General features: G+C 40.9%; 1 protein-coding gene across 10 annotated transcripts; it reads left to right on the forward strand.

Annotated features, from left to right (window-relative positions):
- Window positions 1-36617: 36617 nt before the first annotated feature.
- Window positions 36618-104959, forward strand: GK (glycerol kinase). 10 transcript variants are annotated; one of them, XM_080651870.1, is made up of 22 exons: window positions 36686-36873; window positions 48007-48080; window positions 50670-50776; window positions 56545-56622; window positions 63974-64057; window positions 67887-67960; window positions 70733-70870; window positions 74171-74280; window positions 74778-74844; window positions 76163-76180; window positions 78448-78483; window positions 78861-78928; window positions 87557-87599; window positions 88062-88142; window positions 96066-96144; window positions 97160-97256; window positions 98090-98174; window positions 98666-98786; window positions 98899-99042; window positions 101452-101532; window positions 102084-102144; window positions 104775-104959. In XM_080651870.1, the coding sequence occupies exons 1-21, from the start codon at window positions 36796-36798 to the stop codon at window positions 102113-102115; spliced, it is 1695 nt and encodes a 564-aa protein (XP_080507996.1). In that variant the 5' UTR covers window positions 36686-36795; the 3' UTR covers window positions 102116-102144; window positions 104775-104959. The 10 variants fall into 10 exon arrangements, with proteins under 10 accessions (XP_080507999.1, XP_080507993.1, XP_080508000.1 ...); XM_080651868.1 differs by lacking the exon at window positions 102084-102144 and adding an exon at window positions 103100-103186; XM_080651872.1 differs by lacking the exon at window positions 102084-102144.
- Window positions 104960-144179: the final 39220 nt, after the last annotated feature.

Genomic DNA, 144179 nt, shown 5'->3' on the forward strand with positions numbered 1-144179 from the left:
CTGGAGGTCAATTCTTCCCAGTGATACCAACAACAATCAAGACTTAATTACAACAAGGCTGTACACACAGTCCACAAAGGGGTGCACCAAGAGTGTCCACCTCAGGTTAACTGGGGAGGCAGACCCACTGGGCCATATTGGAAACCTAGCACAAATATCTACCTTACCAACTCAGGGAATCAGTGAAAATGCGGGGTCAAAGAATCAGATTACAAACGAAAGAAATGGAGGAAAACAAACAACTGGATATAGAATTCAAAACCACGGTGATAAGACTTTTTAAGAATATCCTAGAATCTGAGAAACCAAGATGGCGGCATAGGTAAACACCTAAACTGCTGCCTCGCACAACGATTTCAAAACTACAACTAAAAGACAGAACGGACACCATCCAGAACCGCAGGAAAGCTGACTGAGTGAAAATTCTACAACTAGAAGGAAGGAGAAAAGCTCACAGAGAATTGGAGGTACGGCAAAGGGTCTTTGTGCGCGCAGAGAGGAAGGGCGGCGGAGTGCCTGGCTGGCTTTCTCTGGCGGAAGGGGGAAGGGAGCCCCCGACCGCATTGAACCCCAGTTCTGACTGCACTGAACACCTATTCCGGGCGAGCCCCTGGGGACCCACGCTCTTGTGGGGGGAGTCTGGACTCTCGGGCGGAGACTCGGGAGCCGGGGAAGGCGGAAGACTGAAAGTCCGCTCGCGCCAGTGCGCACAAAGGCTGCGGGAGGCTGCCACAGGCTTTCCCTAGCGGAAGGGAGTGAGAGGCTCCTGACGGCACAAAACCCCAGTTCTGACTGAAGTGAGCCCCAGTTCTGACTGCAGTGAACCCCAGTTCCAGGCGAGCCCCCGGGGACCCACGCTCTTGTGGGGGGAGTCTGGACTCTCGGGCGGAGACTCGGGAGCCGGGGAAGGCGGAAGACTGAAAGTCCGCTCGCGCCAGTGTGCACAAAGGCTGCGGAGGCTGCCACAGGCTTTCCCTAGCAGAAGGGAGTCAGAGGCTCCTGACGGCACTGAACACCAGTTCTGACTGAAGTGAGCCCCAGTTCTGACTGCAGTGAACCCCAGTTCCAGGCGAGCCCCCGGAGACCCACGCTCTTGTGGGGGGAGTCTGGACTCTCGGGCGGAGAATCGGAAGCCGGGAAGGCAGAGGACTGAAGGCACACACGTGCTAGCAAGGGCAAGGCTGACGGGAAGCCAAGACTGAGACTCCACCCCATCCAAGCTGAGCACAGAGGCTATTGCAATTTGGCAAGTCTAATCCTATAAGGCTGTCTCCAGCACCGGACTTCTCCCAGCATAGACATAGCTGATCCTTACAGCCAACTGGCCTGGAGGTCAATTCTTCCCAGTGATACCAACAACAATAAAGACTTAATTACAACAAGGCTGTACACACAGTCCACAAAGGGGTGCACCAAGAGTGTCCACCTCAGGTTAACTGGGGAGGCAGACCCACTGGGCCAAATTGGAAACCTAGCACACAAATCTACCAACTCAGGGAAGCAGTGAAAATGCGGCGTCTAAGAATCAGATCACAAACGAAAGAAATGGAGGAAAACAAACGACTGGATATAGAATTCAAAACCACGGTTATAAGGCTTTTTAAGAATATCCTAGAAAAGGCCGATAAATATAACGAGACCCTCGAAGAGATGAAAAAGGACCAACTAGAAATTAAACATACACTGACTGAAATAAAAAATATTATACAGAGACCCAAAAACAGACAAGAGGAACACAAAAATCAAGTCAAAGAATTGAAATACAAAGAAGCAAAAAACACTCAACCGAAAAAGCAAAAAGCAAAAAAAAAAATCCAAAAAGTTGAAGATAATGTAAGAAGACTCTGGGACAACTTCAAGCGTACCAACATCAGAATTATGGGGGTGCCAGAAGAAGAGAGAGAGCAAGATACTGAAAACCTATTTGAAGAAATAATGACCGAAAACTTCCCCCACCTGGCAAAAGAAATAGACTTACAAGTCCAGGAAGCCCACAGAACCCCAAACAAAAGGAATCCAAAGAGGACCACACCAAGACACATCATAATTAAAATGCCAAGAGCAAAAGACAAAGAGAGAATATTAAAAGCAGCAAGAGAAAAACAGTTAATTACCTACAAGGGAGCACCCATACGACTGTCAGCTGACTTCTCAACAGAAACTATGCAGGCCAGACGGGAGTGGCAAGAAATTTTCAATGTGATGAATAGCAAGAACCTACAACCAAGATTACTCTACCCAGCAAAGCTATCATTCAGAATTGAAGGGCAGATAAAGAGCTTCACAGATAAGAAAAAGCTGAAGGAGTTCATCACCACCAAACCAGTATTATATGAAATGCTGAAAGGTATTCTTAAAGAAGAGGAAGAAGAAAAAAGTAAAGAGAAAAATTATGAACAACAAATACATATCTATCAACAAGCGAACCTAAAAATCAAGTGAATTAAAAACCTGAGGAACAGAATAATCTGGTGAATATAATAGAATCAGGGGCATAGAAAGGGAGTGGACTGATAATTCTCAGGGGGAAAGGGGTATAGGGGGTTCATGAAGAGAATGGACAAAAATCATACACCTATGGATGAGGACAGTGGGGGGGAGGTAAGGGCAGAAGGTGGGGTGGGAAATGGGTGGAGGGGAGCTATGGGGTGAAAAAGGAGAAATAATTGTAATAATCTGAATAAAGATTTATTTTAAAAAAATAAATAAATAAATAAAATAAAATAAAAGATGAGCTATTTTTGCTTTCCTTATAAAATATGTTTAGTTTGTTATTCAAATAAAAGTTAGCAACACTATCTTGTTGAGCAGTCACAGTTGTGACGTGCGTACTGAATGACAGAGAAGTCATTGTGGTTTCATGCCAACAGAGCTAGCTGGAAACCCACTCTAACTTGCTGAGAAAAAAGTCAGTCCTCTCAAATTCCCAAGGAGCTGTTCACAGAGAGGTGCCTCATGAGAGGTACTCTGCTATAAAACAACTCAAGGTGGGCCCTACAGGGTTTGGCTCAATGGATAGAACATTGGCCTATGGACTGAAGGGTCCTGGGTTCGATTCCAGTCAAGGGCACATGCCCAGGTTGCAGGCTCAATCCCCAGTAGGGGGCATGCAGGAGGCAGCCAATCAATGGTTCCCTCTCATCATTAATGTTTTTAGCTCTCTCTCCCTCTCCCTTCCTCTCTGAAATCATATATATATGGTGTGTGTGTATACACACACACACACACACACACACACACACACACACATATATATATATCCCCTTTTAATGTGCACGAAATTCATGCACATTAAAAGGGGATTAATTAGAGGAAATAATTTAATATTGCTATTTGCCCTTTCTCTATAATAGAAGTGTCAGAGATGAAAGAAAATTAGTAAAATGTATATGAAAACCTTCCTCCTGTCAGAGTCTGGGGTGTACCACACTACCCAGAGTCAAGTCCCCGCCCACCCACATGTGCCTTAAAATTGTGTGAGACCCAGACCCGGCCGCCCCCTACCCCCACATTAGGCTAGATCCAGACCAGGCCAGTCCCACCCTTGTCAAGCCCCGCTGGGCAGGGGGCATAGCCTCAGGTCCCCTGGCCCGGTACCAGGATGGGGGGCGTGGTCTGAGGTCCCCCGTCAAGCCCCGCCAGGTGGGGGAGCGCAGCCTAAGGTCCCCCATCAAGCCCCACCGGTAGGGGGGCACAGCCTCAGGTCCCCCATCAAGCCCTGGGTGGGGGGGCACAGCCTGAGTTCCCCCGACCCAGCACTGGGGGTGCACCTTGAGGTCCCCTGTCAAGCCCCACTGGGTGGGGGCATGGCCTGAGGTCCCCTGTCAAGCCCAGCCAGGCAGGGGGGCACAGCCTCAGGTTCCCTGGCCCGGTGCTGGGGCTGGGGGGCGTGGCCTGAGGTCCCCCATCAAGCCCCGCCAGGCAGGGGGTGTGGTCTGAGGTCCCGCAGCCTGGTGCCAGGGTGGGGGACGTGGCCTGAAGTCCCCTGTCAAGCCCCACCTGGTGGGAGTGTGGCCTGACGTCCCCTGGCCTGGCACTGGGGCAGGGGGAGCAGCCTGAGGTCCCCTAGCCCAGCACCAGGATGGGAAGCACACCTTGAGGTCCCCCATCAAGCCCCGCCAGGCAGGGGGCATGGCCTCAGGTCCCCTGGCCTGGTGCTGGGGCGGGGGCACAGCCTGAGGTCCCCCAGCCTGACACCAGGGCAGGGGGCACAGCCTGAGGTCCCCTGTCAAGCCCTGCTGGGTGGGGGCGTGGCCTGATGTTCCCTGTCAAGCCCTGCCGGGTGGGGGACACAGCCTGAGGTCCCCTGTCAAGCCCCACAGGGGTGGGGGAGGGCATAGCCTCAGGTCCCTGCTGATTTCTTGTTAAGGCTCCTTATGGGAACTTGGCCTCAGCTGTGGGTGCAGCCATCTTTGTGACGGAGTGATGGTCAATTAGCATATCCCCTCTTTATTAGATAGGATATATATATATATATATATATGTATGTATATATATGTGTGTGTATATATATATATTTTTTTTTTTTAAATAACTACCTTACAAGTGCTGGCAAGGATGCAGAGAAAAGGGAACCCTCGTGCCCTGCTGGTGGGAATGCAGAGTGGTGCTGGTGCAGCCACTGTGGAGAACATATGGAGTTTCATCAAAAAACGAAAAATGGAACTCCCATTTGACCCTGTGATCCCACTTCTAGGAATATATCCCAAGAAGCTAGAAACACCAATCAGAAAGGATATATGCACCCCTATGTTCATAGCAGCACAATTTCCAATAGCTAAGATCTGGAAACAGCCTAAGTGCCCATCAGCAGAAGAGTGGATTAAAAAACTGTGGTACATCTACACAATGGAATACTATGCTGCTGTAAAAAGGAAGGAACTCCTACCATTTGCAACTGCATGGATGGAGCTGGAAAGCATTATGCTAAGCGAAATGAGTCAGTCAGAGAAAGATAAATATCACATGATCTCACTCATTTGTGGAATATAATGAACAACATAAACTGATGGACAAAAACAGATCCAGAGACAGAGAAGCATCGATCAGATGCTCAAACCTCAGAGGGAAGATAGGGGAGGGTGAGGGTAAGGGGGAGAGATCAACCAAAGGACTTGTATGCATGCATATAAGCCTAATCAATGGACACAGACAACAGGGGGGTAAGGGCATGAGTGGGAGGGTGGGGGGGCAATGGGGGGATAAGGACACATATGTAATACCTTAATTAAAAAAATAAAATCCTGCCTTAGCCGGTTTGGCTCAGTGGATAGAGCGTCAGCCTGTGAACTGAAGGGTCTCAGGTTTGATTCCAGCCAAGGGCACAGGAGGCGTGCAGAAGGCAGCCCATCAATGATTCTCTTTCATCATTGATGTTTCCATCTCTCTCTCCCTGTCCCTTCCTCTCTAAAATCAATAAAAATATATTTTAAAAATAATAAAAATTTTTTTAAAATCCTGTTGTAATAAAAAATAATAATAATAATAATAATAACTACTAAAGGTGGGTGCCAAGGGAAGCTTCTGGACAATAGATGCTGTTGGCATCTATGCACTGGGTTAAGAAAGGCTTTTCAATGAGTGAACTTGGTTAGGCTAAGGTAGGGATCGTGATATTTAGGATTGGTAATGAACACAGCAAGGGGAGGACTTTTAAGACATAGAATTCAAAGAGTCTTGGAGGGTAATGTCTTTCAGGAAGTTCCCAGAATGAACAATAAAGTTACTTGCAACTGTTATCTTCTTCGGCAAGCATCTGCTGAGATGGTAAGTTACAGTGATGAAGACAGTGGAATATGGAGTAATGAAGGAACATTAATGATTGTAGACAGCAAGCTCTGTGGGTATAGATGGTCTTGGTTATCATCCATAACGGTTTTTTTTTTTCTTTGTGATTGAATTCCAGCATGATATGTGGCAAATCATCAATGGATTGATCATTAACCAGTTTCAATATCGAGACCATTCTTAACATAATAACTAACTCTTACATAGTATGTGTTCTTCACAGACTAGCTCATTTAATCATCATAACTATGAGGTAGGGGCTATTTTCATCCATATTTTATAGATGGTGAAGTGATGTACAGAGAGGGTAAGTAACCTACTCCAAGTCACAATGCAATAGGCAACTAAGCTGGAATTTTAACCTAGGTAGTCTAACTCCAGAGTCCTTTCACAAGACCTAGCCTGGCCAGTGTGGCTCAGTGGTTGAGCATCAACCTATGAACCAGGAGCTCACTGTTCTATTCCCAGTCAGGGCACATGCCCAGGTTGTGGGCTCAGTCTTCAATGTGGAGTGTGCAGGAGGCAGCCAATCAATGATCCTCTCTGAAATCAATAAAATATACACTGAGTGGCCAGATTATTATGATCTCTGAATGCATAATAATCTGGCTACTCAGTATATATATTAGAGGCCTGGTGCATGAATTCATGCATGGGTGGGGTCCGGCCAGCCTGGCCGGGGGAGGGGACATGGGCGGTTGGCCGGCCTGCCTGCTGGTTGAACTCCTGGTCGAGGGGACAATTTGCATATTAGCCTTTTATTATATAGGATATACACTGAGTGGCCAGATTATTATGCGTTCAGAGATCATAATAATCTGGCCATTCAGTGTATATTTTTAAAGACCTAATTAATATACTAATTATTCCATGTTAGGGTTTTACAGCTACTATTCCCTCAATTCATGTGCAACTCATATGAGTCAGATCAGAGAGGTGTTGCAGATCAATCTGTGTCCCAAGGTCACTCAGTTAATAAGTTATGGCCTTAAACCTAAGTTTTTGGGCTTTCTTACCTGAGTAATTGTTTTCCTTATCCCTCACTTATTCTTCTGTAACAACCTATTAATTTCCAAAGGACAATTAACAAATTCATTAAATATTATCCAACAAAGAAAAAACACAACCAAAAATCTAGTTCTTTTCTTTATATTTTTTTATTGATTTCAGAGAGGAAGGAGAGGGAGAGAGATAGAAACATCAATGATGAGGGAAAATCATCGATTGGCTGCCTCCTGTACGCCGCCCCCCCCATTGGGGATTGGGCCCACAACACGGGCATGTGCCCTTGACTGAAATCGTACCTAGGACCCTTCAGTCCAAAGGCTGATGCTCTCTCCACCGAGCCAAACCAGCTAGGGCAGTGATCGGCAAACTCATTAGTCAACAGAGCTAAATATCAACAGTACAACGATTGAAATTTCTTTTGAGAGCCAAATTTTTTAAACTTAAACTTCTTCCAATGCCACTTCTTCAAAATAGACTCGCCCAGGCCGTGGTATTTTGTGGAAGAGCCACACTCAAGGGGCCAAAGAGCCGCATGTGGCTCACAAGCCGCGGTTTGCGGACCACTGAGCTAGGGCAAAAATCTAGTTCTTTATTCAGTAGGGGTCACTGCAAGTTAGAGCATTGACTGAGCTTTGATTCCTGCTATAAAATAGAATAAGAAAGCAACACAGAATTTTAATGTTCTGAAAGCTCTGAAGTGGCTTCGCTTAATGCCTTTCATTAAAAGAGGTAACTAAACGTAATACTCTTTTACTTAAAACATTTAACTCTTACAGTAGAATTGTAAACAGAGTAATGACCTGTGATTTCTCAATGTTCTTCCTTGCTGAAGGACATTTAACTACTTTTGATCTATAGTGAGGATAAATATAGTGAAAGCCTTACATTTCCAACAATGACACACGGACAGGAAAGATAAGCCATGACACAAACTGTATTTGGAAGAGAAAAAAATAAAGCATGGAGCCATGAAATGTCTAATGCTAATGATTTTTTCCATTAACTCAGAAATAGAGCTTTATTAAAAATATATCTTTGTTGACTTCAGAGAGGAAGGGAGAGGGAGAGAGAGCTAGAAGCATCAATGATAAGAGAGAATCATTGATTGGCTGCCTCCTGCACGCCCCACACTAGGGATGGAGCCCTGACCCCAGAATCTGGGAATCGAACCATGACCTCCTGGTTCATAGGTCGATGTTCAACCACTGAGTCATGCTGGCCGGGCAGAAAATAGAGCTTTATAAAAGTCACTAGGGTTGACCTTTTTTGGATTTCAACAGAATAAAAACTCTTCTGTCTTTCAGTTGATGTGGCCTTTTTTTTTCTGGATTCCGAAGTTAATGGGCAAGTTGATATACGCTGTGAGTGAAGGGGAAAAGGGTAGGTGTGCAACTTACAATTGCCAATGATGATATTACCTTTCTTTGCTGTGCATTTCACAAGCAGATTACATACCTGTTCGGGATATAGCAGCAGCAGCAGCAACATATTTGAATAACATGTGCTAATTACACAGAGGTACTTGGCCTTTTAGTAAATGTAGTTTCGAGTGAGCTTTGGTGTTCCTGTCTTTTTTCTTGGTGAGTAGAGTAGGTGATGGGAGAGAAAGCAGGGCTAACAGGAATGCTCTGTAGGCTTGCTTAGAGAAGGGCACACAAGTACGTGTTCCCTATTGAGGCCCCCCAACCCAGCACATACGCCCACATTACATGCAGATGAATGAGGCTCTTTATAATGCCTTGAAAATGACTCAGCAACTGTGTATCTCTCAGCCTCCCTCCCCTGTATTTACATGCCCAAAGTCATGCATAATTTCCACTTCTTATCCCACCCAAACGCCTCCTCATCCCACACATTCCTGACATTTCCTTGTGAACCAACCATTGTGGAGGCTGTTGGCTGGTTTCTAATATTTTGTACCTTTCAGGCAGGTTAAAAAGAATATTTCACTACAGAATAGACCATGTCAAGCAGCAAGTGAACACTTGCTGAGAGCCTGCAGTGGGCCCACACCTTTACCCAATACCAGGTAGAGCAAATACAGAAAGTGCCCTCCCAAACAGGAGAGTCTAACGCTGTCCCGTGCCAACAATGACGGATCCTCCTATTTAGACAGTCACTTCAGCCTTGAAGTTTTGCCCATCCCTCTGAAATGCAACAAATCAGCATTTTGTCTCCACTTTAAAGAGTAAAACTTGCCCTATCTGGTTTGGCTCAGTGAATAGAGCGTTGACCCGCGTACTGAAGGGTCCTGGGGCTCAATTCCAGTTAAGGGCACATACCTTGGTTGCAGGTGTGCGGGGGGCAACCAATCAGTGCGTCTCTCTTACATCGACATTTCTGTGTGTCTCCCCCTCTACCTTCCACGTTCTCTAAAAAACAAAATCAAGGGGAAAATATCCTCTGGTGAGGATTAACAACAACAACAAAAGAGTAAAACTTCTAGAACTGAAAGTTGGAAGACCTGCACTTAAGTTCTGGCTTAGTTCCCTCATAACCCTCATAACCCATACCGCCTCTCTAGGTAGATCACTCTTGTTCATCATTAATCACTCTCATTTTGATTCATTTTGGCTGCATTTCAGATCCTGATTTTTTTTCTGACTGGGTTTTCAAATTTTGAGTTCTTCAAGCTGGGCTAATAATGAAATTAACCGAGACAGATTAACAGGAGAAAATGGGGGCAGGTAAAGGCATGTACTGGGGGGTAGGGGAGGCCAGGGTCGGTCAATGGGGAAAAAAAAGATACATATGTACTACTATTTGTAATACTTCAAACAATAAAAAAAAAAACAGGAGAAAATGTCCAAGTTTATTATACAAATGCACATTCAAGGATGCCATAAAATATGACCCCAAAAGGCATTGGGCAATTGAGGTTTATGCCATTATGGACAAAGGAGGAAGGGGGGAAGGCACCTGGGATTTTGAAATAGGGGGAAGCAAAGGTTCTTTCTTAGTCTTTTGTTTCTTAATAACCAGCTTAAAATCAATACCACAAAAGGCACAGTTTTGGGATGACAAAACTTTGGTCCCCTTCACCATGACACCTGAAGGGAAGATTAACCTTCAGAGTGAAATTACATAATTGTTCACGAAAAGGTACACTTGAGACCTTAGAAAAGAAGTGGTAGCCCGGCCGGCATGGCTCAGTGGTTGAGTGTCGACCTATGAACCAGGAGGTCATGGTCCAATTCCCGGTCAGGGTACATGCCTGGGTTGCAGGCTCGGTCCCCAGTGTGGGTGTGCAGGAGGCAGCCGATCAGTGATTCTCTCTCATCACTGATATTTCTATCTCTCTCTCCCTCTCCCTTCCTCTCTGAAATCAATGAAAAATATTTTTTTAAAAAAATAAAAGAAGTGGTATTCCTATACAGTATGATTTTTGTTATAGAAGCAATTTTTCTTATTATCCCAAAATTAACTTTTACTCCTGAATTTTGTATGGGATTTCTACTTCCCAATCAAATTGTAGTTTCCTTTTCTTTTCCTACCTAAAGTTGTAGAGTAAATTTTGTGTATGTGTGTCACACACATCCAACTCAAATCAGTGCTGCTAATTCATACCTTTTGTCTAGGAAGAGTGGTGATGATAAGTGTATTTCAGCAGGGGCACTGGAATGATAAAAGTTTCTCAGGAGTGTTAAGAGCAGAATACTGTGGCAGCAGTTTCACATCGAGGATGTGACTATTTTAAAATATCACCAGTAGCCTTAGCCGGCTTGGCTCAGTGGATAGAGCATCGGCCTGCGGACTGAAGGGTCCCAGGTTCGATTCTGGCCAAGGGCACATGCCTGGGTTGCAGGCTGGATCCCCAGTAGGGGGCATGCAGGAGGCAACTAATCAATGATTCTCTCTCATCATTGATGTTTCTATCTCTCTCTCCTTCTCCCTTCCTCTCTGAAATCAATAAAGAAATATATTTAGAAATAAAATAAAATAAAATAAAATATCACCAGTAGATGTACTAGTAAATAGGTAGAAAATAGATATTGTAGAGATTGGCACAAGATATTAAGTGACAGCCATCCACTTTCCTTTCCATCCTATCACTATCTCCAAAGAACTACTTTTCAAAGTTTTTTTTTTTGTTTTCCTCTAGAATTTATTATACGTGTGTGTGTGTGTGAGTGATACACACCAGGGACTATTCATGACTGGATAACTTGCTCTTATTCTCTTAATAATTTATTTTACAGAACTTTGTTGATTTGACATACACAATCTCATTTTTACTGGTTGTATAGTATTCCATCTTCCATCTGATGGATATTCCCAATTTATTTAACCAGTTTCCAATTAATCAATGCCTTTGTGATTTCTTTTTCTCTATACAATAATGTTGTAATAAACATCCTTTTGAACAGACTTTGAAAAACTTTTGCAAGTATATCTCTATTCCTAGCAGTGTAATTTCTGGATGAAAAGTTGATTTTTTTTAAATGTGTTTATTTTAGAGAGAGAGGAAGGAAGAGAGATAGAAACATCGATGAGAGTGCCCTAGCCAGTTTGGCTCAGTGGATAGAGTGTCAGCCTGCAAACTGAAGGGTCCCAGGTTTGATTCCAGTCAAGGACATATGCCTGGATAGCAGGCTTGAGCCCCAGTGGAGAGCGTGCAGGAGGCAGCCAATCAATGATTCTCTCTCATCATTGATGTTTCTATCTCTCTCTCTCCCTTTCTCTCTGAATCAATAAAAATATACTTAAAAGGAAAGGAAGAAACATTGATGAAAGAGAAACATCTATCAGCTTTCTCCTGCAAGCCTCCTGCAAGCCCCCTACTGGGGATCAAGCCCACAATCCCAGCATGTGCCCTGACCTGGAATCAAACTTATGACCTCTTGGTTCATAGGCCAATGCTCACTACTGAGCCACACAAGCTGGACAAAAAGTGCATTTAAATGATGGGTAGCTATTGTCAAATTGCCCTCCCAAAATCACTTTGTTAATTGACACTCCCTCCAACACAATATGGCAATGCCTATTTCCCCAAACTCTCACCATCACTAGATATCATTATATATATATATATATATATATATATATATATATATATATATATATATATATACCATCACTAGATATCATTTATATATCTTATTACTAATCTTGTAAATGATACATAGCACTTTATTATTTTGATTTTCATTTCTTTAATTATGATCAAGGTTGAGGTAATAATACTTTTAACATTGAGTTACTCTGATGGATCATATGCTCATTTGGAGATACGGAAAATCTGTTTATAAGAAAATAAGTCATACCTCTATATAATCTAAAAATTAATTTGCAACTGAGAAGTTCTGTGACTTTGAGTAATCCTTTATCTCTCTGGGCCTCAATTACCAGAATGAAAAGGTTGGGCAAGATAATCTCTAAGAATACATGTAGTTCCAAGTCTACAAGTTGAGTTAATTTTTTTTAAGTATCAAAAGAATCAAAAGGTCCCAGCTGGTGTGTCTCAGTGATTGAGCATTGACCTATGAACCAGTAGGTCATGGTTTGATTCCTAGTCAGAGCACATGCCCAGGTTGCTGGCTGGTCCCCAGTGGGCGGCAGGAGGGGGGGGGGAGGCAGCCAATCAATGATTCTCTCTTATTATTGATGTTTCTATCTCTCCCTCTCCCTTCTTCTCTGAAATCAATAAAAATATTTTTTAAAGTATCAAAAGGTATATATATATATGTGTGTGTGTGTGTGTGTGTGTGTGTGTGTATACCAAACTACCAGAATGACCGGTCATTATGACATGCACTGCAGCGGCCAACCGGCCAACCAGCCTGATCAGGGCCCTGATTGGCCCCCCAACCTCCTGTGGCCCCTCCCCCCAGCCAGCCCTACCCCTGATTGCCCCACCACCCCCATCGGGGGCAGGGCCAGCCAGCCAAACTCCCTTATCCCCTCCTCCCTGCCAATTGGCCCCCGTCGGGGCAGGCCAGCCAGACCCCACCTATACACAAATTCGTGCACCAGGCCTCTAGTCACATATAAATAGTGAATGTTTTAGTCCAGCAGGCTGCTATAACAAAATCCCATAGACAACAAACATTTATTTCTCACCATTCTGGAGGCTGGGAAGACAAAGGCACCAGCAGATTTGGTGTCTGGTGACAGCCCACTTCCTGGTTCATATAGCTGTCTTCTCACTATAACTGTATGTGGAAGAAGGGACAGTGGGCTCTCTGGGGACTTTTATAAGGTAACTGATCCCATTCATGAGCACTCTCCCCTTACAACCTAATCAGCTACCAAATGCCCCATTTCTAAACTCCATCACATTGGGGATTAGGTGTCAGCACACGAACTTTGGGGTACATATTCAGTCTCTAGCAGTAAATAAATCACAATGTACAGATGTGGGGGAAAATTAAAGATAATAATGCACAGCCCCAGGCAGAATTGTATTTATCTCTTACTTGGTTATGTACTTTCATATTTTTATGTTTTAACTTTTTAGTTACACAGTATAAAATAAAGTCAAACCAAAATCTTTAAATGAGGGGGGAAATCTTTGTTTAAAAATTATTTACTAGCCGAAACCGGTTTGGCTCAGTGGATAGAGCGTCGGCTTGCGGACTGAAGGGTCCCGGGTTCGATTCCGGTCAAGGGCATGTGCCTTGGTTGCGGGCACATCCCCAGTGGGAGGTGTGCAGGAGGCAGCTGATCGATGTTTCTCTCTCATCAATGTTTCTAGCTCTGTCCCTCTCCCTTCCTCTCTGTAAAATATCAATAAAATATATTTTAAAAAAATTATTTACTATTTAGCAATAAGATCCCTTCTAACCCTACTGCCTACACTATAAATTTTATAAGGCTGTTATCAATGTATGTACATTGTTTATTTATTTTACTTAACATTATTTTATATATTTATTTCCACATCTTTATATGGTCCTAACATTTGTCATTTATTTATTTATTTTTATTGATTTCAGAGAGGGAGAGGGAGAGAGAGATAGAAACATCAATGATGAGAGAGAATCATTGATTGGTTGCCTCCTGCATGCCCCCTACTGGGGATCGAGCCCGCTACCCAGGCATGTGCCCTTGACTGGAATCGAGCCTGGGACCCTTCAGTCCGCAGGCCGATGCTCTATCCATTGAGCCAAACCAGCCAGGGCAACATTTGTCATTTATAATGGGACTATTAATCCATTGCCCAAACACACAACAAGTTGCCTAGCAATTTCTTCACAGAGGTATTTCAGATACTTTCCAGTTTGTTCTGGAATATGATACACAACTGTAAGTGTCTTTGTAGAAGTGGTTCTTTCCCTTTCTTTTGAAGTATTTCCTTAGTAATGATTGCTCTCATTCTATCAGCAATATATAAGAATATCTTTTTTACCCACAACTCTGTCAACAATGACCTACTCAAACTTATTTATTTTGACTAATTAAATATAGTTAAGATGAAACCTTATAGTTGATCTAATTCACAAAATTTTTAATTCTAGAAGCTAAACTTTTTAATAACATTTGATTACTCCATATACACTGAGTGGCCAGATTATTATGATCTCTGAACGCATAATAATCTGGCCACTCAATGTATATCCTATATAATAAAAGGCTAATATATAATTGTCCCCTTGACCAGGAGTTCGACCAGCAGGCAGCCTGGCCAACCGCCCATGTCCCCACCCATGCATGAATTCATGCACCGGGCATTTAATATATATATATATATATATATATATACACACACACACACACACACACACACACACACACACACTGAGTGGCCAGATTATTATGCATTCAGAGATCATAATAATCTGGCCACTCAGTGTATTTCTTCCTACATAAGTGTACATTTATATTCTTTGACAATGCTTCTATTAGAAAGTAGTTACTGCCTTTCTAAACTCACTAGAGGCCCAGTGCATGAATTCGTGCATGAGTGGGGTCCCTCAGGCTGGCCGGCGATTGGGGCCTATCAGGGGGGCCAGCTGGCAGGGGATAGGGACCGCAGGAGGTTGGCCAGCCAGGGGGAGGGGCCGCGGGAGGTTGGCCAGCTGGCCAGGAAGGAGGGGCCGCGGGAGGTTGGCTATGAGAGCACACTGACCACCAGGGGGCAGCCCCTGCATTGAGAATCTGCCCCCTGGTGGTCAGTGCACATCATAGCGACTGGTCAACCAGTCATTCCTGTTGTTCGGTTGTAACAGTCGCTTAGGCTTTTATATATATACACTAGAGGCCCAGTGCACGAATTTGTGCACAGGTGGGGTCCGGCCAACCCAGCCCCAATCAGGGCAGATCAGGGCTGGGCCTGCCAGAGGGAGAGGCCGCAGGAGGTTGGCCAGCCAGCCCTGCCCCCTATTGGGTTGGGGGTGCGATGGGGGGTGGGCCACGGGGTGGGGCCCAGGGAGGTTGGCTGGCTGCCCCACCCTCAATCATTGTAGGGGAGACCAATTGGGGGCAAGGCCAGCTGTGGGGAGGGGCCAAGGGAGGCCCCTGATTGGGGTGGGGGCCCGGCAGGGATGGGGGCAGGGCCGTCTAAAGAGTGGGGCCACGGGAGGTTGGCCGGCAGGCCCTGCCCCTGATCAGGCCGGTTGACAGGCTGCAGTGGGCATCATAGCAACTGGTCGTTCTGTTGTTCCGGTTGTTACCGCGTTCTGGATGCTGGCTTTTTAGATAGATAGGTAGGTAGGTAAGTAGATAGATAGATAGATAGATAGATAGATAGATAGATGATAGATATCTCTCTTCTTACATATTTTAGGGTTAAAATTTCTGTCCTAGATGAATTACCTTTCACACTCATTTTTTTTTTCATTTTATTATTCATTGTTGTGAGAAAACATTGCATTTCTTATTATATACATTTGACCACAAATATTTTTATTACTTTAATTATCAAGAAATTATCTCCCTCAACCGAAGGACTTATATGCATGCATATAAGAGTAACCAACGGATGCAAAACATTGGGGGGTGAGGGCATGTATGGGAGTGGGGTGGGGTGGGGGGCAATGGTAAGATATGTACACATATAATACCTTAATAAAAATATATATAAAAGAAAAAAAAAGAAATTATCTCCCTTACATAACCTATTTAAGATTGATGATTCCACTTTCTTCTAGATTTGTTCGTAGATGGCTTTTAAATTTAACTCTAAAACTAATTTCAATTATATTTAGGATGTGATACAAGATATTGCTGTAAATTTCTTTTTCTCCATATTCATATCTGTTTTCTTTAACACATTTGTAAGTGATTCATTTTTATTACTTTATGTCATTTGATTTATAATATATTATCTTAAAATGTTATTAGACATTTTTATATCTATTCTACTTCATCATTGTATATTCTCTACTTAAGATAGTACCAGAAAATTGCAACAATCATTTCAAAGTTTGGCAGAGTTAATCCTATGCTGTTACCGTATTTTCTAAAAAATATTGCTTGGTTGCATGTTTTTCCATAAAATGTTCACAGATAGTTAGGTTCTGTTAAGTACTCTGTTGGGATTGTTGGGATTTTAATTGGTAATGTATTGAATCTGTAAATTAGCTTGTGAAATACTTTCCTTCTTATATTGTCTTCCTAAACAAAAACCCAATATTTCTTGTGTCTAGGAATATCGTTTCTGCTGTTAAAGTTGTCGAATCCTCCTTTATAAATTGCAGATGCCTAGACACTGTTTTTATTATCTCCTATATTTCTAAAGCTTGGATGGTCCAGAATTTGTTTTCACCACATAATCACTTAACATTTTGTTGTTTACACAGTCCTTTCCCAACCATTATCTCATTTGAGCCTCACACCAACTTTATGAGACAGGTCAAGTTTCAGGCTTATGACTTCAGAGATGAGCACATGTAAGAAGTTAGCCCAAGGTCACTCAGCCAGTAACTGCTGGAAATAAGTCTCAAGCTCCGATCTAAAAGACTTTCCACCTTGTTATTGGATTACATAAGAAAACAGTGAAATGCCAAGTGTTGTTTATTTTTTTATTATTGTTCCTTACTATCATTTTCTTCAGAATAAAAATTCATGAAGGGTCACATGGTACAGGAAAACAGAAAAATCCTGGCATGGTCAATTATTACCCTTATGCTAATTACCAAGGCTTAAACTCTTTGAGCTTTGTTTTCTTTTTTTTAATATATTTTATTGATTTTTTACAGAGAGGAAGGGAGAGGGATAGAGAGTTAGAAACATCAATAAGAGAGAAACATCGATCAGCTGCCTCCTGCACACCCCCTACTGGGGATGTGCCCGCACCCAAGGTACATACATCCCTTTGACCGGAATCGAACCTGGGACCCTTCAGTCATCAGGCTGATGCTCCATCCACTGAGCCAAACCAGTCAGGGCTAAGCTTTGATTTCTTATCTGTAAAATTGGAATACCAGATCAGAGAAACCAAGATGGCAGCATAGGTAAACACCTAAACTGCTGCCTCACACAACAATTTCAAAACTACAACTAAAAGACAAAACGGACATCATCCAAAACCACAGGAAGGCTGGCTGAGTGGAAATTCTACAACTAGAAGGAAAGAGAAAAGCACACTGAGACTCACAGGAGCTGTGGAAGGCAGAGGTACAGAGGCGCACATGCGGAGAGGGCTGGCAACTGAGTACGCAGCTGGCTTTCTCAATCGGGAGGGAGACACAAGCTCCCGACTGCTCTGAACTCCAGTTCCGGGCGAGACTCTGGGGACCCAGACTCATACAGGGAGAAACTGGACTGTCTGGCAGCAGGTGAAACTTTCGGGCGGCTTTCTCTCAAAGATGCTTGCAGTGATTACCGAGGGACACTGAGACCCAGGGGCCTCTTAGGGCAGGGCTGATAGGAAAACATTGCTGTTTGCTCCACCCTGAGATCCCTTCCCGAGACTCTGCCCCATCCAAGCTGAGCACAGAGGCTTTTGCATATGAATGGCCTGGTCCTTTGAATTCTAAACTTACCTAATAAACTGCAGCTGAGTCAGTGAGACCCAGAATATCCAAAAGAAGGCCCAAAGCCCCACAGCAGCTTGCATTGCTTCACAGCTGGACCTCATCTGGGCACCTCCAAAACCTAAACAAAGAAGAGGAATCTGCAGATCTCTCCATAGCTCCTGCTGGGTGGCCTAAGGCAAAGGCTAAATTAGCACCTCCTTGAAGATCCAAGAGCGAGTGTACCCAGGGGTCAGAGTGGGACCATCCAGATTACAACTCCTCAGATCCATAATGGACACACTCAAGGGGCAGACTCAGTGAGCACCAAAGCCCCACTGAAGCAAGTCTTGTCTCATAAGCGTATATCCAGCACAGAAGTTCTCCGATCGTAGTAGACACAGCTGATCTTCACAGCCAATTGGCCTGGAGCTCAATTCCTCCCACTGATACCAACAACAGTCAATGCTGTTGCACACAGCCCACAAAGGGGTGCACCAAGAGTGTCCACCTCAGGTAACTGGGGAGGCTGAGCCACTGGGCCCTATAGGACACCTAGCACACAAAGCCACTCTATCAACTCAGGGAAGCAGCCAAAATGCGAAGACAAAAAAAACAGGTCACAAATGAAAGAAATGGAGGAAAGCAAACGACTGGATATAGAGTTCAAAACCACGGTTATAAGGTTTTTCAAGAATTTTCTAGAACAGGCCGATAAATTTAGTGAGACCCTCGAGGATATGAAAAAGGACCAACTAGAAATTAAGCATACACTGACTGAAATAAAGAATAACATACAGAGATCCAACAGCAGACTAGAGGATCCGAAGAATCAAATCAAAGATTTAAAATACAAAGAAGCAAAAAACACCCAACCGGAAAAGCAAAAAGAAAAAAGAATCCAAAAATATGAAGATAGTGTAAGGAGCCTCTGGGACAACTTCAAGCACACCAACATCAGAATTATGGGGGTGCCAGAAGAAGAGAGAGAGCAAGATATTGAAAACCTATTTGAAGAAATAATGACAGAAAACTTCCCCCACCTGGTGAAAGAAATAGACTTACAAGTCTAGGAAGAGCAGAGAACCCCAAACAAAAGGAATCCAAAGAGGACCACACCAAGACACATCATAATTAAAATGCCAAGAGCAAAAGACAAAGAGAGAATATTAAAAGCAGCAAGAGAAAAACAGTTACCTACAAGGGATCACCCATAGGACTGTCAGCTGATTTCTCAACAGAAACTATGCAGGCCAGAAGGGAGTGGCAAGAAATATTCAAAGTGATAAATAGCAAGAACCTACAGCCAAGATTACTCTACCCAGCAAAGCTATCATTCAGAATTGAAGGGCAGATAAAGAGCTTCACAGATAAGAAAAAGCTCAAGGAGTTCATCACCACCAAACCAGTATTATATGAAATGCTGAAAGGTATTCTTTAAGAAGAGGAAGAAGAAGAAAAAGGTAAAGATAAAAATTATGAACAACAAATACATATCTATCAACAAGTGCATCTAAAAATCATGTGAATAAAAAATCTGATGAACAGAATAAACTGGTGAATACAATAGAATCAGGGGCATAGAAAGGGAGTGGACTGACAATTCTCGGGGGGAAAAGGGTGTGGAGGGCGCAGGAAGAGACTGGACAAAAATCGTACACCTATGGATGAGGACAGTGGGCGGGGGGTAAGGGCAGAGGGTGGGGTGGGAACCAGGTGGAGGGGAGCTATGGGGGGGGGGAAAGAGGAACAATTGTAATAATCTGAACAATAAAGATTTATTTTAAAAAATTGGAATACCACCTGTCATGTCTACTTCAAAAGATTTCAAAGGTAAAATGTCAACATGTTTATGAAAATCCCAAAGAAATGTTACCTAGCAAAGTCACCAAATTTCTCTTAATTTAATATATTTTTTAAATACATTTTATTGATTTTTTTACAGAGAGGAAGGGAGAGAGATAGAGAGTTAGAAACATCAACGAGAGAGAAACATCGATCAGCTGCCTCCTGCACACTCCCCACTGGGGATGTGCCCACAACCAAGGTACATGCCCTTGACCGAAATCAAACCTGGGACCCTTGAGTCCGCAGGCCGACGCTCTAGCCACTGAGCCAAACCAGTTAGGGCTTAATTTAATATTTAATGTAGAAAATGAGGAGTGATCTCCAAGGGTTCTTCCAACATAAATATTCCATCATTCAAGGCTGCTAACTTAGGGGAGCAATTTACATTTAAGGATCTGAGTCCTACTTGATCATGCAATTTCCACCTTTTACTGAAGGTGGCAGTGCTGGTCTCTGCAGAGACCAGAATTTTTAGATTTCCAGCAAGCTTAGATTTTACAAAATTCTTCTTACCTCTCCTAAATGTCATATATAGCACATGTATATGTTTGAAGTAGAAATGAAATGAAACTTTGTTTTAAATTAAAATACGGTGCTGTTCTTTTTTTAAAAAAAAAAAATGGTGCACCATTGGGATGCCACTGGTACTGAAGTTAGAATTTCACTCTGGTGATTTGTGCAACTTCAAGCCAATCCTTTACACTTGAATGTTATGAAATTCTTGTGGGCTACCATCACTGTATCCACATCAGTTCTTTAAGTGGGGTAGAGGTCATCTTGCACCTCCGTCTTTTTATTACCTATGGGAATGGCAATGTCAACCATTGAAAGTAGAGGAGAGTCCATGGGAAGGAATTAAGGCACTCTGATCTACCTGCTAGACATTGGATTTTGTATACTTTACTAAGCAGAATTAGTCTCGGGCAAAAACTGTGAGGGTTATGTCATTTATCCTCCAGCTCCTAACTTTTCTTTTATAACCTCTCCTTGACCTTTTGCCCAGTTCTCTCCTACCAGGAGCCAGATCTGAGAAGCAGAATGTAGAGGAAAGAGCATGGCTTTGGCATCAAAAAACAGATGTTGTCACCCTTACTCTTCTACTTTGAATTTTATTGACTCCAGATTAATCATTAAACCCTGAGCCTGGTTTCCTCATTTATAAATTGGGATTAATGATAGCTTATTGAAGGTTGTCAGAATATTTAACAAATAGGAAAGTATTCATGTAATATATACATTTAGGTTATTAGTTTACCAAGATCTAAATATAAACATTTAATGTGTTGCTCCTTACAGCAATTTGTGAATAATCCCAGGGTCTTAGCTTATGCTACTGACTCTGCTAGAATGACTTCTTCCCATTACCCTCAGGATCCTGACTCTAAAAGGCTGGTTAAGATACCCCTTCTTGGCCCTGGCCAGGTAGCTCAGTTGGTTACTGTGCTGACCTAACATGCCAAGGTTGTAGGTTTGATCCCTGATCAGGGCACACACAAGAATGAACCAATGAACACATAAATAAGTGGAACAACATTTCAATGCTTCTCTCTCTCTCTCTCTTAAAATTTTTTAAAGATTTCCATTCTTAGAGGCTCCAACAGCACTTATGCTTACTTCTGTTTCATCTTTACCACATGCTACAATCTCCATCTCCCTTTAGACTAACTAGAGAGGTGGTCGGCAAACTGCAGCTCGCGAGCCACATGCGGCTCTTTGGCCCCTTGAGTGTGGCTCTTCCACAAAACATCACGGCCTGGGTGAGTCTATTTTGAAGAAGTGGCATTAGAAGAAGTTTAAGTTTAAAAAATTAGGCTCTCAAAAGAAATTTCAATCGTTGTACTGTTGATATTTGGCTCTGTTGACTAATGAGTTTGCCAACCACTGAACTAGAGTCTTTTGAGAGAAGAGACTTTGAGGACATACATTTTTATAGGCCTAGATAAAACGTAGGATGTCCAATAGATAACTAACACAGAGGGAAGAGGAAGGAAAGGATGGATAAAACAAATACAGGTAAAATTATAATACAAAGCACACTATGACATGGCCTATGGGAGTTAAAGAAGGAACAAGTCATATTTGCTTAAGTAATCCACTTAATGGAAAACGTGGAATTGGTGATCGGGTTGAAGGATAAGACTAATTTGATACGCAAAAATTGAAAAGACAGCATCTTAGGTGGTGGGATCAGCACAGTCAAAGATACAGAATAGGGAAAGAATAGGATGACTTTGGGGAATGGAAAGTACACTCATTGGCAATGGGTAGAGTACAGATGGGGAAGTTGTGGGGAATGAGGCTGGAAAGGTAAACAGGAGCTTACTCTGAATTCAGAGATGAGGAAGTTTAAAGAGTTCCCACTGCTGCTTGGCCTGTGTCCATTTCTTCCTCTAAGTGCTTGGAGCAAGCTCCTCCCCCACTTTTCCTAACACTTACAGTCAGGCCACAACCTCCTTTCCTACCATTAGCAGCTAGCTTGCATTAGGTGCCTCTTCTAGGGCTCTCAGAGTAAGCCCCTGCTAATGATTCACTTCTATTGCCTCTCCCTCCTACCATCAGTTTACATTTACTGGGTCTTCTGACCTTGTTACCCTGATTTCTACTCCTTAAACCAGGGGTCCTCAAACTTTTTAAACAGGGGGCCGGCCAGTTCACTGTCCCTCAGACCGTTGGAGGGCCGGACTATAGTTTAAAAAAAAAACAAACCTATGAACAAATTCCTATGCACACTGCGGGCCCGGGACGAGTCGGCTGCTAAGCAGGACAGGCAGCGGCACCCGGCGGGCCTGATAAATGTCCTCGGCGGGCCGCATGTGGCCCGCGGGCCGTAGTTTGAGGACGCCTACCTTAAACAATCAGAATCAACTATATGGACATGGGCCTCTCTGAATTTTGTTTTTAAAAATAGTTTTATGATTACCCAGCTTGTGTGGCTCAGTGGTTGAGTGTCGACCTATAGACTAGGAGGTCACGGTTTGATTCCCAGTCAGGGCACATGCCCGGGTTCTGGGCTCGATCCCCTGTGTGGGGCATGCAGGAGGCAGCCAATCAATGATTCTCTCTCATCACTGATGTTTCTATTTCCCTCTCCCTCTCCCTTCTTCTCTGAAATTAATAAAAATATATTTTAAAAAATAGTTATATGATTTTTCACATGATTCACACATGACAAATTAAGGAAACAGATAAAGTGAAATATGATGAATTGCCAAGTGAGTCATTTAGACAGGTGGTATGGTGGGTTAGAGGTGGGAGGCAATGGGTTTACAAGACAGAAAAGGCGCTGTGAGCTAGCAGAATCAGTTCATGGTTGTTTTTTCTTGCCAGGCCCTGAGTACCTTCAATAAGCTTTCATCTCTGGCCCTAGCCAAGCCTGACCAAAGCAGAACTTCTGGGGTTTAAAGTAGTCTTGTCTATTAGTCTTGGGCCAGTGCTTGCCGTCATGCTAACACCTTGCCTCTGACCTCTTCTGTTGACCACTTATATGACTGTATATCTGTGTGGCTTTCCTGATGTGCACAGCAACTTTCTCATTCCAGGGAATATAGCTCTGCCCTGAACAACCTGGCTGACTCTCTCCACTATTGGGCCATTTTATGGCCTAGAGATTGCAGCTATAGTACCATATTGGACCTCATGGAATAATAGCATTGATCCAGAGCAAGTACATATCCATCATGTCCCTTTAAACTCTATCATTTTGACAGCCTTAGAAGCCATTCCTATAGACAAGTTAGTTCCTGTAAGCCTGGACCCAACTCTTTAACATTAGTCAACAACACTACCATCTCTGCTCATCCAAAAATGACCATATCAAAGACATGAAAAGAGGAAAGTGTACTAGGTTGCATTACTGGCCCCAATTCTTCAGCCTACCCACAGATAGACACTTGTCATGGTCTCATCATGGGTCTCTGCTCATGTCATAGTTACTATTGCTCCCTTAGGCAAAACAAGTCACCTGGTCAAGTTTAGACCCAGGGTGATGGAGACTAAGCAAGGGCTGGATACAAGGAGGTGTGAACACGTTGGAAGCCATTATTGCAACAATATACCACAAACTACAACGGACAGGGTAGGAGAAAGGAGTACTGGTAAAGAAGAACCTGTGAGCAAAGGCCAAAGGTCAGGGCAGTGGTATTTTTAAGGGAGTGAGTCTAACAAAACCTTTAGTTTGCTATAACTTGACCTACATACCTTTGGAAGACTACAGACTTTAATTATTCAGAGACTTGTGATTCTAAAGCCATAGAAATACTGGTCTAAATAGTTATGAAACATAGAGTAAGTATCTGTAGTATTTTTCACTCTCGTTGGAACATGTAATCTGCCTTTCCTCTTTTCGAAAAAAAGAATTTCAGTAGAATTAGCAGGGGGGAAAGTAACACAAGAATGAAAATAAAGTCTTTCCTGAATGCATTCCTCAAAACAAGCTCTCGTATACGTGGTAGCAGAAAAGGTTCCCAAATAATAAACATAATTATAGGAGAAAAAACTATTCTGCTGCAAAACATTTCACTGGGGGTACCACAGAAGGCACCAATACCTTACTTGAAATGCAGCGTGTTCCTTTAAGCTTCATAACCACAGAGCTGTGAATCATAAGTTAAAAGTGATCACTCTGTTCCCTTTTCCTGAACACATATGCCAGTCTGGGTGTCCATATATGGGAGATTGGCAGACTAGAGATCTCCAAAGATCAAAGCAATATGGACTTTATCAGACCTGTGGGATATGCAGGCATCCCAAAAAGTCTAGACATAGGCACTACATCAAAGCCAATTCTCTTTAACAGGCAGAGAGATCATATCACCCCATCCAGAAGAAGATGGAGCCATGAGAGGAGAGTCAGACAAACTTATGGTTTCTTCATTGTACAAACACTAATTTACCAATAGAAGTTATTTCCCCTTTAACAAGGTTCCTCTTGCTATGTTGCCTAACTGCCAACCAACGATTATGACACCACCTTCATTTCCAGGCAGCAGACAGACACAAACTACAAAGAAAAAATTTCCATTTGTGGACTGTAGTGTCATTAACCAGCAATTAGGGAAAAGGGCATGAAGGGGAGTAGAGAATTAAGGTATATTTGAAAATGTTAGTACAAAGTGTACTTGAGATCTTCCTGAAGAGCAGGAATTTGGGGCCAACTGTTTTAAAAAGGAGAAAAAACCTCTGATCTCCATAAGTTAGTGCTTTCATGCTGTGCCAATATTTGACAAAATATTTTCGATAGACTTAACTTTAAAAAATTGTTAAATTCATAAGCTTATTTAAATACAATTAAAAATAATCCTAATAAAATAACTTGATCATAATGCAAGGAAATATAACAATAAAAGCAATGTGGTCAAAAGTAAAGGAAGTGGAGGCCAGAGAATTGAAATGGCAATGGGAGGGAAAGAGTGGTGGTATCTCAATCAAGGTAATGAAGGCCCAGGAATGTACAATGAGCTGAGGAGAATAAGTAGGGGACAGACCCAGCCAAATCTATCAAAACTATCTCTACAGTTTTTAAAAATAGATTTTATTTTTTTATAGCCATTTTAGGTTCACGGCAACGTTGAATGGAAAGGTCAGAGAAGTCCCATATGACCCCTATCCCCATATCTACAGCCTCCTCCACTATCAACATCCCCCACGAACCTACACTTTGACACATCATTATCACCCAGAGTCCACAGTTAACATTAGGGTTCATTCTTAGTGTTTGCATTCTATGCGCAAATATATAATGACATATGCTGGAAGCAAATTCCAGTAGTTAGCATAACAAATGCGAGAAGTTCATCAGAAGGCTGATGGACGGCTTCAGCAGGGCTGAAAATCTGCATGTATTATTGCCTGCTGCTGGAACAGTTCTCCCAATCTGATAATCTTTTTATTGTTTATCAAATCTTACCTTTGATATGTATATATGCTTTGCTTGAGGGCAAAATATGTGGATAAAAAGCCCTGGGTGTGGAGATTGAACTTAGTCACTAGAACTAAGCTTCCTCTGGCTCCCCCATGTATTCCAAATTTATATTTCATGTCTAGTCTCTTTTTAAAAAATATATTTTATTGATTTTTTACAGAGAGGAAGGGAGAGGGATAGAGAATTAGAAACATCAATGAGAGAGAAACATCGATCAGCTGCCTCCTGAACACCCCCTACTGGGGATGTGCCCACAACCAAAGTACATGCCCTTGACCAGAATCAAACCTGAGACCCTTCAGTCCGCAGGCCAACGCTCTATCTACTGAGCCAAACTGGTCAGAGCATCATGTTTAGTCTCTTCATTCATTTATGCACAGCCCTTTTTCCAGATTCCTGAACCCTTCTAGATTCGGATAAAACCCCTGCAGACATATATCCACCTTGGTAGTATCAATACATAGTAGTTTCACTGTCCTAAAAATCCCCCATGCTCCACCTATTCATCCCCACCCCAAAGCAACCCCTGGCAAGCACTGATGTTTTTACTATCTCCATAGTTTGGTCTTTTTCAGAATGTCATATGGTTGAAATCATACTCTATATAGCCTTTTCAGATTGCCTTCTTTCGCTTTGTAATATACATTTAAGATTCCCCCATATCTATTCAAGGCTTGATAGCTCATTTCTTTTTAGCACTGGATATTTCATTGTCTGGATGTACCACAGTTAGTTTATCCATTTACCTACTGAAAGATATCTTGGTTGCTTCTAACTTTGGCGAATATGAAAAAAGGTGCTATAAACATCTGGTGCAAGTTTTTGTGTGGACATAAGTTTTCAACTCCTTTGGGTACATACCAAGTAGTGCTATTGCTGGATTGTATGATAAGAATATGTTTAGCTTTGTAAGAAACTGACAAAGTGTCTTCCAAAGTGGCTGCACCATTTTGCATTCCCAACAGCACTGACTTGAGTGTTCCTATTGCTCAACATCCTCACTAGCATTTGATGTTTCAGTGATAGCTTATTTATACATATAATGTTTATATGTTTACAGTATCTTTGCTAAAAGAGTATTTTTTAAAAAATATTTTTATTGATTTCAGAGAGGAAGGAAGAGGGAGAGAAGATAGAAACATCAAGGATGAGAGAGAATCATTGATCGGCTGCCTTCTGCAAGCCCCCTCCACTGGGGATCGAGCCCACAACCCGGGCAGTGCCCTTGAACGGAATTGAACCTGGGGCCTTTCAGTTCGCAGGCCGACACTCTATCCACTGAGCCAAACTGGCTAGGGCTAAAAGAGTATTATTGATTCATTGTAGGTTGTGTTTTATTCTGAGTTGGTTGTTTTTTTTCATAAATACTGACAAATTCAGAAAACACACATTTACATCTCACCACTCATGAGCAATTTCATACATTTGAGTGACCATGGAAAAGTTACCCATTCTGGCCTTTATTTTCTTCAGCTCTTATAAGTGCCATTGAGCTAGAACATCTGTGCTCTTTCTAAAGCTTTAATTAAAAAAAAATGTACATGATCCTTCACAAATAAGAAGTGCCTCCAAAGATACATGTTATTTCAGTACAATGTTTCAAAAATGAGTAGAGTTTCCCAATAAGAAGACAATGAAGCCTAGCCAGTGTGGCTCAGTGGTTGAGTGGCGACCCATGAACCAGGAGGTCACAGTTTGAATCCTGGTCGAGGCACATGCTTGCATTTTGGGCATGATCCCCAGTAAGGGACATGCAGGAAGTAGCTGATCAATGATTCTCTCTCATCGTTGATGTTTCTATCTCTCTCTCCATCTCCCTTCCTCTCTCTGAAATCACTTAAAAAATAATAATAATCCTATCTAATAAAAGAGTAATATGCAAATTAACCATCACTCTGTCACGCCCACCAGCCACGCCCACCAGCCAATCAGGAGGGAATATGCAAATAAACCCAACCAAGATGGCTATAGCCACAGAGAGCAGGAGGGAGGCTTGGGTTTCCCCGGCAATGGAGGAAGCCAAGCTTTCCTCCTGCCCTTGCCGGCCGAGGCCTCCACTCAAGGCTACAAAGTTTCAATGATAGAAGATACATAAATCCAAACAGAAATGGTGGCAGCCACAGAGCTGGAAAGAGCAGGAGGCTAGGGTTGCCCCCGGCGATGGAGGAAGCCAAGGTTTCCGCACACCCTGGCCGGCCACCGCTTAAGGCTACAAAGTTTCAATTATAGAAGATACATAAACCCCAACAGAAATGGCTGCCACCAAGGAGCAAGCAGAAGGCCTGGCTCTGCTCCAGGCTACAAAGTTTCAATTGTAGAAGATAAATAAATCCCAGATACCAGGGCCTCTGCTTGGGTTGCCAGGGGGCGTGGCCAGCCTGCAAACCACCACAGGCCCCTCGCCCAGGCTGCCCCACGCCCCAAGGGAACCCCCACCCTGATCCGGGACACCCTTCAGGGCAAACCAGCTGGCCCCCACCCGTGCACCAGGCCTCTATCCTATCTAATAAAAGAGTAATATGCAGATTGACCATCACTCCAACACACAAGATGGCTGCTCCCATGTGGTCAAAGATCCTGCCCCCATGTGGACACAAGATGGCCACCACAAGATGGCCAGCAGGGGAGGTCAGTTGGGAGGGGCCAGGTCTCCAAGGGAGGGCAGTTAGGGGTGACCAAGCCGGCAGAGGAGGGAAGTTGGGGCGACCAGGCCTGCAGGGAAGGGCAGTTAGGGTTGACCCAGGTGGCAGAGGAGGGAAGTTGGGGGTGACCAGGCCTGCAGGTAAAGGCAGTTGGGAGGGACCCAGGCCTGCAGGGGAGAGCAGTTGGGGGGGACCAGGGCTGCAGGGGAGGGCAGTTAGGGGTGACCAGGGCTGCAGGGGAGGGCAGTTAGGGGTGACCAGGCCTGCAGGGGAGGGCAGTTAGGGGAAAACAGGCTGGCAGGGGAGCAGTTAGGCATCAATCAGGCTGGCAGGGGAGTGGTTAGGGGGTGATCAGGCTGGCAGGCAGAAGCAGTTAGGGGCAATCAGGAAGGCAGGCAGGCGAGCAGTTGGGAGCCAGCAGTCCTGGATTGTGAGAGGGATGTCCGACTGTGCAGTCGGACATCCCTCGAGGGGTCCCAGATTGGAGACGGTGCAGGCTGGGCTGAGGGATACCCCCCCCGCCGTGCACGAATTTCGTGCACCGGGCCTCTAGTAGTAAATAGTCATTTTTTTAAAAAATAAGACAATGAATATACTTGAATTAAGATCATTGTTCCTCTCTCTTTATAGGCCATTACTGAATGATAAATGATAGATTGTCTTTCATTTTTTTCTAATCAAGTTTAAGTATGGGGCCTAAACAAATAAACTGTAAAGTTACCTTTTCTTTTCAAGAGCACACGTTTTTTTAAAGAATCAGCCAATGAATGATTGTAATCTCATTGAGATTAGTGAATTCCCTTCATCCATGCAACATATATTTTGTGCTTACTTTGTGACTTGTCAGAGAAGGCACTGAATAACTTTTTGTATGATATAATGTGTGAATTGAGCAATTGAAACATCAGTGCCCCAGGATTATAAATGTAATACAGAATTGGAATCACAAACATAATTGAACATAATTGTGATTACTTTGGCTAAGTGGGGGGTAGGGAGGAGGGAGGGATGGAGGAGAAAGAGAGAAACATGGCTATGAGAGTGACGAATCAACTGGCCACCTCCTGCATGTGCCCTGGTCTGGGGGATCAAACCTGCAACTGAGATACGTGCCCTTGACTGGGAGTCAAAAGCACGACCCTTTCATTCATGGGCTGGTGCTCTGACCACTGAGAAAACCGGCCAGGGTTATTTTGGCTTCATTTTTGTTAGTATCCATATTTTTCAATATATTTTTATTGATTTCAGAGAGGAAGGGAGAGGAAGAGAGAGGAACATCAAAGATGAGAGAGAATCATTGATCGGCTGCCTCCTGCATGCCCCCTATTGGGGATCGAGCCCACAACCCGGGCATGTGCCCTTGACCGGAATAGAACCTGGGACCCTTCAGTCCACAAGCCGATGCTCTATCCACTGAACCAAACTGGCTAGGGCAAGTATCCATATTTTTTTTTTAATATATTTTATTGATTTTTTACAGAGAGGAAGAGGGAGGGATAGAGAGAAACATTGATGAGAGGGAATCATCGATCAGCTGCCTCCTGCACACCTCCTACTGGGAATGTGCCCACAACCAAGGTACATGCCCTTGACCGGAATCGAACTTGGGACCTTTCAGTCCGCAGGCCGACGCTCTATCCACTGAGCCAAACCGGTTAGGGCAAGTATCCATATTTTTTATACACTGAGTAGCCAGATTATTATGATCTCTGAATGCATAATAATCTGGCCACTCAGTGTATATCCTATATAATAAAAGGCTAATATGCAAATTGTCCCCTCGACCAGGAGTTTGACCAGAAGGCAGGCCGGCCAACCGCCCATGTCCCCTCCCCCTGGCCAGGCTGGCCGGACCCCACCCATGTACGAATTCATGCACCGGGCCTCATACACACACACACACACACACACACACACACACACACACAAACACACACACTGAGTGGCCAGATTATTATGCGTTCAGAGATCATAATAATCTGGCCACTCAGTGTATATCTATATACAGTGGCAAAATGCAGAAAATAAAAAGAAACATACATCATTGTGTCTCTGCTATTAGCCACTAGAGGCTTAGAGGTGGACGTATAAGAAAAGAAAGACAAAACAAGCACACAAAACAGAAAACCTGAGGAAAATAAGAGGAAATGTGAGACTAGAAAGCCAAGGGGATGCTGAGGGAAGGAAATAAAAACAGCCATAGACAATGGTCCCGCCTTAAGCACCACTTTGCCCTTAACAATATCTCAAGGGCATTTCAGGTATCATCTGGGCCCCAGAACCTAAAAAAAAAACCTCTCGATTTGCATCAGTTGCAAGTTTCCAAACATGTTTGCAAAGTGAAAAAACCTCTGGATGCTCATACTTTGAATTTTTCCAAAAGAACCAATGCCCTGGTTGTAACCAAACATGACCAAGAATTAAACTCTGTGAAGAATAGAGATCACACCAAAATGTACACATCATGTCATTTATCTGTTGTTGCATAACAAACCACTATGAAACCAAGTGGCCAGAAACAAAAAATTTCTTATTTCTCATGACTCTGTAGACAAGCTGGGCTCAGCTGAGTGGTTTTCATGCACGGTAGGTGATACTGGCTTAGGTCACTCATTCAACTAGGTTACTGGTTTAGCAGCTACAATCAGCTGCTGTTGGTCAGCTAGGTTTCCTTAAGCCAGCGGTTGCCAACCTTTCGGACCTCACGGACCACCAGTGGCCAACTGGTGGTCCGCGACCACTGGGCTAGAGTGCTATTGTTCTCCTCCACATAGCTTCTCATTTGCTAGTAGATTAAATTGGCTTTCTTACAGCAGGGAAGCTGGCAGCTAGGTTCCAAGAGGGAGAGACCCACTTTGTACATGCAGGTATCCATTTTCTGCTTCCATCATGTTTGCTAACATCCTGTTTGCCATGCAGGTCAAAAGCCCAGTCTTCTCTGCGCCTGTGAAGGGACAGAAAGGAGTTGTGACAAATAAGGGTGGTTGAGACTAGATCAGGTAGAGCAGTTACAAGGAGATGGGAATATGTGCAAGGTAATGAATGGGTTTTGTCTGCTTATCAAGGGAAATGTTACTGTTTTGTACTAAAGTATTCATATGGGCAGCCTTTGACACAATGTATTTCAAAAATCAAGTTTATATTTTGAAATGGTTTTTACAGCTTAGACTTTGTAGGTACTGCCCTACTTGTTGACAGTTTTATGCCTTTATTTTGTATCCAGCAGCAAAGCGTACAAAACTTGAAAACAATAAAACATGTGTGTGGGTACAATACAAGGCCATTATTACCAGAAGGCATAATTCATCAGGAGCCACCTATGTAACAGTCTATCACATTCATTCATTCATTCATTCATTCAAGATTACTTATAGAACACCCAGACCCTAGGGATATAATTATGATCAGGACAAAATCTTTGTCATCAAGGAATCTAGCTCTTTCATTTGAGGGGGTGGGGTAGGGAGAAGGTAGCAGGGATCTGTATCCTTAACAAGTACCCTAGGCGATTCTGATATAGACTAATGTTTGAGAGCCTCTGCCTTAAGCCTTTCTCTATCGATATTCTAAGTGGATTACTTGATTGTTAGCAGAGAATTAAGTTTTGTGAGAAAAGAGTACTAACACAAATCATAACACAGATTTCTCTTACCACACAGTTTTGTCAACTCCTAAAAAATAGAGCCCTAGCTGGTTTGGCTAGTGGATAGAGCAGGGGTCCTCAAACTTTTTAAACAGGGGGCCAGTTCACTGTCCCTCAGACCATTGGAGGGCCAGACTATAGTTTTTAAAAAAACAACTATGAACAAATTCCTATGTGCACTGCGGGCCCGGGACGAGTCGGCCGCTAAGCAGGACAGGCAGCGGCACCCGGTGGGCCGGATAAATGTCCTCAGCAGGCCGCATGTGGCCCGCGGGCCATAGTTTGAGGACGCCTGGGATAGAGCATCAGCCTGCGGACTAAAGGGTCCCGGGTTGGATTCTAGCCAAGGGCACATGCCAGGGTTACAGGCTCAGTCCTCAGTAGGGGGCATGCAGGATGCAGCCAATCAATGATTCTCATCATTGATGTTTCTATCTCTCTCTCCCTCTCCCTTCCTCACTGAAATCAATAAAACAAATATTTAAGAGTAGCACCCTTGAAGCTTACACTGTTTGTTTTTAAATAGAGATTCCAGCAAACCCATAGCTCAATGGTTCTTAAAGTGCCGTCCCTGTACCAGCAGTATCAGCATCACTTGGGAACTTGTTAGAAATGAAAATTCTCAGATCTTAACTACTAACCCAAAAGTTCTGGTGTTGGGGTCCAGCAACCTGGGTTTTAACATGTCCTCTAGGTGGTTCTAATGTAGGTAAAGTTTGGGAATCATTGCTGTATTCTAACTCCATCACAAGTGCAACATTACATAAAGTGACACATAATTTTAGGTCGTTACACTGAGATTTTGAACATACATGTGAGTAGATTCTCCAGTTTGCATTCGGGGAGGGGAAAGCTCCCTATTTGGCTATTTTTATCAAGTATATTTAAATTCTTTAATCTTTCTTTAGCCCCCTCTGCTAACTTGGGCAAATCCCTTATATCTGCCTAAATCATCCCAGTCCCATAAAATAAAGGAGTGCCTGTGCTATTTATTGCAATCCTTTCCAGCACTAACTTTTTGTTTCGCTTTTCACATCCATATCAATCCATAGCTAAGTTGTCATTAGAATAGCAAGGAGAGATTAAGGAAAGGCTAACTTTCCAAATAGACTAGACTAGAAAGAATAAGTTAGGCATATATAAGACCAAGAAGCTTTAGTGGACAAAAAAAAAATTCTCTCAAGATTCTCTAGGGAGCCGAAACCGGTTTGGCTCAGTGGATAGGGCGTCGGCCTGCGGACTGAAGGGTCCCGGGTTCGATTCCAGTCAAGGGCATGTACCTTGGTTGCGGGCACATCCCCAGTGGGAGGTGTGCAGGAGGCAGCTGATCGATGTTTCTCTCTCTCATCCATGTTTCTAGCTCTCTATCCCTCTCCCTTCCTCTCTGTAAAAATATCAATAAAATATATTAAAAAAAAAGATTCTCTAGGGAAATGTAGTCTTCTTGCTTATATAAATTCTGTGTACTAGTAAATTAACAAAGAACAGGAAAAGCCAGAGGATAAATAAATGAAGATTAACATTGAATTCTTGAGCTTCAGATATGACTCAAACTACTTAAATCATTTGCATGTAAGACCTCGGGTCTTCACCACTGGGTTTCTTTGGTGAAAACAAACTTGCCAGTGAAACTGCATCTTGCCTTTCATGATTAACCATGCTGTCTGTAGAGTGCTTTCACAGGCTTTACCTCACTTGCCTCACATTAACCCATCCACATCAGTGACATTTTCCCTATTTTACAAATGAGCAAAAGGAAGCCATGGGAGGAAATTAGTTACTTAAGGTCAGGAAGACCAAGTGTTGAATGACAGGGCCAAGATCAGATCAATGTCCTTAGCTTTCCAACTCAGTGCTTCTTCCACTGCTTTGCCTTCAGATCTTAGGTGGGTGGCGGGGGAGATGAAGATGGACCAGCACCCTACTTTCTTCCTTTTTATTAATTTTCCTTCCTAATTCTCCTCAGCTTCCTTCCATTCCCTCAAGCTGCTGTAAAAGGGTGCTAGGCTTGATGTCAGGAGATTGAAATTCTAATCCCAGTTCTGCCACAGAAGGAAGGAATGAGAAAGAGCAGACAAATGAGAATAGTTCCAAAAGGAAAAGAGAAAAGAGGTCTATGAGAGTCAGAGTAAATATTTAGGGTGTGACATTGAAATAGGCTGAGTTATACTCTTTTATTTAAGACTCTTCCCTTTGACCTTCCCTGAACTCTAAAAGAAAGCTGAGGTGTGTGTGATTCCCGAAAGCTCAATATTTTGGCCTTTCAATTTTGTTTTTGTGAAAGAATTGAAGATGTGGAATACAGACTGTTGTGGGACCGTAGGATCAATCTATTTGAGCATCTCTCATGTACATCTAGCCCTACTTACTCTGAAATGTCTGAATTCTGATTCCACTCTACTGCCAAACAAATAATTTACTCTCTTGTTAGAATCTGAGAGTCAAAAGTGTGTGAAAGTTCAAACATGGTCAGGAATTTTTTTTAATGAACCAATGTGGTAAAATTGGTGGCTTTCTTTTCACTGCCTGCTAAAGTCTCAGAAATCCTTATCTATCTATAGCATTCAATTAATGCCTTTCACAGTGTTTAGAGGAATGCTAGCCTAGTTCCTTTATATTTGCCTTATATATGCCTGTCTGTGTCTTTTCCTCTTCCAGGAAATTCAGAAAAAAATGATTCATCTGCATTCCTGTCCTAACACAAGCCAGCTTATCCATAGTTATCAACTTCAGCATTGATTTCTAAACAGATTATAGGAAAAGTTATTTGCAGAGCAAATGTGGTAAAACTATAAACACAGAAATGGCCAAATGAGGTAGTGTAGAGTAAAGCTAGAAGGGAAAAAGACAGAACTGATATTTCAGAACACTGAAAGATTAAGGAAGGGGATAAGAAAAAGTGAGAGAGTAGTAGACTGCTTTCGAAAAGTGAGGGAATAGTAGACTGCTTTCGAAATTCATAGAGAGCATGGTGATTTACAAAATCAGTTCAGTGGTTTTCTACCAGCATTTAAAAAAATGCTATGCAATAAAAAGGGGGGAAATAATTTAAAAAACAAAGATGCTATGTGATAGAATAAAACAATGTGGAATGCATAGCATGGAAGGATAAATATTGTTTTGGAAACATTTTTCAATATATATAAATGAAGGGGTTGAGAACAGTCTTCCTCAAGTTATGCCATGTTGGCATGTACATGATTTTTAATTTTAATTTTATTTAAGCATAGTTGGTATACAATATTATATTAGTTTCAGGTGTAGAAAATAGTGATTGAAGAATATGATCACCACACCAAGTCTAGTAATCATCTATCACTGTGCAAATTTATCCCAATATTATTGACTACATTTCTCTTCACCCTTTTCACCCATCCCTCCACACCACCATCACCCTCCCCTCTGGCAACCATCAACATGATCTCCATTTCTATGAATCTGTTTTTGGTTTGTTTATTCATTTGTGTTTTTTTTGTGTGTTTTGTTTTTAGGTTCCACATATATAAGTGAAACCATATGGCATTTGTCTTTTTGTGACATGTGAATTATTTTTGGCTGAAGGCAATAGAGACCCTGCCAGTTCAGGAGAAACTTTTACCTCTCCCTTGAAGAATTCAAATTGGGGGTTTTGCCCATTATGAGTTATCAGAAATATAACCTATGATCTATCTATAGGGCAGGGCAAACTTTGCCCTCCTTCTGAAGCCTCAAGCACCTCATCCTTTGCTCCAAATGCCATATATACCTCATTTTTCCTTTGTGTCTCTGAACCTCTCATGTATGTAGGTCTCTGACTCGCTCATGTGGGGTTCCTATTAATACGTATGTAATTAAATGTGGTTATTTTCTCTTGTTAATCTGTCTCATGTGGGTTTATTAGACTAGCTTAAAAAACCTAGAAGGGTAGATAAGTTTCTTTCTTGTCCACATAAAAATATATATAATGTATTTTTATACATGTAACTGTAATACACTTTATCAACAAATGAATGTGGACACACATGCCTGGGTCTGTTTTTGTAAACCATTTCCTGCAGTGGGTCTTGGTCCAAAGTTTGAAAGCCCCGTGAAACACAGGACCGTAAAGGATCCTGGCAAGGTAAATTCAAGGTCGAAGGAGAAAGCCCCTTTACTCTCCATTGGCCGCCCAGAGAAGTAAAGGGAGGAAGAGGAAATGGTGTGTGAGGGAGGGGGCACCTGAATGAGGTCAAGCGACAAGGAAGGGCGCATCAGGACAGGGAGGTGCTGTCTGCCTGGATAGTCAATTGAGGGAGGGTAATTTTGAGCGCTTCCTTTAAATGCTAAATCGAAAGGACTTCCGCGTTCCTTGACCCTGAAAAGCCTACAAGGTGAGGGATTCTCCTAGCTTCTGGAGGTGACACTGCTTGAGGGTCATTCCTGTAGATTATTATTATTTTCCAGGACGAGCAGCGGAGAGGGTGGGCGGGGCATGGGGAGCGCGGGAAGGCCGGGTCGGTCCAAAGAGCGATTTACCTCGTACTCTGCACGGCCCTTCGGAGGAACAAGCAGTTCTGCACTTTGGGACCCATCCGCAGGCAGTAAACCCAGGGCACCCAGGGCGCGGGTGGGGTTGTGCCCTTGCCTCGGGCCAGTGGCCCTCCCTACCAATGGGCGGCACCGGCCTCCACCCCCAGCCTTGCTGCAGGTTGGCTCCGGCGCCGGGGCGCCGGGCCCCACGTGACCTACCGCGCGGGCCACCGCCCCCGCCGTTCCCAGGCCCCGCCCCCATGACGTCACAGAACCCTCTGTCCGGACGTTCCGCGTCTTCTGCGTTCGCCGATTGGCTGGCCCGGCAGACAGCGCCCCTCCCGCCACGCCCCCGGAGTCCTGGGGAACGCTGTTGGGGCGGGCGCGGGCCGGAGGGGCGGGGTGAGCAGCCTCCACGCGCGTAAAGGGGCTGCCTGGTGCCGGGTCTGATCGATTTGCGGTCACACGCCGCCTCGCCCTCCGGACTGGATTCTGCGCCTCCTCCGCTGGCCGCCGTCACCCGGGAAACCGGTCGCGATCTCCTGCCGACCCGAAGCTGGTTTCATGGCAGCCGCGAAGAAAGCAGTTTTGGGGCCGTTGGTTGGGGCAGTGGACCAGGGCACCAGCTCGACGCGCTTTTTGGTGAGCCCGGGGTGACATTTAAGGAGCTAAGCCGGCGCGGGAGCCCTGGGATGCCGGCATTGGTTGTAGTGTGCCCATCCCGCGTCTCCCCCGGCCCCGGGGCTCCCGGCCTCTTGGCAAGGGAAGGAGGCCAAGGCCCCCTAAGCAGGACATGCCACGCTGTAGCTGTCCCACGCGGACTTGGGGGACATTGGCCTCTCGAGACCCCGGTGGCCGATGTGAGGCAGCCCCGGCCTCGGTGGTGGAGCCGGGGAACTTCATAATGGGGGGAACTCTTCCAAAGGGATCTAGGAATCGCTGAGCATCCGTGCGGAGCTGCCCGCTTGCAGCCAGGGACAGGTGGTCACATGGACCGCTACTGCGGTCTTCCCCGGAGCATTTGGCCTGCGGGGCGCAGGACGTCCTTGGATGGGGGGAAAGCTGTGTCACGGCTGTGATAGTCTACGACAAGGTCCTTTGGAGCAGTAGAATAAATATAGTATTAGCAATGATGCGTTGTCATCCTCTCCCACAGAAATTGTAGAAGGTACAGTGCTACAGGGGTGGAGTGGGGGGCGCAGAACACATTCGGAAAAATACAGTACTCTGTCTTTACCATTCGAAGACTCGAAAATTTCAGTTTTGATACTTTGCCTGTTACAAACACTTCATGCTTCACAGAGTAAAGTGACAGGGAAATTCTGTTTCTCTTTTTATTTAAGTGACTATTCCGCTAGGAATCTTGCTCTTGAAGTGATCTAGTACTGAGTTCAGTAAGATAATATTAAAATAATTTAAATAAATGGTTGTTGGTTAAGAGCCCATGAATGCTTCAATGGACATTTGACTAACCTGGCAAGTTGGTGTATATATTTAGTAATTATTTAGCTCCATCTTCTCTACTTCAAATCATTTTTTCATGCACCTTTTTAGTATACTATACATTATATATACAGTGTATATGTTGTTCCAAACTTCTGTTTAGCTGACCACTGACTAAAACCTTCACATGTTCCTTCGTTTTGATACTCCTCTCTTGTCTACACTGGAAAGCTTTCGGTGCAATTTTAGTTTGAATCTTATTTCATGACTTACCCTAGTTTGTGCTGCCAAGACATAGTTCTACAGTCTATTACATTGTTTATCTTTTGATCACCCAGGGCAGGTTTCACTTTGTCTTATTTTCATAAATGTTTATATGGTAACCCTGAATCATAAGTAAGAAAGTCTGCCTAACTGGACTTGATTAATATGTAAAATATACAATCATCAATTGTGTATTTAATCCTCACCTGAGGATATTTTTTCCATAGATTTCCACATCCCCACCACCAGAGAGGGGGGAAAAAAGGGAGAGGAGGGGGGAGTGTGTGTATAGGGGAGAGTGAGAGAGAGAAGGAGGGAGGGAGGAAGAGAGAGAGGAACATCAATGTGAGAGAGACACATTCATTGGTTGTCTCCTGCATGTGTGTGTGAGAGAGAGAGAGAGAGAGAGAGAGAAACATTAATGTGAAAGAGAAACATTCTTTGGTTGCCTCCTGCATGTGCCCCTGGGGGACAAACCTGCAACCAAGGTAGTGCCCTTAGGTTGGAACCGAACCCTAACCTTTTGGTCTGTGGGACAACGCTCTAACCACTGAGCAAACTGGCCAGGGCCATCATTGTGTATTTAAAATGAAGAAAGATCATTAAGACACACATACCGAGTAATTTGTGCATTGAGTTTTGAAGCCATACTCCAGGACTGCCCACACAAAATGCCTGCAGGGGCCAGGCAGGTAGAGGTTGGAAGGCAGACCCAGGCCAAGGGGATAGTCTATAGTTGCCAAACAGGAACCCAAGCCCAGTGTGGCCAGATCTTCAGACTCTCTAAGAAAAGGTCATCATCTCGAGTTTTCAGTGTAATCTTCCTATGGAATGTTGGCAACTAGTTCATAAAGCACCGTGGGGGCTAAATAAACATGGTGATTGTTTTCAAGTTTATACAGTCATTGCCTTCTATGAATGCTTTTTAGAAGCCAGCCTGACTGTGCTTATCTTCCTTTGGACTCTCCGCTCTTGCTCTCCCTGTAGCCCAGCGATCTTTATCTACTGCAGTTTGTTCCTGGTCCCTCAGATTCGGTTGCCCAAGAGACATCTTTCTGCTCTGGTGGGGAAGGAATAAGTCAACTTCATATTCTCACAATCAGCTGTTCAGGATGTGACATGAACAACATGAGCCTTCAAAAGTCAGTTTCTGTTTATTGGGCTCTGTGTGGCATGATCTCAATTAGTAAGCTAAGGTGCAAATTCAGGAGATACCCATCCTGCTTATAGGATGATGTGTAAAAGTGGATCAATAATGTTTTCTGATTCCTGAGAAACAACTAGGAAAGAATTCTTCAGAGGTAGATAAAGGACTTAAAGATCCTGTGCAAAGTCAAGAAAGGCAGGGATGTTTATAAGGAAAGAGCTTGTTAAACCACTCCCTGCAAAATGCAGATAATAGATTTGCTGAATAAGTGCTTCAATCACAAGGTGATTCCCAGGAGTTCTAGTCATGCTGTTCCACGTAATTATCACTCAAAAATAATTGCTTAGTTTCTCACAAAGATTGCAGTGGATAAGAACTGTCATAAGGAAGCTTATAAAGTTAAAGGTATTTAAATAATTTCCTGGACATTTTTCATTCAATTTGCATATCCAGTTCAACTTTCACAAGACCGATAACCTCCCCAAGCTTTCTTCTCCCCTTTTCCCTGCTAGTGATTTTAACTCATGGTCTTTCATGCAATGGAAATGTCTCCTCCCCCAAAGGTCTCCTCCCCCATTCCCCATACCTTCTTAAAATTCTACTCTGCCTCCAAATTGTGGCTCAACTGCCTGCCACCCCTTAGTAGAAGTCTTCCTCAACCCCTTCTTCAGAATTTCTCCCACTTCCTACAGCACTTTCCCTAACTATGGCCTACTTTGTATTATAATTCTATACCAGCTGTATTTGAGGGCAGGGACCTCCTTTTGAGTCTAGTTCATCTTTGTATTCTTTAAAACATCTTGCTCAACACAACAAATGAACACCTGTTTTGTCTAGAGGGAACACTGTATACAGATTAACCTTTAACAGGTCAGCTGAATTTTAATTCTGGTTATCTTTTTTCCTAGTCAAAAAAAAAATCTTAAAACTTCCTCACTTTATTTCTTCTATTTTAGTAGTAGATCTGCAATTTTAAAATATATTCATTTCTTCCTCCAGTTAGCAAAAGAATTACTCTTGGCAACCTATGAATGAATATGCTTTGTACTAAAGGAAAATTTCCATCTTGTCCCATAGGAAAGTGAACTGCATTGGCACATGGTTACTCAGATTGCAGAGTAACAACTTCTTGGAAAGATAATTACCGTAACAGGTTTTAAGGAGGGGCAGTTTCTTTATAAGACAAAAGTTGCAGCTTAAACAGTCAACTTCCTTCTCTCATTTGGTAACTTTGTTTTTCCCCCATTAAGTTGAATGTTAAAGAAAAAACAAAGGCTTAGAATGTGTTGTGATTTGAAATGTGTCAGGTACTTTATAGAGGACTTTTCCAGCATTATCTCATTTAATCTTTATAACAACTGTGACGCTGGTAGTATTATTAAGCTTCTTCACACAGGTAATTAGACTGTGCTGGGGATAGTGCCCAAGGTTGCAGAGTAACTGGTGGAACTAGGATTCAAGTCCAGGTCTGTAATACTCAGAAGCCTGTCCTCCTAACTCCTGCCTTGGCTCCCTGGCTGCCTGGATTATGTTGAAGAGAAGATGGGGTGGCTGGAAAAGGCCACATACCCATCTATCACTCAAGTGTCAGTTCTGATTATGATCATAAATGAATCTTCACCAACAAAAATATACTTACAGCTTAGTTTTGCAATATGTCAAAAATTTTGCCTTTGAGTAAGTACTCCTCCTGATTTGACCATCTTGTGACTCCGTGGGTCCTGGGTTGGGCTCGGGTGTAGTCACTGTGGATAATGGTTGCGTAACCATTTCGTTCCAATAGCCAGCATCTGTGAAGAATGACTAGAATTGTAGTTCTATGCTTGTTTTGGCAGGAAACACTGCCCTGGCCCCAGTTGTCTCATTATACTCAGAGACCTCATAAGGCTCAAGGATGTATTTCCGCCTTCTTTCTTTCATTTATTTATTCAATACATATTTATTAAGCACCCGTTAGGGGCCAGAGACTAATGAACAGTAAATTTGGTAAAAACTAATTTGATTCACAGTGGGAATGAGGCCACTCTTGTGATAACTAGAGCAGTGATTCTTTTGTGGGATTCCCCGCCCCCCAAGTTGGTTTGCTTTCTCGTCCATCACATTATACAAATGGCAAAAACATGTTCTCACCAGAGAGCTGCCACCCTCTTTTGTCCTCATGTCTCTCACAAGCAGAAGTGTCAGGAGCTTTCAATTTTGAGCTCCTTAAGGAACAGAATGGTGTCTTTTATTCCTCCCTAAAGCCTAATACAGCATCTGGCATGTGGTCGGTGCTCATCACGTGAATAGACCTCAGCAGAGGGTCCTACAGGGCTCCATGGTGTTGACTAGAACTGGTTTGGAAGACGAGGAAGGTGAACCTTGTGGGGTCTTGGAAAGAGGGAAATTTGGCAACCATAGATGTATTAGATGTCTGTATAAGCTATTTGATACAATTTCATTTTGAAGAAAAATACAGTGCTGTTTGCTGTGTTCTGTGGGCTTGTTGGAATATGCCATTATGCCTCTTGTGAAATTTGCAATGTAACATATTTTTATCTTCAGTCATTTACATTTATGTAGTAGAGTGTCCTAGAGAGGAAATTGACATTCCTGAGAATTGTCTTATCACATAGTAGAGTTGAGTGTGGCATAAAAGAGTTGGCTGATGGGGAAATCACTTGCAGAGGGAAATGAATGTGCATGTTTATGATGGGAATGGCTGACATTTTACAATGAGGGTGGCGGGCCTAAAGGACAGTTACTGGGTAAGGACAGCATTTTGTGTCTCCACTACTCTTCTAAGACAGAGAAGACGTGTTGTTTCAGAAAGTTCTTTTTAAACAACTTTTTAGTAAAAATAACTTTCCTTCTTTCTTTAACTATGTTTCAGTATTTGATCATATTTGGAAATGATCTGCATATTCAGTGAATTTAACTTGACTTATCATTAAACTTGGCAAAATTCTAAGGTTTCAAGTTACCAAAAGATTTTGGGCAAGGCTTACCATAAAACATAAATATTGCTGAGTTTACTAAAAAACTTTGTAGCCCATCTACATCTACTTGTTTGACTTGTTCTCAAAAATTATCTTTAGTCACTTACGAAATTTCATCACACTGAGTTATTTTCCTTGGTGACAAATTTTGTGACAGAGAACTCATGGACTTATTTGACCAATAAGCCCAGGTAGAATAAAAGTATTATACTTAAAGATGATATTCTAAGGACATGACTATTCAACCAAACCAAACTCAAACCAGCTTTAATATAAAATATTTTATCACCCTAGCTGGTGTGGCTCAGTTGCTTGGAGCATCGTCCCATAGACTGACTGGAAGGCTATGGGTTCAATTCCCAGCCAGGGCACATGCCTAGGTTCGGGTTTGATCCCTGGTTGGGGCTGTACTGGAACCAACCAATTGATGTTTCTCTTTCATAATTGTTTATCTCCCTCCCCTCTCTAAAATCAATAAGCCTATCCTTGGGTGAATATTAAAAAATACGTATGTGTATTTTTTCTCATATCACATGATTCTGAAATAGCATTTGGATTAGTTTTCTATTTTTGAGAATTTTTATATAAGCATTTAATTCCTTTAAGCCAGTGGTCGGCAAACTCATTAGTCAACAGAGCCAAATATCAACAGTACAACGATTGAAATTTCTTTTGAGAGCCGAAAACCGACTTCTGCGCATGAGCCACGAAGTTTCAATCGCACTGTATGTGCGCGCCCGCACGTGGTATTTTGTGGAAGAGCCACACTCAAGGGCCCAAAGAGTCGCATGTGGCTCGCGAGCCGCAGTTTGCTGACCACTGCAAGCCAATTAAACAACTCTTTATAAACCAATTCTAGTAATATTTTCTCAGAGGTAGGCATACATAAACTAATACTAGATGTTACCAGAGATCTGATAGTGGTTTTTTTTTTAATTTTAGCCATAAATAAAAGTTTAGCCATGAGACAGGTAAAATAAGGCAAAAACCCCCACTTTATAGCAGTTGTGAGAACAAACAAGCAACGAGTGTGGGTTGCCAGTCACAACTTGAGCCAATTAAGCAGAGACAGGGTTGAATCCTATATGAGCATTTATTCCAATAATTCCCGAAGTGTGGGAGAGCAGCAGGTCATGCACAAAAATCTGCTCTGCACCCCACCATAAGCCAGCTGCTTATGTGGGGTAGAAGGACAAAGGTTACTTGGGGAAGTAGGCAGAAGGAATAAGAATGGGTGTAATGGTTACAGGTTGCAGGCAATGTGGGCTGGGGGGTTGCAAAGGGCAATGACAAGGTTGTTAATCTTTCCATGATAATGGGCAGTTCTCGGATGTCAATGGACTTCATTCCAAGGTTAACTTCCTTGTACCCCCGGGGCGTACTACTCTGTTAGGTTAGAATGTGCTTTCTCTAATCAGAACAGAACAATCCCGGTTAACAGAGCATGATTAATATTTCTTATAACTACAGCCAACAATCACGGTTAACAGATCATGATTCATATTTCTGCCCCAACAGTTGGAATAAGTTTATTTGTTCCAATTTTTTTCTTATTCATATTTGTGGAGAAGACGATTAAGATTTGTATTTGTTCTTGGCAAGGAGCGTTGGAGCCAGCATAGCAGTTGGGGCTTTAAAAAACAAACTCATAAATAACCGTCATTTGCTTTTTTCTTTTGTCTTAGGACTTGCGGATGGTAAAAATAGGTGGGCTCTGAACTACTTCTTGAATTGCATTTCTGATTTCACAAAGATTTGTAAGATATGGACAACTATTCTCTATTCCCCCAAGAATTTGTTTGTAAGTCATGTGACATCATAGGTTGACCTACTGGCCCAAGTACGTCATTCCACATTTGCTTCTTTCCCTCTGGATGCATAATTTATTTTACCTTGGCGGAGGAGGCTTTCTAAAAATTTTATTAGGCTCTGAATCTTTAGCTCCTAATTTTGCCAAGTTTCTGATTCAAAGTTATTAAGTCCTCTCAAATATGTTGTCAGGTTTCCGGTAGGAGAAACAGGGAGAAATTTTAAAGTGCCAGTTCAGATGCTAAAAGTTTCCTTTAGGATCCTTAGAGCTGTTTTGTTTTTTAAAGTCATTTGTCTTTTAGAAACTTCTGCATATCAATCAAAGGCCTGTTGTCCCTGGGAGGTTTGGAATCCTCCTCTTTAAGGGGGATGGAAGGTGCCTTGAGATCAACTTAAAGGTTTCCCTTTAAGTTTTAAATTATTTTGGCTAAGTTGGTCCATTTTATTTGAAAAGGCAAAAGAGGAAGGACCAAAAATGTTTGTACATATAACGAGCTAGAGTTCCCAAGGAAGGAACTTTTGGGGATCTTTTAGATGGTGAAGAGCCCATGTTCAAGATAAATTCCCCTAAAAGCTGCCTGGGGACCCCAAAAAGACAAAAGAAATGATAATAAGAGCCCCAGGTAATTTGACTGCAGGGATCAAAAAGCCTACTCTTAGATGAGAGGAAAACTCTTATTGTGTTTTACATGGACATTAACAGCTTTAGCTAAGCCTTGGGTCTGTTGGAGCCAGACTAATACCTAAGGGGGATGTGCCTCTGGGATGTGCCATTTTACAGCATTCCTGAATGCAGGGAAATTTTTTCTGATGTTGGTGGGTGACCTGAAGTCAACCTAACCATTTCTGTGGCCAGACTTCAAAGACTTGGTACTAAAAAAATGTAAAAGCTCCCATTAATAATTTTTTTATTGATTACATGTTGTGAAATGATAGTTTTATATTGGCTTAGAATGTTATTAAAACTGATTTCACCTGTTTCTTTTTACTGTTCTTTTAAAAATGTTTTTAATTGGTTTTAGAGAGAGAGGAAGGGAAAGGGAGAGGAACATGGATGTGAGGGAAAACATTGATCAGGTACCTCCCACACGCGCCCCTACTGGGGATAGAACTCACAACCTGGGTATGTGCCCTGACTGGAAATCGAACCAGGGACAACTGAGCCATACCAGCTAGGGCTCTTTTTACTGTTATTTATTTTTTTTAAATGAGAACATTTAAAATTACATATGTGGCTTGCATTGTATTGCTATTGAATGGTGTTGCAGTAAGAAAGTCACAGAGTCTAAAAACATTAAATCTAAAAAGTGTTGACGACGAGTTTGGGAGTGGAGTATAAGGAGTCAAGTCCTAAACAGCTAAAGGTGGTGTCTGTTAGGTCGCCAAAGGGGGAACGCACCAGGCCAGAATGGTGAGGGATTACGAATTATTTGATCATCTGCGCACCAGGTGGCTGAGCCTGGATGGCTCCAGCCCCCAGTTACGGGAGTCCACGGCTTTTAAAGGACTTTTGGCAGGCTTTTTCTGGGCGGAGACTTCTTTATGCATACCCGGAGGGGAGAGAATGGAATGTAGTCGCAGCAAAGGGAAGGGAATGTCCATATTGAAATGACCTGAAAAGCCAGTTCCCCGGGGAGGGGTCTCAATTCAATTATTTGATCAGACCTAACGGTGTTCACTTTCTGTTCAGATTCAGTGTTCTGAAGAAGTAGGAAGGTCCAGGCTCTTTCCTGTTATATCAAACTAGAGTCCCCGTGCATGAAATTTGTGCACTGAGGGGGGGGGTGTCCCTCAGCCTGGCCTGCGCCCTCTCGCAGTCTGGGAGCCCTCAGGGGATGTCCGACTAATGGCTTAGGCCCACTTCCCACGCGGGCCTAAGCCGGCAGTCGGATATCCTTAGCCCTGCTGCGGAGGCTAGAGAGAGGCTCCCACCACCACCACTGTGCTCGCCAGCTGTGAGCCCGGCTTCTGGCTGAGCAGTGCTCCCCTGTGGGAGCGCACTGACCATCAGGGGGCAGCTCCTGCGTTGACCGTCTGCCCTCTGGTGGTCAGTGCGCGTCATAGCGACCGATTGTTCCGCTGTTCGATTGATTTGCATATTAGCCTTTTATTATATAGGATGCTGTGTGATCAGATGGCGTCATGCTCCATGTAGCAAATAGAATTTACCCAAATCTCTGCCTATTTCAAAGGCCTATAAATCTATTTTTAGTGTGAGGGTCCTGAAGCTAGCCTAGTTAAAACTAGGTGATGGAAGAAGGGTCGCACTCCATTCATAGCTCTATAGGTCTGCTATTGAGGTTTTTATAAATCCAGCATGCAAAAAGGGACACCTTGTTATGACACCAGTGTCTCTTGGGGATTTGAGACCCTGGAAGCAGCAGTAATATGAATAAAGAGAACACAACTGTGGTTTCCTATTAGAGTTTAGGCCACATAACCATTTCTCATTTGATAATTCTTCTCCTAATAAGTAGATAGACCATACTTTTTCAGACATGCAACACATTTATTGAGCATTAAAACTGTCAGAAAACCCTTGCTGGTTTGGCTCAGTGGATAGGGCATCGTCCTACGGACTGAAGGGTCCCAGGTTTGATTCCAGTCAAAGGCACATGCCTGGGTTGCGGGTTCGGTCACCAGTGGGGGCCGGCAGGAGGCATCCTATGGATGATTCTCTCTCATTTATGTTTCTATCTCCCTCTTCCTTCCTCTCTGAAATAATAAAAAAATATATTTTTTTAAAAACTGTCAGAAAAAATTAAAAAATAATGCTCTGTCAGGCACTATTCTAGGCCCTAGAGAGGCAAATAAAATATGACAAAAAGGAGCAGGTATCCTAAAGATACTCTAATGCTAAGTTGTGAATTACACGGGCTTCTGCCAAGTGCCCTATACTTATGATGTGTTAAGTTAACCTTTGACTTTTAAGATACTTTATCTCCTCAAAGGGCTTGAGAATTTGCCTTCTTGCTTTCATTATGTTTATTACTTCCTCCCAAAAAGGAGGTATATGTGTGGTGGGAAGGGAGTGGAGCAGCAATTCGCCGTGTATTTTCTCTTATTTCTGTTTCTTAGTTTTCATTGAGCAGGTAATTTTCTCCCATAGGAAACCTAGGCATGGAAACACATTCTTCCCTAATTGAATATGACTCCACTGCTGCAATTACAGTGATTTGGGAAGTTAACTTTAATGAAACTATGAATCCTTACTCTGAAAGACTAAGTACTTTTTGGTACTCGAGTATAGGTACTCCCAGGTGAAAACAATATACAGTTGACTCCTGAACAACACGGATTTATTTTAAAGTGGCAGAAGTTCAATTAACCCGCACTGTTCAAACCTGCGTTGTTCAATGGTCAACTCTGTGGTTGGGAATCCAACTATGTGGGTGTACTTATACATGGATTTCCCACTGCACGGGGAGGAGGGGCATTATTCATGGGTCAACAGTAGATGAAAAAAGTTTGCTAAGTTCTTTTAAGTGTTTCGGTAGTATTAAATTTGTGGAAGATTGTAAAGCCCTTCTTTGTCAGCTTTCATCCCTTCGGTTTTGCTGTTTTATATCAAGGGTCAGCAATTCATGACAAGTACGTCACAGAGAGCCCTCAGCTGGTTGCCAGGATACACTTCTCCTATTTGTCTATTATAAGAGCTAGATGCATTTGCTGCACTTCCCTTCAAAGGAATTCCCACAGTATGCTTCCCTGCTTAGGCATCTATGACTCTTTCTGTCTCCACATCCAAGATGGATGCTAAATGGACCATTCACACCATCACTATCAGAGTTTTGCCAGCTCTTTTATTCTTGGTTTTATTATTCTCAAAAGAAAAAGATCTTTACTATTAATTGGTCGGCTCCTACATCTGGAGCCATTTTTGTTTTTTAAAAAATCAGTAATTGCCTCTTTACCTTTATCTTCAATAGGTTTTTATTTATATAAAGGGAAGTTATTTCTGAAGCTACCTTATAACTTTTATGTTTCTATCTGAAGAGAAAGTAGGACATCTTATGGCATTTCATCTGACTGGGCTTTTTCTATCAGTAAATAAAAACTTCAGTTGCTGAATAACTTTAAACACCTTTGCTCTTTGCCTGCATTTTGAACACAGTATTGCAATATATTTTTCAGGTTTTCAATTCAAAAACAGCCGAACTACTTAGTCATCATCAAGTGGAAATAAAACAAGAGTTTCCAAGAGAAGGGTATGTTTCCTAATTTAATATGTAAACATATATCGCATTTCTTAGGCCATCTCACCCCACCTGCCCAGGGGCTTTTTAAAGTAAACTTGACCAAACACCTTCCTAAGAAGACTTGAGAGATGGGATAGGTATTAGTCAGGAAAATGAACAAAAATGTGGTAGCTCAGCAAAATATCTGGGTATTTGATGGCTTAGGAATTCAGTGACAGAAAAGAAGTGGATGATAACGTAATAAAGCAACGATGTAGTAAATATCAGAAATCCTACATTAACTTCAAAGTCATTTAATTCTGGGTCTGCATCATTGCCCAACCGCTGTTTGCTCATTAGAGTGTGTGTTTTTCTTAAATAAAGATATGTTTTTTCTAAAAAGCACTCACATATCTAATACTAAAATTGTCCTTTTTTATAGTAATGTTCATATGTAGTAATTGTGATTAAATAGAATGTTGAGTATATTATTTTAAACAGCCATTTTCAACCGGTGTGCTGCAAGAATTTTTAAAACATGAAATAACTATTTAGTCAATGGCACTGACCTCTTTTCCCTTAGATTGTCAAATTAAAAAAATGACAACAGCCAACACAATAATAGCTGTCCTGTGTAAATGAATCAAAATCATACCTAATTTTTTTTTTGTCGGATTGGCAAAAATATTTTTTGGCATGCTGTGGAATTTTAATTAGTTTATGTGTGCCATGAGATGAAAAAGGTTGAAAATTGCTGGTTTAAAATGTTATGATATGTATGATACAGCCACTTTGAAAAACTGTGTGGCAGTTTCTTATAAAATTAACCATACTTCTGTAGCATTGCAACCTTAGGAGGATTTAATCCAAGAGCAATGAAAGCATATGTCTAAAGAAAAACTTATAGATGAATGCTTATAGCAGCTTTATTCATAATAACCCAAACTGGAAGCAACCCAAATGTCTGTCATCAGTAGAATGGGTAACAATGAAATACTGTTCAGCACTTTTTAAGCAGTGAACTGATACATGCTACAGCATAGATATATCTTGTTGATATCATGGAAAGTGGAAAAGGCTGTACATGAAAGAATGCATGCAGCATGGCTATATCTAAAAGTCAAGAGGCTAAACTAATTTAGAATGACAGATCTAAAAATTTGTTGCCCATGGAGTACGTGATTGACATAAGAGATCCATGAAAGAATTTCTAGAATGATGGGAACATTCCATATTTTGACTGGGGTGTTGGTTAGATGAGTTATATACATTTGTTAAAACTCAACAAATTGTGCACTTTAGATCTGTTCATTTCACTATAAAGTTTCCTTCAATTTAAGAGAAAAGATTGGTGTCCTACCAAATTTTATAATTTCTTTCTATGACTTCTTTCTATTTTAAAGAATTCCTTTGTTTAGTAATAAAAGCTGTTAATATGTTAGCTGCATTAGAGTGACTCTCCTCAGACCTGATCCCAGTACAATTTGGAGAGAGGATACATGTGTCTTGGAGGGATGAAAATTAGAAATATGTTGAGATATTGGGTTTCTGGAAAAAGAATTTAGAGACAAGAACTCAAAGCTCAGGAAAACTAGGCTGGCCTGAGGAAGGCAGAGAAGAAAGGCATTTGGAACTCTTTTTTTTTTTTTTTTGCTACTAGGATTTGCTACTTGCAGATCCTAGGGTAGGATTCTTGTACCTTGTGTCATTTCTGCTTTTGGGGTTTCCTCAGTCGCCATTTGTTTCTCTGCCTCATCATTTATTTTTATTTTTAAAATATATTTTTATTGATTTCAGAGAGGAAGGGAGAGGGAGAGAGAGATAGAAAAAACATCAACGATGAGAGACAATCATTGATTGGCTGCCTCCTGCATGCCCCCTACAGGGTATTGAACCTGCAACTGGAACACATGCCCCTGACGGGAATCGAACCTGGGACGCTTCAGTCCGCAGGCCAACGCTCTATCCACTGAGCCAAACCAGCTAGGGCATGCCTCATCATTTATTATGAGCCTTTCAGCCTTCTGAGGCCCTGGTTCCTTACCAAAATTGTACTGGGATTGGGTCTGAAAACTTGGACCAATTGCTTGTCTACTTGAAATAGTTATTAGAACACATTTACAATTTTCCCTAAATACTAACAAAACATTTCGAGAAAAATATGGCAAAATAGATTAGTATACTTATTTGACTTTTCAGAATTTCTTTTGATAGGTAGGTAGATATCAGTCTACTTAGAAATAACTAAAAAAAGAAAGGATAACTAAAATAACTAGAGAAACATGCAGATCAATTTATCAAACCCACGGGATATAAAGAATCGGGGAACTAATTTCTTACTGGATTTGAATTTTAAAATAGGTAGAATATTTGTTATTTTGTGACCTGTTATTACTTGCTTCCTTTCAAATGATTGATTACTATATGAAGAATAATAAAAACGTAAGGGACGTAAAATAGGCTTTTCTTTAAATCGTTTCTTTAGAGTATTGAATATGCTTTGCTTTGCTCATCTGATTTTAATTTATACAACAGCCACACTCTCTTAAGTGAACATTTCTAGAGATATAAATGTATTGCTTTCTTGTGGACTAACCAAATGCATTCTTTTGTTCAAAGATGGGTGGAACAAGACCCTAAGGAAATTCTGATGTCTGTCTATGAGTGTATAGAGAAAACATGTGAGAAACTTGAACAACTCAATATTGACATTTCCAACATAAAAGGTATTTTTAATAGAATATTTCTCTCCGTGGTATGATTATCTCAATAAGATCTATTCATTCATTCATTTATTCGGCGCATAATTGAGTATCCAGCACCAAGCAGGTCCCTGTTCTCATGAAGCTTTTATTTGAGGGGGGCAGGGAAATGTTTTGACATCAACTAATACAAGCTAATTTCAATATTGATAAGTTCCATGCATAAAATGAAATTGAGTTCTATGGTAGGGTGTGCCTAGAGAGGCTTACTTTAGATTGGATGGCTGGAGAAGGCCTCTTTGAGGAGACGACACTGTTACTGAGGTCTCAAAGGCCAAAAGGGGCCAGCCATGCCAATATTTGGGAAAAGAGTAGTCGAGGAAAAGGAAGCAGCACATGCAAAGGTCCTGAGGTAGGAATAAGCTTGTGGCACATTCCTGGATCAAAAAGAAAGCCAGCATGTCAAAAGTAGAGTAAAAGATGGGTGAAGGGTGAGGGTGGATACATAGGTAAGAGGTTTCAATAGCAGTTGAAACCGGGGAAGTAGCTAGGGCTTTGTGGTACCACTTAGGAGTTTGGATGTTATTTTTTCCTCATCAGAGGCTATTTTTCCACTGATTTTTAGAGAAAGTGGAAGGGAGGGCAAGAGACAGAAAGAGTGAAACATTGATGTGAGAGAGACACATCAATTGATTGCCTCTTGTATGCGCCCTGATGGAGAGGCCAGGATCTAGCCTGCAACCAAGGAAGGTGCCCTTGACCTGAATCAAACCAACGACCCTTCAGTCCGTAGGCCGACACTCTATCCACTGAACCAAACCAGCTAGGGCTTGGACGTTATTCTTAGTATCACAGAGAGCCATGAAAAGGTTTCAAGGGATGACAGGGTCTGAATTGTGGTTTAAAGACAACTTCCTGACTGCTGTGTGAAGCCATGTGGAGAGTGGATGGTAAAGGCCTAAGTTGGATACAGGGAGACCACAGTAGAGGTTGCTGTGGAAGTTTTGAGAGAAAGGATGATGGCAGTGAGGGAGGGGAGAAAGGGCCAGAACTTCTTGATGGATTGGCTGCCAGTAGTAAAGAGAGGATGGGGGAAGATGGGTCAAAGATGATGCTTGGGTTTTTGCTAGAGCTCCTAGTAGATAGGGATGCCTTTTCCTGAGGAGAAAGACTAGAATGAGGAGCAATAGAGGGAGGGGAAGTTGTTTGAAATAAAAACACTTTGCTTGTAAAATCTCCCTAAAAATAATGGTTTGAGAGTGTTAGACTATTACAGATCTCTTAATTCCTAGTAGTTTTAATATAAAAACTACCTAAGTTTGGCTTTGCATCATTTATACAGTGAGAACAAAAATATCCCGGTCATCCAAAATTGATAAAGTAGTGTAAAGGGCAGAGCATAATGTGGTAATCACCATATCTTTGTAATTTAAACTTTTCAAGTTCATTGAAGGGCTGTTTTTTCTTCATCAACTCAAGGTGGGTGAAATCATCCATTGGTGATGGCAGTGTATTGAGATTCACATTATCTTTCTTGGCACTGAGATTTACCAGCATTCTTGAGATGAAACTTTGATTTTTTTTCAGACTTTCCCCTATTGGTATATTTTAAAAACTCACTAAAAAAGACAAACATAATCAAACCATTCATTCAGCAAACCTATAGAGTGCCTACTATGTGCTGGGTGTGCTAGGGAAACAATGGGACACAAATAGTGTTGTGCAGCTAACGTTCAAGTGGAGGAAACATGAGTCCAATAATCAATAATTACAAATTAATGGAAAGTTGTAACAATAAGAGTTATTTCTGTTAATGTAGACTTTTTAAAGAGAAACCAACACCCTTGTGTAGATTTGCTATTTTGTTAAAATATATTTTAATGATTACAGAGAGGAAGGGAGAGGAACAGAGAACTAGACACATCAGTGAAGAGAGAGAATCATTGATTGGCTGCCTCCTGAATGCCTCACACTGGAGATCGAGCCCGCAACCCAGGCATATGCCCTAACCAGGACCTCCTGGTTCATAGGTAGATGCTCAACCACTGAGCCACGCTGGCCAGGTGACATTTTTTTAAATATTTTACCCTCATTTTATCCCTCTAAATGGCAGTGTTTCAGACTTTTTAGAGTTGCATTCATCAAGTTTCAGATGAGTTGTGCATCGAAGTGATTGTTAGTCGCTTCCTTGAATTGTTCTCACAGCTTTCACAGTCTAAACAGGGTGAACATATAAGAGGCATTCAGCAGCACACTCTGATGTCAAAACATTCAAAATCACCTAGGTGGCCATGCATTGTATGTAGATTCCAGGGCGATTGGCCATGGTTTTGACATCATTCTACCTCCTTTAAAGGTAAGGTAGGCAACTTAGTGGTTCTCTGTTTTTTGTTTTTATTATTTATTTTGTTAATCCTCACTTGAGAGGATATTTTCCCATTAAATTTTAGAGAGAGTGCAAGGGAGGAAGACAGACAGAAAAACATCGATGTGAGAGAAACACATTGATTGGTTGCTGCCTGCATGCACCCTGACCAGGGCCAGCGATCAAGCCTGCAACCTAGGTACATGCCCTTGACTGGAATCATACCTGGGACCCTTCAGTCTGCAGGCCAACACTCTATCCACTGAGCCAAACCAGCTAGGGCTTACTGGCCTTCTGTACCCACTCAGATACCGTTCCCTTTTCTCTTGTTTGTGGTGTATGTGAAGATGACATACAACTCCAGTCCAAGTGACTTGTCTTTCACTTGCAGTAACTGATCTGGAAGAACACTGAACATGCTGCTATCTGCTCTACACTCCTGTCTGGCCAGTGTGAAACCCATAGCTGAGCCAAAGTGACCCAGCACTTTCTTCTCAGCACTACCAGCCTGTGGCCAAGGAAGAGAATGTCCCACAGGCCCCTCCATACCAAGCCAGTTGTGCTCAATGCCCCTTCCCCACAACCCCCGCCAGATAATTTATTAATTGGCTCTGCCAAGGACCAAGCTTTTGCCTATATAGAACAATACATCACAGAATGATAATGCTATAAAGGATCTTTGGTTACCAAGACCTAGCTGCAAATGAGGGAAAGGGACTTATTGCAGGTCATGTGGCTGTGTAGTGGTAGATGACATTAAAGTACAGCTTCCCTGTCTTACGGTCCCATGCTCTTTTTCCTGAGCCACACTGATAACCTCACAAACCTTCTGTTTTTATTTTTACTTTTTAAAATATATTTTTATTTCAGAGAGGGAGGGAGAGAGAGAGAAACATCAATGATGAGAGAAAGTCATTGATCAGCTGCCTCCCACACGCCCCCCTACTGGGGATTGAGCCGGCAACCTGGGCATGTGCCCTGACAGGTCAACTCTCAAATACTGAGCCACGCTGGCTGGGTAGGGGAAGCTATTTCACTGGACTTTGTAGAGAAGCTATTTCTCTGGACTTTGTAAGAAAAACAATTTTACTTGGCACAAAGGAATTAAGATAGAGGGAAAAGGAGTGGTCAGGGAGGATGCTGTGACCAACGAATCAAATGGAAATAGCTCCAGATTACATTCTGAATCCAAGTTAGAATGAGCCAATGAAGGTAACATGAGGGACATAGAATAGTGACTCATGGATTGTGGCTAAGGGTGCAGCCAGCCTATAGTGGGGAGCAATAGGAGATTTTGGCAGACCATGAATTCATTCCTAGCCACCATTGTCACATTCACAGTACTATATTTTAGCAACTTGTGACCGAGGTCCCACTGAGGTCTCTCGTCTCTGTTGTGCCCATAGTACTCTCGGGGAATTCGTTCCTGCTTTGCCTAGTCCCCATTCTCTTAATCCACTCTCCTCAGTAATGATGACAATGAATAGTAGCAGTAAGTAACATTTATTGAGTGCTTACTATGTGCCAGGCACTGTTTTAACATGCAAACCCTGTAAGGTGGGAACTGTTGTGCCCATTTTACAGAAGATGAAAGAAACAGACCCAGGGTCACGCTGCTAGGAAGCAGAGGAATTAGACTTTCAACCCCAGCAGTCTGGCTTCAGAGCCTGAGCTCTACTGAATAGTGCCCCAAACTTGTGATCCAGCTTTTTCTAGGTCCCATTTGAGCAAATAACCATAGCTTTCTGCCCTACTTGAGGCTCCTCCCTCCACCTGTGTATTAATCTCATGCTCTCCTGTCACTAAGAGGATCAGAACCATGTCCCATTGATTCCCAGCCTTGCTCCTCCCACTCCCCCTTCTCCTTCCTCTTAAGTCCTGTAAACATTTGTGCCTTCTATTTAAAAAAAAAAAAACAAAAAAAAAAACACCCCCAAATCTCTTCCTTCCTTGGAGTAGAATCTCATTCATCTTTGTCCCTTTAGAAAAAGGTGTTCAATAAAGTAAATAAATCATTGGATAAAGATTATTTAGAACAAAGGAGCTGCTTGGTCCCCCCTCAGCTCCGTGTTGCTCAGAATGTTCCTATTGTGTTTTATTCTGGATGTACAATTTGAGTAATACAGTTCATTGTATGTTCCTAGAAGAAGAGGAATATTCCATATAGAGTTGGGGCAGTATAAGGAAAATGGATTATGTAGACTAGACAGGGGAAGAGAAGACTTGAGGGACAAAGTAGCTGATTCAAGTATGAAAGAGTGACATGGAAGAAAGATTAACCTAATTCTGTGTATCTCCAAAGAATATAGTTAAGACGTAAAGGTGGAAGCTACAAAGAAAAGGATTTGATTTTTTAATAGCAAAGCTATGCAATAGACATTGTCTGCTTGGAGAAGAGGTAGTATCTTGTCACTAGACATGCTGTCTGAATGGTCACATGATAGGTGATTCTAGAAATAGCCTTTAAGGTCTGTCCTGATATTAAATTCTGGAAGAGCTCGATATTTATTTATTTTTTTTAACCCAGTGAGTTCAACCTGGGTTGTACAGTAGAATCACCTGGGAGTTTTAAGAAAAAATATTAATGCTCAGATTCCCCCCTAGGTCAGTTAAATCAACGTTTGGGCCAGGGTCTGAGCATTGGTAGTTCTTAAAAGCTCTGCAGCTGATTCCAATGTACAGTCAAATCTGAGAACCTCTGATTTAGCTGAATTGAAAAAGATGGTATGGATTTATATTTTACTTATAGTAACTTACTGTAATTACAGCACTTGAGTTGTAGGACAGTATAATGTAAATGCCATCACATATTGTATTTATGCTGATTAAAACTCATATGTTCCATATTATATTATTAAAAGACAGAAATAAAATTGAATTTCAAACTAATCATAATGTGCATTTGCCCAGCATGAGGGATCTTATCTGTGGCTATTTTCTTAAAATGCAGGTGTGTATACACACACACACACACACACACACACACACACACACACACGGAAGGAAATTTCTTGTACCAGTTAGTAAATAAATGAATGAGGTGATTGTTGGTCTCCTTAGAATAATAAATAGGGTATTGTAAATTTGGAAAGGTACTGCGTTCCCTTTTTTAAGGCAACCTGGAAAGTATTTCATCTGGATATCGATCTGGGTTCATGTCATCTTGTGCTGGGAATGAAGCAGGAAGGAGTCTGTAGCAATAAAAAGAAACACTTGACATTGGGTGTTCACTTTTCCTGGGGCCACTTAAAGAAAATAAATTCAATACCACTACAAATGTTCCAGATATTTTTGTTGTTGTTGTTCCAGGTATTTTTTGAATTGTTATGTTTAGTTGTGCCTGTTTAAAAAAAAAGAGAGAACAATTCTGAAGTCGTTTTCTTTTTGTTTAACTTCTGTTCCCTTCTGTTTAACTTTCTCTTTAAAGCTATTGGTGTCAGTAACCAGAGGGAAACCACTGTAGTCTGGGACAAGATAACTGGAGAGCCTCTCTACAATGCTGTAGGTAAGCTGTTGTGCATGGATGTCAAATGCAAGGCCTTTCTCCACTTGCAAATGTTGTCATACTAAACTATCTGGCTAAAAAAGCATGTGGTCATGGTTCCTATAATTTGATGGGATGGGCAGAAGAGTCCTCTAAGAAAATTATTGTGAGATATATACCATTTTTAGCTATTTATTCACATCTTGAATTAACTCTTTCCCCATTTTCTGATTATTTGTATTATACAAATGGGTTGATGTTGCCAGAACTGTTTTATAATCCCTGCTGTTTCTGATACCTAAAAGAGATCTCCACTCCTCCTCCTCCCCAAAACATCAAAATTACAGGTGTTCATAGTTATATCTCTATAAAGTACTTGGGTCTTCCCACCTAGAGGAATTTCAATAGATTCTTCTGAGGTTATGAAAATCAAAATTTTAGCTCACTTTGCTACAAACTAGGCTATTTCAGTAGGAGTTCAAAAACTCAAAAATCTCAAGTATACCACCATTAGATATCACATCTTATTAAATGTAAATGACCACGAGTATATTTTATCATCACGTCGCAGCACATGACAATCGAGCACTGAATGGTTATGTCACTTGCTAAAAGGAAAATTTCTTTCTAAATATATAATCACTAAAAGGCATCATTCTGTCACAAATAGCAAAGCACAGTTTTTGTCAATAAAATACCAGGGTGTAGGGTGGGGAATGGAGGCAAAAATTGTCAGAGATGGGATGATTTCTAGCGTGAGCTATTTTTACTTTACAGTGATTTTAGTAATATAGTTACTTTAGCATTAATTGGAAGAAACTGATAAGCAGAAAATATACTAAAAAGTTGCCATGTGAAGAGTAGCATTAATCCTCTGGAAATAAGTTTTATAAAAAAATAAGGCATTTAATGTTATTTTATAAGAAAGCATTTAGTATGTCTTCTGTGTTTAGGATTTTTTAAAAAGACTCAAAAACTCTCAAAGAATTGCAGTCAAAGATCCTATTACTCAAAAGTACATCTTTTACATCTTTATTTTGTCCTTATTCTCATAAGCAGCTCATTCTGAATATAAGTAAAGCAGGATATTACCATTCTAATGGCTAGTACCTAAGAGAGTATTTTTTCACAGATCAATTTTAGCCAACTTCTTGAACTAGTTAGGTTTTCCTTTTTTTTTTTGTTCTCCTGGTGAAAAGAAGTGCCTACTCAAAGGAGCCAGAATGTTCCTGTTAAACTCTAAACTTGAATTGTAAAAGTGCAACTTTGGACTTTGAGTTGTCATTTTTAAATAATGCAACTGGGTTAGTTGAAGTTATGCTTATAGTGAAGGATTTCAAGTAAATATTTTACCAGAAAAACTTTCTGTTTGTTATGTGCTTGTTTACTCATTTCCTTGTCTTCTACCTGTGTCCCTCTGCACCCCTCCCCCATTCTCTGTGATTTAGAGGATTAATTCCAACCATAACTATGGAATATGAAGGTCTTTTTCTCAATACTGAACCAAATGCATGTTTTGAGAACTTCTTGCATGTTTAGTGCTATGCTGCATATGTTACAGAGGACAGGACTTATTGGCTGTTTTTGTAAGCACTTTAGAATCCAGTTTGGAAAGAGACTAACAAAATTAGGGAATAGATTATAAATTGTGTATTGCTAAGTTGAAGAAGAATTAGAGCAAGTACAGGTTAGTATGGATTTTGAATTTTTGGCATGTCTTTGGGGAAGGTTGAACTCCATTTTAGGCCTGGATGAATGTATTGGGTTATATTAGGAAAAGGGAGAATTGAAGGTTAGTGTAAACAAGCTATGAAGGTGAAAATGTGTATACTTATTTCACCGAAGAGTGAAGACACTGGTCAAATTCGAGCATAGAGTGGCTTATTTAAGCATTTTAATAGAACTAACAGTCAAAATAATGTTCAATAAGTGCTAACTGCTATTACTGTTGACTAGGGATTGTGCTAAACACTTTACCCATGTTATTTAATCTCAGTGACCCTGAAATAGATTTTACTAGCCTTATTTTCTAAATTAATTATGGAAAAGCTATATAACTTGTCCAATGCTGTGTAGAGGTAAAGCCAGTTTGAACATAAACCTCTCCGACCCCAAAGCCTGTGTTCTAATTTTGATAGATGGAGGTTGATGAAGATAGAGAGGGCCTGAAAACCATGCCCTGGGCAACATGGGGCAAAATGGGACAAAAGTGGTGGAATGGCTTATTTCAAATGCACCTGTTTACTGAGAACATCTAGAGAAGTGGAACAAAAAAACACGCAATTATCTGAAGGACTGGACAGCTACCAAGGCAGTGAGGAATTGTGGGACCAATTCCCAGGAGAGAAGGAAAGCCCAGAGAGATGGGCCTGGCATTTGTTGTCCCTAGAGATATCTGTCAATTTGGAAAGGAGTATCTGAGGGCTAAGCAGCACCGTCATAGGTTATGAAGACAGGGAGGCAAAGGATGGAGTCAGAGGCTGCCAGTGATGGGGTAAATATTGGTAAGATCACAGCTTTCGATTGGGACTATGAAGGGTCAATCCTAGAAGTAAGGTGAACTGAAAATAAACCAATCTTCACAGGAATTGAAGCCTAGATTCAGATAACTTGAAAACCCCGATTAGATTAAGATGTTCTGAGGTTGCTAATGCTCCTCATCTAACTCCTTTTTAGAGGTTTCATATACAATTTTTAGTTTTCTATAAAATAATAGTCAAGCTTACAAAACAACATGTGACTAAAAACAACAGAGGCAAGTGACATTAGAAACAGACCCATAGGAAATCCTGATATTGGAGTTACCAGGCTTTAAAATAATTGTGATTACCTGGCTGGTGTGGTACAGTGGATTGAGCCTCATCCCAGGCACCAAGAGGTTACCATTTTGATTCCCAGTCAGGGCACATGCCCGGGTTTCAGCTTGATCCCCAGTAGGGGCCATGCTGGAGGCAGCCAATCATGTTTCTTTCTCATTGATGCTTCTATCTTTCCATTCCTTTCTCTCTAAAAAAATCAACGCAAACCTTTTTTTAAAGTAAAATAATCATGATCAACATGTTCAAGCAATTCATTGACAAGATGGATGACATTAGCAAAAAATTAGGAATTTGCCCTAACCGGTTTGGATAGAGCATCGGCTTGGGGACTCAAGGGTCCCAGGTTTGATTCCGGTCAAGGGCATGTACCTTGGTTGTGGGCACATCCCAAGTAGGGGGTGTGCAGGAGGCAGCTGATTGATGTTTCTGTCTCATCAATGTTTCTATCCCTCTCTCCCTCTCCCTTCCTCTCTGAAAAAAAATCAATAAAATATATTTTTTTAAAAATTAGGAATTTAAAAGTGGAAATTCTAGAATTAGTGAACCAGAAGAGGGATCAGAAGTAAATATCCAAACTGAAGAACAGATAGACAAAGGTTTAGAAAATACAGAAGAAGAAAAAACTAAGAGAAATATGGAGTAAGGTGAGGAGGTTCAATGGATTTGTAATTGGAGTCCCAGAAGAAATGGAAAGAGAGATATTAAAGTTTTTGAAAAGAGATGAAAGATATCAAGTCACAGAATCAAGAAGCACTTAGATCCCCAGGGAAGATGAATACAGAAAACCATACATAAACATATGCTGAGACCTAAAGATGAAACGACAAATTTTAAAGTAAGCGGAAGTAGGAGAATTTCCAGGTACTGCTAGTGGACATGAAATATACTTGCTGAAGAACCTGAAGACTGAGAAAGGCTATTTGTTTTTGCTTGCACTAAAGGTGTGTTTGTACACTGACATCTTTTATATCAGATATAGGCATATAAAAAAGTTCAAATGGGCCCATTGAGGCACGGATGGCCCATGTTAGTAGTTTCGTATACTTTTAGAACTTGTATGTTAATTCTCTGACCATGGTAAACATTGGTGTGGTATCTAAAATGAAGAAGTGTCACTTTGCATCACTGCTTCCAGTCACTGTGCCATGATGCAACCATTTACTATTATGGCCTCATAGGTAGATTGTAGGAGCTTTGTGGCCTGGGATCTAAATCAGGCCTTCGCCTGCTCTCATCTGTCTTCACTTATCCTGGTCCCTCTGGTATTTTTCTCTCCCTCTAAGCATTATTTTCATCAATATTCTTTTCCAAAGAGTCCCCACCAACCCACTCCCTGCTATTTTTCTAAGCACTTTTCTTCTAAAATCAACTTTATAGTGGTCTACATACATTGGTATCTAAATATTATTGACAGAAGGTTTGAGTTTATATATACACCACAGGCTAAACTGATAAAGACAAAACTACCCAAGTGATTCCAATGTCGAGGGGTGGGAAGTCTGGAAACAATGAGATGTAGTGTGTTCATATGCACATTTCACTGATGCTACCAGTGAAATGTTCTGGCCTAACTAGGATAGAACATAGTAAGGACTAATATTCAGGGAGGCAAGAGCCACTGATTTAAGACCTTCCGTGTATTAAAGAGAACTACCAACAAAAACATTTGTCTCTGAAATAATTTTTCTTATTTAAATTGTATTGCAAACAATTTTTCCTAAGATGTTGGATTTAAAGTTCCCTATGACACACAACTTTTTAGGTGGAGTGTGCAATTTTAAACATTGCTCATCCTTTTTGCCTTTTTAATTTTTACATATTGGTTAACCCTGGGCCAATTATTAAACCTGTGTAATCTGTTGAGATCTGAAAGAACCTTGAGCTTATTTTTTTAATCTTTTCTGGACTGAGTTATGTTTCAAAGTATCAGCAGGAAAGAAAACCATAGCTGGCAAATGACTAAAACTCCTAAGTACACTTGGCCTTAAACAACAAAACTGTGGTTTTATTTTTATTGTTTTGAAGATTTTTCACTTTTGTAAAATCTAGAATGGCCAGCTGTATCAAGATCCATCTATTTTTCATTATTTCAAGTTTTTTATGACAGTTCTTTGAATGCCTTATGTCTCCTTCAATCCTGGGTGAAGAAATACTGCCATATTTTGCAATGATTGGATTCTTAAACTCTGGCAGTTTACATTTAAAGTAACTGAATTAAAATAATATTGAATATAAACTAATTGAAAAATAAAATTTAGCCCAGCGGGTGTGGCTCAGTGGTTGAGCATCGACCTATGAACAAGGAGGTCATGGCTCAATTCCCGGTCAGGGCACATGCCCGGGTTGCAGGCTCCATCCCCAATGTGGGGTGTGCAGGAGGCAGCCAATCAATGATTCTCTCTCATCATTGATGTTTTTCTCTCTCTCTCTCCCTCTCCCTTCCTCTCTGAAATCCATAAAAATATATTAAATTAAAAAAATTTTAAGCCCTGACTGGTTTGGCTCAGTGGATAGAGTGTTGGCCTGCGGACTGAAGGGTCCCAGGTTCGATTCCGGTCAAGGGCATGTACCTTGGTTGCGGGCACATACCCAATAGGAGGTGTGTAGGAGGCAGCTGATCGATGTTTCTCTCTCATCATTGTTTCTAACTCTCTATCCCTCTCCCTTCCTCTCTGTAAAAAAAATTAATAAAATAGATTTTAAATAAAATAAAAAAATGTTAAAAAAGAAAATTTAAACTTTAAAAATGCAAAATAAAATAACTGCATTAGATTTTGACTTTGAATTCTCCAATCTTTAGTGTTTCTTCATGTTCTGTTTATTACTATGAAGTCATCCTGACTATACCTGTGTCATAGAGGTTTAATTCTGGATTCAGACTCTGGGTTCAAATGGTGACTTTTCTACTCACTACCATTCTGTGCCTGTTCCCTTGGGAGCTAAACTAAAGAAATTAAAAGTGTTTAATAGGTTTGAAGTAAAGACCAGTGCCTTAGTACATGTAGGGTATGTAAAACAGTGTGGCTGACTATATGGCCACTCATTTGAATTGGCTGATATAGCCTTTCTAATCCAGGAATGCCAGATGAAAAGATGATTTATACATGACACGTGTTTTAGGGGAAATGCAGAGCCTACCCGGGTTTCACACTTTTCTCAATCATTGGCATTTATACACCTAACACTGAAATAGGTTTCAGCTCCCACATTCTGGCATATACATAGATGTATTTTAATTCATCCCCTCCCCCACTCCATTTTTCCTTTGGCCTCACCTGATTTCTGAAAAATGTAATCAGGGACAGTCATCAGTAATCTCTTCTTTGCAAATGACCTTTTACCCAGCTTAATTAATAGCTTAACTTTTGGCAAGCGGTAACACCTGGCAAATAAATCTGGTTTACTATTGTGTCTCTTGTGGGGGAAACTCAGTAACACTTTGTGTAGCTGTCAGCAGTCCTTGCTTAGGGTGTGTTCCATAACCTGGAGCCTCCCATATTCCTCTCACTTCCTGTCAGGCCACTAGCTCCTCATAACAGACCATCTCAGAGGAGATGTATTATTTGCCTTTGCTTCTAGTCAACAAAACAATTTAGATTATCTCTAGTGTATTTTTTTTCCTTAGGTACTTTTTCTTTCTATTGTTATGACTAACCAAAAATAACACAAATTTCTAAATATTCTCAAAATAACTTTTTCCTTCGTGCTGTTACTACATCACTAAACTAACCCCTGGTCCATGGGCACTGAGGCAACTGCATTTCTCTTCACTCTTAAAACTTTGTTTTTCAGCACAAACCAAATCTATCAGATATACCGGAAGTGGCTTTATTTGATACAAATGAAAGTTTCAGATCATCCGAGTTTTTTTGTGTTTTTTTACTTTGATGGTCTGAACCATTTAAATCCAATTTACTTGGTCTAAAGGGAAATGCCTTCTAGAAACAGGCTGTATAATATTGCAGACCCCCTAGCGTCTATTTTTCTTATTTAAAAAAAAATAACTTTGGAACTTAGCTATTTCCTGTTCCCTCTGAATATGCTATTTCTTTTTGTGGCGATGGCCTTTCACTTCCTGCCACTGTAGCAGGGAAGTGTTTTCTTGGGGACCAGCCTTCCCAAAGCAGCCCCTTCATCCCTTCCTGCGGATGGCCCCAACACAGATCGTGACACTTCCTAAGCATCCCTTCCTAACATCCCCTGTGGATGTGCTCACTCACTATATCATGCAGCCTTTCCACTTCAGTGGTTGGGTTAGCCGCTAGTAACCAACTGAGCCACTTTTCCAACTAGGTCGCAGATATGTGGCCAGGTAGGGAAGAGTCATCCTGAGCAAAATACGGGTCTACACCTGGTCTTGTCCCGATGGAAATGCCATTCCTTCTACCCCATGTCTCTTCTTTTTCTGCACTCAAATGTGTAGAAAAACGTTCATTCTGATGAACTTGCCCAAGTGAATGAGCTACCACTCCTTAAGTGGTCAACAAGAGAACACAGACTTTGAATCTGGCCATCTCTAGCATGAATTGCCATTATTTCTCCTAATGCTCCAGCCGCTCCAGTTTCTCCTGGCCCTTCAGATCCAGTTGCCGTTGTTCCCTCTGGCTCTTCAGTTCCAGCTGCTGGCCCTTCCTCAGGTATTGGTGCACTGGCTGTTGCTCACTTCCCGGCCTTCCAACTCAGGCATACTGGGGGAAATTGACCACTGCCGCTGGATCTGGATCTGGCACTTCTTCTGATCATTCTCAGAAATGACCTCCACAATGGGCTTAGACTTCCAGCTTGGGATCTTCTCTTTGGCTTTGGGTCCTTGACTCTGCAAATCTAATTCTGCCATCTTAGCTTCTTTAATGAGCTCTAATTTTTGTGTGTTCTTAATTTAATTAATTTTGAGCATTTGTGAATTGCTTGGTAGTATACCAGCCACTGACATTTTCTTTTCTCTTTGGCAGTCTTACTAATTCATTGTATGTATTCTAATTGTCTTAAGCTCATGGGCCATAAAAAAAAAAAGTAAATATTAGGCCAGCCCTCTGTGATCATGGAATAATGGAATGAGAGGGATTTCAGAGAGCATCTAGTTCAACTGCCTTATTTTATATTTAGGAAATCCAGGTCACATAGCTTCTTGGTGGCAAAGCCAGAAGACACAGAACTTTGATCTCCTGATTTTATACCCAGTGTTTTGACTCTTTCGGGGGGGATGGGGCAGGGAAGTACATTCTGCGGATACCACTGTGGATACTTAGTTTTCAAATGAAGAGTAAAGTGCCCAGTTACTTAAGTGTTCCTTGTCAAGGAGCACCAGAGTCACAGAGCCACTGGGACTCCGGGAATTACCTGATCATCATTCCCTGTCTTAGTTTTTTGTGTGTGTGTTTTTTGTTGTTGTTGTTTTTAATATATTTTATTGATTTTTTTACAGAGAGGAAGGGAGAGAGATAGTTAGAAACATGGATGAGAGAGAAACATCAATCAGCTGCCTCCTGCACACCCCCTACTGAGGATGTGCCCGCAACCAAGGTACATGTCCTTGACCGGAATCGAACCTGGGACCCTTCAGTCCACAGGCCGACGCTCTATCCACTGAGCCAAACCGGTTAGGGCTTAGTTTTGTTTTTTAATAAATGACTGAAACAAATCCAGTATCCTAAAGAACATGCCCTAGAGAAGAGGTTCTCAAGTTCTAGTATAATACTGAAGAACCTGGGATGTGTTGGTTTTTAAAATATATATATTTTTTTTATTGATTTCAGTGAGGAAGGGAGTGGGAGAGAGAGATAGAAACATCAATGATGAGCAAATCATTGATCGGCTGCCTCCTTCGTTCCTCCTACTGGGGACCTAGCCTGAAACCCAGGCTTGTGCCCAGATCTGGAATTGAACCATAACCTCCTGGTTCGTAGGTTGATGTTCAACCACTGAGCCACACTGGCTAGGCGAACCTGGGATGTTTATAACAAAAGTAGAAACACTCAGGCCTTCCTTGCTTAGACCTGCAACCAGAATCCTGTAAGGTGGGGCCTCATGTGTGATTTCCAAGTTTTTCAGGTGGTTCTGGTGTGCTTTCTGAGTAAGAACAACTGCTATGGAGTCTAGCAGTGTTTCTTAAAAGAAGTGTATTTCGGTGCCACCTTCCCAGGCCTATTATCCTAGAATTTCTGGGTATTGGGGTCATCTTTAAGCTCCCTAGTGATTGTTATATCCATTAAAATATAGAAGAACGCTGATCTAGAAGGCTTTGAATCATTCAACAAAAGGCTTAGAGCAATGGCTTTCATGTCTCGTTCATTTCCCTTGGCAAGAAATATATTTTGCATCATGATTCAGCAAACCCACAGAACTAAAACAAAAGTTTCATAAGTCAATACTTACCCTACCAAGTTCAGTGAGCTCTGATATTTTCAACTGTAATCCAACCTATTTCATTTTTTAAAGTAGGTCATCCAAACTCATTAAATTGCTTTTAAACCCCTAACCCACTGTAGTTTAAAAAACTGAGGGTCAAGATATTAATTCTAACTCACCGATTTAATACTTTTCCCTCAAATTGCTCTACTTTTCCCAATTACTCCTATTGAGCCATTAATACCTGCTTGCCCCATGAGGAAAATCCACTTTTGTCAGAGTCATACAATACTTCCACTGTGTAAAAAGTGGACTGCCCTTGTTCCCTGGACATGGGACATCTTGCCAACTCCATGCTGCTGCTGCTAATAGCTGTATTAATCACAGTGCAAGTAATAGAAAAACTCAGCCACACTAAAAGAAAAAAAAAATTTAAGTAATTATTTTGCTCATGGAACCAGCAATCCAAGGGTAGCTTAGTTCAGGTGCTGATTTATTCCAGACTCAAATCACCTGGATCCCCACAAGTCTGTTCCTGGGATGGCTCCAGATGTGGCCGATTAAATTCTCTCTTCGTGAGGGCAGCAGGCCCCAGCCACACACTGCCAATCTGAGCTGAGAAGAGGGACTCCTGCATACTGAGCACAAATCTCAGTTGGGCTGATTAGACCACATGGCTCTCTCCTGAACCTACCACTGGGGTCAGGACAGGATACTGGAGCTGGAGGTGGGGTAGAATCTCAGGCAAACCACATGGCAGAGGATGAGAGAAGGGTGATTGCCTAAAGAGAATTGGAGATACTTCTCCCAGGAAGAAGATGAATGGATGCTGGGCAGCCAATGCAGATGTCATCTGTAGGCTGTGCATTTGCCTCCCATTTCCTCTTTGCCTCCCACTTCCTTGGTTGTGACAAGCCTTTTCTTGCTGCGTTTCACACCTGTGGAAACCAGTAGTGTCCTGAAGTTCCCGGTTTAAATCTCATGTACAGTAGCCACTGTCAATCCAGCACAGACAGCACTCAAGGGAAATGACAGTTTAAGTCATTAGAAATAATTGATTAAAATTCACTACCAGAATTTCACTGTTTTTTAAATTAAGAGAAAGAAGTAGTAGTTACGGGTGACCCAAACTAGACAATAACTGTCAGTATTCGAAGGTGTGCTGGACCAACCTGTATAATCTTCCCTTGTGTCCTTTAAATAGACTATGGGAGTAATCTGAGCACAGTCAGTACCTAAAAATACCTAGTGACCACTAACACATTAAAAGTTAATAAAAGTTAAGTACAAAACTTAAATCCAGCAAATAAAGCTCAGCTGATCCTATTGGTTACCTTTCACAATTGCTGTATGTATCTAATGCTTTCTCTTTCTCAAGCCTTTTGTCATGAAGCAGAACAGAAATGCTTTCTAATAGGGGATCAGAAAGTGAATGATAGTTATTTAGTTAAAAATAATGTTCTGTTAAAATGGAGGTATTTTTGTGTGTGTGGTTTTTTTGTTTTGTTTTTTTTTTACAATCCAGCATGGAGAAAGAATGGTGAAATAATTCTTTTAATGATTCCAGGTTCTTGTCCACTTTGAAAGAATTTAATGTAAATAAGAATTTCATATATGAGAGAATCAATCTTATTTTTCCCTAGATAATAGTATCAGGTTCTCTACTTTGTAACAAATTGCTCCCAAGTTTTCAAACATATGTGCTTTATACACGGTATGGTGATCCTGGGCTGTGCATTCTGCCTTGGCAACTAGCCTGATTAGCATTTAGATGTTCTCTTGCACTCATGTATGCTTAGAAAATCCATATCCAAAACATTTTTGGTGCTTTTTTTTCTTTCTATAAAATGGATACAAAATAAGCAATAAGCACCCTAAGGTTTGTACTGTTCTCCTAACTGGGTTTGTGATTTTGCATAAAAGCTTTAAATTCTCCCTCTTAAATTTAGTCTCTAACAATATGCCCATTCATTTCTAATTTTCTAATTTCTGTCTTTTGAAAGCTATAGCATTTTAATTGCTTATGGAAACTAATCATTCTCCTATCCTTGACAGTGATTAAGAACTGATTTGTTTTTAATGAAGTTTTTCATGTATATTAATTTTTTTTATCTATAGTTTGGCTTGATCTAAGAACCCAGTCTACCGTTGAGAATCTTAGTAAAAGAATTCCAGGAAATAACTTTATCAAGGTAAGAGATCTTTTCAAAAGTATTCTATAAGAATGCTCGTTTAAAAATGAGAGATTTCACCAGAAGGATTATTTGGGCCTTACATCTTACTGCACAATAGTTATTTGATACAATTTATAGAGTATGGCTCTGCAGATAATTGAGGACAAATCAAGTCATTTCTGTCTTCCTTGCCCTGTGATTGATTGGAGGAATAATATTCCAAGATTGGTTGGCTGGAGGGGATTATAAAGTACCCTTGTGGTTTAAGCCATATTACCCAGGGAGTGCTGCCTGTAATTGAACCCTGCCTTTGAAATCCATCCCTCTTGTTTCTACTATCCATCAAAGAAAGTTCTGGGCACTTTTGAGTGCTTAGGCATCTGGATTCAGAGAGAAAAAGTAGAAGATCATTTTATTGATTTTAGAAAGAGAGAGATTGATTTTAAGGGAGGGAGGGCAGAGAGAGAGAGAGAGAGAGAGAAACTTCTATGTGAGAAAGAAACATTGATTGCCAACCGTACATGCCCCAACCGGTAATCAAACCCGGCACCTTTTGGTGTACTGGACAAAGCTCCACCCAACTGAGCCACACTGGCCAGGGCCATTTTATTGACCTTTTTAAAAAACTAAATATTTTTAAATATATCTTGTAATTGATTTTTAGAGAGAGAGGAAGGGAGAGGAATAGAGCAATAGAAACTTTGATTGGCTGCCTCCTGCACACCCCTTATTGGGGATTAAGCCCAAAACCCAGGCATGTGCCCTGGCGGGGAATCAAACTGGTGACCTCTTGGTTCATGGGTCGTATCTCAACCACTGAGCCACACCAGTTGGGCTATTGACCTCTTTATTGAACACTTCCACTCTCTTCATATGCATATGGCTAATAAATTGCCTAGTTTTCAGTCCTTATGTTGATCTCTCTTCAGGTAAATGAAGGGAGAGAGAATTTTTGAAACAGGCAATTTTCTTAGCATGGTCAAGACCAAATTCCCCTAGTATTCAAAAGGAAGTTCTGTTTTTTATTTATCCCTTTTATATTTTTCCATATGACAACTTCTTGTGGTTCTTGGTTTTGAAACTGATGTTCCAATTCTATTAATTACAGGATGCATGGAACAGATTGACAGCGCTCAGAAGGGAGGGGGGATTGGATAAAAGAAGATGAAGGGATTAGAGAACGAACATATGCATAGCCCATAGACAGAGACCAATGGGGTGATGGCCAGAGGGATAGGGGGGTGAGGGAAAGTAGGGTGGAGGTGGGCAAAGAGTGGGGGAATGGTGATATCTGTAATAGTATCAACAATCAAAATAAAAGTTTTTTTAAAATCCTATTAATTACAGCAGTTTAACAACCATTCCCTGCCTCTACCCACCCAAATAACTTCTGACTACTCCTGAATATACCCTTATCATTTTCTATTGCTCTCTTTCTCATCCTGTCCCAGTGGTCAGCAAACTGCAGCTCACGAGCCACATGCGGCTCTTTGGCCCCTTGAGTGTGGCTCTTCCACAAAATACCACGTGCGGGCGCGCACGTACAGTGCGATTGAAACTTCGTGGCCCATGCGCAGAAGTCGGTTTTCAGCTCTCAAAAGAAATTTCAATCGTTGTACTGTTGATATTTGGCTCTGTTGACTAATGAGTTTGCCGACCACTGCCCTATCCAATCTTCACCCTTATATCTAGCTACATTGTGCTCCCAGGGATTCATGTTTTTCTCTAATGCTATTTTAGGCAATTTTTACACTTTCTACCTAAGTCATGAAAATGAGATAATGCATAGTACCACACTATTAGTTTTGTGGGAGAATAGTCCCATAAATTATTTCCTTTCATTATGTTTGATCATTTATCTATTTTTTTCTAGGGAAGCTAGAAGCCCTAAGTTAAGACTCTTAACTTACAGGTTGCATTAAAGTACTAAATCCTTTCGTTTGAATTTCCTTACCAAACATATCCATAGGAGATAAGAAGGAAAAAAATATCACTTTTTGTAGTTAGGTGATAAATGAGGAGATTGGGATAAGGAGGGAAAAGATAGTTGGCATTATTTTGATGTGTGTATTTTCTTAACCAGTAATAAAAATCTGGTATTTAATATGGAAACAAAAATAAGAGTTGGACCTGATCCATTCTCAAGATTAATAAGCCATGTGTGTTTTATTATTATACTTTAACCTTTATTCAATTCACCTTCCCTTTATTTAATTTATTCGCTAATCTAGGCAACTACTTTCTTACAGAGAGCAGCTCTGTTTTGCTTTAATCTGTGTGTCTTTGAGCAATACTTTATTCTCCACTAATTTTATACTATATTATTTGAATATGAATGTGTGTAAATATATATTCATAATATACAAATTTTATACATATCAACATAATGTGAAGTCCTGTTTTAGAACAAATTTTTCTGGTTTTGGTCATCAGTTTATATTTGATATACAGTACCCCATGATTATTGATAGTTTATCACTTTCATGGAATATAAAATAAAAATCAAAGCTTTGGACTAAGTCATCACAGAAGTCTAGATTACAGGGTATTGTGTTATTTCATTTTCTCTTTACCTTGCTACGTGGATGCTCTTTGAACTGCAAACGTATCACTGATCTTTGTTCATGAGTATGCTTTCCTGTGCCAGGAGATCGAATATTTTTATCCATAATACCATGCATGGAGTTGCCTATTTAGGGCAGCTGAATATTTTGTGATTTGTGGGGGTTTTTGGTTTGGTGTTTTGTTTTATTTTAAACTGTTATGAATTTAATTTGCAATTCTTTTTAGTCCAAGACAGGCCTTCCACTTAGCACTTACTTCAGTGCCGTGAAAGTTCGTTGGCTTCTTGACAACGTGAAAAAAGTTCAAAGGGCTGTTGAAGAAGATAGAGCTCTTTTTGGGACTATTGATTCATGGCTCATTTGGGTATGTTTCAGTAGATGCAAGTATGGAAAAAATTTTAAAGACTTTTTTAAACTGCCTTGCCTACTTTCTGTTTTCTATTAAGAGTTCAAACTTTTCTGTTGGCAACTTTTATTCAGAAAAGTCACTGAAGAAATAGCAGAACATTTCAGCCTTCCTTTGAGAGGCATTTTTGCCTACTTCATCTTTCTTCCCCCTCTTGCTTTATATCAGTAAAAATGGAGGATGATTACCCAAACATCTCATCTATTATCTTTAGAATAAGTGATTTAGGTAATTAGTAATCAGTAATTTAGGTAGCCTTTTTCTCTTGTCTATCATAAAGTTTTCCACTAGGCACTTCTTAGAAGAAATAATTATTTAACATAATAAAATGCCTAGGCTACTTTTATCATTTGCTTTCAACATTACACAGCTGTCTGTCTTGTATTTAATTAAGTGGTAATATGAAAAATCATAGTGGAAATTTCTGATATATAATCTTTTTGCCTAAGCTCAACATGGATAAATAGCTAACATTTCAAACATTTTCCAGATATATCTTTAAAGTACATGATCTTTCTCTCTCTCATTCTCTCTTATTTTTATTATTATAAGTATTTTTAAATATACCCCAAAGTAGAAGGAATAGTATAACAAACCTCTACAGCAGTGAGCCAGCTATGGCCAGTCTTGTTTCAACTATATTCACATATTCTTTCCCCCCACAGATAATTGTAAAATAATTGTAAAGCAAATCCAAGACATATAACTCTATTTGTAAATACTTCAGTATTCCCTAGGCAGTTTGGCACAGTGTATAGAGCAGGGGTGGGCAAACTTTTTGACTCGAGGGCCACAATGGGTTCTTAAACTGGACTGGAGGGCCGGAACAAAAGCATGGATGGAGTGTTTGTGTGAATTAATATAAATTCAAAGTAAAGGAGCGGAGGGGAGAGCAAGAGAACCCTCCGCTCTTTTGGCTCCACGGGCCGGATAGAACAGCCGAACGGGCTGGATCCGGCCCGCGGGCCGTAGTTTGCCCACGGCTGCTATAGAGCATTGGCCTGGGGACTGAAGGGTCCTGGGTTCGATTCCAGTCAAGGGCACATACTTTGGTTGCAAGCTCCTCCCCAGTCCGGGCCCTGGTCAGGGTTCATGCAGGAGGCAACCAATCGATGTGTTTCTCTCACATCGATGTTTCTGTCTTACCCTCTCTCTTCCACTCTACTTAAAAATCAATGAAAAAATATCCCCGGGTGAGGATTAACAAAAATAAATAAAATTTCAGTGTTGTTTTTTTTTTATCCTCACCCAAGGATATTTTCCCCCCCATTGATTTTTAGACAGAGTGGAAGGGAGGGGGAGAGACAGAGAGAGAGAGAGAGAGAGAAACATCTCCCACACGCCCCCTGATTGGGGCCAGGGATCTAACCTGCAACCGAGGTACGTGCTCTTGGCTGGAATGGGGCCCTTAAATCCAAGGGCCGATGCTCCAACTACTGAGGCAAACCAGCTAGGGCCACTTCAGTATTTTTCAACATTCAGGGAGCTTCAAGGGAATATTGTCCTTATTCATACTAGCCAGATCCTCATAGCTGGTCTTGAAAACCACTAAACTGTTCGAAAGATCACTTTACACACACACACACACACACACACACACACACACACACACACACACACACCGGGTTAGCAGGATATGCTTTGTGCTCATGGTCAGCAGTTTTCACACGTATCATTCACAGTTGAAATAGTTCTGACAATTTGACAATGGCCTGGAAGCAGAGTAAGCTACAATTTGGGAACTGTGAACTGCAGGGGACTCGAGGAAGCATATCCCCCACCATGATGACTTTCTCCACTCTTATTCCTTTCTTTCTCTTTTTTTTTTTTTTTTTTTTTGTTAATCCTCACTCAGGACACTTTTCCATTACTTTTTAATTAGAGTGGAAAGCAGGGGGAGAGACACATCAATTGATTGCTTCCCGAATGTGCCCCCACCAGGGCCAGGGATCAAGCCTGCAACCTCAATCAAACCAGAGGCCATTCTGTCCGAGGGCTGACACCCTAACCACGGAGCCAGCCAAACTGGCTAGAGCCTATTATTCCTTTCTTATCTCATTGCTTCCACATAAAAGAAAGCAGCATTAATAATAATAATAATAAACATTTAAAATCATTTTTAAGAATTAAAAAAAATAATAAAGCATTAGTGCTTTCCATTCTAGGCCAAGGGTATTAACATTAGAGTTTAAAACTTTCAAGATAATGTGCTTGTATCAGCGCAAGCACAGCCCAATGAGAATTGTTCCAAAACAAACCAAAAAGAATAGCAGCAGCACAGGGTTTAGTCAGATCCTGAAGCGGCAGACATTTCAATGTACTTCACTTTGCCAGATTTAGTAAGACACTGCATTTTCCAAAGATAAAAGGATGAAGACAAAACTGATTTTTTTTTTTTATCAATTAACTAGTACTGTGCTAATATGGTGGCCACTTGCCCTGAAATGTGGCTAGTCTGAATTGAGATGTGCTGTGAGTATAAAATACACATTGGATTTCAAAGAGTTAATATAAAAAAAAGGGTAAAATGTGCCCAGCTGGTGTGACTCAGTGGTTGAGCATCTATGAACCAGGAGGTCCCATTTCAATTCCCGGTCTGGGCACATGCCTGGGTTTTGAGCTTGATTCTGTAAGGAGGCAGCCAATCAGTGATTCTCATTATTGATGTTTCTCTCCCTTTCTCTTCCTATATGATGAAATCAATAAAAATATATTTTAAAAAATAAAAAATCTATAATAATAAAAGCATAATATGCTAATTAGACCAGACAACCTTCCGGACGAAGCTGGGGCTGCGAGGGAAGCCCGGGCCCCAGGTGCCTGCTGGTGGCTAGAGGGAAGCCCAGGTCCTGAGTGCCGGAGGGAAGTTGGTGCCAGCAGCTGGGAGAAGAAAGGCCTACTTTTGCACAAATTTCGTGCATCGGGCCTGTAGTAAAATAAATAAAAACAAAAGGGTACAATGTCTCAGTAATAATTTTTTTATATTGAAAGGATATTTGGATATATTGGGTTAAACTAAAATATGTAGTATGAAAATTAATTTCACCTGCTGCTTTATGCTTTTTAAGTGTAGCTACTAGAATAATTTAAATTACAAATGTAGCTCACATTATATTTCTATTGGACATTGCTGAAAACTAGAAAATTAAGTAATTAAAATGTGTCATTCTGCTTTATATGCTGATTATGGCCCTTAACAAAATGTAGATTAAATTGCAGATAAGTACAGATTTAACATGTCCTTTTTATTCTATCTAGTGTCTGACAGGAGGAACCAATGGAGGCGTCCATTGTACAGATGTAACAAATGCAAGTAGGACGATGCTTTTCAACATTCATTCTTTGGAATGGGATAAAGAGCTCTGCGAGTGAGTTGTGTTTTCCCCTAAGAACAGTTTTCAAATATGTTACCTATTTATAAAGTAAATCTTATTATTTTCCGACATCAATGGAGCACTAAACTTTCCATGTTGGTATTTCTAGTACAACATGCAACATAGACTTGTTGTGTAGTCTTTTAAGAGAGACTGTTGTTGCATGTGCAATAAACATGCCAAATTAAATAACTGCCTTGATTATTCTCCAAGAAAGATTAGGTTCTTCTAGAACAGTACTTTGGTTTCTTTGTGCTTTTTATTTTTTATTAATTGGCTTGGATAAAATTAGAATGTTAAATATCTAGCAATGCAACTATGTTCTGCTGGTTTATTTGTTACTATTTAATTTTATACTCAAATACATCCATTTACTAATTGTTACTTACATTTTTACCTTTAAGTGCATATAAATGTTTCCAGATATTTATTTAAAACAGTGTTAAATACCCAACCTTATCTTATTGTTGTTGTTGTTTTTTTTCTTTCAGATTTTTTGAAATTCCAATGAAAATTCTTCCAAATGTCCGGAGTTCTTCTGAAATCTATGGCTTAATGGTAAATATAAATTTCCATTTTCAAAACTTTACTATTCAGAATTTAAAAGTCAATTGTGTAACATTTGATAGTTTGAGAGTTGTGACTTTTCTCTGAACATTGATAGTATGTAACTTAAAATTTTAGTATTTAAATGGTTTTATAACTTAAAAATCATCGATTCCTTACCAATTCATTTTATATTTTATAAACTTGAATTGGCTTTTCTTTGAGTATTATACTTTTGAAATATTACTGGGATAGTCTAACTACAGAGGGTGGCATGGGAATATTTGATCTATTTTATTCTTTTAATCCAAATAACTGTTTAGTAGCTGTGGTATCTGCTTTTAATTTATAGGAAGGTCTCTTCACATTTTAGTGGTGTTCTTTTTTTCTCTTGAATCTCTTCTTTTTAAATTTATTTTTTATTTAAATATAGTTGGTATACAATCTCTTTTAATGGCCAAACCATGTTTTAGATTACATTCTTTGTCAGCCTGAGCAAAACTTTAGCAAAGAAACAGAAAGCGAAGAGTCTGTTTCTGATATATGATGGCTAATTAAACTGTGTTCCATAATGGACATTTTTACTCTTGTTTTCATTGAAACTCAGAGAAAAAGTAGTTTCAGCAAAAGAATGCAATTAGCATCATTGAGTAACTCTGATTACACATCAGGAATGAAAAGCTCTAGGAGGATTCAAACTGATGTTTGGACACAAAAATCTGGAATTTATGCTAAAAATTAAGAATACACCTAAGAAAAATTGCAAAAAAAATAGACATGGCAAATATTAGGAACTTTTTTTGTAGTTTTAATAATAATTAAGTTGAATACTAAGTGCTCTGGATAAAGCTTGAGCAAGAATTCTTAAATGTTTCATTCATAATAAAGCCTTTTACAGTAATATGCAGTTTTTGAAAATATATTTTTATTGATTTCAGAGAGGGAGAGAGCAATAGAAACATCAATGATGAGAGAATCATTGATCGTCTGCCTCTTGCATGCCCCACACTGGGGATTGAGCCGCAACCCAGGCATATGCCCTGACCAGAAATTGAACTGGTGACCTCCTGGTCGATGCTCAACCACTGAGCCATGCAGGTTGGGCCAACATGCATTTTTTTAAGGGTTAGTCACTGCTTATCTATAGTAAAAATGCTTTGATGCTTTTATAGCTGTCTACAAAGTGACTTGAGTCAGTGGGGAAAAAATTATTCTTGAGAAACCGTTTCAGAGGATGGTTGGAAAAAAAACAAACGTTTAACGGGCTAGTTTTCTCTTGCATTTAAAATATTATGCTTCTGTCCCCCTTTTTCCCCCTTGCTGACTATAGAAAATCTCTCATAGCCTGGTGAGTAGGTTTCCCACCAATTATTCTACCCATTCATTCGGAAAAGATACAGTGCACTTCCATTTAGTTTTAAACAAGCGGAAGTCCATTTACTAAACAGAGTTATCTAGACTCATGACTCTTCAAATTATTATAAGCTCTAGTCAAGCTTTAGGTTTTTTTAAAAATTTCAATCTTATTTGTTTGTTTATAAGTTTTCCATAAGACTGAGAGTAATGTTTCAAAATAAAAGACATGGGTAGTTTCCTGGCATAAGAAATTCTGATGGCCCCCATTACAAAGTACAGTTGTGATGTGCTTTGGCTTTAGCATAACAGGTAAATTAGATGTGGCTTTTAAATGTCCTAAACATCTACCTTGTCCAACCTTTCAGACCAGTTAGTTGGAAATGCACTGTCGCTTTTTCTGCATGCTTCACCAGAGGATGTTCCCAGGAATCTTCCAGAAACCCCTCCTTACGAAGAAAAAGGAACTCTTTCTCTGCCTGACCTCACATAGTAGATCCTGCTGGTAGTTTGATAATAATATAAGCAATAGAATAAGCAAAAGCTTCTTTTACTATTTAAATATATTAAGATATACAGCCTCTAGGTTTCCTACTGGTTCACTTTTAGCCTTTTATGAAATTTACCCTTCACTTAATATCCAGCTTCAGTAAATAAAAATAGCAGGTCTTGGATTAAAAGGAAAGCATGGGAGAACTAGAATATCCACTATCTGAGGATGTTTTCTATTCTGTAAAGCAAGCATGTCAAACTCAAAGGCTAAATAAACATGGTTTAAGTTTATGTGGGCTACAAAAAAACAAAAGCTTCCATTTTCATAGAAACGTAGGTTTATTTAAATAGAGACATGCTGAATACAAAGGGCTGAAATAAATGACTAATCGTTAACATAAAATAATAGAACATTTTAATAAAAATTAATATTTTTTCTTGAACATTAACTTATCAGACACTGAATAACTGCACAAATTAATAAGTGTGATGCAAATAAACCTATTTTTCTTGTTCTCTGAAAGCGAAATATTTCCTGTTGTGCACACCAAACAAGTCAATACAAGACCAATGATGTGGCAATCGGCTGCTAAAATATTTGCTGCTGGTGTTAGTGGAGAGAAATGATGTGCCTGTGTGTAAGGGAAATGAATGCAACAAGATTATAGTCATCAGTCATTAGCGAATCTTGTAGTTTGTTATTAATAATTATATATAACAGGATATTGTAAAAATTAAGTTATGAAATTTTTATTAAAATGTTTCTTACATACCATTATATTGGTTGGGCCGCAAAAATATTCGCTGTGGCCGCAAAAATATTCGCTGTGGCCGCATGTGGCCTGTAGGCTGCGAGATTGACATGCTTGTTGTAGAGGGTTATTTCCTTATCATCAGAGCCATATGAGGTGGCTTCTGTTCGTACCCTCACTCTAACAGATAGGGGGCCCAAGGTTCCCCACAGGCCAGGAAACTGGCCCACAAGGGGCAGACTGAGGGGTGAGTCCAAGCTTTTGTTTGGTACACTTCCTAGTACATCACACCTACCTCGGGGAACACATTCCTTTCCCTTAATTCCTTAATACTAGTACAGATTGCTTTGTGTTAGTGCGTCAGCCATTTAAATCTTGTTTTTATTCCTGGAATGCTGGCTATGCTTGATCAAAATAAAAACCACTGCTCAAGATATAAATTATCTCTTGCTTATCTAAACTTAAGGAATGATGTTGGCTATGAACAAGTAGTACTCAATACCTGAACACTATTGTGTTACTTATTTTAAGAGCTGTTTGAGTAGGAAGAATAGTTGGTAAAATGCAGCCTTCCAAAATAAATAAGTCCGGCTGGTTTCATAGCTATTTATAAGAATGCATTAGTCTTTTCTTAGTAATGGCGATAATAGCAAAGAGCTAATGGATTTCAGCGTTCATGTAGCCCAGGCCCCATTTTGTAGATAAATAAATCGAGGCACAGAGAAGTTTCAGCGGCCTGCTCAATGGCTTAATACTTACTAGCCAGGAGTAGAGCCCACGTCTCCTGAGTCCCAGTCCAATGCTTCATGTCCATTCTCCAATGCCATGTCTCTTCTTGTCATTTTAGGAATATGTCTCATGTCTATCTCTGAACCACTCATGTAGTTGAAACACTTGCTTTGTCTTGTCTGCCCCACATGCTCTGGCATGTCACTGTTCATGTTCATTCCCATTGCAGTTATGTTAGTAGAGCCAACAGTTTGTGATTACTCATAATCCGTTTTTAAATTTTTAATAGAAAGCTGGGGCCTTGGAAGGTGTGCCAATATCTGGGGTAAGTTTCACTGCCTAACATCTCCCTGCTACCTCCCCACCCTCACCCCTTCCTTGTTAAGGCTTTCCTGTTATATCTTAATCTATCTGCCCCTTCCTAAACGGTGGGAACGAAGTAAGAGCAGCAAAATCAGCTAATTCTTGTTCTTGTGGGTCGAGAATCTTTTGAATAAATTAATTCTTACGGTCCCTTCCCATACCTATTGTCTCATAGGGGTATTAACACATGAGAAAATGGCCAAGTGGAGGCTATGCAAAAAAGCATAAATAGGTTCATTCCTTGATAAATAAAAAAAGGAAAGATAAATTCTGTGGCTCTTATAAAAAGGAAATGAATGATATTGTCTTAGTGTCCTTTATTGTCATTTACACTTTCAGTGTTTGGGGGACCAGTCTGCTGCATTGGTGGGACAAATGTGTTTCCGAGATGGACAAGCTAAAAATACGTGAGTAAGAAACAGACCTGAGAACCAATGATGTTTTGTTTTTCCCTTTGGTGCTTTGAATGAAGAAAAGCTTCTGATGTTCATCCAAGCTGAAAACCAATAGCTTAAGAGTTCCAATAGGAATATGTACATTGTTTTTATTTTTCTTTTTAAATCCTCACCAGAAGATATTTTTCCACCGATTTTTAGAGAGAGTGGGAGAGAGAGGGAAAGACAGAGAAATATCGATGTGAGAGAAACACATCGATTGATTGCAACCGAGGTACTTGCCCTTAGCCGGAATTGAACCCAGGACCCTTCCGGCAGGTTGACACTCTATCCACTAAGGGCCATTTGTTTTTCTTTATCTCCTTCAAAGAAAATATACTATGCCTTATATAAACACATTGGCGAGGCTTGTGAAGACCTTAATTTATAAAATCCAATACCTTTTCCAATCCAGAAACTAAATTTTTGTTTACAGTATTCATGCCTCTTTTGGAGAGGTTGGCAGGGATGTCTGAGCAGAGGCGAGGAAGAGCCATGTTTAAAACTACAATTTTCAACATTGTTCCTGCCCTAAACTTTCTCACTATAACCAGAAAGTCATATTTCTGTGGAACTTTCAATGCTATTCTCCTGGCATTGCGTTCTCTCCATTATCTGGAGCTTCCCCTTTGACAAGAGGCAGGGGAATGATAGAAGTAGAGATTTGGTGCATTTTTCTCCTAATCTCATCTCCTTACTACTCACACACAAAGAGTCCAACAAGCCTCATATCTAAGAGTAATAAGATTACTCCCACTGTAGGATGAGGAAACAGATGTTCTGAGAGGTTAAGCTAATAAGTGACAGAAGCGATCGTTGCACCCAGATCCATCTGATTTGACTTTGCCAGGCTCTTAACCCTCTACACTTTATTGTCCCCTGTGTCAATAAAGATTTCCATAGGGCTGGCCAGAGACTATCTATATTTAATTGTTCTTTTCTTGAGAATTTCCTAAATCTCCCAGCAATGTTTAACTTCAGTGATTAAGTTCGTCTTTTGTGACTAATGGAATGTTGAACATTTTAGATGAAATGTTCTTGTTGTCTCGCGGGTCAGCAGTCCTCATGAGAGAGTGTGAGAGTTCTTTTAGCGGGGAGGGGGGGGAGATAATGAAAATTCTTTGCAGGTCATGCATGATATCCTGAGGTTGCCATGAATAAGAGAGCTTGGGTACCTCTGCAGCCACTGCAGTTTGGAGAAAGGAAATAGCAAATTAGAAGATCTTTGGGCACATATTTCTCTTCCTGGGGAGGAAGAACACAAATATACAGTTAATCATATTGTAAATGAGAACTTCAGTGCATAAGAAACTTGGAAGTACGGCTGTTGCATTCCAAAGGGAGGAAAGAAAACCCACAAAAGATTATGTTATCAATAAGATGTTTTTATTTTTTTGTTCTTGATGGGGCCATCTGTCTTTTTAAAAATCTTTATTGTTGACAGTATTACACATGTCCCCATTTTTCCCCCATTGACCCTTTCTAGCCCACTGCAGGCCTTCACCACTCTATTGTCTGTGTCCATGGGTTATGCATATAAGCATACAAGTTCTTTCGTTTATCTCTTCCTCCCCCCTCCCCAACCCCCACCCCTGCCTTCCCTCTAAGATTCCAGTCTGTTCCATCTTTACATCTCTGGATCTATCAATAAGATGTTTTGAGGAATGGGTGATATTGGCAGGTGCATGGAACACTGAACAAAATGCAAAATGGGGAAATGGAAGACTTTGTTTAGAGACTATAGAGAACATTCAGGTTGGGAAGTGGTGGAAAATAAGGCCAGGATCATGTTGTGAAGCCCTAAATTCCAGACTGAGGAGTTTTTTGTTTTTTCTTCCTTTTTATTAAACAAGAGAACACACCCATTTTAATTATTTACTTTTCAGTAAGTTTAAATCCTTGAGGGGTACAGCATCACACGGTTTCTGTGTCCAGTGGCCTTAGCAGGAAGGTTGCTTCAGAATTTGGCATGAACCATGCCTCTGTTTCCATGAGCACAAATTACCTTTCCCCTGATGACTCTGGTTTTGTTCACATTGCCACCAGGAGTCACTCTGTTGTTCTTTGCTTAGTACACATAAGCACATCTCTTGCCTAGATAGAATTCAGTTTCATCTCAAGTATAAACACCCTTCAATTTTAAGAAGATCCATGTGCTCCCTCTGGTTCAGGAGACTCCGCTTATAGCCAGAAAAAACATGGCCTTGGGCCACAATCTTTCACACATATTTGTCCTTATAGAAGTCCTGTTCCCAGGAGCCTCCACTAGCTCCAAGATGGTGGAAAGAGCCTGAGGACATTTTTCTTGATAGGCAATGGGGCATTTCTTATAAAAAAATATTTTTATTGACTTCAAAGAGGAAGGGAAAGGCAGAGAGAGATAGAAACATCAATGATGAGAGAGAATTATTGATGGTCTGTCTCCTGCACGCCCCACATGGGATCAAGCCCACAACCCAGGCATGTGCCCTGACCGGGAATCAAACCCTGACCTCCTGGTTCATAGGTCAATGCTCAACCACTGAGCCATGCTGGTCAGGCAGCAATGGGACTTTTTTGAAGGTTTGTGATAACTGAAGGTATTCAGAGAATACTAGAGCTGTTTGTTTAATAATATGGCAGTCCTAGGTCAAAGTGAGGAGACACTAGAGGCAAAGAGGCCATGGAGAAGGCCGCTACAGTATACTCATTAGAAGGGCAAGGACTAAGAAGGCTGGGGACAGAGAGGAGAGTGGCAGGTGGCTGTGCATGGCACCCCAGAGGGACAAAATACAGGAAGTAAGTATGGAATTTAGTTACCTATGCCCAGTAGTTAAGCTTAGCCCAAGTAAGGAATGGGTCCAAATAGAAGAATTTCTGTTTGGGAAATGTTTATGATACTGGTAGGCTATATATTGCACATATTTGGAAATGTGGAATGAGTTTAGTATGGAAATGTAGAATGAGTTTAGTGTAGAAGTAGAGATTTTGAATTTTCCCGGTCTAGAAGTGATTTTTTTGAAAAAATAGGAAGAGATGATACTACCAAGAAAAAAATATACAGGTAGAGGAGATATTTAGAAGTAAGATAAAGAGAGAGTATTCAGAAAAAAAATACAATGTAGTTATTCATTTATGTGGAAATCCAGGTTAGAGATATTTAAGAGGGAGGCTTGGTCAGTAGTGTAAAAAAACTAGAAAAAGATCATGGAGGTTGAGAATGAGAACAGATCATTATACATAGAAATTAGGTCTTCAGTGGGACCTCCAAGAATGAAGCTTTAGTAGAGTGCTCAAGATGGAAGCCAGGTTGCAAATGGTCAAATATGTGTTGTGGGCAGGTAAAAACAGAGACAACAAGACAGAATGTGCTTCGCAAAAGTCCAATCATCCAGGAATGGTGAGTGAAGTAGGTAGTTTGTTAGGTTAATAAGATCATACCAAGTTTGAAGAATTTTGTTTGTGTTTTTATTTTTATTTATTTTTATTTAAAAAAAATATTTTATTGATACTTTACAGAGAGGAAGGGAGAGGGATAGAGAGTTAGAAACATCGATGAGAGAGAAACATCGGTCAGCTGCCTCCCGCACACCCCCCACTGGGGATGTGCCCGCAACCAAGGTACGTGACCTTGACCGGAATCGAACCTGGGACCTTTCAGTCCGCGGGCTGACGCTCTATCCACTGAGCCAAACCGGTTTTGGCAAGTGTTTTTATTTTTTTAAAATACGTTTTTATTGATTTCAGAGAGGAAGGGAGAGGGAGAGAGCTAGAAACATCAGTGATGAGATAGAATCATCAATCGGCTGCCTTCTGTATGCCTCCTACTGGGGATCAAGCCCAAAACCCAGGCATGTGTTCTGACCGGGAATCGAACAGTGACCTCCTGGTTCATAGGTCCACACTCCACCACTGAGTCACGCTGGTGGGGCCTTGTTTGTATTTTTAGTCACTGCAAGACCAGAGGATGTTTCTTTGGAGACTGAGCAGACAACAGGAGGTTGTAAAATAAACAGGAGATAAGTGATGGATGAGCAGAACAAACTCCTAAGCGGTTGGAGAGACTGGGACTGAGAATTTAGTTAATCTCTCTGAAACTCAGCAGGGAAGCAGTGACAGTCAGCTCAGAATTTAGTGGAAAGCCCATCTTTGTTTCTGGGTGGAGGACCAGATTATGGGTGATTCTAATTTTTCTTTATTTTTTTTAACATATTTCTCAGTAGTGTACTGTCTTTTTTAAAAATATTTTATTGATTTTTTTACAGAGAGGAAGGGAGAGGGATAGAGAGTTAGAAACATCGATGAGAGAGAAGCATCGATCAGCTGCCTCCTGCACACCCACTACTGGGGATGTGCCCGCAACCAAGGTACATGCCCTTGACCGGAATCGAACCTGGGACCCTTGAGTCCGCAGGCCGATGCTCTATCCACTGAACCAAACCAGTTAGGGCTCTTTATTTGTATTTTTAAGGGTTTGTGTGTTGTTTTTTTAGAATGAACATGGATTATTTGACCATGAATTTTGCTTTAAGAAAAAGAACTTAAGATAGATGCCCCCTCTCCCCAGAGGCACTAAGGGTAATAAATGAGGCCTTTTACCTCCTTCACAGCTTTGGCCAGGGCCACTCCCCATCCCACTGTGCACCATCTTTGGCACACTTCCCCATGAAGGATAGCAAGAAACCTTTACCTTCACAGAAGTTGGGAAGGGCAGGCATCTTTTTGTGATGTTTGAACACAGGACAATCTTGAGGAAGGCTAGATAGACCAGATAAATGCTGAAAGCACCATATCTGTTGGATGACTGGGAAGAAAGAATAATAAAATTTTAAGAGGAAAATAATTGCCCGTGTACTGCTTTAAAAGCTGTAGTCTCAATGTAGCAAGGGAATCTCTTCATACATTGCTAATGCTCATTAATTACTTAGTAAGTGTACTAACTTAAGGATTCACTTTTACTAAGTGCTTCGAGCCTTCACATCAATTTTGTACTTTTGAGACTTGTACACCAGTGTTCATATGAACAATGTTTATATGAGTGCTAAATTGATGTAGATTCCTCCTTTCAAAGTGTGAAAAATCATAAACTTCCATTTTTATGAATATTTATTAAAATGTAGAACTTTGGATATATAGCCTTTTCAGTGTTGTGGGGCAAAAAAAGCATAAGTGATTTAGGTGTTTTAACTTGTAGATGTATTACTACTGTACTTAATGTTATTTGACTGGTGTCTTTAAAAACGTAAATATTCATTAATCCCATGCTCCCTGAAAGTGTCAGCTGTGCATCAAGCAGGCTGAGAATATATTGGGTGTCCCCCAAAAAATGTATATTCACTTAACAACTGATAGCTCAATTGATGTTTCTTTCTTTTCAGATTTAACTCATTGGGATTAATAATTATTCAAAGTGTGGCCCTAGCCCAGGGGTGGGCAAACTTTTTGACTCGAGGGCCACAATGCGTTCTTAAACTGGACCGGAGGGCCGGAACAAAAGCATGGATGGAGTGTTTGTGTGAACTAATATAAATTCAAAGTAAAGGAGCAGAGGGGAGAGCAAGAGAACCGGATAGAACAGCCGGATCCGGCCCATGGGCCGTAGTTTGCCCAAGGCTGCCCTAGCCGGTTTCACTTAGTGGATAGAGCCTGTGGACTGAGGGGTCCTGGGTTCGATTCTGGTCAAGGGCACATGCCCAGGTTGCAGGCTCAATCCCCAGTGTGGGATGTGCAGGAGGCAGCCAATCAGTGATTTTCTCTCATCATTGATGTTTTGTTCTCTCTCTTCCTCTCCCTTCCTCTCTGAAATCAATGAAAATATATTGAAAAATAAAAAATTAATTAATTAACCAATAAAAAAATAATTATTCAATGTGCATATACATTTTTGGGGGCACCCTGTATTTGGGTGAGAAGAGATAGAATGTCTGGGACTAATTTATATATACTAGTGTGTGTGTGTGTGTGTGTGTGTGTGTATCCTATATAATAAAAGGCCAGCGACCATAACGGCTTAATGACCAGAACGACTGATCAACCATTCGCTATGAGGTCCCTCCCCCCAGACTGCAGGCTCCAATCGCTGGATGGTCAATGGGGAACCACGGGTGAACCGGGGTGGGTGGTGGTGGGGTGGGACTGGGGACTGGCGAGTGGGCAGAAGATGGCACTGATTGCAGGCTAGGCCTAGGGACCCTACCCATGCGCACAATTTCATGTGCTGGGCCGCTAGTATATATTTTTTTTCTTCAGAGAATAAGGGTGTGAGAGAGAGACAGAAACATCTATATATATAAAAGGCTAATATGCTAAGTGTCCATCCAGGTAATGACGTCATGTAGCAACACCCATCTTCCTCTCCCTAGGGACTAGCCTCCTTGCAGTTTCTTCATCCCAGGAACAAGACTTGCTTTATAGCCAGGTGCAAACATTTATACTTTAACCAAATGTCTGTGAAGTATTTTCCCATGCCTCATCTCATTTGATCTTCACAGAAATCCTGGAGTAGGTAGATGGGAGACTCAGAGGAATCCTATTTTCATTAGCCAGAAAACAGAGATTTAGAAAGCTTAGAAACTTGACCCGACTGAAAAGAAGTAAGAAATAATGGACCTTGAAAATGACTTCAGGTTTTCTCACTGCACAGAATATAGTCACACACTGCTGCAGTTAAATATTTTACCCTTTGTTCTCCCTGCGTGATCTACAATAATAATCTACTCCATGTTGATATTTACTGCTGTGTTGCTGACAATTACCTGAAAGAGACGTTGTGGTGCTTCACTGGGCTGGAAAAGGTTTACCTAAATCAGAAAGCAGGTCTAATTAAGCAAGTTTATTCTAAGCAGCTGTGCATCGCTTTACATAAGACAAACAGAGGTGGAGGCTGCTTCAGCTAACAATGTTTCAACTAAACAGTGAGCGAACTAGCTCTGACCTTTCAGAGCATCAGTGAGTGAACTAGCTTTGACCTTTCAGAGCAATGAAGGTTGTTGACAATGATCAGTTTCCGTTAATTCTATATCTATAAAAGGCTAAGTTGACTCGAGCATGCGCAATACTTATAAAGCTCTTGCTGACACCAATCGCACATGTGTGTTTCAATCTGTCATTATCGATCGTGAATTTGATTGACACTTCTATTATAGAGAAAGGGCGAAAAGCAGTATTAAAATGTTTCTTCTAATCAATTTCCTTTCAATGTGTGTGAATTTGTGCACCAGACCACTAGTCAATGATAAAAGAGAATCACAGATCGGCTACCTCCTGCACACTCCCTACTGGGTATAGAGCCCACAATCCAGGAATGTGCTCCAACCAGGAATCAAACCATGACCTCCTGGTTCATAAATTGATGATCAACCACTGAGCCATGCTAGCCGGTTTGGGCCAATTCTTATTCAGAACAATGGTACCTGGAAAAATCTTGATGGGGACAGAATTGCCCTCGGTTTCTGTTTGCTCCACAAGACAGAAGCATTGGGTGGGGTCTGTTGACATAGTGCTGACTGGGTAAGCTACTGCTGAGATTCCTCTGTGACAGAGCAGAGCAGCCGGGCCTGTGGGGAGGGAATCCTGAGCCCAAGCAGGACAGCTTGTGGAAAGCCAAAGGTGACAATCACAGCCAACTCAGTTGAAAACTGTTGCCCTGTGCCCCTTACTGGTATCAGTTTATGCTGCTTATCTGCCTGGCACACGTCAAAACTACTCACGTCCACATGCCAGACTTGTTGCAGAATCCAAAGCTCATGGTGATAAAGCTGCCATAGAATAAATTCAGTTCTTCCGTGGCAGCCCTGTTGCATCTTGACCCTGACTCTCCAGGTGGCTGTTAGAATGCGCACTCTTGCAGAGGGAACGGGAAAGCTAGGCCTGAGTAGCCTTTCCCTGTATGCCACTCCTGTCTCCACAGTCCAGCTACACTTTCCCATACTCTGCACTTGGACTTCTCTTTGTGCCAGAAGAGAGCGGTGTTTCTGTTTGTGACTGTTCTAATGATGGAACTAAGCTGGCCTGCCCCATTGATGAATGGCCATTAGTCACAATGCTTCACTCCACATGGATGAGTAGCAATGTCACTGTGACTGAAGGTAGAATTAGTTGTAATTCAGTGATATTTTATAAACAGCCCTGGGCTATGACTAAGTACTGGATGCCATCCCTGCCTTTTTCCATTAAGATTACACTAGGCACATTTTCTTCTAGACTGATCTTTAAAACATGTTTCCAAAAGGAGTATGTGATACTTGTTAGCTGTTGGAACTCTTCTAAAACTTTATTTTTTTAATGTATTTTTATTGATTTCAGAGAAGAAGGGAGAGGGAGAGAGAGATAGAAACATCAATGATGAGAAAGAATCATTGATCAGCTCTCTCCTGCACGCCCCACAATGGGGATCGAGCCCACCACCTGGGCATGTGCCCTGACCTGGAATCGAACCATGACCTCCTGATTCATAGGTCAATGCTCAACCACTGAGCCATGCCAGCTGGGCCTAAAACTTGAATATAATGACTTTTATTGTACTAAGTGTCAGTTTGAGTAATTTGTATTATTAGTGTTTCACTGCTTACTTTTAATAAAATTGTCATACTGATTATTTGATTATTCTTCCCCCAATTATAGGTATGGAACAGGCTGCTTCTTACTATGTAATACAGGCCATAAGGTGGGTTTTTTTTTCAAATTAAAAGATTGGTGAAGGTCTTCTTTAAGTTAATATGAATAAATACTTGAGCATAATTTGCCATTAAGTTACTTTTAAGTTGCAGCTCTTACTCAATCTTTATCAGGGTTTAATTAAGACCTCAATGATGAATATCACTAAATTTGAATGGTTCAAATAAGAACCATTCTATGTTCTTTGAATTTTATGTGTTTTATTGTGTTGGGGGGATATGTACATTGGGACCTTGTTAGATTCTTAATGTAAACCTAATTTGAAACAAGGGATAAACTTTTTGTACTATTTAAGTGTATTGCTCCTAATACTGGTAATTTTGACTAAGATTGATTTATTTTTAAATTGTTATATTTATTTAATTACATTGTACCTAGGTTATTTTAGCTTTAAAAAATATGGTATCTTTTCATTTTCCTGACTACTGAAGTCTTTTTCTCTTTCCTATAGTGTGTATTTTCTGAACATGGACTTCTGACCACAGTGGCTTACAAACTCGGAAGAGATAAACCTGTATATTATGCACTGGAAGTAAGTATTTTTCAATCAATATGGGTAACATGACACACAATCAAAACTAAGAAAATTACAGTGTTTTCTAACACCTTTTCTGATAATTCTTTTTTTTTTTAATATATTTTATTGATACTTTACAGAGAGGAAGGGAGAGGGATAGAGAGCTAGAAACATCGATGAGAGAGAAACATCGATCAGCTGCCTCCTGCACACTTCCCACTGGGGATGTGCCCGCAACCAAGGTACATGCCCTTGACTGGAATCGAACCCGGGACCCTTCAGTCCGCAGGCCGACGCTCTATCCACTGAGCCAAACCAGTTTCGGCATAATTCTTAATATATAGGACTGAAAAACTGTTTTCTTCTTGACGTTTGGTTGAGTGGAAGGAACCTGGGATGGAACTGGGGTTCAGGACTCCCAGGAGACCTTGAGTATATTGGTTCCTCAGTTCTTTTCCCAATTAATTGTGGGACCTTAACCACATTGCTATTATTTAGCTGTTCACAATATAAGATTTTTCTTTTTATAAAATACAATGAGGCATTGACTTGCTCTAATATTTCTTTCAGCTTGAAAATTCTGGGTTTGTTTTTATATATTTTTATTGAATGCAAACAGGAATGGAGAGAGAGAGAAACATCAGTGATGAGAAAGAATCATTGATTGGCTGCTTCCTGCACACCCCACACTGGGGATTGAGCCCGCAACCTGGGCATGTGCCCTGGCCAGGAATCGAACCAGAACCTCCTGATTCATAGGTTGATGCTCAACCACTGAGGTATGCCGGGTGGGCGAAAATTCTTTTTTTATGACTACAGTGCCCCAGTGTTCCAAAGAGAAATACTGGGCACAAAAGGCAGAGCAGCTTTTCTTCATGTGTGTCTCCATAAAAATAGTTTGTGTCACATTTTGATGTGGGAAATGAAGTGAGAAGATTTATGCCATATTTCACTGAAAGCATTTGTTTCAAAACATGTTTGTAGATTCTAGTAGGAATGTCAGCCTAAGTCTATAGGGCTTTATGGTAAGTTTGTATTAAAAACCTTAGAAACATTTGCTTCAAAAGTCAAAAAAACAGTAGCCTTTGTAAAATCAGATACATTTCTGCCTGGTCAGCATGGCTCAGTGGTTGAGCATCAACCTATGAACCAGGACGTTGCATGTGCCCAGGTTACATGCTCTATCCCCAGTGGGGGGTGTGCAGGAGGCAGCTGATCAGTGATTCTCTCTCATAATTAATATTTCTCCCTTCCTCTCTGAAATCAATAAAAAATATATTTTTTAAAAATTAGATACATTTCTTTTTTTAAAAATCATCATCCAAGGATATTTTTTCCATTGCTTTCTAGAGAGAGTGGAAGGGGGAGGGAGGAGGTAGAGGGGAGAGAGAGAAACATTGATGTGACGTGAGAGAGACCTGGGGCTAGGGAACTTGCAACCAAGGTAAGTACCTTTGACTGGGAACTGAACCTGAGACCCTTCAGTCCACAGGCCGACGGTCTAACCAGCCAGGACAATGCATTTCTTAATATTATTTCTTTACAATTAATTTTAAATGCTCCCTTGTATCATACAAATATATTGTATGATCTGAAAAGTTATTGAGTCTTGTTTCCTGGAGTATCTATATATATAAAAGCCTAATCGACCAGATGGTAGCTATGATGCGCAATGACCACCAGGGGGCAGATGCTCAACACAGGAGCTGCTGAGCTGCGGTGACTTGGCAGCTGCAGTTTCTCGGGTGACGCACCCGGAACCAGAGAGGAGGGAGCCCAATTCCAGGGTGTGTCACCCAAGAACTGCCCTCTCGCACTCTGCGACCCCTCGGGGGATGTCGAAGAAATGGTTTCAGCCTGATCCCCACAGGCCAGGCCGAGGGACCCCACCGGTGCACGTGCACTGGGCCGCTAGTCTAATAATAATTTGCTCAAAAGTATTAGATTTGCTCTTAGTTAAAACATTTTTTTTTAGTTGTTAAGCCTAGAGCATGTGGGGTTTTAGTTTATTTCAGTTATTTCTTGCCCTCCCCCTATATAAGCACTGTAACCTCTGCCCTAACCCCTTTTCTATGGATAATAGGAGCATTTGTGAAACGCTTGATCTGTGTATTAAAGGTATCCTAATACTTCTCAGAACTCTTACAAGCCCTTTCTCCCTTTGTTTCCCCCATGGAAAGCTCATTGGATAGAACATTGGCCTGTGGACTGAAGGGTCCCAGGTTGATTCCGGTCAGGGTCGCGAGTACCTTGTTTGCAGGCTCCTCTTTGGCCCGGGTTCTGGTCAGGGCTCATGCAGGAGGCAACCAATTGATGTGTTTCTCTCACATCAATGTTTCTCTGTCTTTCCCTCTCTCTTCCACTCTCCTTAAAAATCAATGGAAAAATATCCTCGAGTGAGGATTAAAAAAAAAAAACTTACTCATGTTACATGATTTCTAAATTCTTCTTAGTTCTGGGCTGTCTTCATTGCATGCATTCCATTTTGCCAGTGTCTTCCAGAACAGAATAGAATATTCCATATGCAACCTGATGTGTACTTGAGAGTGATTTGGGCATCTCTAACCATAAACACTACTTTGGCTGCTCTCGCCTGAGAGTTCATTAATTTGATCTGATAACATCATCATATTCTTGGCTCCAGGAGCACATGCTAGAATATCTAGTGCTTTTCCAAATGAGTCATTGTCAAGACATGTCTGCTCCATTCTGTACTTGCACAGATCTTTTGTTCCTCTAAATTCAGGTCTGCGTTTCTTCCTTTTAAATTTCATGATAGTGATTTCAGCCTATACCAACACAGACTGAATTCTTTTTCACTCTATTCTGTTACTCTTCCAGTTTTAGCTCATCTGGAGGCTTAATAAGCATATGCTTTCTGATTTTGTTTCAATTCATGCAACTTTGTTTATATTCATAAATTTTTAAAGCAGAGAGGGATAATAGATTAGGTGACAACAGGCTTTGCTACACCCTGCTCTCCCCTTGTTTTACATACATGAGGAATCTGAAAGTAGACAAGTGAAATTGGAGTCACTTGGCCAAGGTAACTTTTGATAGCCAGTAAGTAGCTGATCCAGGAGGCAAATATCCAGGTTATTGGGCTTCAAAGTCTAGATGAATAAGCCACCCCACTGTGCCTTTTACTTCCTTGTAAATCTGGATAATCAGCACTCCAGTCTCCCAAGTCCAGTATTTTTTGTTTGTTCGTTTGTTTTTTATTTACTGAGAGAGGAAGAGGAAGAGAGAGATAGGAGAGAGAGAGAGAGAGAAACATTAATTTGTTGTTCCACTTTTTTATGCATTCATTGTTTGCTTCTTGTATGTGCCCTAACCGGCCATCAAACCTGCAACCTTGGCGTGTAAACGATCAAACAATTTTTTTTGTAATATATTTTATTGATTTTTTTACAGAGAGGAAGGGAGAGGGATAGAGAGTTAGAAACATCGATGAGAGAGAAGCATCGATCAGCTGCCTCCTGCACACCCCCCACCGGGGATGTGCCCACAACCAAGGTACATGCCCTTGACTGGAATCGAACCTGGGACCCCCCAGTCCCAGGCCGATGCTCTATCCAGTGAGCCAAACCGGCCAGGGCTCAAACAATTTTTTAAAAATTAAATCAAACAAAAAAAGAAGGCAGGGATTAAAGCTAGATTGTTAACACTTTTTCTAACAAATAAGTTCTTGCTTTTTCAGTCAATGCTTACAAAGCATATATTCAATACTCATTTCTTTAATTTGACAGATTGCTGTTAGGCTTGGCAATTTTAGGTATTAAAACTTTACTTTCGCCCTGGCCAGTTTGGCTCAGTGAATAGAGCATTGGCCAGCAGACTGAAGGGTCCCAGGTTGTATTCCAGTCAAGGGCACAATGCCTGGGTTGTGGGCTCGGTCCCCAGTAGGGGGCGTGCAGAAGGCAGCTGATCAATGATTCTCTCTCATCATTGATGTTTCTATATCTCTCTCCCTCATCCTTCCTCTCTGAAATCAATAAAAAATATTTTTAAAAGAATAGATAATTACTATTATTAAAAATTTTTTTAAACCTTTACTATCTACCCCTTTTAAAAACTGAAACTAGCTATGCACCTTAGTTTTTAGTCTTTTTTTATTTCTCTCTGATTTGGAAGCTACAAAATGCATTTCTAATATTTTTGTTGTTTTGTTTTTCTTTTATAGTACCTTAAAATTTTTGAGGTATTATTTCATTACACATTTTCCTAAGAGTGTTTATAGTTGTTTAGTATTCTTAACCTCCTGGCTATTTGAGGACCCCACCACCTCCACCAGCAATCATGTTGTTGAGCTTAGTTTTTATTTCCCCTTTTTCTTGAACATGCAATAATTAGTCCTGTTTTCTTTTCAGTTGATAGTAAATCGTATTTATGAGTCTGGGTTGGTAAACCTGTTATTTATTTTGCCCTCTACAGTGGGCATCTACTGAGCCAAACCGGCTAGGGTCCTTCTGGCCATTTTTAATGCTGATGAGACCTCTGCTGCTTTGATCTGTGATTCCTTCTTGTTTATTGTCTGGGAGTTAACATTATCTCCTTATCATTGATGTTCTATAGTTTTACTAGGACATGCCTGGGTTTGGATTTATTTTTATTTATCCCCTTAGGTACTTGGATACAAGTCTGTCTTCAATTCTGGAAACTTTTCAGCAATTATCTCTTCGAATATTGCTTCTCTACCATTATTGCTATCCTCTTCTGAAATTGCTATTTTATGGATATTGGAACCTTTCACCCCACCCTCCCTGTTTTTTAACTACCCTTTTAAATTTTTTTAATCTCTGTGTCTGTGTGCTGTATTTCCGGTGAGTTTCTCAGTATCTACCTTACATTTCCAAATTCTCTCTTTAAAACAAATAAAAACAAAGCCTTTTTATTATGAAATATAAGTCGCGTACAGAAAAATGTATGTAATATCATGTACAGCCTAACCAATTATTATAAAGACAAGACCCATGTAACCTCACCCAGGTCAGGAAACAGAACACTAGCAACACCCAGGAACCCCTATGTGCCCCTCCCAATCACAGCCTCCTCCTGGCCTAAGGCAACCACTTACCCTGACTTTTAAAAAAAATTTTAGTTACAGTTGACATACAATATTATATTAGTTTCAGGTGTACACCCCAGTAATTTGACATTATATAACTTACTGAGTGATCATCCTGATAAATCTCATGCCCATCTGACACCATACATAGTTATTAAAATATTTCCTTTTTTATAGTGATAACTCTTAAATGTGCAAACTTAAGCACCAGAGTTTAGTTTTGCATGTTTTTTTAAAAATATATTTTATTGATTTTTTTTACAGAGAGGAAGGGAGAGGGATAAAGAGTTAGAAACATCGAGGAGAGAGAAACATTGATCAGCTGCCTCCTACACACCTCCTACTGGGGATGTGCCCGCAACCAAGGTACATGCCCTTGACCGGAATCGAACCTGGGACCCTTCAGTCCGCAGGCCGACGCTCTATCCACTGAGCCAAACCGGTTAGGGCTAGTTTTGCATGTTTTTAATACACTCTATATTAAAAATATAAGAGACAGAGAAGAAAGTAAGAGAGACTGAGTTATACAGTATGTATTTTTTTAGACATTTAATCACCTTTATTTATTTTTTGTTTGTTTGTTTTTGTTAATCCTCACCCAAGGATATTTTTCCATTGATTTTTTTAGAGAGAATGGAAGAGAGAAGGAGAGACAGAGAGAAACATCGATGTGAGAGAAACACATCAATTGGTTGCCTCCTGCAGGAGCTCTGACCAGGGCCCCAGGCCAGGGAGTAGCCTGCAACCAAGGTACATGCCCTTGACCGGAATCGAACCTGTGACCCTTTGGTCCGCAGGCTAATGCTCTATCCACTGAGCCAAACCGGCTAGGGCCAGTATGTATTTTTTGATCTGGCTTGTTTCATTGAACTTTGTGTTTGTGAGATTCATCCATATTGTTAAATAGAGCTATTGTTTCATTCTTTTTTTTTTATTACCATATGAAAATACTACCAGCAGTGTCTAGGAACACTAATTTACTCATCATCTCTATTCTACAGTTTATTCCATCTATTACATTTTTTAATTTCACTCAGTAATTTCATTTCTAGGATTCTTACTTGGTTATTTTTATTTCTCCTTTCTTTTGATTCCTAATTTTATTAAATTTTTATTTATTTTTTTAAAAATATATTTTATTGATTTTTTACAGAGAGGAAGGGAGAGGGATAGAGAGTTAGAAACATTGATGAGAGAGAAACATCGATCAGCCGCCTCCCGCACACCTCCTACTGGGGATGTGCCCGCAACCAAGGTACATGCCCTTGACCGGAATGGAACCCGGGACCCTTCAGTCCGCAGGCCGACGCTCTATCCACTGAGCCAAACCGGTTTCGGCTATTAAATTTTTAATGGAAATCATACTTTATCATTTTGATTACTTTTAGCACACACTTATTTTAAAGTCTTTGTCAGACTGGTGTGAATTCTATTTCAGCTGTTAGGTTTTGTTGACTGATGTCTTAATAGATTTCTTCTCGTATTTTGGAATTTTCACTTCCTTTTTCTTCTATGAAGAAGTAGCCTTAGGCAACAAGTGGACAGTTGCTTGTTTGCCAGCATCCCTACACTGGTAGGAGAGCGCCACCTAGCCCCTGGCTTCAAGCACTGAAACTGATTCTATTCCTTGTCTTTTATACCAAGCATTTGGGTCCCTTTGCTCTGGAGGAGCCAGTTTTTGGCCACCACTCCTGCTCCCAGACATACAGAGAAATGAATCAGAACCCATCATGCTGTGGCTTCAAGCCGTGCATTTCTGTTTCTGTCCACATCTATTCTATATATGAGTCAGCATGTGTTATTTCAGTTTTATCTTGTTACATTTTGCCTCTAATCCTCTGCATTTTACACATCCTCCTGGCGTGTGATTCATCTAGGCCTGACATGGTTCCCATTTTCACTCTCTGTGAAAAGGAATTGGGTCACATGATCCTTCACTTGCTCCAAGACTTTAAACTTGTATTTAACTGCTTCAATTTGTCACGCTGTTTCTAGTTGGAATTTTTTCTTAGTGGTGGAAGAGACTGAAGTGAAACAGGATGGCTGAGTGTTTCTGCTTTCCTTGTGCTGTCTATTAATAGCGCATTATCTCCCAGAAGCTGTGTTTTCCTCCTTCTTTGTTCATCTGTTTCTAAATATTACTTCACAAAACAGAATTCTTTGGGGGGGCTTTAATATGATTATGAACTAGAGCTTATTTAGGATTTGAGCCTTCTGTGTGCTGTATTCTGTCACTAGGATATAAATACCCTGAGGCCAGGCTACTTGTCTTTTTCACCACGCCACCTCAGCCAGCTGACATGTAGTAGACACTCAAATATTGTTTGCATTACCAAATCCTATGTTATGCCATTTTTGTCTATTTAAATATGAGCTTCAAAGGGGGTTCCCTGTATTCCCCCACCTTCGTTTATTTAAATGTCCTTTCTCCCATCTCTTCTTTTGTATGATTTATGATTATAGTGTTATTTTTATCCCTCTTGAGCCAGCTATCCTATTTTAGGTATAAGCCTATGCATTAGTTAACTATTGCTGTATAACGATATCACCACAAATGTCAGTGGCTTAAGCCGTGCCCATGTATTTATTATTTCACAGTTCCCATGGGTCAGGAGTCCCAAAGCTGAAATTTTTTTAAAAAAATTTTTTATTAAGGTATTATATATGTACATATCTTACCATTGCCCCCCCACCCCACTCCCATACATGCCCTCACCCCCCAATGTTTTGCATCCGTTGCCAAAGCTGAAATTTTTAAAATTTTATTCATCTGATAGTGTCATACGCAGAGAATTTGCACAGTAAAACTTTTTATAGTGATGACATATACTTCTCTTGGATTCCTTTTTTTTTTTTTTTTTTTTTCATAGGGTTCTGTAGCAATAGCCGGTGCTGTCATTCGCTGGCTAAGAGACAATCTTGGAATTATAAACAGCTCAGATGAAATTGGTGAGTATGTTCTAACAAAGGGTTAGAAGCTGAATAATGAAAATTTTAAATATTTTATCTTTGCAATCTGTTAGTATTTGCACTTTTACCCCATGCGCGATGTTAACATATATGGATCCCTATTATTAGTTTCATTTATACATAAAAGACTAGTTTGTGAAGATTTGTAAAAACAATGAATTAACATATTTAGTGTTGGTTATTATTAAACTGGCAAAGTAGGGCATAAAAATTACTCAAGTGTAAAATTGAACACCAAAGATTGCCAGAACCTTCAGGGGAAGTAGTCCAGTTAAATTTATCTGATGAGAAAGAGCTTTAACTCTTGGATTAGAGTGAGAATTAAAACTCTAGTAACTATAATTAACTCCAATAAGTAAGTATTACTGTGGCTATTTTCAATTTATGGATAACTATTTTTTAAAATATTTTATTGATTTCGGAGAGGAAGGGAGGGAGAGCTAGAATGATGAGAGAGAATCATTGACCAGCTGCCTCCTACATGCCCCCTACTAGGGATCAAACCTGCAACCTCAGCATGTGCCCTTGACCGGAACCCTTCAGTCCACAGGCCAGCACTCTATCCACTGAGCAAAACCGGCTAGGGCTATGCTTTCATTTAACTTGTTTAATTTTGCCCGAAGGTGAGATAATGAGAAACACATATTTGATTAGGGATGCATTGGAGGCCACTTCTTCATTTTTCAGTCAACAACCTTAACAGTAGTGGAAATGAGCCAAACTACCTTAACGAAACTAATCCAGTTCTTTTATTTGGGGGGGAGGGGCGGGTAGGTTACATTTCAGTTGTGGTATTCAATGTGGGGCAATTTATTTTGGTTGCTCCTAGCATACTGCTATAATTAGGAACATTTTATGGTACTAATGAATATTTATGGTGCTAATGAATAGGAAACCAAAAGTCCTGTCCTAATTTTTTTAATAGATGTGTTTTTTGACTAAAGTAAATAGAATATATTAGAGTGACTTTTGTTTTTCTTTTATTTAATGTTAGAAAAACTTGCTAAAGAAGTAGGTACTTCTTATGGCTGCTATTTCGTCCCGGCGTTTTCAGGGTTATATGCGCCTTACTGGGAGCCCAGTGCAAGAGGGTAAGAATTAAAAATAAGGTATGCTTTTATGGGTCTAATATTAGTCAATAGTTTCCTATCTATATTCAAATGATTTTGAATCCTCTGACAATAAGCACCCACCATGTCGATATTCGTATTGGTGTTATTATCTTTTTATTGACTTCAGAGAGGGAGAGGGAGAGAGAGGTAGAAACATCAATGATGAGAGAGAATCATTGATTGGCTGCCTCCTGCACACCCCACACTGAAGATGGAACTCACAACCTGGGCATGTGCCCTTGACCGGAATTGAACCTGAGACCCTTCAGTCCGCAGGCTGTAGCTCTATCCATTGAGCCAAACTGGTGAGGGCTTATTATTTTTTTTATCTTCAAGGCATCTGCAAGTTCTGTATCAAAGGGATATCATCTAGATAAATGTTGATTTGGTTTTATATTTTTGTCACCTATTTCTATGGATCATTCATATGTGGATGCAGGATTTTTGACTACAATGACTTTCTAAGCTACTTAATGTTTATGTCCAGTGTTGGTTTTGGTTTTTGTTCATTTGTTTGTTTAAATTTTTTTATTAAATTGGGGTGACATTGGTCAACATGAACATACAGGTTTCAGGTGTGGGTTTCTATGTTACAAGGTCTGTATATTGCACCCTGTGCCCACCAACCAAAGTCAAATCTTCTCCCATCACCTCATTAGGAGCCCTTCTCCTCCGACCTCTGTTGTTATTTTCATTTCTATTCCCCCCGCCCCTGCATATTTCTAACTAATTCAGCCTTTCTGTATTCAGGACATTTCAGAGTGATGATTCATTTCTTATCACTCTAATCTTAAAAATCTTTGTGTTTTTAGGATCATCTGTGGGCTCACTCAGTTCACCAATAAATGCCATATTGCTTTTGCTGCATTAGAAGCTGTTTGTTTCCAAACCCGAGAGGTAATAAATATGGACTTGTTTTCTTATGCTTAATCTGCTTTTATCATTCTTACACAAATTACATATGAGTGTCAAATTTCGTGAATTATTAAATACTTAATCAAAAACTAATGTAATAAATGTAAGTTTTTGTTCATTTTGCTAGCTGGCATTACTTTCTGAGTTCCTGTCATCTGCCAGGCACTGGGCATTTTATGGTTGGGGGGACGCTCAGTGGGACACATTGGGCAAAGGTAATAGCACTAACTGTCATTGAGGCGGGAAACCTGGGTATAAAATAGAGTTTTTTGGTTTGAGTGAGTACAGACGTGTAGGGAGAGAAAAGATTGGTTGTAACCAGACCAAAGAGGGCTTAGAAGACCAGAATAAGAGTCTAAATTTTATTCTATAGGCTTTGGGAAGCTCTTGAGCATTTTTTTTGGCTAGAAGATCGACATTTTCAGGGATGTTACTATGAAGTGGTTTATGTTCATTATGTTGGTTTATTTAAGATTCTGGATGCCATGAACCGTGACTGTGGAATTCCACTCAGTCATCTGCAGGTAGATGGAGGAATGACCAACAATAAAATTCTTATGCAGCTACAAGCAGACATTCTGTATATCCCAGTAGGTTAGTAAACCTTCATTCCTTTAAATTCTGAGACTACTGCTTCTTTTGGAGGAGCTGGTGTTTAGACATCTGTAAAAAATACAAAGTTGTTGATGTTGCTTTCTCCTCTCAGTGAAGCCCTCCATGCCAGAAACCACTGCCCTGGGAGCAGCCATGGCAGCGGGGGCCGCAGAAGGTGTTGGCGTTTGGAGTCTGGAACCTGAGGATCTATCCGCTGTCACTGTGGAGCGGTTTGAACCCCAGATCAATGCTGAGGGTACATTTGAAAAATGAAACTTTTCATGCTATACTGTGAACAGAGAGAGCTTGCCTTTCTGTTTATTCATAAGTTAAGGGACTAAGGACAATAACAAATGCTACTGCTTCAGGTTTGGCTACTAAGCATATTGGGTTACACTGAATGAGTGTGGATGAGAGAAATGTTTCTTATAAAAATAAATTCTAGCCCAATTGGTGTGGCTCAGTGGTGTTGAGCATCAAGCTATGAACCAGGAGGTCATGGTTCAATTCCTGGTCAGGGCACATGCGCGGGTTACAGGCTCAGTCCCCAGCAGGGGGTGTGCAAGAGGCATCTGATAAATGATTCTCATCATTGATGTTTCTATCATTCTCTTCCTCTCCCTTCCTCTCTGAAATCAATAAAAATATCTAAAAAGTATATGAAATCACATTTTTATTCTTCACATATTTACAGTCCTTTTGTATAGAAGGATAGCACTACCACACTATCAGTTCTAGCTTGTTCAAATAGCCTTTTTATGAAAGGGAGAAGGAGATCTATCAGCCACCCACCTCTAATCTCTTAAGTTATAAAACCAAACAGGATCATCTCTGGTGCCAATAACCCAGTTGTAGGACATGATTAGCCAGGCTCTAGGACATTCTGGTAACTTTTAAGCACAGCAGGGTTAGCTAGACAAAAGCAGCAACAGTTTACATAAATGAGCATTAAATATCTTATTCACTTTCTAACAAACTAAGCTAAGGCCCAAGTTCTGAATGACACCTTTTTTAAATAATATAGTGATTCATCCCTTAAATTGAAACAAATTTCAGTACAATAATAAGGTTTTATATACACTGAGTGGCCAGATTATTATGATCTCTGAACGCATAATAATCTGGCCACTCAGTGTATATCCTATATAATAAAAGGCTAATATGCAAATTGTCCCCTCAACCAGGAGTTCGACCAGCAGGCAGGCCGGCCAACTGCCCGACCATCTGCCCATGTCCCCTCCCCTTGGCCAGGCTGGTCAAACCCCACCCATGCATGAATTTATGCACCGGGCCTCTAATACACACACACACACACACACACACACACACACACACACACACACACACACACTGAGTGGTCAGATTATTATGCATTCAGAGATCATAATAATCTGGCCACTCAGTGTAGATTGAATTTGGTTTTATAACTTAAAAAAAAAACCTATGCAGGCCCAGCCGGCTTGGCTTAGTGGTTGAGCATCAACCTCTGAACCAGGAGGTCATGGTTTGATTCCCCAGTCAGGGCATATGCCCAGGTTGCAGGCTCAATCCCCAGTGTGGGGCATGCAGGAGGCAGCCCGATCAATGATTCTCTCTCATCATTGATGTTTCTATCTTTCTCACTCTCCCTTCCTCTCTGAAATCAAATTTAAAAACCTATGCATAAAAATACCATCAAAGTGAATTTTGAGCTATTAGGAAATAAGTTTTAAATGCATTTTTAATTTGCTGGAAGACTATGCCAGTGCTTTTTAATTTCATTCACTCTTTTCCTATATAAGAAAATGGATTGTAACACTAATTATTTTAAATTCAGACAGCATGCCATGTACCATGATATAGAAATGTGTTTCAAAATCTGATATTCTATCTGTAAATAATTTTTTACTTTTGCAATATTGGATAAAATATGAAATTAAAAAGTTTTTTCAACTTCAGAAAAAAATTCAACTTTTTAATAAGCAAATAATGTTCACAGCAAGTATATGATCTTGAGATGCTAATCCCACTCTAAAATCTAGGAAGTTTTGTGCAAAGAGGTGAGGATCACTGTTTTCCTGAAGAGAACTACCTTTGTAATTTTTAAGGCCTTAGCCCAGAGTTGATCAGTTATGTCTATTGTCCTTGCCTTCATCAGTCCCTCTGGTCTCCCCACAACACATACATGCATACATGCATGCATGTGTACACACACACTCACAAATGGGCAACTAGATATAGTTTATTTTGTATTTGTTTTTGTTTTTAAATATATTTTTATTGATTTCAGAGAGAATCATTAATCGGCTGCCTCCTGCACGCCCCCCACTGGGGATCGAGCCCACAACCCAAGCATGTGCCCTGACCAGGAATCAAACTGTGACCTCCTGGTTCATAGGTCAACGCTCAACCACTGAGCCACACTGGCAGGGCACTAGTTCATTCTTACAGAAAATAATTGTTTAGAGCTTACAAATGGCCTAGTCTCAGCAGGCAGCCTGTCTCCCAGTCACTGACCATCACTATCAACCATACTCTCTCAAATCAGAGTCCTGGTAAAGTCCCACATCAGTTTAATATGTGTAACAATTTGTCAAGGATGTTGAGTGAACATAAGTGTAGTGCTTAGAACATTCCAGTAAACAACCTTTCATGTGTGTGTGCTTTTCCTGTCTTCTATTTCTAGAAAGTGAAATTCGTTTTTCTACCTGGAAGAAAGCTGTCATGAAGTCAATGGGCTGGGTTACAGCTGAGTCTTCGGAAAGTGGTAACTATGCTTTTATTATTATTGCCACTTTGTCTCACCATGTTAAATAGCTTATTTAAGCATCTGACCATTTATACTTAGTAAAGCTGCATTACCATATATCTAGAGCTTCTAACATTCTGAAAACACTTTAAAGTTCTAAACATAGTGTAAATTATCAGGTTGCTATGCACACATCCTGCCATCTTATTAGTTCGTTTCTAGTACTTCGATTTAACGCTGAGTTTTCTAAAAGTAAAATTATTTCTAGTTCCTACTTATTTTTCTAGTTTCTTCTTAATGAAAAAACAATCAACTACAGTCTTTGTTTTTTTTTTCTCCTAATGTCTTACTTTACCTTTTTGGGGGGCCGTCTTCATGACCTGAATCAATAATCATTTAGGTAGGAAAGTATTCAGTTGAAGTAGGGAACCATTTAGTTATAAACAGCCTTAAGCTTCCTTTAATATGCCTGTGCTATTTAAACAGCCTTAAACAGGCCTTTAATATAACATAATATTTTTGTTATTTGCTAAATATAAGATTTGGAACATAATGAAATTTATTTACAGAAGCATATACTTTGCTGAAGAAGAGTTTATAAGTGAAATATAACCTGCCTTCCAAACCAAAGTAGGTATAGAACCACTTTTTTTCCCACCTCCACCCCCTACAACCACTTTTATTTATTTGTTTTTTGTTGATTTGAGAGAGAGAGAGAGAGAGAAACATCAATTTCTTGTTCTACTTTTTTATGCATTTATTGCTTCTTATATGTGCCCTGACCGGGGATCAAACCTGTAACCTTGGTGCTCTAACAACTGAGCTACTTGGCCAGGGCCAAAACCACTTTTAATATATCTGGCTTTTAGGAGAAGTTTCTGGAACTGTGCACACCACGGATCACCATGATCTGTATTTTTAGTCTTGGATGTTCCTACTTGAAGCTTTTGTTTTTTCTCCTAAGTAAGCGTAATATCCTTTTTCTTTCAATCTTTTATTCTCAGAAAACATCAAAACTATCATGTTCCCAGGTAATTTTTTAGAATGTACATTAATACAATGTAGTTTTCAAATGAGAGTAATATTAACAGTTGGGTGCATTTCCTTATATACCGAGTCCTATTTTTTTTTTAATAAAAGAAAATAAAACCAATAAGTTTGGCATTTATTTACAGTAGGTTGATATAATTTTTCTGATAGCCAAAGCATCTATAATTTGAATTTGGGAGGAATTGGATTGCTTATTTTGTATCTTTTGGGGAAGAATCAAGAAAGCTAAAATCAACAGCCTCCCAAAAAGTTCTCCATTGGCTTTCTTTGGCTTTGCCGTGGAAGGCATTTGGTCTACATTCTGTTCTTGGCTACTTGTGGCATGCTCTCTGTCTTGTTTGTTAATTGTTACAAGCCTTTAATATTGATTATATTTTTGATTTGAAGTAATAACTCTTTGCTAGCTTTTATGAATATACTATTTTTATAACTTATTTTGTTTTGCTATCATGTGATTCTTAACACAAATATTGTAATTATGTGTCTCTCTTTTGGTTTGCTTGACGGGAAATCCCTTCTACTTGGATGACCGCAGGTGACCCTAGTATCTTCTGTAGTCTACCCCTGGGCTTTTTTATAATGAGTAGCATGATAATGTTTATCGGAGCAAGGTACATCTCAGGTCAGTTACTCTTTAAATTAGACAATTTTATTAGTTAGCGTTAATATGTTTGTATATAACACAGCAGAAAGTGTTCAGTGTTTTTCATTCTTCCTATGCTTAGGAACCTGGAAAATCCATTAAGGGTCTAACTAGACGAATTAATCTTTTGTGGCAGTCAAAATTAAGGATTGAGGTATTGTGTTGTCAGCTACAGCAATGAGCACAAGTGAAAGTACTACTTTTAATGCTAAATGACAGGACTTTCAGAATATTAGCAGAGTATCTGTAAAACCAAAACTGGGGAAAATGTATAGTCACTTTTGCTTTAGTTTAAAAAAAATACATTTTTTGAACTGAAGTTTTAAAAATTATTGCTTAAATAAAAGGGTTGAACTAAAACTGAATTATTATTTTTACACCTTAACTTCCACTAAATGTTTTTATGAAAGTAAAATTGCTCAGCATGTGATGAAATAAATTGTGTAACCTATATTCATTTAAATATAACCATCATTTTGGAAGCTGTTCCTGATTATAGCTCAATTTTTCTTAAAATTAATCACTTAAATGGAAACAACTTGTCCCATATGTTGCCAAGAAAGTGTAGCATTTTAAAAGTCTTCATGATTAGAGAAAGAGTTCAATTATTTCTCTTAATTAATTAGATGATGACCTAGTTTTAAAATTTAAGCTTTATTGATATGGGGGAAACATCTGTTTGTAGAAATCTGATAAGCCTTAATTTAGCTTGCCATCATCAGTTTAGTGCTATATATAAATATGAAATGAAAATTATTTATATCAGAAATTATATTATTTTTTATTAATCATAAAATATGGGATACTTGCATGAGAATTTAAAACTAAGATTGCCTTTTTCTGTATTCTTCATATTTGGAAAGAATTTGTTCGAATCTTCTGTTTCCATAATAACAGTACCTTATGTTGATATTAGTGCTTTATACCTTACAGAGGGCTTCTGTATATATAAATCTATACTGAATTAGCAGATATCTATTTTTTTGCTGGAAGATGCAAATATTCCCCAGAAAAACTATAATTTAAATTTGTAATGAAATGTTTATGCTGTTTGGGGGAAAGTCCTATGATTTTTTTTCAGTATCCTGCTGTAATTTTGGCTGTGTAATGATCATCTGGAAAAGGAAAGAAAAGAACATTGCAGCTAAAAGTTTTCATTGATTTTCTTTTCCCCCTGTTTCCCTTTTGGTACCATGACAGGATGGGAAGGCCTGCCATCTATGAAAACTGAGACATGTAGCATATCTCTAAGCTAAAGGATACATTCAGTTTCCAAATTCCTAGGCTCCCAAAATGGATACGGTAGCCATCTTTAGGTTCTCTGTTGGTAACATATGCTGAGATTTGATAACAGTGGAATTGTTTGCCTTGGTAAACAATTAGCAATAGTGTTAATATTTGCTAATTCTGGAATTGGCTGTTATATTTGCTGCATTTTTAACTGTGAAGCAATATTTAGAAATCATATGGAATTTCTAACTCTATAAATGATTAAATAGTCTTCATTGCTTTAACTCCTGAATTGCATGTATGTTATTATTTACATGGTTTTTGTCCCCCACTTTAGGTATCCTATAAATAATACAACTCATGGATTCCAACAGTGCGAGCTCTTTACCTAACAAGAGATTCCAGCGATTCTCTTACTCTGATGACACTATTCTTAGACTCTGATTTTATTTATAAGCCACTCGCTGCATGACCCTCGAAGTTGACCTGTGGCTCGAAATAAAGAAAATGCAGCAGAAAGAATGCTATAGAAACATTGGTGTGTTTTTTAACATCAATCATAAGATTGGACCAGCCACCTTTGGAGCTGACCCCTCCTTTGCCATCACTTCATGCCCCATTTCCTCTAAGATGTAGAAAGAATCCAGATCCTGTCCATTGGCAGCTTTCCTCAAGCACAGTCAGATGCTGATGGGCCAGGATTTGATTCTCTGCACTACACACACTTGATCGATCAAGGGGTTATTGCTAACTGGCTAAAAATGAGCGACTTTGTGTTTCTTTTTAGCAGAACCCCAAAGTTCTCTTTTCTGCATATGCAGGAGCCCACAGAATCTTCACTGATTGTTTAGGTGGAATCCTCTACTAAATCCTTAAAATGAAAATTTAGTATTCTTGTAGCTTAGCTATTTTTCTGAAAAGTATTTGCCAAAACCAAAACTCTTCAGCCATTTTATTACATGGTCTCGCTAATTATACTGCATTACTGTCTGGATCTTATGGGGAAGGACACTTTTTCCTTTTTTTTCCCATCTCTCCTTTTTATATTTTTTACCTTATATGTATAACATACATGCCTATCTATTTTATATACTGAGGGTACCCCATTTATAAACTAAGAGTACATTTTACATGGCCTCACTAATTACACTGAATTTGTGTCCGGATCTTGTAGAAAAGAACACTTTTTTTTCTTTTTATATTTCTTACTTTGTATGTAGTACATACATGCCTATATAATTTATATACTAAAGGTAGCCCATTTATAAATTAAAAGCACATTGTATTCAGTAGGTTATAATGGGGCTGGTCTTAAGTGGACCACTATGTGTATAAATATTTTGGGGAAAACAGCTATATATGTTTTGGGGCAACAGTTATACATATTATTTACCAGGAGAAACTTTTTCTTAAAGAGCCAACATTTGAAATTTAAAGTATGTGTTCTATGTCAATAAAAGAAAATATACTTTATTGTGACTTCAACTATGTTTCTTATACCTTACATTTTTACTTAAAATTTTTAGCTGTATACATGCTAAAGAAAGAAAACTGGAATATTATAGTAAATACTGTTTTCAAACACAAGTACTAGTTCATATAAAGTTATTTTCCTTTAACATAATTTTAAACATATTTGGGATCCTTTTGAAGGGGATACCAAAATAGGTTAAAAATTTAAGTTAAAACACACCTTAGAAATAAAGCCAAGATCACTTTCCACCCAAATATGTTATTAATTGCTGGTATGCAATTATAATTTCTATTTGAGATGACAATTACCTCTGCTTACTGTCAAAACTTTAAAAGGTTTACTATTAGAAATGGCTTCCAGTAAAACCAAGAATTTCTCAAAATATTTAGTATTGCGTGTGCCTAATGTAGCTTCTTAAGGTCAATTTTAAAAACATCCTAAAATTAATTGCTGTTTACTACAAGTAAGAATATACTGCCTCCTAATCATTTTATTCAATCAGTGCTGAAAATGGAAATATATTTATATGTTAATATGAAAAGTTTTGTTTGGAATTAATGCTAACTTGAATTTGCAGTGCTCATTGTGCTGTTGAATCTGCTGGGTTTTATTGATGCTGCTGCCACGTTAGTGACATAAATATTAAAGAAAGGTACTGTGAAATTACTACTTTGTGGCAGGGTACTTTTAAACATACTTATGTTTCTACAAAGGTAGTTTAACTTCAATGTAAATAATTGTGAAAATCACTGTTCAGATCATTTTAAGATTACATTAATTTTCTATAAATTGCAATATTTGTAAATGTTTGAAATTGTACACATTGATTATTTCATGATAAATGTACTTACAATAAATTGACCCCTCATTATTACTTGCATTTCTCATTTACAGACTATGACTTAGTTCTAAATCAAATGAAGAAAGATGCTTAGGAAATGAGAAATTCAGCTATTAGCACTTGATCAGGCAGATTCTGCAGAAATAACCAACAGCCGAGGAAGTCGTTTCTGGAATGATGAGCACCTCAGTCATCCCATTACAAAAGACTACACTGTCTATTTCAGCATCCAGAACATATCCCAGCAAGGTTAGCAGCTTTTATCAATAGGGGTCTCTCGTTGACTGACCATGACCTCCCGGTTTCATTCTATACTTATTTTTCTCTACCTGCATTAGTTGGTGGAGTCAAGTATACCATTATTCTCTCAACTCAATACCCCACACCTTAATCTTTTGTTCTTTAACTGATAGGTAAAATAATGGAACTTGCTTCTGAATTTTTTAGTATGTTTCTTTTGAAGTGCCCAAAGCTCAGTTCTTAGGTTTATGGGTGTTTCATATCACGTAGGAATGAAAAATGATAGCTATTTAGAAGAAATCACCAAATAAAAAATGTCATAGCAAAGAAACAAACAACATTGGCAGTAGAGTAGATGGTATTTACTTCGTAGTATCTACCTAATAGTACAACAATTATTTTTATAGCTTTAATGAGGTATAATTGATATATAGAAAACTGGACATATTTCATGTATGTAATTTGATGAGTTTGGACGTATGCATACACCTATCATACCATCACCACAATCAAGGTAATAAATCTGCCGAAACCGGTTTGGCTCAGTGGATAGAGCGTCGGCCTGCGGACTGGAGGGTCCCGGGTTCGATTCCGGTCAAGGGCATGTACCTTGGTTGCGGGCACATCCCCAGTGGGAGGTGTGCAGGAGGCAGCTGATCGATGTTTCTCTCTCATCGATGTTTCTAGCTCTCTATCCCTCTCCCTTCCTCTCTGTAAAATATCTATAAAATATGTTTTAAAAAAAAAAAGGTAATAAATCTTTCCTTCACTTCCAAAACTTTCCTTGTGTCCCTTTGCTTTGTGTGTCTGTGTGGTAAGAATGCTTAATACAATATCTACCCTCTTAAATTTTTAAGTGCACAGTATGGTATTTTTCACTATAGGCACTATGTTGTACAGGAGAGTTCCAGAATTTACTCATTCTGTATAACTACCTTTATAGCTATCGGACAACTCAGCATAATGTACTCTAGTTCCATCCATAAACTGTGGTACAGCCACAAAATAGAAAATGTGTAGCATCAGAAAGAATGAGGATACTGTCTAGGAACATGGAAACATCCAGGAAAAGAGAAAAAGCAAGGTGCAGAGGATTGCATGTATTACCTTTCCATTTAAAAAAGAGATGGCTAGGATCTTTGCCCATGCTAGAAGGACATAGAAGAAGCTGTTAATAGTGTTGACTTGTGTTACATGCCCTTGAGTCCACTCCAATTCCTGGCAACCCTGTGAATGAATGATGTCTGCAATGTCCTGTCCTCAACAGCCCCACTCAGCTCCTGGAGACTCATTCCTGTGACTTCTTTTTTTTTCTTTATTGATTAAGGTATTACATATGTGTCCTTATCCCCCCCATTAGCCCCCCTCACCCCTCCTCATCTCATGCCCTCACCCCCCCTGGTGTCTGTCCATTGGTTAGGCTTATATGCATGCATACAAGTCCTTTGGTTGATCTCTCCCCCTTACCCCACCCTCCCCTGCCTTCCCTCAGGTTTGACGGTCTGATCGATGCTTCTCTGTCTCTGGATCTGTTTTTGTTCATCAATTTATGTTGTTCATTATATTCCACAAATGAGTGACTTATTTCGCTTAGCATAATGCTCTCCAGGTCCATCCATGCCGTTGCAAATCCTGAGCCTTATTTTATGGACTCAATCCATCTCATATTTGGTCTTTTTCTTGTCCTGCTGCCTTCTATTTTTCCCAGCATTATTGTCTTTGCCCAAGGACTCTTCACATGATGTGCCCGAAGTAGGACAGCTTCAGGTTTGTCATTTTTGCCTCCCGCTATGTTTCAGGCTTGATTTGCTCTAATTCCCACTTGTTTATCTTTCTGGTGGTCCAGGGTATCCATGCCATCTTTAAAATGAATCATTTTTTCCTACCCTATTCCCAGATATTTTTCTTAGTAAATTCGGTCAAACATTTAAGGATGAAATAATACAAGTAATCTGCAATCTTTTTCAGAAAATATAAGAAAGAAGCATTCTTAATTCTTTTAGTGAGACCAGCATTACCCTAAGCCCAAAGCCAAGTAAATATATTACTAAAAAAGTATAGACAAATATTTCTCATGTACATAGATTTAAAAATCCTTAAAATAATAGCAAAAAATCCATCAGTATATAAGAAGAATAATGCCTCATGAAGTGGGGCTAATTTCCAGAGTTTATAAATCAACACTTATAAATCAATTAGTGTACTTCATCATATAATAGACTTAATTAAAAATGATCATATCAATAGATGTAGAAAATAATTAAATTTTAATACCCATTTATGTTAAAATCTTTGAAAATTAGGATTAGAAGGGAATTTCCTTAACTTGATACAGGGTACATAAGAAAACAGCCCTAACTGGTTTGGCTTAGTGGATAGAGCGTCAGCCTGCGGACTGAGGGGTCCCGGGTTCGATTCCAGTCAAGGGCATGTACCTTGGTTGCGGGCACATCCCCAGTGGGAGATGTGCAGGAGGCAGCTGATTGATGTTTCTCTCCCAAAGATGTTTCTAACTCTGTCCCTTTCCCTTTCTCTCTGTAAAAAATCAATAAAATATATTTTTAAAAAAAGAAAGAAAACAGCTAATACTATGCCTAATGATGAAAGTGAATGTTTTTCTCCTAAGTTTGGAAACAACAAGGATGTCTTATTACTCCTATTCAGTGTTGTAATGGAAGTCCTATTTTGTGCAAGACTACTTTGGAATTAAGAAATCCAAATTAATTTTATCTAAGAGGAGCAATGATATTTTTTTTGCATCGTACTATTAGCGAGAAATATAATTGTAGATGTATAGAAGCTAAACATACACAAAGAAGAAGGCATAGTGAAACATTGCCTTGCTTCCAAAACTTCTTGGAGCTCTGCTGTAGAAAGACATTTAAAAAGTTTTTATCCAGCCTGGCCAATGTGGCTCAGTGGTTGAACATCAACCCATGAACCAGGAGATTGCATGTCCAAATGAACTTGGCCATTATAACTTAATGTGCTTAAAGATTTTCTGAAATCAAAAGGAAAGGAGGATTAAAATTCAATTCTGACATCAAATATTTGGTTACTAAAGTAAAATATACTTAGATTGTTAGTTTTATGTAAATACCTTCTCAAAACAATAACAAAACGTTAGTGACTTTTTTAGAGTCAAGTTTTCAGTTTAGGGTAGTTGTAGTTTTTGATAGCTGGGGATATCAGTTATCAATTGTTGCATAGGAGACTACCCCAAAACTTCATGGTTGTAAACCATAACCATTTTATTGGTTACAATTCTGTGACCATCAATTTGGCCTGAGCTCAGTGAGGGCAGTTCTGTTGGTCTTGTCTTGATCACCCGTGGGCATACAGTCAGATGACAAGTTGGCTGGGGGCTGGCTGGCCCCAGTTGACCTCACTTAACCATCTGACAGCTGAGGCTGCTGGCCAAAGCACCTAAGTTGTTTTCCATGTTGCCTAGCCAGCAGGGTAGCTCAAACTTTTCCCCGTGGTTCCAACAGGGCAAAGTGGAAGTTGTAAGGCCTCTTGAGGCCTTGGCTTTGGCAGTTCCACAATGTCACTTCCACCACTCTCTGTTGGTCTGAGCAAATCATAAGGCTGGCCTAGATTCAAGGTGCCCTGACTCCCACCTCTTCATAGGAAAAACTGCACATAGACCGTGGCCATATTTATCTATCATACTAGCTTATTTAGATAAACCCACTCATTCAAAATGCCAAAATAGCCCAGCTGGTGTGCCTCATTGTTTGAGCCTTGACCTATGAACCAGGAGGTTACAGTTGGATTCCTGGTCAGGGCACATGCCTGGGTTGCAGGCTTGATCCCCAGTGTGGGGTGTGCCAAAGGCAGCCAATCAATGAATCTCTCTCATCATTAATGTCTATCTCTCCCTCTCCTTTCCTCTCTGAAATAAAAGTATGTTTTTTAAAAAAAACAAAATGTGAAAATAGTAGCCCTGGCTGGTGTAACTCGGTTGGGCCAGTGCACCCAAGGATTGCCGGTTCAATTCCCAGTCAGGGCACATGCCCTGGTTGTGGCTCAATCCCTAGTCCCCTGCAGGAGGTGATGATCAGAGGTGGTAATCAATGTTTCTCCTCCCCCCTCTCTCTCCCTCTCTTTCTAAAAATCAGTTTTAAAAATCTTTGCCTTAAGTGTATTGAAGAGCTGAAAAGACAGTAGTGAACCACCAGACTAATTTTTAATTTGGGAATGATAGCCTGTAATCAGAGATATCCTATATAATAAAAGGCTAATATGCAAATCGACCAAACAGCAGAATGACCAGTTGCTATGATGCACACTGACCACCAGGGGGCATATGTTCAATGCAGAAGCTGCCCCCTGGTCGTCAGTGCGCTCCCACAGGGGCAGTGCAGCTCAGCCAGAAGCCCTGAGCCGGGCTCATGGCTGGGGAGTGCAGTGGCGGTGTCAGGAGCTTCTCCCGCTTCTGCGGTAGCGCTAAGGATGCCCATGGGGAGCAGGCCTAAGCCATCAGTCAGACATCCCCCAAGGGCTCCCAGACTGCGAAAGGGTGCAGGCCGGGCTGAAGACCCCCCCCCCCCCAGTGCATGAATTTCATGCACTGGGCCTCTAGTAAGCTATAAGAGCACCAAAGTTAAATAAGCCTCACACTTGGAATCCAGAAGTCCAGAATTAGGACACATTCAAAATAAAGGAAGTCTTAATAGGCATTTCTCCAGCTTTACAGGAGGACCCAAAAAGACTACATCTCCGGGATAAGGACAGGATCTACTCCTTCAACCCCTATCCCAGGATACTACAGGGAAGGCTTGCCTTGACTCTGAATGAGAGCTAGAGAAGTAAGGAAAAGTGATGATCTTGAACTCTGCTTGGTTTTGACACAGTCATTAGTTTTGTGGCCTTGGTCTAGTTGTTTAACTTGCATCATTCCATCATCTAGAAAATAAAGATAAGAATCTTCACCTCTTAAGAGTTGTGAGGGTTAAGGAAAACAATACATACAAATTGCTTAGAATAGGTGTCATGAGCAACTGCTCAATAAATGTTATTTAATAGTTAGGAAAATAGTCATGATAAGATAAGGTGTTACAAAAGGAAGAGGGTTGCCTAGCTGGGCTGGTGTACCTCTGTGGTTGTCAACCCATGAACCAGGAGGTCACGGTTTGATTCCAGGTCAGGGCACATGCCTGGGTTGTGGGCTTGATCCCTGGCCAATGATTCTCTCCCCTTTCCCTCTCCCTCTTTGAAATAAAAAAGAAAAAGGCCTTAGCCGGTTTGGCTCAGCAGATAGAGCTTTGACCCACTGACTGAAGATGTTCTGAGTTCAATTCCAGTCAAGGACTCGTACCTCGGTTGCAGGCTGGATCCCCAGCATGTGTGGGAGGCAACCAATTGATGTGTCTCTCTCATCGATGTTTCTCTTTCTGTCTCTCCCTCTCTCTTCTACTCTCTCTAAAAATCAGTGGGAAAATATCCTGTGAGGATTAACAAAAAATAAATAAAATTTTCAAAAAGGAAGAGGGTCTACTGGTGTTTTTCTTCTTGCTTCTGTATCCTCCTGGTCCCTTCATGCCCTATGCCCAGGTCGAAATGTCAAATGCCCACAGAGGCCAGACAATAAATGTAAAAAGGTGAGAGAGAAAGTAAAGAAAACAGGGAGAGCCCCATCCGGTTTGGCTCGGTGGACGGTGCTGGCCTGTGGACTGAAGGGTCCTGGGTTCGATTCTGGTCAAGGGCACATGCCTGGGTTGCCGGTTCTATCCCCAGTGTGGGGTGTGCAGGAGGCAGCCCATCAATGATTCTCTCTCATCATTGATGTTTCCATCTCCCTCTCCCTTCCTCCCTGAAATCAATAAAAATCTATTAAAAAGAAAGAAAACTGGGATAGACAGACTCTATAGATCACATGCCCTATGTCAGTGGTCGGCAAACTGCGGCTCGCGAGCCGCGGTTTGCCGCTCTGTTGACTAATGAGTTTGCCGACCACTGGTAGACTAAATGTTACCGTGTAGTTGGAAGCTGTGAGAATTAGGCAATTGTGGCATATTTTGTGCAAAGAGGTAAAGGGTAGTATATGTGAATGGGGATTGTTGCCATGGGAGAATGCAAGCCCCTGCTACAATATCTTAATTAGCACAATCCTACTCATATAAAGTAGACATTTGGGAAATAAGAATAGACTATATTAAATTCAGAAGCTCTTGGGAGGCAGGTTACCAAAGTATAAAAAACATTGCATGTCCTTGAAAAACAGGAGCCAGAATTTGAATCTAAATCTGTTTTCAGGGGGAAATGCCTGCGAGGTTTAATATAAAATATTGACCATCTGGTTTATAAAATGTTGCTCATGTGAGGTGATAGGTGAGCAATAATAATAATATTTATTGAGTTGTTGCTATATATCCAGCTTAACTGCTTTATATACTTTCTCATACATTATAACATTGAATTCTCAGAAATACCCTTTACATTAGTTAACACTATTTCCACTCTGCCTAGATAATTTATTGAACTGTTACTATATGTTTTGTTTCTGCTGTATTTTTTTCCCTTTTATCACTTGGAGGGGGAGAAAGAGATAAATGCTTCTAAGGGCAGTGAGTAAGGGAAAAAAGGAGACAGCCCTGAGTTTCTACCACAGGGGACACTCAGGTTCTTCTCCCTACAGAGACTTGGCAAGGGAGCTTCAGAGGCCTCTCAGGTGGACAAGTACAGATGATGGAGTGGTTGGTACTCAAGCAGGCTGATCCTAGGACCAGAATCTTCCCCAGGAGCAGACAAGCTCCTTGAATCCCTAAAGGCCTTTCAAAGAGTTGAGTGATGGGCCCAAGGTCAACAAGCAAGTGAGTAACAGAACAGTCTCTAGCCCAAGTATGTCAGATTCCAAAGCCAATGTTCTTAACCGGACTTCTTAGCATCCTTGACTCTCTTCTGATCATGATTAACTGTTGTTCTACCAGGTGCATTTCTGGGGCCAAAAGCTGAATATGTACACTTCTAGAAATGGTAGTGGGCTCAGCCGGTGTGGCTCAGTGGTTGAGCATTGACCTATGAAGCAGGAGGTCGTGGTTCTATTCCCAGTCAGGGCGTATGCTGGGGTTGCAGGCTCGATCCCCATTGTGGGGCGTGCAGGAGGCAGCTGATCAATGATTCTCATCTTTGATGTTTCTATCTCTCTCTCCCTCTCCCTTCCTCTCTGAAATTAATAAAAAATATATTTTAAAAAGATGGTAGTGGAACAGTAGATGGTGACATGGAATTCAGCCACCTGCCCTGCAATCCTACTGTGTTAGCTTTGATTCCACATTCTAGTGTATGATACAGGCTTGCTTCCTAGAAATGTGGCCCACTTTCACTCAAAGTTGCTATGATGACTATCTGCAGATGTATTTACTTTCAAGCCTTTATTTTCTACTTCAGTAACCTCTGCCATTCATATTTATTATTCATCCATAAAGCATACGTAATTATACCTACGTAGGTGACTCTAAATTAGCAAATTCCTGTCCCGTCAACCACAGAAGATTTATCTGTTCTAGGAGTAATTAATCTTTTTCATCACTGATTCTCTGGAAGGATTTCAGAACTTCTTTTCATGGCCATTGCTTCTCCGATAACTGGCAAAGTAGCCTGAGCAGCCTTTAAAAGTGCTGGATGTTTGATGAATGTCTAGAACTTGCATTTAAAGTTGAGGATACAAGGTAATCCTTCCTCTGTGAATAATAATACCAGAAAAGGAAAGAACGTCTTCATATACTCAGGACAAAAAGGGCACAGAGAGTGATACACTTGATAACTGAGTTTAGTGAAGAAATTTCTTTCCCATCTGTTCTGGCAACTGACAGGTATAGAAATCATAAACAAACTCAAATGCCTCTGTTAATTTCATAAATAAAATGGGTAAAAGAAAAGGCATCTCACCCTAGCTGGTTTGGCTCAGTGGACAGAGCGTCAGCCTGCGGACTGAGGGGTCCCAGGTTTGATTCCAGCCAAGAGCACATGCCCAGGTTGCAGGCTCGATCCCCAGTAGGGGGCGTGCAGGAGGCAGCTGATCAATGATTCTCTTTCATCATTGATGTTTATATCTCTCCCTCTCCCTTCCTCTCTGAAATCAATCATATATTGATTACATATATATATATAAATTACATATTTATGTAAAGATAAGTCATTGAAAATCCTTATTAGCTAACCTCATACAGATAAACGACAGTGAGAAACACAGGGAACACGGAGCTGACCCAGGTTCAACTTGGATTAGCAGACTCCCCAGCTGCCTCACAGACATGTAAGCAAAAATCAACATTTATTGTTGTATCAATAGAAATGTGCTTTGTCATTCCATACCAATAGCTGACTGATGCAATCATAGTGTCTGTTATAAAGGACATTTTTTAAAATGGAAAGCTTACATAAGCAAATGTATAGTTATCCATGAAATACTTGGAGTCAAATACAAGATATTTGAGGCCAGAAAATAATTCAAAATTTCCTCCTTAGACGCACCAAAAAGAAATCACTAGAAGTTATCTTGCAGTGGCTAGAGAGCTGGCTTGGGAATCAATGCATCAAAACCATGGCAGTTCACACCCTGGCTGGTTCTGCTCAATGGATAGAGCATCTGCCTGCAGACTGAAGGGTCCCGCAATTGATTCTGGTCAAGGGCACCTACTTCTATTGCAGGCTGGATCCCTGGACTTGGCTGGGGCACATGGGGGAGGCAACCAATTGATGTGTCTCACATCAATGTCTCTCTCTCTGTGTCTCTCCCCTTCCCTTCCACTCTCTCTAAAAATCAATGGAAAAATATCATCACGTAAGGATTAATAATATCCTATATAATAAAAGGGTGATATGCAAATTGACCCTAATGGCTGAACGACTGGGAACAACTGGTCACTATGACACGCACTGACCACCAGGGGGCAGATGCTCAATGCAGGAGCTGCCCCCTGGTGGTCAGTGCTCTCTCACAGGGGGAGCTCCACTCAGCCACAAGCTGGCTGATGGCTGTGAGTGCAGCAGTGGTGCCTGCCTCCTCAGCAGTGCTAAGGATGTCTGACTGCCAGCTTAGGAGCAGGCCAAAGCTGGCAGGTGGACATCCCCCGAGGGGTCCCGGACTGTGAGAGGGCGCAGGCCTGGCTGAAGGGACCCCCCCCCCCCCCGCACCCTAGTGCACAGATTTTCATGTACCCGGCCTCTAGTATATATATATATGGTGGTTCAGAAGGACAGCCAAGGTCTAGGATGAGCATCAGTTAACTATGCTCTGGTCTTGACCACTGCAAACATACATATGTCACTATAGCTATACACTAGGTCAAGAACACTAGGTGAAGCCCAGCCAGCATGGCTCAGTGGTTGAGTGTTGACCTACGCACCAGGAGGTCACCATTCAGTTCCGAGGTTGGGGCACATGCCCAGGTTGTGGGCTCCATCCCCAGTGTGGGGCGTGCTGGAGGCAGCCAATCAATGATTCTCTCTCATCATTGATATTTCTATCTCTCCCTCTCCCTTCCTCTCTGAAATCAATAAGAATCTATTTCTAAAAAAAAAAAAAAAAAAAAAAAAAAAAAAAGAACACTAGGTCAAATAGTGGTTGTGCCTAGATAATAATCTATTGTGTCTATATAATGTAAAGAAATCCCTGAGATCATAGGAAATCTGTTAGGGGCAGAAATAGAATATTGGGGACTAGCTACAGTTATAAGAAATATTAATCATGCTCTGTTAACTGTGATTGTTCTGTTCAGATTAGAGCAAGCATATTCTAACCTGGCTGAGAGTTGTATGCACTGGGAGCTAACATCAGAATGCAGTCCATTCTCCTTTCCTGAGAACTGTCTATCATGGAAAGATTTACAACCTCTTGGCTGAAACTAGTCCTAGAGGCACCCGTCCTTTGCAACCCCAGCCCCTATTACCTATAATCTGATCCTGGAAGTGCCCAGAGGCACCCTTACTCTAGATTCCCCCCTCCTCTCAGCCCACATTGCCTGTAACCATTTATACCTTGCCTACTTCCCCATGCCTGTAATTCTTATTCTCCCATGTAATCTTTGCCTTCTACCCCATATAAGCAGCTGGCTTATGGTGGGGGGGAGGGGGGAACGGGCAGAGCAAATTTTCATAGATGACCTGCTGCGCTCCCATACTGCCGGTAGTATTGGAATAAATGCTTGTATATGACTCAACCCTGTCTCTGCTGAATTGGCTCAAGTAGTGACAGCAGCCTGGACCCATTGGCCGTCCAGTTACAAATCCACCCCCCGAGTTTTGAAGTCACTCAGTTAAAACAATTAAACCATGTGTGGCAGGTTGTTTCAGTAATTGTCCCCAATTTGGTCAGAGCTCTCTATATCCACGGCCCTGAGAGATCCTCTTGTGCAATGACTCAGGGAGAGACAATGTGACTTGCTTTGTCCAATGAGACAACAGTAAATGAGGTGCAAGCAAAAGCTTGAAAAGTGATAGCACTTAGGGAATTGCTACTCTTATTATTCTCTGGAGCTGAGACCACCAGGTAAAGAAGTCAGGCTTGGCCCTAATCAGTTTGGCTCAATGGATAGAGCATCGGCCTGCGGACTGAAGGGTCCCAGGTTCAATTCCGGTCAGGGGCATGTACCTTGGTTGCGGGCACATCCCCAGTAGGGTGTGTGCAGGAGGTAGCTAATCGATGTTTCTCTCTCATCGATGTTTCTAACTCTCTATCCCTCTCCCTTCCTCTCTGTAAAAATAAATAAAATATATTAAAAAAAAAAAAAAGAAGTCAGGCTTGCCTTAGCCGGTTTGGCTCAGTGGATAAGCATTCCTGGGGACTGAAGGTTCAGTTCAGGTCAAGGGCATATGCCTGGGTTACAGGCTCGATCCCCAGTAGGGGGCGTGCAGGAGGCAGTCGATCAATGCTTCTCTCTCATCATTGGTGTTTCTATCTCTCCCTCTCCCTTCCTCTCTGAAATCAATAAAAATATATCTTTTTAAAAAGTCAGCCTTGCCCACTGGAGAGGAGATCACGCGGAACAATCAATAAGTTCTCAGTTGAGGGCTTTTAGGCAGCAGAACAGACAGCTGACATGTGTGAGCCCACAGGCTAGAAGCAGAGGAACTACCTTATACAGTAAATGATTGTTGTTTTAAGCCATTGCATTTTCAGGGTGGTTTACAGCATGGTAGAAGCAAACTGATAGACCATGTGAACAACCTCATGGATTGCCTTTGCAATTCTTATCCAAAAGAAAGCGGGCCTTGTTTCCACCTCTAACAAGTTGGTAATGTGATATTGTGATTTGCAATAAGACATATATATTTGGTCTTTGTCCCAGTTCCTGGCACAGGGCTCCTTAAAACCCTTGGAATTTCCTGTGTTGAGAGCCTTAAGGTGTCTTTTGTAATGTTAATGAGGTGACTTTAGGAAAGTCCCTAGGTCTGGTAGGGATGGGGGCTGGTTGCCAGGGAAACCAACCACATGATTAGGGGGTTGGAACTGTCAGTCCCACCCCCAGATCTTTGGGATGGGAAAGGGCTGGAGGTTGAATCAATCACTAATGGCTAATGACTTAAGCACTTGCCTGGGTAAGGAAGCCTCTATAAAACCCCAAACGGAGGGTATTTGGAGAGCTTGTGAGTTGGTGAACAAACGTGTGGAGGTGCACAGAAAATGGTGCTTCAAGAGCTTGGCAGCTCCGTGCCCTGTCCCCAGGCCTTGACCTACTCACCTCCTCCATCTGGCTGTTCCTGAGTTACATCTTTTTATAATACATCGGTGATCTGGTAAGTAAAATGTTTCTCTGTGCTCTGTGGCCACTCTAGCAAGTCAATTGAACATTGAAGAGGGGGTCTTGGGAACCTCTGAGCTGAAGCTGGTGGGTCCGAAGCATAGTAACAACTTGAACTTGTGATTGGTGTCTGGAGTGGGGGGAGGGGGACAGTCTTGTAGATAGATAGTGTCAGAATTGAGTTAAATTGTACCCAGCTGGTGTTGGAGATAATTGCGTGGTGGTGGAGGAAAAACCCACACCTTGGAATTGCGTAGAAACCTTACTAAACCATTTGGGGATCTAGAAGTCAAGTCAATTTTGATACCTCCTTCTCCCTCAGCCTGCATATACCCATCACCAAAGTCTGTTTTTACCTCCTATAAATCTGAAATCCATCTTCTGGACTAAATAGGGAATCCTCCTGCCCATCTCTCTGCATTCACCTTGGCCCCACTCGGATCTGTACCCCAATGTAACAACAATTATTTTAAAAACCAATCTGGCTATGCTTCCCCTCTCACTTAAAACCCTTCGCTCACTTTCATTTATTTCCTTTATTTCCCATGACCTACAGTCCCTCACAGTTTGAGCTACCCCCCCACCCCCCACTGCCAGCCTCATCTCCACAACTTCCCATATTTCTGTCTGCCCCGGCCCTTCCTTTTGTTCTGCTAATGGGTTGGCAAGCGCTCCTCCTGCTGGAGCCTTTCAGTGTGCTGTTGCCCCTACTCTTGCCCCCCCCTCAACCCCCCCCCCCGTCCCCCCACTGACTCTATCCAACCTTCTCATCTTACCTTAGGTATCACTTACTTTGAGGAGCCTTTTTCTGGGCCCCTAGTGCAGGTTATATTCTTTATCTTTATTGTACTTCTCTCTTATTTCATTTTGTGATTGAATATACTCATGTTTGTGTGATTTTTAAGGTTAATATCTGTATTACAAACTACACTATAAACTCCAGAACGTAAAGAATGCCAAACTTTGCTCACGCTGGGAGCTCTGATGTCTAGCATACTGCCTGGCACAGAACTGACAGTACTAGTATATATATTTGTTGACTGAGTGGATGTGTGGATGAAATGGGGCCATGTGCTAACCTGACAAGCTCAGGGAAGGCCTGTGAGGTGCCCTTGCAAACTCGGAGACCTAAAGTAACCACAAAGGATGGTCTGAAATTAAAACTTTAGTTAAAACACAGTCTATGGTGGGTAGTCATGTCCTAGGCCGGTATCTTCCTGAAAAAGATAAACTTTGATCTTTACTGAGCCTATAGTCTTTTTGCATCTACCATAACATACCTTTGGAAGGTCAGAGTAACTTGTAACTTCCCTTTTTCCTCAAGGCACAACCAATGCACCAGGGCAGAGACTACAAATTCCTTTTGTTAATTGTGTATTTTTTTAAGATATATTTTATTGATTTTTTACAGACAGGAAGGGAGAGGGATAGAGAGTTAGAAACATCAGCTGCCTCCTGCACACCCCCCACTGGGGATGTGCCCGCAACCAAGGTACATGCCCTTGACTGGAATCGAACCCGAGAACCTTGAGTCCGCAGGCCAATGCTCTATCCACTGAGCCAAACTGGTTAGGGCTCCTTTTGTTAATTGTTGACTGCTAGCTATCCTGCACCCACCGAAGTAAAAGAAGCATGTATCTATCATTTTATTTTTTATCTAATCCCAGAGGTTTTTCCCACTCTGCTTTCTCCCACCTCCCTAAGCTATCATCACTGGATTCCATGTGACCCACTTATGCCTCCTCCTTTAATTGTAATTTAAAAACAAGGTAAAAAACTGTTATTCTCTGGAGCATTATCTTAATACGTTGAGATTCTCCTTCCAGGCAATCGTCAACAGTTTGGCTCAAATAAACTCACAAAAATTCTTTACAGGTTTGAATTTTTCTTATGTTAACAAACGAGTTTGATATACAGAGCTACACTTGCACTTGACATATATAAAATCTACTCAATAGATAGTTGCTGAATGACTAGGGAATGAATGAATAAGCCTGGGTTAGGGAGAGGGTAGCAATAGGAAAAGCATATGTTACATGGCCTTGTATTCCTTGCACATAAGAAGCTAGCTATTTTTTGAATGTATGAATAATCTAATTTGAGGATTTTTAAAAAATATATATTTTATTGATATTTTACAGAGAGGAAGGGAGAGGGATAGAGAGTTAGAAACATCGATGAGAGAGAAACATCCATCAGCTTCCTCCTGCACACTCCCCACTGGGGATGTGCCCGCAACCAAGGTACATGCCCTTGACCGGAATCGAACCTGGGACCCTTCAGTCCACAGGCTGACGCTCCATCCACTGAGCCAAACTAGTTAGGGCTAATTTGAGGATTTTGAAGGGATAAATAAGAATATGGACAAAAGGAGAACAAGAATTTGTTTCCTTTACATTTGAATGAATCAATTAAATGGTCTTTTGTGTAGACATGGAATTAATTTGTAAACAAAAAATAAATTTAAATGGGTACTTCTCTGGATGTAGATCTATAAGCAATGGTGCAATTCTATGGGAAAACATCTTTTTTTTTTTTTTTAAAGTAGAAAATTCATTTATTCCTATTTTTAACAATACAAAGTGAAACCAGATTTCAGGTGTTCAGAAAATATTATTACTCCTATAATATTTTTGTTAGTCACATTTATGAAAAGCTTCTTGTAGGCCAGGTCATCATTTAATTCCAAGTCTGACTTATTACTGAGGATAAAACTCCAGGGTAAAATGACCATCACCCCACACTGCACAGTCCTGGGTTTGGTTTCTTATGTTTTGTTTTTGCCTACAAAAGTTATTACTCATCCCAAAAATTGCCCATGTGACCATGCATCTCACTGCAGAGAACCTGGAAGTATTTAAAAATAGTGGATAAATTTTTGCATCAGATTCTCTCTGGTTCAGGATTCCCCTTTCTTCTGAACTCAGCATAAGAGCTATGACAAATGGGATGTTGCACAATTTCCAGTGACCAGTGCCATTTTAGATTCCAGAAAAAAAAATAAAACAATAATAAAAATAGATAATACCACATGATTTCCAAACATTTTTCCTCAAAAGGGTATTATAAGAGGATATCCATTGTTTTTTTTTTTTTTCTTCAAATTTTTTATTAAGGTATTATATGTGTACATATCTTACCATTGCCCCCCCCCACCCCACTCCCATACCTGCCCTCACCCCCCAATGTTTTGCATCCGTTGGTTACTCTTATATGCATGCATACAAGTCCTTCAGTTGATCTCTTATTTCCCCCACCTCTCCCTAAACTTACCGCTGTAATTAGACACTCTGTTTGATGCTTTACTGCCTCTGTAACTATCTTTTGGTTCATCAGTTTATAATGTTTTTCATTATCCCTAAATGAGTGAGATCATGTGGTATTTTTCTTTCATTGACTGGCTTATTTCACTTAGCATAATGTTCTCTAATTCCATCCAGGTGTCTACAAATGGTAGTAATTCCTTCTTTTTTATGGCAGCATAGTATTCCATTGTGTAGATGTACCATAGTTTTCTGATCCAGTCATCTGCTGACGGGCACCTAGGCTGTTTCCAAATCTTAGCTATCGTAAATTGTGCTGCTATAAACATAGGGGTGCATATATCCTTTCTGATTGGTGTTTCTGGTTTCTTAGGATATATTCCTAGGAGTGGGATTACTGGGTCAAATGGGAGTTCCATTTTCAGTTTTTTGAGGAAACTCCATACTGTTCTCCACAGTGGCTGCACCAGTCTGCATTCCCACCAGCAGTGCACGAGGGTTCCTTTTTCTCCGCATCCTCGCCAACACTTGTCGCTTGTTGATTTGTTGATGATAGCCATTCTGACAGGTGTGAGATGGTATCGCATTGTCGTTTTGATTTGCATCTCTCGGATAATAAGTGACTTTGAGCATGTTTTCATGTGTCTCTTGGCCTTCCTTCTGTCTTCTTTCGAAAGGATTCTATTTAGGTCCGTTGCCCATTTTTTTATTGGATCATTTATCTTCCTTTTATTAAGTTGTATAAGCTGCCTGTAGATGTTGGAAATTAAACCTTTATCAGTGATACCATTTGCAAATATGTTCTCCCATACAGTGGGGTTTCTTGTTGTTTTGTTGATGGTTTCTTTTGCTGTGCAAAAGCTTTTTATTTTGATGTAGTCCCATTTGTTTATTTTCTCTTTGGCTTCCATTGCCCTAGGGGCAGTATCACTGAAAAAGTTCTTTTGGCATATGTCTGAGATTTTGCTGCCTGAGGATTCCTCTAGTATTTTTATGGTTTCCCGTCTTATATTTAAGTCCTGTATCCATTTTGAGTTTATTTTTGTGTATGGTGTAAGTTGGTGATCTAGTTTCATTTTTTTGCATGTATCTGTCCAATTTTCCCAACACCATTTATTGAAGAGACTGTCTTGACTCCATTGTATGTTCATGCCTCCTTTGTCAAATATTAATTGCGCATATTGGTTTGGGTCGATATCTGGATTCTCTATTCTATTCCATTGATCTATATGTCTGTTCTTGTGCCAGTACCAGGCTGTTTTGAGGACAGTGGCTTTGTAATACAGCTTGAAATCTGGTATTGAGATCCCTCCTACTTTATTCTTCTTTCTCAGGATTGCTGTGGCTATTCGGGGTCTTTTTTTATTCCAGATGAATTTTTGGAGAGTTCTTTCTAGGTCTGTGAAATATGCCTTTGGTATTTTAATGGGGAGTGCATTGAATCTATAGATTGCTTTGGGTAGTATGGACATTTTGATGATGTTGATTCTACCAATCCATGAACATGGTATGTTCTTCCATCTGTTTACATCTTCCTCTATCTCTTTTTTCAGTGTCCTGTAGTTTTCCGCATATAGGTCTTTTACCTCCTTGGTTAGGTTTATTCCTAAGTATCTTAATTTTTTTGGTGCAATGGAAAATGGGATTGCTTTTTTAGTCTCTCTTTCTGTAAGTTCACTGTTGGTGTATAGAAATGCCATAGATTTCTTGGCGTTAATTTTGTATCCTGCTACCTTGCCGAATTCATTTATTAAGTCTGTTAGTTTTTTGATAGAGTCTTTCGGGTTTTTTATGTACAATATCATGTCATCTGCAAATAAGGACAGCTTTACTTCTTCTTTTCCAATTTGGATGCCTTTTATTTCTTCTTCTTGTCTAATTGCAATGGCTAATACTTCCAGTACTATGTCAAACAGGAGTGGTGAGAGTGGGCATCCTTGTCTTGTTCCTGTTCTTAGGGGAAATGGTTTTAGTTTTTGCCCATTGAGTATGATGTTAGCTGTGGGTTTATCATATATAGCTTTTATGATGTTGAGGTATGATCCTTCTATTCCCACCTTGTTGAGAGTTTTTATCAAGAAAGGGTGTTGGATTTTGTCAAATGCTTTTTCTGCATCAATTGATATGACTATGTGATTTTTACCTCTCAATTTGTTTATGCGATGTATCACATTTATTGATTTGCGGATATTGAACCATCCTTGCATTCCTGGGATAAATCCTACTTGGTCATGGTGTATGATCTTTCTGATGTACTGCTGGATCCTATTTGCTAGAATTTTATTGAGGATTTTGGCATCTACATTCATGAGGGATATTGGCCTGTAATTCTCCTTCATTGTGTTGTCTTTATCTGGTTTTGGTATTAGGGTGATGCTGGCTTCATAGAAGGAGCTTGGAAGTGTTCCTTCCTCTTGAATTTTTTGGAATAGTCTGAGGAGGATAGGTTTTAGTTCTTCCTTGAATGTTTGGTAGAACTCTCCTGTGAAGCCGTCTGGCCCCGGGCTTTTGTTTGCCGGAAGCTCTTTGATGACTGCTTCAATTTCTTCCATAGTTACTGGCATGTTGAGCTGTTTAGATTCTTCCTGATTGAGTTTTGGAAGGTTATATTTTTCTAGGAATATGTCCATTTCCTCCAGGTTGTCCAGTTTGTTGGAATAGAGTTGTTCGTAGTATTTTTTAACAATCCTTTGTATTTCGGCGGGATCTGTTGTTATTTCACCTCTTTCATTTCTGATCTTGTTTATTTGGGTCCTCTCCCTTTGCTTCTTGGTGAGCCTGGCTAGAGGTTCATCAATCTTGTTTATCCTTTCAAAGAACCAGCTCTTGGTTTTGTTGATCTTTTGTATTGTTTCTTTGGTCTCTATGTCGTTTATCTGTGCTCTGATCTTTATTATTTCCTTCCTTCTGCTTACACTGGGCTTTTCTTGTTGCTCTTTTTCTAACTCTTTGAGTTGTTGGGTTAGGTAATTTATTACCCCTGTTTCTTGTTTTTTGCAGTAGGCTTGTAGAGCTATGAACTTCCCTCTCAAGACTGCTTTCGCTGTGTCCCATAGATTTTGGATTGTAGTGTTTTCATTGTCATTTGTTGTCATGATGTTTTTTATTTCTTCTTTGATCTCTCTGGTAACCCAGTCATGGTTTAATAGCATGCTGTTTAGTCTCCATGTGTTTGATTTCTTTGGGTTGTTTTTATTGTAGTTGATTTCCAGTTTTATGCCACTGTGGTCTGAGAAGATGCTTGATATGATTTCTATCTTCTTGAATTTGAAGAGACTTTGCCTATGTCCCAACATATGGTCTATCTTTGAAAATGACCCATGTGCACTTGAGAAGAATGTATATTCTGTGGCTTTGGGGTGAAATGTTCTGAAGATGTCAATTAATTCCATCTGGTCTAGTGAGTCATTTAGGATTGATGTTTCTTTGCTGATTTTTTGTTTAGAGGATTTGTCCAATGGTGATAGTGGGGTATTAAAGTCTCCTACTATGATTGTATTGCTGTCAATCTCTCCCTTGATATCCTCCAGGAGTTTTTTTATGTATTTGGGTGCTCCTGTATTGGGTGCATATATGTTTACCAGAGTTATTTCTTCTTGTTGGATTGCTCCCTTTAGTATTATGAAGTGGCCTTCCTTATCTCTTGTTATGTCCTTCAGTTTGAGATCTAATTTGTCAGATATAAGTATTGCTACCCCAGCTTTTTTTTCAGTTCCATTTGCCTGGAAAACCTTTTTCCATCCCTTCACCCTCAGTCTGTGTGCGTCTTTTTTTCTGAGGTGGGTTTCTTGTAGACAGCAGATATATGGGTCATGTTTTCTTATCCAGTCCATTACCCTATGTCTTTTGATTGGGGCATTTAATCCGTTTACATTTAAAGTTATTATTGATAGGTACTTATTTGTTGCCATTCCTATTCTTTACACCTGTGTTCCTTCTTCGCTTCCTATTTCTTTCTTTTTTTTTTTTTTACAGCAGACCCTTTAGCATTTCTTGCATTGCTGGTTTGGTGGTAATAAATTCCCTTAGACCTTTTTTGTCTGTGAAGCTCCTGATTTCACCTTCAATTTTGATTGACAGCCTTGCTGGGTACAGTATTCTTGGATTCAGACCCTTCCTTTGCATGACTTTGTATATTTCATTCCATTCCCTTCTGGCCTGATGAGTTTCTGTTGAGAAATCAGTTGCTAGTCTGATGGGGGTTCCTTTGTATGTAACTTTCTGTCTCTCTCTGGCTGCTTTTAAGATTCTTACTTTGTCATTGGTGTTTGCCAATTTAATTATAATGTGCCTTGGCGTCGGTCTTTTGGGGTTCATTTTGCTTGGGACTCTGTGAGCTTCTTGGATTTGTGTGGGTTTTTTCTTCTCTATATCAGGGAAATTTTCTGTCATTATTTCTTCAAATAGGTTTTCTATTCCTTGCTCAGCTTCCTTTCCTTCTGGAACTATGGGAAAACATCTTGAGATCATAATTACTTAACATTTCTATAGTCTACAAGATGAATTCTCTTGGTTTGTAGAACACTAAATTTTCCCAGTAGAAAAAAAAAATTCTCACTAGAAAGATAAGCATGAAGTCAATTTCTTTAACATAAATAGAAATCAAAACAGAACATATTATTCTGTCCCCTCAACATCCTTCTTATGAACCTTGTTTAAATCTTCATCATCTCTCAAATGTACACAAATGTTATATATATATATATATATATATATATATATATATATATATATTATTGATTTCAGAGAGGAATCGAGAGGGAGAGAGATAGAAACATCAGTGATGAGAGAGAATCATTGATTGGCTGCCTCCTGCACGCCCCTACACTGGGGATCGAACCTGCAACCCGGGCATGTGCCCTGACTGGGAATTGAACTGTGACCTCCTGGTTCATAGGTTGACGTTCAACCACTGAGCCATGCTAGCCGGGCTATATATTTCTATATATCTGTATGTATTAATATCAACATCACCTGTGCCACAGAAAACTCACCCACAAGTTGTAAAGTAATTCAGAGATGACACAATGAAACCAACTCTCCCAATCTTGTGGCTCTGAATTATGTAAACATGAACCTGATATGTCATTCCACTACTTAAAATCCTTCAAGATTCAATAGCAACCCTGAGGAAGGCACCCTTAACTCAGGGATCAGGGGCTCAATAAGGAGGTTTCTCAGAAGAGAAGTCAAGATTTATTCAGTGGTTTGGTCAGATATGTGTCTTTGAGTAGGTCAGGGAAAGGCTCAGTGTCCATTAAATGACATATGTTTCTGTAGAGTCTAATCTAGGTACAATTTTTTTCACCTTATTTTTAAAATTTGAAAGAGTCTCAAATATGGAAACACGGATTGGGGATTTTTTTTATTAAGGTATTATATGTGTACATATCTTACCATTGCCCCCCCCCCACCCCACTCCCATACATGCCCTCACCGGATTGGGGATTTTTTTTGCCACACATGACTGACTGAGAGTTAGTCATTGGGAAGGAGAGATCTTGGCAGTTATTTCTCCTTGTTGGGTTCTTTTGCCCTGCATACTCGGCATCTTAATGCCTACTCTGGTTAGGATGCAGTCCCCTTCACATTGTTAAACAGTGATAAATAGGGCCAGATGCTTTGCATTAAAAATACATTTTACTTAATGTTCCTTTAGGAGAAGCAATAGTAACCAGTGTTGCCCATTTGTCTGGTCATTCTAGGCTCCAGATGGCCTCATCAGTACTTGAGGAAATAGGAATGTTTTATTGAGTTGGAAGATTAGGTAATATGTGCTGAGCCACTTCAATCACTTTGGGAGGGGTTTTAAATGTGAGCCTACAGCATTTCTGGTAAAATGCACACCAAGTGGGACAGAATAATCAAAACCGCTCTCTCTCTCTTACAATAGGATGAGTGAGCTGTTATTGTCCTTTCCACAAACAACATTTTATAGAACTGTCCCTCTTTGCTTACTAGCAGAAAAGCACTTTGGAGCATTATTAGCTAAATTTACAAAGGAACTAGTTATATAGTGTGTCTTTTTAAAAAAATATATTTTTATTGATTTCAGTGAGAAAGAGAGAGAGAAACATCCATCATGAGAGAGAATCATGGTGGACCGACTGCCTCCTGCACACCCCCCCACTGGGGATCAAGCCTGCAACTGGGGCATGTGCCCTTGACTGGAATCGAACCTGGGACCTTTCAGTTCGCAGGCCAACGCTCTATCCACTGAGCCAAACCGGCTAGGGCTATAGTATGTCTTTGAAATAATTAAATATCCTATCCCAGTGGTCGGCAAACCGCAGCTCGCGAGCCACATGCGGCTCTTTGGCCCCTTGAGTGTGGCTCTTCCACAAAATACCACAGCCTGGTGAGTCTATTTTGAAGAAGTGGCATTAGAAGAAGGTTAAGTTTAAAAAATTTGGCTCTCAAAAGAAATTTCAATCGTTGTACTGTTGATATTTGGCTCTGTTGACTAATGAGTTTGCCGACCACTGTCCTATCCAAAGTCTTTGAAAATGGGATTGTACCCTGTTAAAATTACAGTAGAAGATTGATTTGAAGTCACTGTTAATTTATAAACTTAAAAATATATTTATTGTAAAGTTTGCCTGATTAGTTATGGGACTGTTGTGCCAATGAGATATGATTATAAACATTATCCCACATTACCACTTTTTAAAATGTTTTTGTTGATTTTCCAGAGAGATGGGGAGAGAGAAATATCAATCAGTTGCCTCTGCACTGACCCCAATCAGGGACAGAACCTGTAAATTCAGCATATGCCCTGATGGAAAATTGAACCAGGGACCTTTTTTAAAAAATATATTTTCATTGATTTCAGAGAGAAAGGGAGAGGGAGAGAGAGAGAAACATCAATGATGAGAGAGAATCATTGATTGGTTGCCTCCTGCACTCCCCCCCCCCCCCGCACTGGGGATCGAGCCCGCAACCCGGGCATGTGCCCTCAACCAGAATCGAACCTGAGACCCTTCAGTCTGCAGGCCGACGCTCTATCCACTGAGCCAAACCAGCTAGGACTGAACCAGGGACCTTTTGGTGAACAGGATGTCACTCAACCAACTGAGCCACACTGGCCAAGGCTCATTGTACACATCTTTTACTTCCTTAGTTAACTCTATTCCTAAGTATTGTTTTTGAAGCTATTATGAATGGGATAGTTCCCTTTATTTCGTTTTCAGATGTTTTGTTGTTAGTGTAGAGAAACACAATTGATTACTGTGTGCAGATTTTTATTTTTTGCTTTTTATTTGATGATTTTATTCACTTGGAAATGTGATTGATTGATTGATTTTTGAAATATGATTTAGTATCTTCAAGTAAGATTGATCAGTGTGTGAAGATTAAGGAGAAAAAATAGGAAAACAAAATTACTGGAGAAAGTCAAAACTATTAGGGACAGTTTGGATACAGGTGAGGAGTAGGCAGAGCCTTGGAGTTCATTAGTTTTGGAGTTTCCCAGATGACCTCACTGAGAAAGAAAAAAGAGAATTAAATTTGTAAGTTGGTAAACATCTCCACTTATTGACAAATTAATCTTAAGTGTGACCAAGAAATAATTAAAGACCTGACAAAATTGATAGATAATAGTGAAAGTGATGGGTGGGGTGAGATCAACCAAAGAACCTACATGCACACACGCACAACCCATGGACACAGACAACAGTGTGGTGAAGGCGGTGGGGGTGGGGGTGGGGGCGAATGTATGTGGAGTGGAAGGGTCAATGGAGGGAAAAAGAGGATATCTGTAATACTTTCTTCTTTCTATAATTATAACTTTCTTGTACTTATTTATTTATTTTAAATGTATCTTTAGTTGAAAGTATTGCAGATGTCCCATTTTTTTCTCCAACCTGCAACTTGACTGAATAGTTCTGACCATTTGTTTTTAATCCTCACCCAAGGATATTTTTCCATTGGTTTTTAGAGAGAGTGGAAGGGAGGGGGAGAGACAGAGAGAGAGAAACATTGATGTGAGAGAGACACATTGATTGGTTGCCTTGTGGCGGGGGATTGAACCTGGAAGCGAGGTATGTGCCCTTGACCAGAATGGAACCCAGACCCTTCAGTCGGTGGGAAAACACTCTATAACCAAACCGGCTAGGGCAGTTCCAAGCATTTTTTTGGTTGAGTCTTTAGGATTGTCTATCATAGCATCTGCAAATAATGACAATTTTACTTCTTACTTTCTGATTTAGGATGCCTTTTATTTCTGTCTTGCCTAATTGCTATGGCTATGTGGTAGGCAGTTAGACAGACACTAGTAGAGCAAGGATGATGTGGTTTTGTCATATATGCTCTTTATTATGTTAACGCACTAGTATATACCTCACTTGTTGAGGGTTTTTTTCATGAAAAGATGTTGTATTTTGTTAAATGCTATTTTTTGCCCTGGCCAGTTTTCATTCAGTGGTTAGAGCATCAGCCCACCCACCAAAGGGTCAAGTGTTTGAGTCCCAGTCAAGGGCACATACCTGGGTTGCAGGTTTGATCCCCAGCCCTGGTTAGGGTGCGTGTAGAAGGCAATCAATCAATGTGGCTCGGTGTTTCTCTCACATAGATGTTTCTTTCTCTCTCACTCTCTGAAAAATCAATGGAAAATATATCTTTAGGTGAGAATTAACAAAAAAACCCCCACAAAACTAAATGCTTTTTTTTGCATCTATTGAGATGATCATGATTTTTACCTTTCATTCTATTAATGTGGTGTATTACATTTATTGATTTGTGTATGTTGAGTCATCTCTGCATCCCAGGGATAAATCCAACTTGGTTGTGGTATATAATCTTTTTTTATGTGTTGTTGAATTCAGTTTGCTGATATTTTTTTGGAGAATTTTTGCATCTATATTTATCAGGGATATTGGTCCATAGTTTTGTTTCTAGTGACATTATCTGACTTTGATACCAAGGTGATGCTGGCCTGGTAAAATTAGTTTGGAAGTGTTCATTTAGTTTTTTGAAAGAGTTTGAAAAGAATTAGTACTAATTCTCTTTTAAATGTTTGGTACAATTCATCAGTGAAGCTATCTGATCCTGAGGTTTTCTGTGGGGGGAGGTTTCTGATTACTAATTCCATCTCCTTCCTCATTATTGTTCTGTACAGATTTTTGATTTTTTCATTTTCAGTCTTGGTGGGTTATATGTTTCTAGAAATTTATTCATTTCTTCTAGGTTATCTGATTTGTTGGCATATAATTGTTCATAGTGGTCGTTTATGATCCTTTTTATCTTTTTATCTCTGTAGTATCAGTTAATATATTTCATTTCTGATATTGAGTCTTCTCCCTTTTTTAAAAAATATTTTTTATTGATTTCAGAGAGGAAGGGAGAGGGAAAGAGAGATAGAAACATCAATGATGAGAATCATTGAGTGGCTGCCTCCTGCACACCCTGTACTGCGGATCAAGCCCACAACGTGGGCATGTGCCCTAACGGGAATTGAACCCTGACCTCCTGGCTCACCAAGCCACACTGGCCAGGCATATTTTGAATTTTAGCCCCTTATTGGCAGTATTGTTTGCAAATATCTTCTCCCATTAGGTTGCTTGCCTTTTTGTTAATGGTTTCTTTTGCTGTGCAAAAGCTTTTTAGTTTGATGTAGTTCCATTTATTTATCTTTGATTTTACTTTCTAGCTTTAAATATCTTTAAGCTTTCTGCCCTTTTTTTTCCATCTCTCATCCTTCTGGAAACCTGATTTTTCTAATATTTATGTGTTTTTTTATGATGGAATCACACAAATCACATAGTTTTCTTCTTTCTTTTTTATTCTTTTTTGGCTGTTGTTCTCTAACTGGGTTACTTCAAAATTTCTATAGTCTCATTCATTATGTATTTTTATAGTTTTTAAATATATTTTACTTATTTATTTATAAAACATATTTTATTGATTTCAGAGAGGAAGGGATAGGGAGAGAGATAGAAACATCAATGATGAGAGAGAATCATTTGATAGGCTGCCTCCTGCATGCCCCCCACTGGGGATCTAGCCTGCAACCTGGGCATATGCCCTTGACTGGAACCGAACCTGGGACCCCAAAGTCCACAGGCCAACGCCCTATCCACTGAGCTAAATATATTTTTATTGTCTATTATTAGCTCTTCTGTACTGCAGATGTACTGTATTGCATTTTTAAAAATTTTTATTCATTGATTTTTTTAAATTATTATTTTTATATTTTTATTTTATTTTTTATTTATTTATTTTTTTCATTTCAATAAATCTTTATTGTTCAGATTATTACAATTTTTCCTCTTTTTTCCCCCATAGCTCCTCCACCCAGTTCACACCCCACCCTCTGCCCTTACCTCCCCCCACTGTCCTCATCCATAGGTGTATGATTTTTGTCCAGTCTCTTCCTGCACCCTCCACACCCCTTTCCCCCCGACAATTGTCAGTCCACTCCCTTTCTATGCCCCTGATTCTATTATATTCACCAGTTTATTCTGTTCATCAGATTTTTTATTCACTTGATTTTTAGATTCACTTGTTGATAGATATGTATTTGTTGTTCATAATTTTTATCTTTACCCTTTTCTTCTTCCTCTTCTTAAAGAATACCTTTCAGCATTTCATATAATACTGGTTTGGTATTGATGAACTCCTTGAGCTTTTTCTTATCTGTGAAGCTCTTTATCTGCCCTTCAATTCTGAATGATAGCTTTGCTGGGTAGAGTAATCTTGGTTGTAGGTTCTTGCTATTCATCACTTTGAATATTTCTTGCCACTCCCATCTGGCCTGCATAGTTTCTGTTGAGAAATCAGCTGACAGTCGTATGGGTGCTTCCTTGTAGGTAACTAACTGTTTTTCTCTTGCTGCTTTGAATATTCTCTCTTTGTCTTTTGCTCTTGGCATTTTAATTATGATGTGTCTTGGTGTGGTCCTCTTTGGATTCCTTTTGTTTGGGGTTCTGTGCGCTTCCTGGACTTGTAAGTCTATTTCTTTCACCAGGTGGGGGAAGTTTTCTGTCATTATTTCTTCAAATAGGTTTTCAGTATCTTGCTCTCTCTCTTCTTCTGGCACCCCCATAATTCGGATGTTGGTATGCTTGAAGTTGTCCCAGAGGCTCCTTACACTATCTTCATATTTTTGGATTCTTTTTTCTTTTTCTTTTCCGGTTGGGTGTTTTTTGCTTCTTTGTATTTCAAATCTTTGACTTGATTCTTGGGATCCTCTAGTCCAGTGGATGGCAAACTGCGGCTCGCAAGCCATATGCGGCTTGCGAGCCGCGGTTTGCCGCTCTGTTGACTAATGAGTTTGCTGATCACTGATCTAGACTCTCGATTCCAATAATTACAGGCTGTTGTTGTTCCTTGTGATTAAGCCCCTATCCCAGTGGTCGGCAAACTCATTAGTCAACAGAGCGGCAAACCACGGCTTGCGAGCTGCATGTGCCGACCACTGCTCTAGTCTGCTGTTGGATCTCTGTTTATTATTTTTTATTTCAGTCAGTGTATGCTTAATTTCTAGTTGGTCCTTTTTCATATCCTTGAGGGTCTCACTAAATTTATTGGCCTTTTCTAGAAAGTTCTTGAAAAACCTTATAACCGTGGTTTTGAACTCTATATCCAGTCCTTTGCTTTCCTCCATTTCTTTCATTTGTGACCTGTTTCTTTGTCTCCGCATTTTGGCTGCTTCCCTGAGTTGATAGAGTGGCTTTGTGTGCTAGGTGTCCTATAGGGCCCAGTGGCTCAGCCTCCCCAGTTACCTGAGGTGGACACTCTTGGTGCACCCTTTTGTGGGCTGTGTGCACAGTCTTGTTGTAGTTAAGTCTTGATTGTTGTTGGTATCACTGGAAGGAATTGACCTCCAGGCCAATTGGCTGTGAGGATCAGCTGTGTCTATGATGGGAGAACTTCTGTGCTGGAGACACCCTTATGAGGCAAGACTTGCTTCAGTGGGGCTTTGGTGCTCACTGAGTCTGCCCCCTGAGTGTCTCCCTTATGGATCTGAGGAGTTGTAATCTGGATGGTGCTACTCTGACCCCTGGGTACACTGGCTCTTGGATCTCCAAGGAGGTGCTAATTTAGCCTCTGCCTGAGGCCACCCAGCAGGAGCTACAGAGAGATCTGCAGATTCTTCTTCTTTGTTTGGGTTTTGGAGGTGCCAGATGAGGCCCAGCTGTGAAGCAATGCAAGCTGCTGTGGGGCCTTGGGCCTTCTTTTGGATGTTCTGGGTCTCACTGACTCAGCTGCAGTTTGTTAGATAAGTTTAAATTTCAAAGGACCAGGCCATTCATATGCAAAAGCCTCTGTGCTCATCTTGGATGGGGCAGAGTCTCAGGGCGGAGCAGACAGCAATGGCTTCCCATCAGCCCTGCCCTAAGAGGCCCCCGGATCTCAGTGTCCCTTGGTAATTGCTGCAAGCACCTCTGAGAGAAAGCCGCCCTCGAGTTCTGCCCGCTGCCAGACAGTCCAGTTTCTCCCTGTATGAGTCTAGATTCCCAGAGTCTCACCCAGAACTGGAATTCAGAGCAGTCTGGAGCTTGTGTCTCTCTCCTGCTTGAAAAAGACAGCCAGGTACTCAGTTGCCAGCCCTCTCCGCACGGGTGTCTCAGTACCTCTGCATTTTACTTCCACAGCTCCTGTGAGTCTCAGTGTGCTTTTCTCTTTCCTTCTAGTTGTAGAATTTCCACTTAGCCAGCCTTCCTGTGGTTCTGGATGATGTCCTTTTTGTCTTTTAGTTGTAGTTTTGAAGTTGTTGTGCGAGGCAGCAGTTCAGGTGTTTACCTATGCCGCCATTTGGTTTCTCTCCTATTCATTGATTTCTTTAGCTCCAGAAGTTTCGCTTTTTTTTTTTTATTTTAATTTCGATCTCTTTGGTAAATATCTCATTTTGAACATGTATTTTCTTGTGTGCTATCATTGAATTGTCTGTAGTTTCTTGTAGTTCCTTGAGTTTCTTCAAAACAGCTCTTTTAAATTCTTTACCAGCTAGAAAGCAAAATTTTGTTCTTTTCAACGGTTATTAAAGAATTCTTCTTTTGGTGATGACATGTTTCCTTGCTTTTTCATGTTATAGTGTTGCATCACTAGTTTCACTCTTGAAGCTGCAGATACCGCCTTAAATCTTTGTTAGTTGCCTTCAGTTGGGGAATTCTGCTCACTTGCATTGCTCTTTTCTGGGGTTTTCTCTGCTTTTATATGAGGACTCCAGCGCCGCTCTTCTTGCTCCCTCTTGTGGCAGAATTCTTAATTAAACATGTCTTTTTCTGGTTCTTACAACTTAGCAGGCTGGCTGCTAGAAACCTCTTTTGTCTTCCAGGAGGTGGTGCTAGAGTTCAAGTTTGTGGTTTCTCTCTTGCCCATAGACCCCATTTCCTGAGCACACTCCTTATCTACCAGATCTTGCTCTGACTGCTGCTCTAGCTGCTTGCATTCTCTGCACAGGAAGCCAGCGGCAGAGTGCAGGGAGGTGTGTATTTAGCACTCAGGGTAGGGGGTGCCCGCAGAGCTTCTCTGGATGTGGTACCCACCCCCCTCCAGAGGCTTTTGGTTAGACTTCCTGCTGAGTGTAGTCAGCAGAATGATGTCCCTTTAATGAGTTTTTTAAAAAATATATTTTTATTGATTTCAGAGAGGAAGGGAGAGGGACAGAGAGAGAAAGAAACATCAATGATGAGCCCTAGCTGGTTTGGCTCAGTGGATAGAGCGTCAGTCTGCGGACTGAAGGGTCCCGGATTTGATTCCGGTCAAGGGCACATGCCTGGGTTGTGGACTAGATCCCCTGTGGGGGACGTGCAAGAGGCAGCCAATCAATGATTCCCTGTCATCACTGATGTTTCTATCTCTCTCTCCCTCTTCCTTCTTCTCTGAAATCAGTAAAAATATATTTTTAAAAAATTTTAAAAAAGAAACATCAATGATGAGAGCTAATCATTGATTGGCTGCCTCCTGCACACCCCAGACTGTGGATCAAGCCCACAACCCTGACCAGGAATCGAGCCTGACCTTCTGATCTCAACCACTGAGCCACACTGGCCGGGCTCTTTAATGCAGTTTTATGTTCTTTTTTTTTTTTAAATATTTTATTGATATTTCACAGAGAGGAAGGGAGAGAGATAGAGAGCTAGAAACATTGATCAGCCGCCTCCTGCACACCCCCCACTGGGGATGTGCCCGCAACCAAGGCACATGCCCTGGGCCGGAATCGAACCCGGGACCCCCCAGTCCGCAGGCCGACGCTCTATCCACTGAGCCAAACCGGCTTCGGCAGTTTTATGTTCTTATCTGCCTCTTTCCTTCGCTACACTCCCGGTCATGGAGGTCCCATTGCTGTATTCTGGGTGCTGCTCCAGCTGCATCCTGCACCACTGGAGCAGCTGGGCACTCACTCACTGCTCTCTTTTTCCACTTAGAATTTAAGAGCTTAGAATTTAAGATAGGTTGGTACCACCTGATAGGACAGCCCTGTGCAGTGTTGCCTTAAGCGAGAGATAGTCCTGGTAAAGTTCTTACTATCTCTCCCGTGTCCAAACTTGTATATATATTTTTGCTCCAATGGCATGGTGGACTCTCCCCTTTGAAAGCTGGACTTCTGTAATTTCTCTCTCTTCCATGGGTCAGCACTCTCCAGTTTTTTTTCTCAACTAAAGAGAGGGGTTAGGGCAGGTTTGCACAGGTGGCCAAGAATCCTCCCAGGTCCTTGGTGTATGGGTGTTGGATCCCACAACTCCTACAAAAATGCTTTTGTTCAGGGATAGATGTCTAATTCTTTTTAAAAGTACATATTTTATTGATTTCCAAGAGGAAGGGAAAGGGAGAGAGAGAGAAACATCAATGATGAGAGAGAATCATGGATCAGCTGCCTCCTGCATGCCCCCTACTGGGGATCGAGCCTGCAACTCGTGCATATGCCCTGACTGCGAATCAAACTGTGATCTCCTGGTTCATAGGCTGATGCTCAACCACTAAACCACACTGGCCGGGCTCAGATATATTAATATTCTAAGGATTTTATCACTGCATTTCTGTAAGCATGAATAGTTATGGTGAGAACAGCTATTGGCCGGTACACTATCTTCTGTGGCCAGAATTCCAGAGTACTGTTTAAAGTACTTCATGAATATGTTAATACTTCACAATTATGTCAAGTGGGGCTATTCATAATCAAACTACCTTACGGGGGAAGAGGTGGAGCAGAAATTTATCATCTCATATACACATGATTCATGAACACAAAGGTATCAGTAATGTTCACACCCCCAACACACACATACATACACACACACACACACACACACACACACACACTCACATTCACACTCACATAGACTATATTATTTCTGCTCTGCCTGGTGACCTCATTCTCTCCCACTGCAGAGAGAATTCTCCACAGAGACTACCTGGCCTGGGACATGGAAGTCCTGGGTACCCTTCTCAACTGTGTTCTGATTGAGGAAGGAAAACTTCCTCTGTAGCTGCAATCCAGAATAGTCTGGGAAGAACTTAACTTTGGCCCTGCTGGGGCCATTCACCCACCCTTTGGGCTACTTATTATGGATATGGAAAAGGAGGGAGTATGATTGGCATTTACAGAAACACCCAGATGAAGTGAGGAAGGAGCAGTTCCTTAAAGAAGATCGTTGTTTTGATGAGTTAAGGTTCTCCAAATAGTCTATAATCCAGTTGTGAGCCAATAGACCTAAACACAGAGAATACAATGCAAAAAGCCTTATCAAAGATTATTTTGAAACTAGTGCCCCAGTGCATGGATGCATGTACATTGAAAGGAAATTAATCAGAAGGTGGCCAGCAGGCCAGACATGCTCTAGAGCCAACCTCCCATGGTCCCTCCCCAGCTGGTCACATCTGGGTGGTGCCGCAGCTCAAAGGGTGTCTACTGAGTGAGTGGAGTTCCTCTGGCAGGTGGGGTGCCTCAGCCTGGCCTATGGGGATTGGGCCAAAACTGGCTCGCCAACATCCCCCAAGGGGTTCCGGATTGCAAGAGGGCAGTTCTCGGATGACGCACCCTGGAATCGGGCTCCCTTCTCTCTGGTTCCGGGGTGCATCACCCAGGAACCGCTGCTGCCAAGTCACCACAGCACGGCAGCTCCTGCGTTGAGTGTCTGCCCCATGGTGGTCAGTGCGCATCATACCTACCAGCCAGTTGGACAGTTGGATGGTTGCTTAGCCTTTTATATATATAGATTATCAATATATTATGGTAAACATAATATATAGTTTCCATTTGCCAAGAAGTTATAACAAATAATACATTTATGCACTTAATGCAAATAGAAACCTATATAAAAATAGCCTAATATGCTAAGTGTCCAGTCGACCAGTCAGCCCTTCAACCAATCAAAGTGTAATATGCTAATGATATGCTAAGACCACTCAACCGCTCGCTATGACATGCACTGACCACCAGGGAGCAGATGCTCTGATTGGTAGGTTAGCTTGCTGCTGGGGTCTGATTGATTGGGACTGAGTGAGATGGGCCAGACATGCCCCAGAGCCCTCCTGCGGTCTCTCCCTGGCTGGCCAACCTCCTGCGTTCCTCCTCGACCCTGGATTGTGCACTGGTGGGGTCCCTTGGCCTGGCCTGCACCCTCTTGCAATCCAGGACCCCTCAGGGGATGTCAGAGAGCCGGTTTCGGCGTGATCCCATAGGCCAGGCCAAGGGACCCCACAGGTGCATGAATTCGGGCACTGGGCCTCTAGTCCAATATAATAGAGTCCAATATAATAAACTATATATATTCAATATATTACATAATATATAGGGTAAGGCAAAAGTAGATTTACATTGGGAGTATGTGAAACAGTTTATTCTTGTATTATTGTTTATTAACTAGAGACCTGGTGCACAAAATTTGTGCACGGGGGGGGGGGGTCCCTCAGCCTGTCCTGCGCCCTTTTGCAGTCCTGGACCCCTCGGGGGGTTGGGCCTAAGCCAGCAGTCAGACATCCCTCTCACAGTCCGGTGCTCTCGCAGTCCAGGACCCCTCACTCCTTACCACCCGCCTGCAGGGGAGGCAGGAGAGGCTTCCGCCACTGCCGCTGCACTTGCCAGCCATGAGTCTGGCTTCTGGCTGAGCGGTACTCCCCCTGTGGGAGCACACTGACAACCAGGGGGAAGCTCCTGCATTAAATGTCTGCCCCCTGGTGGTCAGTGCATGTCATAGCAACCAGTTGTTCTGCCATTGGGTAGATTTGCATATTAGGGTTTTATTATATAGGATTATTGTATTATTTTTCATACAAACAACTGTAAACCTACTTTTGCCCCACCCTGTATCTTTTCAAGTTAGTGATTTCATTTTATTTGGATACTAGAGGCCCAGTGCATGAAATTCGTGCATGGGGGTGTGTGTCCCTCAGCCCAGCCTGCACCCTCTCCAATCTGGGACCCCTCGAGGGATGTCCGACTGCCTGTTTAGGCCCGATCCTACCTGGATTGGGCCTAAACAGGCAGTCAGACATCCCTCTCACAATCCAGGACTGATGGCTCCCAACTGCTCACCTGCCTGCCTCTGCCTGATTGTCCCTAACCGCTTCTGCCTGCCAGCCTGATCACCCCCTAACCACTTCCCTGCCAGCCTGATTGATGCCTAACTGCTCCCCTGCCAGCCTGTTTGCCCCTAACTTCCCTCCCCTGCAGGCCTGTTTGCCCCTAACTGCCCTCCCCTGCAGGCCTTGTCCCCCCAACTGCTCTCCCCTGCAGGCCTGGGTCCCCCCCAACTGCCCTTCCCTGCAGGCCCGGTCACCCCCAACTTCCCTCCTCTGCCAGCCTAGTCACCCCTAACTGCCCTCCCCTGCAGGCTTGATCACTCCCAACTGCTCTCCATTGAAGGCCTGGTCCCTCCCAACTGCCCTCTCCTGCTGGCCTGATTGCCCACAACTGCCCTCCCTTGCAGGCCTGGTCCCTCCCAACTGCCCTCCCCTGCTGGCCATCTTGTGGTGGCCATCTTGTGTCCACATGAGTGAAGGATCTTTGACCACATGGGGGCAGCCATCTTGTGTGTTGGAGTGACAGTCAATTTGCATATTATTCTTTTATTAGATAAGATAGAGGCCTGGTGCATGGGTGGGAGCCAGCTGGTTTGCCCTGAAGAGTGTCCTGGATCAGGGTGGGGGTTCCCTTGGGGCGTGGGGCAGCCTGGGTGAGGGGCCTGTGGTGGTTTACAGGCCGGCCATGCCCCCCCGTAACCCAAACAGAGGCCCTGGTATCTGGGTTTTATTTATCTTCTATAATTGAAACTTTGTAACCTTGAGCAGAGCCAAGCCTCCTGCTAGCTCCATGGCCGTAGCCATTTTTGTTGGGATTTATTTATCTTCTATAATTAAAACTGTATCCTTGAGCAGAGACCAAGGCATGCCAGGGCAGGCGGAAAGCTTGGCTTCTTCCATCGCCAGGGGCAACTCAAGCCTCCTGCTCTCTCCAGCTCTGTGGCTGCTGCCATTTTTGTTGGGATTTATTTATCTTCTATAATTAAAACTTTGTAGCCTTGAGTGGAGACCTGGGCCCGCCAGGGCAGGCGGAAAGCTTGGTTTCCTCCATTGCTGGGGAAACCCAACCCTCCTGCTCTCTCCATGGCCACAGCCATCTTGGTTGGGTTAATTTGCATAATCGCTCCTGATTGGCTGGTGGGCATGGCTTGTGGGTGTAGTGAAGGTATGGTCAATTTGTATATTACTCTTTTATTCGATAGGATATACTCAGAAATGGAATTGCTGCATCATGTGGTAGTTGTATTTTAAATTTTTTTTGGTATTTTTAATTTTTTGAAGAACCTCCAAACTGTTTTCTACAGTGTCCTGACTGGGAATTGAACTGGTGACCTCTTAGTTCATGGGTTGATGCTCAACCACTCAGCCACACTGGCTGGGCAGAAGTATTTTTATTATGAAAGTATATGCCTAACCTGGCCCCAGCCAAATAATTCCAAACAGTTGTCCAAAAGAAAAAAGGACTTTTTCCTAAAATCAATTCTCGTCTATGGTCCTACCCCTTTGGCAATGTGGACTCTCTGAAACCATCCTATATAATAAAAGGCTAATATGCAAATTGTCCCCTCGACCAGGAGTTTGACCAGGAGTTCAACCAGGGTCCAGGGCCGGCCCTTCCCCCTGGCTGGCCTGATTGGCCCTGATAGGGGTAGGCTGGCTGGACCCCACCCATGCATGAATTTGTGCACCGGGCCTCTAGTTCCATCATAATTGTGATGCTGAAACTGAGTAGTCCTAGCTCACTTCGTTACCTTTGAAAATTAATTCCATAAAGATGCATATTTATATATAAAAGCCTAAGCAACCAAAAGACCGGTCAACCAGTCGCTATGACGCACACTGACCACCAGGGGGCAGGTGCTCAATGCAGGCGCTGCCCCCTGGTAGTCAGTGTGCTCCCACAGTGGGAGTGCTGCTCAGCTGACCAATGGACGTCAGACGCCAGGCTCACAGCTGGTGAGTGCAGCTGTAGAGGCATGAGCCTCTCCTGCCTCCACAGCAGCGCTACCTAGTGGCGGTGGCTACTGAGTGGCAGTGGCAGGTGCAGCGGGCTTGGGATGAGCAGGAGCGGCATGGCGTGCGGCCTGGGCTCAGGCTCCTCCCTGGCCCCCTGCTGCTTCACGCACTACTACATCCTCGGGGGATGTCGGACTGCCGGTTTTGGTCCAATCCCCACAGGCCTGCAGGGATAGGGCGGAAACTAGCATTCTGACATCCCCCGAAGGGTCCCAGATTGCGAGAGGGTGCAGGCCAGGCTGAGGGACCCCACTGGTGCACGAATCCATGCATTGGGCCTCTAGTTTACATATATCATATGGATGTAGAAAGAGGACCTAAACCTTCATGATGGGAAGTTAGAATTCATTTACTAGTCCTTCCTCCTCTTCTCCTTCCCTCTTTGTTTTCATTACGTTAGTAAGAAACGTAATGCCTCTGAAACCATCCTGTTTAGATAAGTGGTAGGTCACTAAGTCAATGATGGGTTTTTCATTAAGGTAAAGTTCTATTTGCTATTGTTACTTTAACCATGTGTAAAGTCTCAGTAATGAAGTAGAAATCTGGTAAATTGAAACAATTTAAACTGCATTCATGTGGCTCATGTGTATTTGTAACAATTTTGAATGGGAAAGACCCCAAGGACATATCAATACACTTGTTGAAAGTTCAATGAGAAAGTCAGTGGGAAATTGGTCTGGGAAGCCAAGAGCTGAATAAGGAGCACATGAAAAACCAGAAGCTGCTGAAAGGGTAGGATATAGTCTGTGTAACAACAAAACCTCTTTTAAAAAGTGGAGTTGCCTTCCACTCTTGCGTAGAAGAGGTACTCTTGGCACAGGCCCTTGTAATGAGTCAAGTAAAGGAAATGTTTTTGATTATATGAGTATTTTTTTAAAGAAGGAACATAAAGCATATTTACTTATAACTTGTCAGTAGTTGTTAGTCTTATGGCTATGACTTCTTTTTTGCTGCCAAACAAGCAAGTGCATGGTCTGTGTCCTGGCGATCTCTCAACCACCATTCCCTGTGCCCTATTAACAAAAATTAAATGGTATATCAGTTAAATTGTGTGTTTTTTCAACACGCAAATGTTTTGTTTTTAGACATGCCTCCATTGATTTTTGTAAAGAGAGAGGAAGGGAGAGGGTGAAAGCAAAACATCGATGTGAGAGTGAAACATCGATCCTCCCCTCCCCTACCTTCCTAGGTGCCCAGACTGGGGATCAAACCTGCAACCCCGGCATGTGTCCTTGAAACTAGACAACAAATAGGTCTGGGCTGCCTTTCACTACTTGAGCCAATTCAGCAGAGACAGGGTTGAATCATAAGAGCGTTTATTCCAATACTGCTGGCAGTATGGGAGAGCAGCAGGTCATCTATGAAAATCTGTTCTGCCTCCCACCATGAACCAGCTGCTTATATTGGGCAGAAGGACAAAGATTACATGAGGAAGTAGGCAAAAGTAGTAAGAATGGGTAAAATGGTTACATATTACAGGCAATGTGGGCTGGGGGTTGTAAAGGGCAGCAAGGTTGTTAATCTTTCCATGATGATAGGCAATTCTCCAATAAGGAGAATGGTCCACATTTTGAGGTTAACTCCCAGGTCCAGGCTATACAACTCCCAGCCAGGTCAGAATGTGCTTTCTTTAATCAGAAGGGGAAAAAAACAATCACAGTTAACAGAGCATTGGTTAATATTTCTTGTAACTATAGCTAGTCCCCACTATTCTATTTCTGCCTTTAATTAATACCCTAATTTTACCTTTGGTTGTAAACTGTTAACAAGATTGAAGTCCATAGAGAACAAGGCTGAAGAGGAATCTGATGAGATGTTAAGAGTGGTTCTCTCTTAGGAATGGCATTTTAGTTCATTTTACTTTCATCTTTATACTTTCCTATATTTTTCTACCATGAAGATATACTTCAAAATCAGGAGCAACACAGACATTAAAATGGAAAACATCTCTGACAAAGGCCATGTCAGAACCAGTCCATTTCTCAAGGCAATTATTTCATTTATATAAACAGCACATGTTTACTGACATACTTTGTCTGTCTTTATAGCCTCCACAGTTCCTTGTAAGGTAGTATAACAAAGGGTTTAAGTGTAAGGTACAATGCTAAGCACTGCAAGTGATACAAAGAATTAATATATAAATACATATAAAGAATTACACATTACTTATCTTGCCCTGCCAGCATGGCTCAGTGGTAGAGCATCAACCTGTGAACCAGAAGGTGACGGTTCAATTCCTGGTCAGGGCACATGCCTGGGTTGTGGGTTCGATCCCCAGTAGGTGGCATGCAGGAGGCAGCTGATCAATGATTCTCATCATTGATGTTTCTATCTCTCGATCCCTCTCTCTTCATTTATGAAATAAATATAAATATATATTACAAATTATTTATCTTTACTAGGACTTTGTGATATAAATAGTATCTGTGATATAAATAGTATTTTTACAGATTAAAGAGATCAAAACTCAGTGGGATAAGTGACTTGCCGATTGTCACATAACCAGGAAGTGGCTGGGCGAGATTGTTGCAGTAGTGGTCCCCAAAGAAGTACATCTTGTATACATACCCTTTTGTCCATACTGACTGTAGGCCATGTGACCTGCTGTGTCGAATAGGATATTAGCAAAGAAGTGCCAAGGCCCTGTGAGAGGTAGAGTTTGGGCTTGAAGATCATGGTTGAATAAGCTTGATCC

Source organism: Plecotus auritus, assembly GCF_963455305.1.
Source record: "Plecotus auritus genome assembly, chromosome: X".
Lineage (NCBI taxonomy): Eukaryota > Metazoa > Chordata > Mammalia > Chiroptera > Vespertilionidae > Plecotus > Plecotus auritus.

Excerpts from the sequence above, each read along its gene's own strand:
- GK (XM_080651866.1), top strand. The coding sequence starts at position 36,796 with ATGGCAGCCGCGAAGAAAGCAGTTTTGGGGCCGTTGGTTGGGGCAGTG. Across the intron at positions 97,257-98,089 it reads TGGGAGCCCAGTGCAAGAGG|GATCATCTGTGGGCTCACTC; the intron begins GTAAGAATTAAA and ends TTGTGTTTTTAG. Across the intron at positions 99,043-101,451 it reads ACCCCAGATCAATGCTGAGG|AAAGTGAAATTCGTTTTTCT; the intron begins GTACATTTGAAA and ends TTCTATTTCTAG.